General features: G+C 44.4%; 4 protein-coding genes across 7 annotated transcripts; 2 read left to right on the forward strand and 2 right to left on the reverse strand.

The window, feature by feature from the left end:
- Positions 1-47490: 47490 nt before the first annotated feature.
- Positions 47491-71766, reverse strand: LOC130116181 (high affinity choline transporter 1-like). Of its 3 annotated transcripts, XR_008810546.1 has the most exons (10): positions 70780-71766; positions 63658-63844; positions 63392-63505; positions 59761-59916; positions 59175-59323; positions 58661-58807; positions 56744-56897; positions 56223-56440; positions 54113-54910; positions 47491-50770 (listed from the first exon to the last, which is right to left on the reverse strand). XR_008810546.1 is itself a non-coding variant. In XM_056284134.1 (9 exons), the coding sequence occupies exons 2-9, from the start codon at positions 63839-63841 to the stop codon at positions 54368-54370; spliced, it is 1665 nt and encodes a 554-aa protein (XP_056140109.1). In that variant the 5' UTR covers positions 63842-63844; positions 70780-71766; the 3' UTR covers positions 53605-54367. The 3 variants fall into 3 exon arrangements, 2 of the variants coding, with proteins under 2 accessions (XP_056140109.1, XP_056140110.1); XM_056284134.1 differs by lacking the exon at positions 47491-50770 and having other exon boundaries at positions 53605-54910; XM_056284135.1 differs by lacking the exon at positions 47491-50770 and having other exon boundaries at positions 53605-54910; positions 63658-63870.
- A 581-nt stretch (positions 71767-72347) lies between these two features.
- mre11a (MRE11 homolog A, double strand break repair nuclease) lies at positions 72348-95823 on the reverse strand. 2 transcript variants are annotated; one of them, XM_056283592.1, is made up of 20 exons: positions 95753-95823; positions 94694-94769; positions 94257-94389; positions 91408-91568; positions 91223-91310; positions 90940-91081; positions 90594-90708; positions 90110-90295; positions 89798-89969; positions 89627-89707; positions 89413-89542; positions 89158-89258; positions 88579-88749; positions 88412-88471; positions 87868-88042; positions 74484-74570; positions 74147-74211; positions 73996-74057; positions 73709-73799; positions 72348-73164 (listed from the first exon to the last, which is right to left on the reverse strand). In XM_056283592.1, the coding sequence occupies exons 2-20, from the start codon at positions 94711-94713 to the stop codon at positions 73117-73119; spliced, it is 2088 nt and encodes a 695-aa protein (XP_056139567.1). In that variant the 5' UTR covers positions 94714-94769; positions 95753-95823; the 3' UTR covers positions 72348-73116. The 2 variants fall into 2 exon arrangements, with proteins under 2 accessions (XP_056139567.1, XP_056139565.1); XM_056283590.1 differs by having other exon boundaries at positions 95749-95822.
- A 211-nt stretch (positions 95824-96034) lies between these two features.
- Positions 96035-101527, forward strand: cep57 (centrosomal protein 57). Its single transcript, XM_056283842.1, has 11 exons — positions 96035-96263; positions 96813-96996; positions 97439-97645; positions 97736-97866; positions 98021-98149; positions 98251-98328; positions 98554-98649; positions 99132-99212; positions 99337-99572; positions 99695-99839; positions 99968-101527. The coding sequence occupies exons 1-11, from the start codon at positions 96216-96218 to the stop codon at positions 100157-100159; spliced, it is 1527 nt and encodes a 508-aa protein (XP_056139817.1). The 5' UTR covers positions 96035-96215; the 3' UTR covers positions 100160-101527.
- Positions 101528-105609: 4082 nt separating this feature from the next.
- LOC130115205 (uncharacterized) lies at positions 105610-114796 on the forward strand. The gene is made up of 11 exons (XM_056282823.1): positions 105610-105810; positions 106169-106244; positions 106338-106508; positions 106737-106854; positions 107059-107150; positions 107280-107394; positions 107600-107704; positions 107821-108003; positions 108151-108312; positions 114190-114395; positions 114675-114796. Exons 1-10 carry the CDS (start codon positions 105752-105754, stop codon positions 114195-114197), a joined length of 1089 nt encoding a protein of 362 aa, XP_056138798.1. The 5' UTR covers positions 105610-105751; the 3' UTR covers positions 114198-114395; positions 114675-114796.
- The last annotated feature ends 7100 nt before the right edge of the window (positions 114797-121896 follow it).

A 121896-nucleotide genomic window follows, 5' to 3' on the forward strand; every position in this document is an offset into this window, starting at 1 on the left:
CTGCTTTTACACAGCAACGTGCGTTGGTTGTCAAGGGGGAAGGTGCTCAGCCGTTTTGCAGCTTGCCTGAGTGAAATCCGGACTTTTCTTGAAATGAAAGGCGTCAAGCATCCTGAGCTAGACAACACTGACTGGCTCCTGCAGTTTCACTATCTCGTGGACATAACTGGCCATCTGAACCAGCTCAATGTGAAAATGCAAGGTATTGGAAATACAATCTCATCCCTTCAACAAGCAGTGTTTGCATTTGAAAGCAAGCTGGAAGTCTTTCTCAGGGACATTGAAACAGGTCGTCTTCTGCACTTTGAAAGACTGCAACAATTTAGAGATGCATGCTTAGCAAGTGACTCCACTCAACATCTGGATCTCCAGCAGCTAGCTGGCTTTACGTTCAATCTCCTGCAGTCATTCAAAGCACGTTTTGGAGAATTTCGTGCGCGCACTGGTCTTTTCAAGTTCATCACTCATCCACATGAGTGTGCAGTGGACAAAATCGACCTGACATGCATCCCCGGGGTCTCTATCGGAGACTTTGAGCTGGAAGTTGCTGACCTGAAGGCATCAGACATGTGGATGAGTAAGTTCAAGTCACTTAATGGAGAGTTGGAAAGTCTTGCGCGACAGCGAGCAGAGCTGGCGAGGGAACACAAGTGGACAGAAATTAAAAATCTTCAACCTGAAGACCAGCTGATTCTTAAAACTTGGAACGAACTTCCTGTGACATACCACACAATGCAGCGTGTGAGTATTGCCGTATTGACCATGTTTGGCTCTACATATGCATGTGAACAGTCTTTCTCGCATATGAGGAACATTAAGACCAACCTACGCTCACGTTTAACTGATGGAAGCCTCAACGCCTGCATGAAGCTCAACCTCACCACGTATGAACCAGACTACAAGGCCATCAGCAAAACCATGCAGCACCAGAAGTCGCATTAAAAGTAAGACATATTTAATTTATTATACGTTAAAAATACTATATGGCTCTCAATGAAATATATTTAGAAATATTTGGCTTTTATGGCTCTCCCAGTCAAAAAGGTTCCCGACCCCTGGCCTAAAGTGCCAATTGGCTGGATTACCAAAATGGCCGCCAAAAAGCCAATCAAAATTCAGTAGCTAATATTTGCCAGTGTGAATGTACGATCTTCATGAAACTTGAGAGCCTTATTCTTTATGTCACATAGAGGCAGCTACAATACTGCTTGGACACCGTTTATCACCGCTTGCGGCTATATTTATACGTTTTTTTTATCATATCTGACAGTCATTTTGTTTATATTCGATTCTACCATTAGTAGTTTTATGGATTATGAGTATATTTGTTTAAATTTGTTCAACTGCATGTGAGGAGGCCCGATTCTGTGTTGGATTCTTGTACACAGTTAACGGAACAGGTGCAGAATCTTCCGAAAAGAGGTACAGGTTGAAGAAAGACTGGTGTTACGATCTTGATTTATTTTTCTATTGTCTTTTTTTGTCCATTCATGTTCAGTATTCAGGGTGGCACGGTGGTGCAGTGGTTAGCACGGTCGTCTCACAGCAAGAAGGTCCTGGGTTCGAACCCCTGGGGTTGTCCAACCTTGGGGGTCATCCCAGGTTGTCTTCTGTGTGGAATTTGCATGTTCTCCTCGTGTCTGTGTGGGTTTCGTCCAGGTGCTCCGGTTTCCTCCCACAGTCCAAAGATATGTAGTTCAGGTGACTCGGCCATACTAAATTGTCCCTAGGTGTGAATGTGTTGGCCCTGTGATGGACTGGCGGCTTGTCCAGGGTGTCTCCCCACCTGCTGCCCAATGACTACTGGGATAGGCTCCAGCATCCCTTGACCCCGACAGGGATAAGCGGCTTGGATATTGGATCGATGGATGGATGAATGGAGAATATTCGTTAAACATACCCCCTAATTTGACCGATTTTCCTGTTTGTTCATAGACATGTCATCTATTGCCAGCAGCGCTCCAGATGGCAGAGTAATCAGTGCGACGTCGGTTTCCGCAAGAAGTTGCCGTTGTATGTTGCTTACTGATATTCGATTTCCACTACTATGGAAACCCGTTGGGATGCTTGGTGGACGCTGTAGCCAACCCTCTAACGTCACTACTTAAAGTCCTGAATTGTGGTCACACACTCATGGACGACCTGAGAGGGATGCTTAGTACACGCGCTCATTACCCTTCAAAATTCCTTGTATTAATAATGATCTAACTAAAAGGGGAGGAGTCTCTGTCCTTTTTCTCGACACCTGTTCATCCAATTGACTTCACACTACAGTTTCCTGCTTGTTTACTTATTTTTTTTACAGCTGAAATTACATTTTTGTCATTACAGAGAGAGTAAAGTATCGAAAAAGGTACCGCTGGGTACTGCTACTGAATTCCAGCTACCGGTACTGGTTCAAATGTGAATGGTACCCAACCCAACTCATGTGTGTTTCACCTTTTCTTTGTGATACAGAGAATAGGTCGAAGAGACAGAAGAGGCAAAACTGGTATTTAAAGCTCAATTTCAACCAATTTCTGAACTTATTTTACAGCTTAGAAATCCAACAGAGAACATCATGCATACTTAAGATATCCGTTTAGTCTAGTCTCATATGGAATCTGAATTCTACCAAGAGATGATAGAGGGTGAAGCGTCACATTTTCCAAAATGTTTTGGCCAAATTTGGGTGCTTGAACTTGATTGGTCTGTCTTGTGTTTGATAAACAAACAATTAGGAAGTCAAGGCCAAAACCACTTTTTGTCATTATCTGGAAAAACGGAAACAGCCTTTGAAAAAAATGTGTGTTAGACTTCATTTTTGTTCTTCCAAGTTTCAGTCTCTAAGACCCCCCCCCCCCATTTGCACCGGTTTTTAAAATACATTCGGTATCATCACATGCAATCTGAATGATTAGCTTTCCCATCGGGCCCTTTGAAGTCACACGCGGTGTCGGCCCTCTTGACAATTTCACATTGAAATCATTAGCCTAAACAAACAAAGATGACAAAACTGAACAAAAATGGAAAATGGCTGAAATCAACCATAAAACCCTCTGAACAAAGTATACTCATGTTTACATGTGCAACATAATCGATTAAGGTCCTTATTTTTAAGACAATAGTCAGATTAAGCTGTTTACATTCAAAAAATAAAATCCTATTCCATTTCACATGCAATAGAGCAAAGTCTGAATAAGCAATAATTCCCCCTTCCACAGCACGAGCCCTTTTCGCGCAAGTTTCCCTCTGATGACGCTTGCTGCCATCTGAGTGACAGCTGCAGGTGCGTCTGCATTCATTTAGTGTTTGTGAAGTTATCGTATAAACAGCGAAATAAGTGAAACTGTCTTCATGCATTGTATTTTGACCGAAATTGATATGGTTCCAACACTAACCCTGGCCTTGGTTTTAAAAACAGAAAAAGTCACATGTAAGGAAGGACATGTTAAGGGTATGCTTTTGATGAAGCATTTAACATTAATCATAGAAGGTTGTTTGTTTGTTTTTTTTTGTTTTTTTGTTGTTTTTTTACGCAACTGATGACAATGGCTTACTTGAATTATTCTCTTATTTAGAATAAGGACCTTAATATGGTTTATGGTGCATGTAAATGTAGTCATTTAGTGCCAGTTTAAAAGGTTTATATGTGGTTTATGAAATTTGGGACATGGTGGCAATTCTTTTTTTTCCCGGTAGTTGTCAAATTGTGTCCAAAAGGAGCATGAGTTAAACCAAACAATGTAACTGAATACAGTGGAATCAAGATCATTTGAATAAGGACAAGAGATCTGCTGTCCGCATGCAAAACCATCCGTCCTGTTCACAGTGCAGTGGATCATTGCTGGTTCTACCTGTTTCACTGTTCGTGTCACCATCTGAAGCTAAGGGGACAAATGATGGTTGTTGTTTTTTTTTTAAATCAAAACTCAAAAGGGGCTATGTGTAAGATTTCACCCCTCTTAAAGCACAATATGAACAGTAAATATCAGTAAGGGTTTCTGCATGGTAATGATTAAAACAAACAACTCATGTCCAACACACACATACACACACTTGAGATTTCTGCATTCAAAAAGCACAGGAGCCGGTCCTGCTGAGTATTTGGTATTATTTGAAGTTCTTACCCCTCGTAGACTTGGCTGATGCTCATAGCCCTGAATCTATGAAGCAACACTAGCAAACTAATGTCTACTGGAAGTGTTCAAAAATGATAAATGTTGGCAAATATGGCAAGATATCTGCAATATGTCTCGTTTATTTTGATTTGTTGCTGGTCAATTCGCTGAACAGTAGATATCAGGATGAAATTACACATAGCCTCTTCAAGAAAGCGTGGGGGATTTAGGACAGATTGGAAGGGAGTTGGCATTGCAGACGACGAGTCATCATTTAGGTGAATATGCCGTCTATCCTCCTGCAGCTGCACTCAAACACTGGACCGATTTTTGAAATTTTGGTGACATTTTAACATGCAAAATATTTGGTAAATTGTTTTATTGTACTGCTTTGTTCAACTGATGTATGAAATTATTCAGTCAGTTCAAAAGCTGCTAAGAAATTGCCTTTAAATTATATTTTTAAATCATATTTTCAAAGCTTTAAACAAAACTACGCAAGAAATAGACAAGTTGAGTAAATATGAGATGATGCCATTTAGGGGACCGTCGCTATCCCTATCTGTCAAGACGCTGATTTATTTTTTATCTGACAAATAAATGGATGGTGTTGATAGTCTAAATGTGCAAGGTTAATGAATTTGAATAAAGATGCTTTCTCCTTTGTTTAAGCTCTTTTTCAATGGAATTAATGTTGTTTAATGTGGATCAGCATTAACAGCAAACGGATGCAATTTCATGGGGCTAGAAATGCTCATGGGCCATATTGAAGCATTGACCCAAAGACCAGGGTTACACCTATTGTGATTTACTGGTTAGATTACTTGGAGAGCAGGATGGTGTAGTAGTTAGCAAGGGTGAAACAGTGACATTTTTCTGACCACAATATCTGCATCACAGTAGGATATCTTCTTCTACATACAACCCTAAGCAAGATGTGCGCACAATAAAGGCCCGTTTTTGCCCTTGGAGTTTTTTTTTTCTTAATAGATAAATGTATATGATTAAAACAGAAATTTCCAGTTTTAATATTGTAATATCTACGTGTCACCTATGTTAATCTGATTCATGCTTTATTTCCCTGTCTGTTCACATTGCTGTACCACATGAAGGTGGGCACTTTAAAGTTGTGGAAAAAAAAACCTAAATATTTATTTCAGTTTGATTTATTCAATATTCTTGTATCATCAGATACCACAAATGTTGGGACCAGGGATGCTACTAAGGAAAGAAAGGGGTGGGGAGGTTGATGGCCATCTTGGGGATGCATCAGGGTTGGGGGTCCAGCCTCTTATTAGGAAACCCAGATTCACAGCTGTGGTTGGTGCAGAGTAATACTAACAGGAAAATAAGAATTCTTTCAAGGTGCAAAAATACAAGAAGGGTTGGCTTGAAGTAAGTTCATTTAGTAGTACTTATTAAGATACTCTTCAGCTGTCATTTTTCTCATGCACTCCATTTGTGATTTATCCTTTAAAGAGTACCTGGATATTTTAATAAAAACAAACAAACATGCGGTTTCAATTGAAAACATCTGACCTGGATGACATCTTAACATTTCTGTGCAAATATGTTAATAAGCCTGTGTGAACTATATTTCTGCCAGCATCGCGCCTCTGGTGGTTGAACTCTGCCATAGGCGTGAAGTCCCAAATGCTGACGTGTCGAAGCACTTTGGTCCACAGACACGTCACGTCACACATGCAAAAAAGTGTTAAAGGATGTTATGAGGCCATTCCCATCCCACGGTATCATCTACTGACGCTATTGGAAAAAGCGTTAATACACATTACACGAAAGGAATGGGGCGGTATGGCTCAGGAGGAAGAGCGGGTCGTCTAGTAATCGGAAGGTCGCTGGTTTGATACCCGGCTCCTCCAGAGAGCGCGTCGTCGTGTCCTTGAGCAAGGCACTGAACCCCTAACCGCTCCTAATGAGCAGGATGGTACCTTGCATGGCAGTCTCCGCCATGTGTGTGTGAATGTGAGGCATACATTGTAAAGTGCTTTGAGTGGTCGGTAGACTAAACACTATATAAATGCAATCCATTTAAGGAACCCTTAAGTTTATCCATTTTGAAGACATTATTCACCTGCTTCAGTTTGGCGGAGATTGGATTCAACAACTTTAGAAAAAAAATGAAACTGCTGTTGCAGCTAGAAAAGCGCGATATAAAATGTAACTTGACTTGACTTAATCGCACCCATATACACCACAAATGACCTCAAACCATCCAGAGAGCTGGAAAACCCTCTTTCCCACTGGAATGGGCCTATCATTTGTTACGACTCGCACTAACTTAAGTGCATGTCCTTGCTGAAAATTGGAGCGGCACAGACTATGGAAATTTGGAAACACTCACAGATTATTTTTATTTTATTTATATTTTGTTATCCTAGGATGCCTAACCACATGAGGCAAAGGGACTGCCGATGGAAACTAGCCTCTTAGATAACGCGGATACATTTACATTCGTTTTGAATGTTGATTAATATACATTGTCCCTTCCCAAATAAATGTTTAAATAAATAAGATGAGCACAGACCCCCCCCACACACACACACACACATCCAAAGAGACATACCGTGAGATGCATTTGAAACTCACACATATGCACATTGCTCTACTGCATACTGAAAAAGCCTTCATGAGACTTTTTACAAAATGGAGAACCCTCTTCTTTGTGGATGAGATTTTTTTCTTAGTAGGGAGCTGCTGCCAATGAGTCACAGCAGTACTGGAAGTGAGGGGGCATTATTAACCCCATATGACCCATAGGCCTAGGGCATTTTCAGGGTAATTTCATTACCTTTGTAGCGGACTATATGGAAACAATTCACCATAATTGGTTGACGCTTTGTGTTAGGTAGACACGGGCCCTCTAAGACAGTGGTTCTCAACCTTTTTGGGGTCCTGGACCCCCTGCGTATTTTTGATCTACCCTGAGGACCCCTCCACCTGATCTTGGGGGAGGGGGGTTGCAATTTGATAGAAACAGTAGAAACTGCATTTTAAATTGCATTATAGCATTTATTCACTCTTTGGGGCAAAAATAAGAGCTTTCGGTTGTAACTTAGATATAGTTAACAAAACGGAATTCTTATGCAGTAACTTTCAGATATATGTAACAAAACAGAATATGTATTCAGTAACTTTCAGATATATGTAACAACAGAATTTTTATGCAGTAACTTTTAACAATGCAAACGGGAGCGAGATCTCTTATTAAAATACAATAAATTACACACCACGGACCACTACGGGTCCGCGGACCCCCGGTTGAGAAACACTGCTCTAAGAAAGGGTTTCCGGGTTGACAGGGCGGAGCGAGGACCAGGGTGGTTGGAGCAGCGCCATGTTGCTCGCATGGTGATTTTGTACGGAAGAATAAGTTCCACATTAGTGACCCCGACATTTGTCTGCCGGGCGTTCCCAGAGACAACGCTTTATGAACATGACGACTAATGCGGTTTCTGTCAAGCTGCCGGAGTTCTGGGAGTCGTCAGCCTCGGCTTGATTCGCCCAGACAGAAGCGCAGTTCGCATTGCGGGAAAGTCCCCGCGGACACCACAAAATACTAAAATATTATATTACTGTAACCGGTTATTTTCTTGCCCGGTGCGGGATGCGATACGGGGTGTACTGCACCACAAGGCGACATCACTAACCGCTCGGCCAAAGGGTTAGACCCGTTAGCTAGGGACTAACGTGTCTTATTAGTAGTTTACAGTCATCACCCTCCCCGGAAGCGCGCCCTCGCGCTTTGTTCTTCCCGCGCTCCGAAGAGACTTCTGAGGATCTGCACACTTCCGGATCCCACCGCTGCCACCAATGTAACCGACTATTTTCTTGCCCGGTGCGGGATTCGATACGGTTTGTACTGCACCACAAGGCGACGTCACTAACCGCTCGGCTAAAGGGTCAGACCCGTTAGCTAGGGACTAACGTGTCTTATTAGTAGTTTACACTACTATGTGGTGTCGGCTCTCGGAAGTTCGACAGCAACCAGAGTGGCGAGCCTCCTCAAAAATCCTCTGCAACAGGATAAATACGAGACACTCAAGGCTCACCTGTTGAAGAAAATGTTTGAACTTTCTGACGCTGAGCGGGCCAGCTGGCTCTTCTCTCTACAAGGTCTCGGTGACAGTAAGCCGTCTGAATTTATGGACAGGATGCTGGATCTCCTGGGAGAGCACAAGATCCGACTTCCTCTTCATCCAACCATTTCTGCCTTCTCAGGTACGGGTTGCTTAAGCCAACACCGCCATCACTGACTGTCGTGCTCTGGCCGAGGAGGCTGATAGATTTGTCATGGCTGGTTAACAGCACTGCGCAGCCGCTGTTTTTCCTGCCCAAACATTTTCCCTACTGCCCGAACACAGTGGCGGCGGGACCACGGCCTGTGTTTTTACCACGTCAAGTCTGGACCCGAGGCCAAGCGGTGCCGATCTCCATGCAGTTTCAGCGCGGAGGGAAACGCCGGGGTCGGCGCTCAGTAATGGTCATGTGCGTAGGCCGAACGGGCAGACTGCTCTTCATCCAAGATAGCATTTCTGGACGGCGGTTCCTATGCGACACGGGCGCGCAGAGGAGCGTCCTGCCCGCATCGAGGGTAGACAGCCTGTCCTGCGGATATGGCCCCATGGAAGCCGCTAACGGCAGCCCCATCCGCACTAATGGTAGGCCGGGAGCCAGGACCAGCCCTCAGGATGTTTTCTGTTACCTTATTTTTCCACTGTTATTTCTTGTTAGCCTATACCTTGGGCCATCACAAGTTGATAACGAGCACCTCCAACTCGGCCCCGTTTGGCCTCAGGGGGCCAAAAACCCAATTTTATGGGACATGTTACTGGCGAAATTATGTAAATGTAAATATTAAGGTACTACAATGGCATAAATAGTCATACAAGTATGACATTTAGCAGAGAGTATTCTGATACATAGGGGGGAAGCAGGACCATTAGATTCTGGGGCTTGCTGCAACTCTGTTTTAAGATATCACCCACACCATCCCCAAAAAGACAAAAAAAGTACTGCCCGCCTGACAAATTCTCATCAAAATGATTATTCCTCAGCACTTTATAGTGAATATCTATGCCTCACTTGTGTATAGAAAACTTCCCTAGTTTATAAGCTTCAATTTGAGCCCAAGATGAAATTTCTATCACAAAAATTACACTTGCTGTGGCTGAAAGTCTTCACTATTGGCCTACAGTACCTCAAATCTGAAAAAACAGATGTGTAGAGGAGCTCAAGCAGGAGTCGTGACAACTTTCTCTTTTGGCTACACAACGTGCACCATTTATTCCTTCCACCATTACAACAACAAAAAGCCCGCACAGCGGAAGTGTGTCACTGTAAACCCGAACCGAGGAAACTGCAGCTGTAAACTAACATTCCTACTAGCTCAGTAAGGGGAATTATGTAGCCCCATAACCACTACACACGTCCCCCCAGAATTCGCCTTAATACGAAAAGTCAGTGTGGCGAGGGGGGCAGATCTCTCTGCCCCAACGGCTCCGCTGAACAGCAGCTGGGGACCGGTGCAAAAGCCCTGGCTTCCTCCTGCCGCGCAGTCCGTTGGCATCTGGCGGACCAGGGAGTTGTGGCGGTGGGAAGGAAATCCCCCAGGACCCGAAGTGGCTGTCCGTAGACCAGTTCGGCGGATGAGGACTGGAGGTCCTCCTTGGGAGCCGTCCTGAGCCCAAGCATGACCCAAGGCAGTTTGTCGACCCAGCGGTCGTCCTTGAGGGTAGCCCGCAATGCGGCCTTCATCGAGCGATGGAACCTCTCGACCAATCCATTTGCCTGAGGGTGATATGCTGTGGTGCGATGGAGCCTCACCCCTAAACCTGCGGCGATCTCCTCCCAGAGCGCTGACGTGAATTGCGGCCCTCTGTCCGAGGAGAGGTCAGATGGGGTGCCAAAGCGGGCGACCCAGGTTCCGATGAACGCTCGGGCAACCTCAGGCGCTGTCGTGGACGAAAGCGGGACAGCCTCTGGCCATCGCGTGGTCCTGTCGACCATGGTGAGCAGGTATGTGAAACCACGGGAGGGGGGTAGGGGGCCTACCAGGTCCACATTCACGTGGTCGAACCTCCTCTCAGGTACCGTGAAAGGTATCAGGGGCGCTTTGACGTGCCGGAGCACTTTGAAGCGTTGGAACTCCACACAGGTGTCAGCCCAGTCCCTCACATCCTTTCTGAGTCCATGCCAGACAAACTTTGCCGCCACCAACCTCTGTGAAGGCTTTCTGCCAGGGTGAGACAGCCCATGGACTGCGTCGAAGACCCGTCGCCTCCAAGCAGTCAGAACGACTGGTCGGGGCTGACCCGTAGAGACGTCGCACAGGAGCGTGGCGCCGGCGTCGTCGAAAGCCACATCCTCCAACTGCAGCCCTGTGTCGGCAGTCCTGCATGCCTGCATGCCTGGGTCGGCGGCCTGGTCAGCCGCCATCTGGCTGTAGTCGAGTCCCAAATGGGCGGCACCAGCGATGGCCCGGGAGAGACAGTCAGCGACCGGGTTGGACTTCCCAGCGACATGCCTCACGTTGGTGGTAAACTCTGAGATGTAGGCCAACTGTCGCTGCTGGCGGGCTGACCACGGCTCTGCCACCTTGGCCATCGCGAACACCAGCGGTTTGTGATCGACGAAAGCCGTGAACTGACGGCCCTCCAGTAGGAAACGAAAGTGCCTAACAGCGAGGAAAAGGCCAAGCAGCTCACGATCAAAGGTGCTGTATTTGCGTTCTCTCAGGTTCGACTGCCGGCTGAAGAAGGCAAGCGGCTGCCACGTGCCGCTCACCCACTGCTCGTAAACCGCGCCGACAGCGTAGTCCGAAGCATCCGTCGTGATGGCAATGGGCGCTCCAGACACAGGGTGTGCCAGCATCGCCGCGTCAGCCAGGGTGGCCTTCACATCCTTAAAAGCCGTGTCCCTCTCTGCAGACCAGTCCACAGCGTGTTTGGGGGCTGCGCCCTCCAGAGCCTCATATAGGGGGCAGAGGAGATCGGCAGCCCGGGGGATAAACCGGTGGTAGAAGGACACCATGCCAATGAACTCGCGGAGGGACTGGGCCGTGTGTGGGCGTGGAAAGTCTGTGACGGCCTCCACCTTAGATGAAAGCGGGGCCGCCCCGTCCTTGGTGACCCAGTGGCCCAGGAAGTCGATGGTGCTCAAACCAAACTGGCATTTGGCCGGGTTAACTATCAACCCGTGCAGGCTGAGTCTCTCGAAAAGGGCTCTGAGGTGGGACAAGTGCTCGGACACGGAGGTGCTAGCGACCAGGATGTCATCCAGGTACACAAAGAGGAAAGGCAGGTCCCGCAACACTGAGTCCATGAGGCGTTGGAAGGACTGCGCGGCGTTCTTAAGCCCAAACGGCACGCGCAGGAACTCGAACAGTCCGAACGGAGTTGTCACAGCCGTTTTGGGGACATCAGCGGGATGGACGGGCACCTGGTGGTATCCACGGACGAGATCCACCTTGGAAAAGATCACTTTCCCAGCCAGGTGGGCGGAGAAATCTTGGATATGAGGGACCGGGTAGCGGTCCGGTGTTGTTGCGTCATTGAGCCGACCGTAGTCACCACATGGACGCCACCCACCGCCAGGCTTAGGCACTATGTGGAGGGGTGAAGCCCACGGGCTGCTGGAGCGACGGATGATGCCGAGGCGCTCCATGTTCTCAAACTCCGCCTTGGCGACAGAGCTTGGTCGGGTCGAGGCGCCGAGCTTGGGCGTGCACCGGCGGGCCGGTGGTGACGATGTGGTGCTCAACCCCATGTTTGGTCGTAGATGACGAGAATGTGGGCTGAGTGAGGTCAGGGAACTCGGAGAGAAGATGGAGAAACACGTCCTCATTGGAGAGCATGCTGGACAGCCTGACGGAGCCTGTATCGCTGAGCGCACACGCGTGTGAAGCGAAGGTGATGGCGTCAATCAGGCGTCGATTCCTGACGTCCACCAGCAGCCCATGAGCACAAAGAAAATCTGCACCGAGGAGGGGAAATGCCACGTCGGCGGTGACAAAATCCCAGCTGAACCGCTGTCCGTTAAAACACATGTCAATGTGCCTCGTGCCGTACGTACGGATAGAGCTGCCGTTAGCAGCTTCCATCGGAGGGCCGTGAGCGCCCGACAGGGCGTCCACACTCGATGCAGGTACGACACTCCTCTGCGCCCCAGTGTCGCATAGGAAACGCCGCCCCGAGATGGAGTCTCGCAGGAAAAGTAGCCTGTTGTCCTCCACGCCGACGCCCATGGCCACTAGTGAGCGCCGGACTTGGCGTTTCCCGACGAGCTGAAATTGCACGGGGAGGTGCACTTTTTCGCCTTGGCCCCGAACTTTGCATGGTAAAAGCACAGGCCGGGCTCCTGTCGCCGACCGGGGGTTGCCGCGGCGACCACCATGGAGTCACCAGGTGGTGGCGTGTGGGGGGTGGGCAGGGGTGAGCGCGGACGCGCAGTGCTGCTGTTGGCTGGCCAGGAAGAACTTGTCAGCTTCTTCAGCTAGCTTGCGGCAATCGGTAATGCTGGTGTTAGCCAAAGCGGTCCGCACCTGAGCAGGCAGTTGTCGCAGAAATAGTTGTACTGTGGTGGACACGTATTGGGGACAGAATTCAACCCAGGAACTAAGGGTTAAGTCATGGTTGCCCTGGCAGGTTAACGCAGGGTTAAGTTATGGTTGTCCAGCCAGTTTTCTGGTTATTCTTGCCACCTCCGCTGAGTCGAGCTGTGGGTTTTGTTTGTCTCGCTGATTTACCGTGGATTAAAGAAAGTTGCCTACACGGCTAAAGTGTGAACCTACGGTCTTCTCCGTTACTTCGGCTCTACACTAAACAGCTCCATAAACAGGAAACATGGCTTTTCTTGACCCAGTAGGTTTAACATCCTGCTCATTAGCTCCGATGGTTTGCCATCTCCCAAGCCCTGAATTGCGAAGAGGCGACGTGCTCTCTCCGTTGCTGACAGTTCAAAAGTTTCAAGGAGGAGATGTTTAAGCGCGGCGTATTTACCATCGGCCGGTGGGTTGGTTATGAAACCGCTTATCCTGGAAGCCGTAGCGCACCCCAGCGCTGCCACTACGTAGTAGTACCTGGTCTCGTCTGCTGTTATGTCTCTGAGCGCGAACTGTGCCTCAGCCTGCGCGAACCATGTAGCCGCGGAAGACTCCCAAAACTCCGGCAGTTTAATTGCAACGGCGTTCGTAGCCATAATGTGTGTGGTTTCAGAAAACTTATCCGAAAACCGACGTCGGGGTCACCAGTGTAGAGCCGAAGTAACGGAGATGACCGTAGGTTCACACTTTAGCCGTGTAGGCAACTTTCTTTAATCCACGGTAAATCAGCGAGACAAACAAAACCCACAGCTCGACTCAGCGGAGGTGGCAAGAATAACCAGAAAACTGGCTGGACAACCATAACTTAACCCTGCGTTAACCTGCCAGGGCAACCATGACTTAACCCTTAGTTCCTGGGTTGAATTCTGTCCCCAATACGTGTCCACCACAGTACAAAGAGGAACTCAGGTGTGTGCGCCGGTCCCAGCAGATTCAGCATTTTGTCCATGAGCTCGGATGGCTTGCTGTCACCCAAGCCTTGCAGAGAAAAGAGACGGTGGGCCCTCTCGGCGTCGGAAAGTTCAAAAATCTTCAAGAGGTGGTCTTTGAGCCCCTTGTATTTGTCTGCCGCCGGAGGATCTGTAAGGAGACTCACCACTCTAGTTGCAGTCGAACACCCGAGCGCCGATACCACGTAGTAGTATTTAGTAGCATCATCCGTTATTTTGCGGATAGCAAACTGCGCTTCCGCCTGGGCGAACCATGTCGTTGCCGATGACTCTCAGAGCTCTGGCAATTTGAGAGAAACCGCGTTGATTTCGTCAACCATGTTCGTTCGAAAGATTGTCTCTGATAACTACCAAGAGACAAACGTCGGGGTCACCAGTGTAGAGGAGCTCAAGCAGGAGTCGTGACAACTTTCTCTTTCGGCTACACAACGTGCACCATTTATTCCTTCCACCATTACAACAAAAAGCCCGCGCAGCGGAAGTGTGTCACTGTAAACCCGAACCGAGGAAACAGCAGCTGTAAACTAACGTTCCTACTAGCTCAATAAGGGGAATTATGTAGCCCCATAACCACTACATATGTATCATTTTCACTGCCATGGTAACTGGGCTGTATCAGAAGAAGCCTGAATACCACAAGGCCACCACAGATTGAAGGTATGTATTAGGTTCTAGACCAGTGACTAAGCATTGTAACAATGATTAGAAGATTCATTAAACTGATATTTAACACGATTTAAGCTTATCACTTGAGTTTTAGCTAGCTAGCTAGCAAGCAAGCACAATTTTGCTATTAAGCTAGCACAATTTTGCTATCAAGCTAGCTAATTAGCAGAGGTGTAAAAACCAGGTCCAGAAGGTAAAAGTCCAAACCACGTATTTGCTCCACTCATGCACTACACCAGCAGCTAGGTTGCAATATTCATGAGATGCGCGCGCGCGTGTGTGCGCGCGCGGGTTAAGTATTAGGTGTTTTGGGATGTGCTTTACAACTTTCTTACTATGTATGACACTACGCCATCTCTTCCGATCCAAGAGCATCACCACTCCGATAAATAGACTTAGCCGCTGTGAGTCCTACACATACTCAATAGAACTTGCAACGCCTCTGGCAAATTCAATAGTGGAAAGTACTTCATTAATCAGCAACTTGGATGTTATCAAGCGACAACCTGATGGAGCAGTCTTCCATAGTGACTTGGACAATTTTGATCAGCTAGTATCAAATGTATATGGGACAGGGTCCATTCATACCGCCGTAGGGATCTACCTGCAAGATCAAGGGACCTGTGCAGATGCAGCAGCCCTTACCACAACACAGCCTACACAAGAGTCTATTTTTTTTTCTCGCAAACACTTCGTCGCATAGACAAGTAACTAGCATCGTTGGAAAGCTCACGTCGTGCCGTTTTATTTCATATATATTCTCCACTTCGCTGCGATGAACACTTCGTGAGCATGTGAATGATGTGAATTTGGCAGCAATTTGTGTTTGTCAGGCTCTTAAGGTGTTATATCTTGGTTGATGAACCGAGCACGCATTTATCAATGTGTACTTTCCTTTAATGAACGTCTTGCAGCATGGAACATTATTACATGTGTGTCACTGTCTGGCTAGTCTGAACTGGTCTAGCACTCTGCAGTTATATACTGTATCATCTAACTAATGGTAAGGTAGGACCGCCCTCTAGCGGCCTGGAGGTATAACACGTATATCTAGTTCAAGATACCACATAAGGGTTGAAGGGTTGGTGATATGAAGATGGTCTAATGTGAATGATTTTTATATCCTCGCCTGTTAATCTAAGGCACCACGATCACAGCTGATTCAAGGCTGATAAAGCCATCCTTAATGTGTGTGTGTGTATATGTGTGTGTGTGTGTGTGTGTGTGGGGGGGGTCATATTGCTTGGAGAAAGTACTCCAAAACAGTTTGTTGTTGTTTTTTTTGTCAATGCTGTTGTTTCAAGGACACGGTATATTGTGGTCTCATGGTATCCCATCTACTATCTAACAAGCGTCCACGTCCTAACTGTCATATACGGTAGTCAAATGCTCTTGCGCATATACTGTGTGATATACGTTATACGGGTAAATGTAGGGGCTAGGTGACCAAGGGGGAGTTCCGGAAGGTACATGAGTCTTTTTTTTTAAGGTACATGAGTGTTGGTGTGTTGCCTGACGGTGATTCATTAAAACCGACAAAAGCTAAATAAAGACTCCATCGCAATTACTTACATGATCTCAGAAGTAAACAACGAGAGGAGTCATGGCTAAATTCAATCCCCCGACGAATTTTTCTTTCGATAAACCAGGCGAGTGGTCGGATTGGAAGCAGCATTTTGTGAGATTCAGAGCCGCCACTAAACTAGACAAAGATGGCGCCGTGCAGGTAAGCAGCCTGATATACGCTATGGGAAGCGAGTCGGACAGCATCAACTGATCGTTTGCATTTATCGATGAGGGACTTGGAAATGACTTTGATAGTGTGATGTTCAGACTTTAATAGAGAATACCGCTTTAAGAGAAGCAAGGGATTATGGGGCGAGTACGGAAGTAGGAGGAGGAACGAGCATGTATGCGGGACACAGCATTGATGTATGAACGACAGAAGGAGAGTGATAAAAAAAAATAAAGCCCCAGTTATTCGTTCACACAGTCGTCCCGTGTATTTGTGGACATTACAATGGCGACGAGGATTTTGTGAATTAAAAGGACTTACCTTGCCATGGAGCGAATGGATTGTTAGCAGCCTAATAGTGATCAGTGATAGCTGCTAACTAATGTTTATCTAGCGGGTGGGGAAATAGCCTCTATTGAAAGTTAAAAAAAAAACTGACACCCCCCCCCCTTATTTTTTTTGTAAATCTAAAACATGTAAATCGCCAGCTCCTTTATAAATAGTCTTCTTTCTATACGTCAATTCATTTAAATGTTGTTATCTTCTGGTGAAAGCAGGTGTCACTGTAATACCGGGTACAGTAGGGAAACACCAAACTCAAGCCGTGTTGGTTACGTCAGGGGCAGAATAAATATGGCGCTTGAGTTGATATCGTACTAAACTCGTGTCTGTTCCTTACTGCTCCACAGCCATTTCAGGACTGTGCAGCAACATTAGCTACTGGCTCAGGCCCCCCCTAGACCTGAGGCCGGTAACATTTAGCATCCGGGATACGACCAGCTGTTTGAGGGCGCCAGAACTGCAACTGTGACCTGTTTCCAGAGCTTCAGGGAAGACTGCCCTCCAAAGTGTCATCCAGAGAGCTACGGCTTCAGGGATCCCAGTCACGATGTCTCGTCCTCAGCTGCTGATCTGGAAACTGCAGAAGAAACTACCAGAGTTGAGTTGCCGTCAACTACAGACCGTGGCACGTGAAATCGGTAATGTGGGAAAAGAAGCAACTGTAGATCCATCCAAATTGACGGAACCCGAACTGTATGATGTGATTGTCGACTTCATAAGGAGTGAGAAGCTCAAGAACATGGAAGATAGAGGCGTGTCTTGCCTGGCGTTTCTTCTTGATATGGTCGAGGAACTGTTGACCCCTATTGATCCCCCGTGTTGGAAGGCGAAGATGCTGATGACCAGGATGACTTATTCTCACCCGAATCTATCAAGACACAGATAACAGCGGAGAGGTTGACGTGGCACAGTCAACTCCAGAAGCAGTCATCCCAGCTAAGTCTATTGTTCCAGTTAGAGACTCTGTGAAGGGTGTGAGAGTCAGCACATCGTCATGTGTTTCTGATCAGGTAGTAAGGCTGATTGACATCGCAAGTTTGTTACCTCGTAGGGAGTTTAAGATCCATGGTGGTCAACTATCTGATTCTGGGTCTGAAATTCCTTACAACAGTATGTGCAGACAATTAGATCAGGGTCTTATGGAGGGGTTCAGTGAGTCTGAGATTATCAGAACCGTGATAAAGGTAACCAAACCAGGTAACTTCCGAGAAATGCTAACCAATAAAGATGACCTCACAGTAGCTGAGTTAAAGCGGTTTCTCAGGTCTCACATCAGAGATAAAAGTAGCACGGAACTTTTTCACGAGTTGAGTAATACTAAACAGCAGGATAAAGAGACACCACAGCAATTTTTGTATAGGATAATGGGTTTCAAACAGTGTGTTCCATCAGCCTCACAACAAATTGATACTGAATTCAGCTATGACAAAAGACTGGTACAGGGTACATTCCTCCAAATGCTTTACCAAGTTTTAACTGAAAGAAATAGTCACATAAGGAGTGATCTTAAACCTTACCTCAGAAACTTACGGCTGACTGATGATTTATTGTTGGAGCAAATCACTAAGTCAGCTAGTGAGGAGGCAGACAGACTTAAACGCCTTGGTGCTGTGACTAAATCCAAATCAGCGACTGTTAGCTCAGCTCAGCAGGATGACAACCGACGAGTTGACCAGGTAAAGCTGACTGATGTTAACTGTGACATACAAGCAAATCAGACTGCTATCATGGAACTGACTGCGCAGGTGTCCACATTGACAAAACACTTGACTAAACTGGCCACAAAAGTAGACAGTGAGACTGCCCGAGGTGCTCGGCAGCCCCAGATAAGCACCAAGACAGGGATGGCTGACACCAGAGGCCGTTGTTCTCAATGTGTGCAACAGGGAAATGCGTCATGCTCTCACTGCTTCCACTGTGGCCAGGCTGGACATCGTGCTGTGGGCTGTCTAAAAGAGACAATGGTCAGGAAACGGAGTGCAGTTACTGGAGGGGGGAAGCCAGTGACTGAGGTAAAGGCAACGTCCCTGGTGACAGTCAACTCAATTCAAGGCAAGAAACCTGTGTCAGTGACGGCTCAGCCTAAAACAAGAAAATGCAAATTTGGATTTAAAGGACTCAACAGACTCTGATTGTCTGATGGCAGCAAATTTCCTAGTTTTAGTTAGGATTCTAGCAGCAGCATTCTGAACCATCTGAAGACTTTTAGTACCAGAATGTGGCTGACCTGAGAACAGAACATTACAGTAATTAAGTCTGAATGAAACAAATGCATGTATTAGAGTCTCTGCGTCCACCATGGAGAGAAAAGACCGAATTTTAGCTATGTTACGTAAGTGAAAAAAGGCAGTCTTGGTGATTTCTTTAATGTGCTTATCAAAGGAAAGGCTGGGATCAAACGTAACACCAAGATTTTTGGCTGCCACACTTTGTGAAACCACAGAGTTGTCGATTGTTATCGTTACTTGATCAAATTGGTGTCTGTGTCTAGCAGGGCTAATAACCAGCATCTCGGTTTTATCTGAATTTAAAAGCAGAAAGTTGAGTGACATCCAGTTTTTCAAAGTAGCCAAGCAGGCCTCTAAGTTAGTGATTTGAGTATGATCATCAGCCCTTATAGGCACATACAGCTGAGTATCATCAGCATAGCAATGGAAATTTATTCCATAACTGCGTATGATTTGGCCAAGAGGTGTAATGTAAAGAGAGAAAAGTAGAGGGCCAAGAACTGAGCCCTGAGGCACACCATATTTAACGTCAGAAAATTTTGATATAATATTATTATAGCAGACACAATGTGTTCTTCCAGATAAGTAGGACTTAAGCCAAGAGAGAGCTAAGCCAGAGACACCAAAATTACAACTTAATCTATCTAAAAGTATACAGTGATCAATGGTGTCAAAGGCTGCACTGAGGTCCAGTAGTACAGTGCATCCGGAAAGTATTCACACCCTTCACTTTCCCCACATTTTGTTATGTTACAGCCTTATTCCAAAATGGATTAAATTCCCTTTTTCCCCATCAATCTACACACAATACCCCATAATGATGAAGTGAAAAAGGTTTTGTAGAAATTTTTGCAAATTTATTAAAAATAAAAAACGGAAATATTGCATGTACATAAGTATTCACACCCTTTGCTATCACACTCAAAATTGAGCTCAGGTTCATCCTGTTTCCACTGATCATCCTTGAGATGTTTCTACATCTTGATTGGAGTCCACCTGTAGTAAATTCAATTGATCGGACATGATTTGGAAAGGCACACACCTGTCTATATAAGGTCCCACTGTTGACAGTGCATGTCAGAGCAGAAACCAAGCCATGAAGTCAAAGGAATTGTCTGTGGACCTCCGAGACGGGATTGTATCGAGGCACAGATCTGGGAAAAGGTACAAAAGATTTCTACAGCTTTGAAGGTCCCGAAGAGCACAGTGGTCTCCATCATTCGTAAATGGAAGAAGTTTGGATCCACCAGGACTCTTGCTAGAGCTGGCCGCCCAGCCAAACTGAGCAATCGGGGGGGAAGGGCCTTGGTCAGGGAGGTGACCAAGAACCCGATGGTCACTCTGACAGAGCTCCAGCGTTCCTCTGTGGAGATGGGAGAACCTCCCAGAAGGACAACCATCTCTGCAGCACTCCACCAATCAGGCCTTTATTGTAGAGGGGCCAGACGGAAGCCTCTGCTCAGTAAAAGGCACATAACAGCCCGCTTGGAGTTTGCCAGGAAGCACCTAAAGGACTCTCAGACCATGAGAAACAAGAGTCTCTGGTCTGATGAAACCAAGATTGAACTCTTTGGCCTGAATGCCAAACGTCACGTCTGGAGGAAACCAGGCACCTCTCATCACCTTGCTAATACCATCCCTACAGTGAAGCAGGGTGGTGGCAGCATCATGCTGTGGGGATGTTTTTCAGTGGCAAGAACTGGGAGACTAGTCAGGATTGAGGGAAAGATGAATGGAGCAAAGTACAGAGAGATCCTTGATGGAAACCTGCTCCAGAGCTCTCAGGACGACTGGGGTGAAGGTTTACCTTTCAACACGACAACGACCCTAAGCACACAGCCAAGACAACAAAGGAGTGGCTTCGGGACAAGTCTGTGAATGTCCTTGAGTGGCCCAGCCAGAGCCCAGACTTGAACTCCATTGAACATCTCTGGAAAGACCTGAAAATAGCTGTGCAGCGACACTCCCCATCTAACCTTACAGAGCTCGAGAGGATCTGCAGAGAAGAATGGGAGAATACCCCGGATATAGGTGTGCCAAGTTTGTAGCTTCATACCCAAGAAGACTTAAGGCTGTAATCGCTGCCAAGGGTGCCTCAACCAAGTACTGAGTAAAGGGTGTGAATACTTATGTACCTTCCAAATTACAGTTTTTTATTTTTAATAAATTTGCAAAAATCTCTACAAAACCTTTTTCGCTTTGTCATTGTGGGGTATTGTATGTAGATTGATGAGAAAAAAAGGAATTTAATCCATTTTGGAATAAGGCTGTAACATAACAAAATGTGGGGAAAGTGAAGGGGTGTGAATTCTTTCCGGACACACTGTAGAAGGACAGAAGTGGAATCACTGTCTGGACAATCACTGTCCAGAAGGTTTAGAGCCACTCCCTGCACTCGTGGATGTCCCCAGTGGTTTGTCCAAAGTTGTTAAGATCGCTATCCAGAACGTGACCAAACATGATATTTTTCTCTCAGGAAGAACAGTACTTGGTACTCTTCAGGAAGTTGCTGATGTGAAACTGTTTACCTGCCCTATGCAACATGGTGCATCAGCCAAACCGTCCACGAAGACTGACACCTGCTCTGTTCAACTAAGCTCTGAAAGACAAAGCCAACAGGTAAATGACAAACAAAAGCCTCCAGTAAACGAGAAATGGCAGCCACCCGTTGATTTGTCACACTTGGAGGAAAAGGAGGAGGAAACTGTAAGAAAGATGCTCTATGAGGAGTCGGATGTTTTCGCCAAAGATGATAGTGATATCGGCTGCATCCAAGATCTGAAACTCAACATCAGTCTTAAGGATGATGTACCTGTACAAAAGCGCTACAATGCCATCCCAAAGCCTTTATATAGGGAAGTAAAAGAATACGTACAGAATCTGCTGAATCAAGGATGGATAAAGAAGTCAAAATCGCCATATTCATCTCCTGTGGTCTGCGTGCGGAAAAAGGACAGCAGCCTACGGTTGTGTGTCGACTTCAGAGAGGTTAATCAGAAAACCATTCCCGACCGCCACCCCTTGCCACGTATCCAACACCTGCTGGATAACCTCGGAGGCTACACTTGTTTCTCCATACTTGACCAAGGGAGTGCTTACCACCAGGGCTTCGTGGATGAGAGTTCACAACACATCGCTGCATTCAACACACAATGGGAGTTGTATGAGTGGGTGTGACTCCCTTTCGGACTCACAAATGCACCTGCGGCATTTCAGAGATGCATGGAGAGAGTTCTGGAAGGCCTGAGGGATGAGTGTTATTCCCCCTACTTAGATGATGTGCTGTGCTATTCCACATCTTTTGGTAGTCACATACAATGTGAACTTTTTAAATGGCAGGTTAGATACATAGGTCGTGTAGTATCAGATGAGGGAGTCCAAATTGACCCCAAAGACTTGGAGGCAGTAATACAGCTGAAAGAGAAAGAGCCCAAGACAGTGGGGGAAGTTAGAGCATTAATAGGCTCCTTAAGCTACTACCAATCTTTTATCCAGGACTTTGCTAGAATAGCCAGACCCCTTTTTGAGCTTGCACAGGGCCAGAAGGAATCTAATCAAACTGTTCAGTCCAAGGTCACCAGAGGCAGAGTCCAAACTACAAACAGTGGTCAGCTGCCATCCAATACACCTGTCCAGTGGACTCCTGAGCACAGTGCCATTGTCTCCAGGTTTGTGGACATGCTAACCACTTCCCCTATACTAGGCTATCCTGACTGCGATTTGCCGTTTATTCTTCACACAGATGCCCCCAATGAAGGTCTGGGGGCCGTACTTTACCAACAGCAGGGAGGTAAACTATGTGTCATAGGCTATGGCTCCAGATCACTCACTCCTGCCGAAAAAAAAACTATCACTTGCACTCAGGCAAGCTGGAGTTTCTCGCTCTGAAGTGGGCGATTTGTGAAAAATTCAGAGACTATCTGTACTACGCCCCTACTTTCACTGTACTATATACAGATAACAATCCTCTGACTTATATATTGAGTACAGCCAAGCTGAATGCAGTAGGCCACCGCTGGGTCGGCGAGTTGGCAGACTTCAATTTCAACATCAAATATAGGCCAGGGAAGATTAATGCAGATGCTGACACACTGTCACGTTATCCCATCAAGCTCCGTGAGTGCATAGGTGAGTACACCGAAACGATGCCCACAGATGTAGTGGCAGCTATCTGGCAAGGAGACAAAGTGGAGAAAAACGAGGATGTGCCATGGGCCACCGCATTGGTCTTCACCTCAACAGCTGAGGACTCACCACCTAGTACTGTACCTGTATTTTACCCCAGAGAACATCCGAACTGCACAAAGAAATTACTCTTCAATCAGTGAAGTCATAACCCTGAAAAAGAGGATGTATCCCAAATGACAAGGAAAAAAAAATGTCACGTGAGACAAGGAGACTAGTACATGAATGGACCAAACTAAAATTAGACAAGGGAATTCTATATAGACATGCTAGTCAGAGGAAACAGTTGGTTCTCCCTACTGAACTTAAACAAATGGTGCTTAAAGGCTTGCACAATGACATGGGGCATGTTGGTGCTGACAAAGTAATTCGCCTGGCAAGAGAGAGGTTTTTTTGGCCGTTTATGCAGAAGGAGATTGAGGATTACATGATCAGAAGGTGTACTTGTATTAAACAGAAGCGGCCTTGTGGTCCAAACAAAGCACGCATGGGCTCCATAACGCCCCGTTCGAGTTTGTCTCAGTTGATTACCTCCACCTTTAGCAAAGCAAGGGAGGCTATGAATACATACTCGTTCTAGCTGATCACTTTACCTGCTTCGCCCAAGCGTACCCCACTAAAAATATGTCAGGGAAGACGGTGGCAGAGAAAATATTCCAGGATTTCGTCCCTAGGTTTGGGTACCCTGAAAAATTGCACCACGATCAGGGGTGGGAATCTGAGAATGCACTGTTTCAGAGAGTCCAACAGTTGGCCAGCATATCTCATTCTCGAACCACTCCCTACCATCCGCAGGGGAACCCTTTCAGAGACTGAACAGAACACTGCTCCAGATGCTTCGAACCCTGAAGGAGGAGAAAAAGTTTGATTGGAAAGAGCATCTGCCTCATATTGTGCATGCGTACAATTGCACTACCCACGAAGCTACGGGATACTCACCATTCTTTCTCTTATATGGAAGAGCCCCACGGTTGCCAATCGACTTAAACTTTTACCTGTAACCTGAGCAAGAGACCCTAGACAGACAAATGTTTGCACAAAAACGGGCAAGCAGGATGCGGGAGGCATACAAAATTGCCTCAGAAAATAGTAAAAACTCCTCAGCAAAAGGAAAAAGGCAATATGACAAGGGTGTGAAAGGTGCCACCTTCCAACCAGGTGACAGAGTGCTTGTGTGGAACCTCTCCGAAAGAGGCGGCCCAAGCAAACTCCGTGCATACTGGGAGGAGAGGGTCCACCGTGTGATCGAGAGAGTCGGTGAAGGGCCTGTGTACAAAGTACAAGCTGAGAGTGGAGGCAAAGTCATCCGGGTGCTCCATCGAAATCTCTTGCTGCCTGTGAATGCCTTACCTTTAGAAGAGACTGGGACTGGATCTGTAAAAAGGGAACAAACGAAACTGAGTACTAACAACAATGGGATGTCAGAGCAGGACTCTTATGAGACGGACAAAGAAGAGGATTCATATAGCCCCCGTCTCATACCGGTGTATAGGATGACTCCTATTAGACCTCGTGCTACTCACTCAGAGCCACAGAGGCCGCTGGACCCTCCGTTCATGAGTTCCAACCAGTGAGAAATGTATCAACTGATAAAGAACCAGTTACAGGACCAAAACCAGCTCACAGGCCAGAGCAGCAACAAGTACCAACAATCTCACAAAGTGCAGATGATGGAGAAATATATGAGGAAGTAAATGGTGTCCAAGAGGAACACGGTGAAGTAGAAGAGGAGCCTGAACCAGAGTCACCAGGTGAACAAACTGTAAGGAGAACCTCACGTGCACCACGACCCAGGGGAATGTTCACTTATAACAGTTTAGGCCAACCTTCATATCAACTTTTGATGCCTGGAGTCAACTCTGTGTTCCAATGTGTACCCTACCTCATGTCAAGTACTGAAATGCCAAGCCTAGTCTTCCCGGACACTAACAACGTGCCAAGGCCAGTAGTGTGGTCTTACTAGACTGAAGACTAGAACATGATCCATGATGGACAAGACACTTAACAGATTATTTAGGCAGCAAGGACTTCTTCTGAGGTGAACTCTTGACTGTGTGATGACTTATTATTGTAGCTGTAGATGTCAGGAGACATATTTAAAAAGTAGGGGAGAGTGTAGCGGGTGGGAAAATAGCCTCTATTGAAAGTTAAATAAAAACTGACGCCCTCCTTATTTTCTTTGTAAATCTAAAACATGTAAATCGCCAGCTCCTTTATAAATAGTCATCTTTCTATATGTCAATTCATTTAAATGTTGTTATCTTCTGGTGACAGCAGGTGTCACTGTAATACTGGGTACAGTAGGGAAACACCAAACTCAAGCCGTGTTGGTTACGTCAGGGGCGTAAATATGGTGCTTGAGTTGATAGCATACTAAACCCGTGTCTGTTCCTTACTGCTCCACAACCATTTCAGGACTGTGCAGCAACTTCAGCTACTGGCTCAGGCACCCCTAGACCTGAGGCCGGTAACATTTAGCATTCCGGCGCGTAAACGGATTAGCTCACAGCTCAGATTAGAACGTAGCCTACACCGCATCTAACCATTGCCAACATGCTCTCTGCTACAGCTGATTCTTTCTCCGTTTTTGACGTTCACGGTGGAGCACCTGGATCATTAGGATCAAGATGGGAAAGATGGATGACTCGTTTTGAAAATTTCCTGCGTGCCATGGACATCAAGGAGGATCTCAAAAACGTGTCATGTTACTTCACTATGCTGGTGAACAGGTATATGACATGTTTTGTCACACTTCCCAATAGAGGAGAGGATAAATACTTTTATAAAGTCAAACAGGCTCTTGCTACTTATTTCTCACCAAAGAAAAACGTGGACTTACAAATTCAGACAATCTACTCAATCCTAAAATTAAACAGTTGGGGAATACTATGTCCGCCTATGCACACTGGCTGCATCCTGTGAGTTCCCTGCTGTTGATGCAGAAATCAGACGTCACATCGTACAAAGCTGCAGATCACACAAGCTGAGAAGGCAAGCTCTCACCGATCCCACAGTGACACTGACAAAACTCCTTGAAATAGCCAGGCTGAATGAAGCATCTGAACAACAAGCACTTGAAATAGAAAAACAAATTGACACTGGTTTAGATGGTGTTTTAGCATTGCGCCATCAAGAGCGAAAGAGCCAGCAGCGAGCCCGGCAACCAGCATCTACCACCCAAAATGCACGCGAGTGTTTCCTATGCGGTGAACCATTCCCTTACCAAGGCCAGTGCCCAGCATATGGACATGCATGTCGCAACTGTGGTAAAAGAAATCACTTTTCAAAGAGTGCCAGTCACAACCGAGACAAAATGTCGGATGGCCCCTCAAACTTTGCCTACTCACCTCAACCCAATGAAGGCGGGGCAGGCTCCTCCTCCGCTTACCTCTTCACACTGGGGGATCCAGCCGTCGCAGCGCCAAAATGGATCATTCAGGTAAATAGGTCCTCACTCGAAGTGCTAGTAGATACTGGAGCCTCTGTCAATGTAATGGATTTTTGTAATTTTCAGTCACTACCAAAACCTCCCGTATTGCAGAGCACGTCAGTCAGGATTTTTACATACGGCTCACACACGCCTTTGCCAATGCGTGGGCAATTCCGCTCACAGCTCAGCTTCTGAGACAGGGTGATCTCAGAGACAGTCTGAGGCGTGTGAGGACCTTCTCCAGGTTCTCATCGTGCTCCTGTTGGCTGGCACCGTACACCAGCATGTCGTCACTGACGTTCAAAACACCTGGGATGCCAGATAGTGCCTCTCTGATGGTGTTTTGGAAAATCTCTGCAGCTGAGGATATCCCGAAGTTGATATGCTTGTAGCGTCACAGGCCCACGTGTGTAGTGAAGGTCGTTATGTAGCGGGAGTCAGGGTGGAGTTCAAGTTGGTGGTAGCCAGCTGTTAGATCGAGTTTGGAGAACACTTTTGCACCATTTAAGTCTGCTAGGATATCATCCACAGTGGGAGTGAGGTGTCTTTCGTGCTTGATGGCCTCGTTTGGGTTTTCATGTCGACACACAGTCTGATTTTTCCTGGTTGTTTAGGCTTAGGGGCTACTACCACAGGTGAGACCCAGAGTGTTCGGGCCCTCAACACGTTCAATGATGTCCATCGCCTGTAGTTTGTCCAACTCTTGTTCGACTAGCTTCCTCATGTGGAATGGGATGCGTCTGTGTGGCTGAGCTACTGGTTGTACAGTCGTGTCGATGTGGATCTTTACCTGGTGATTCTTGAGTTTCCCAATGCCTTGGAAACTTCAGAGTACCTCTCCTGAGGCTTTAGTGGCATGTCTACACTGTTGATCAGGCGGACTAGGTCGAGGGCAATCGCAGTCTGACAACTCAAAACAGGAATCGCTGACTTGTCAACCACATAGACTGTCTCTGAGATCACCCTGTCTCAGAAGCTGAGCTGTGAGCGGAATTGCCCACGCATTGGCAAAGGCGTGTGTGAGCCGTATGTAAAAATCCTGACTGACGTGCTCTGCAATACGGGAGGTTTTGGTAGTGACTGAAAATTACAAAAATCCATTACATTGACAGAGGCTCCAGTATCTACTAGCACTTCGAGTGAGGACCTATTTACCTGAATGATCCATTTTGGCGCTGCGACGGCTGGATCCCCCAGTGTGAAGAGGTAAGCGGAGGAGGAGCCTGCCCCGCCTTCATTGGGATGAGGTGAGTAGGCAAAGTTTGAGGGGCCATCCGACATTTTGTCTCGGTTGTGACTGGCACTCTTTGAAAAGTGATTTCTTTTACCACAGTTGCGACATGCATGTCCATATGCTGGGCACTGGCCTTGGTAAGGGAATGGTTCACCGCAATTGAAACACTCGCGTGCATTTCGGGTGGTAGATGCTGGTTGCCGGGCTCGCTGCTGGCTCTTTCGCTCTTGATGGCGCAATGCTAAAACACCATCTAAACCAGTGTCAATTTGTTTTTCTATTTCAAGTGCTTGTTGTTCAGATGCTTCATTCAGCCTGGCTATTTCAAGGAGTTTTGTCAGTGTCACTGTGGGATCGGTGAGAGCTTGCCTTCTCAGCTTGTGTGATCTGCAGCTTTGTACGATGTGACGTCTGATTTCTGCATCAACAGCAGGGAACTCACAGGATGCAGCCAGTGTGCATAGGCGGACATAGTATTCCCCAACTGTTTAATTTTAGGATTGAGTAGATTGTCTGAATTTGTAAGTCCACGTTTTTCTTTGGTGAGAAATAAGTAGCAAGAGCCTGTTTGACTTTATAAAAGTATTTATCCTCTCCTCTATTGGGAAGTGTGACAAAACATGTCATATACCTGTTCACCAGCATAGTGAAGTAACATGACACGTTTTTGAGATCCTCCTTGATGTCCATGGCACGCAGGAAATTTTCAAAACGAGTCATCCATCTTTCCCATCTTGATCCTAATGATCCAGGTGCTCCACCGTGAACGTCAAAAACGGAGAAAGAATCAGCTGTAGCAGAGAGCATGTTGGCAATGGTTAGATGCGGTGTAGGCTACGTTCTAATCTGAGCTGTGAGCTAATCCGTTTACGCGCCGGAATGCTAAATGTTACCGGCCTCAGGTCTAGGGGTGCCTGAGCCAGTAGCTGAAGTTGCTGCACAGTCCTGAAATGGTTGTGGAGCAGTAAGGAACAGACACGGGTTTAGTATGCTATCAACTCAAGCACCATATTTACGCCCCTGACGTAACCAACACGGCTTGAGTTTGGTGTTTCCCTACTGTACCCAGTATTACAGTGACACCTGCTGTCACCAGAAGATAACAACATTTAAATGAATTGACATATAGAAAGAAGACTATTTATAAAGGAGCTGGCGATTTACATGTTTTAGATTTACAAAGAAAATAAGGAGGGCGTCAGTTTTTATTTAACTTTCAATAGAGGCTATTTTCCCACCCGCTACACTCTCCCCTACTTTTTAAATATGTCTCCTGACATCTACAGCTACAATAATAAGTCATCACACAGTCAAGAGTTCACCTCAGAAGAAGTCCTTGCTGCCTAAATAATCTGTTAAGTGTCTTGTCCATCATGGATCATGTTCTAGTCTTCAGTCTAGTAAGACCACACTACTGGCCTTGGCACGTTGTTAGTGTCCGGGAAGACTAGGCTTGGCATTTCAGTACTTGACATGAGGTAGGGTACACATTGGAACACAGAGTTGACTCCAGGCATCAAAAGTTGATATGAAGGTTGGCCTAAACTGTTATAAGTGAACATTCCCCTGGGTCGTGGTGCACGTGAGGTTCTCCTTACAGTTTGTTCACCTGGTGACTCTGGTTCAGGCTCCTCTTCTACTTCACCGTGTTCCTCTTGGACACCATTTACTTCCTCATATATTTCTCCATCATCTGCACTTTGTGAGATTGTTGGTACTTGTTGCTGCTCTGGCCTGTGAGCTGGTTTTGGTCCTGTAACTGGTTCTTTATCAGTTGATACATTTCTCACTGGTTGGAACTCATGAACGGAGGGTCCAGCGGCCTCTGTGGCTCTGAGTGAGTAGCACGAGGTCTAATAGGAGTCATCCTATACACCGGTATGAGACGGGGGCTATATGAATCCTCTTCTTTGTCCGTCTCATAAGAGTCCTGCTCTGACATCCCATTGTTGTTAGTACTCAGTTTCGTTTGTTCCCTTTTTACAGATCCAGTCCCAGTCTCTTCTAAAGGTAAGGCATTCACAGGCAGCAAGAGATTTCGATGGAGCACCCGGATGACTTTGCCTCCACTCTCAGCTTGTACTTTGTACACAGGCCCTTCACCGACTCTCTCGATCACACGGTGGACCCTCTCCTCCCAGTATGCACGGAGTTTGCTTGGGCCGCCTCTTTCGGAGAGGTTCCACACAAGCACTCTGTCACCTGGTTGGAAGGTGGCACCTTTCACACCCTTGTCATATTGCCTTTTTCCTTTTGCTGAGGAGTTTTTACTATTTTCTGAGGCAATTTTGTATGCCTCCCGCATCCTGCTTGCCCGTTTTTGTGCAAACATTTGTCTGTCTAGGGTCTCTTGCTCAGGTTACAGGTAAAAGTTTAAGTCGATTGGCAACCGTGGGGCTCTTCCATATAAGAGAAAGAATGGTGAGTATCCCGTAGCTTCGTGGGTAGTGCAATTGTACGCATGCACAATATGAGGCAGATGCTCTTTCCAATCAAACTTTTTCTCCTCCTTCAGGGTTCGAAGCATCTGGAGCAGTGTTCTGTTCAGTCTCTGAAAGGGTTCCCCTGCGGATGGTAGGGAGTGGTTCGAGAATGAGATATGCTGGCCAACTGTTGGACTCTCTGAAACAGTGCATTCTCAGATTCCCACCCCTGATCGTGGTGCAATTTTTCAGGGTACCCAAACCTAGGGACGAAATCCTGGAATATTTTCTCTGCCACCGTCTTCCCTGACATATTTTTAGTGGGGTACGCTTGGGCGAAGCAGGTAAAGTGATCAGCTAGAACGAGTATGTATTCATAGCCTCCCTTGCTTTGCTAAAGGTGGAGGTAATCAACTGAGACAAACTCGAACGGGGCGTTATGGAGCCCATGCGTGCTTTGTTTGGACCACAAGGCCGCTTCTGTTTAATACAAGTACACCTTCTGATCATGTAATCCTCAATCTCCTTCTGCATAAACGGCCAAAAAAACCTCTCTCTTGCCAGGCGAATTACTTTGTCAGCACCAACATGCCCCATGTCATTGTGCAAGCCTTTAAGCACCATTTGTTTAAGTTCAGTAGGGAGAACCAACTGTTTCCTCTGACTAGCATGTCTATATAGAATTCCCTTGTCTAATTTTAGTTTGGTCCATTCATGTACTAGTCTCCTTGTCTCACGTGACATTTTTTTTTCCTTGTCATTTGGGATACATCCTCTTTTTCAGGGTTATGACTTCACTGATTGAAGAGTAATTTCTTTGTGCAGTTCGGATGTTCTCTGGGGTAAAATACAGGTACAGTACTAGGTGGTGAGTCCTCAGCTGTTGAGGTGAAGACCAATGCGGTGGCCCATGGCACATCCTCGTTTTTCTCCACTTTGTCTCCTTGCCAGATAGCTGCCACTACATCTGTGGGCATCGTTTCGGTGTACTCACCTATGCACTCACGGAGCTTGATGGGATAACGTGACAGTGTGTCAGCATCTGCATTAATCTTCCCTGGCCTATATTTGATGTTGAAATTGAAGTCTGCCAACTCGCCGACCCAGCGGTGGCCTACTGCATTCAGCTTGGCTGTACTCAATATATAAGTCAGAGGATTGTTATCTGTATATAGTACAGTGAAAGTAGGGGCGTAGTACAGATAGTCTCTGAATTTTTCACAAATCGCCCACTTCAGAGCGAGAAACTCCAGCTTGCCTGAGTGCAAGTGATAGTTTTTTTTTCGGCAGGAGTGAGTGATCTGGAGCCATAGCCTATGACACATAGTTTACCTCCCTGCTGTTGGTAAAGTACGGCCCCCAGACCTTCATTGGGGGCATCTGTGTGAAGAATAAACGGCAAATCGCAGTCAGGATAGCCTAGTATAGGGGAAGTGGTTAGCATGTCCACAAACCTGGAGACAATGGCACTGTGCTCAGGAGTCCACTGGACAGGTGTATTGGATGGCAGCTGACCACTGTTTGTAGTTTGGACTCTGCCTCTGGTGACCTTGGACTGAACAGTTTGATTAGATTCCTTCTGGCCCTGTGCAAGCTCAAAAAGGGGTCTGGCTATTCTAGCAAAGTCCTGGATAAAAGATTGGTAGTAGCTTAAGGAGCCTATTAATGCTCTAACTTCCCCCACTGTCTTGGGCTCTTTCTCTTTCAGCTGTATTACTGCCTCCAAGTCTTTGGGGTCAATTTGGACTCCCTCATCTGATACTACACGACCTATGTATCTAACCTGCCATTTAAAAAGTTCACATTGTATGTGACTACCAAAAGATGTGGAATAGCACAGCACATCATCTAAGTAGGGGGAATAACACTCATCCCTCAGGCCTTCCAGAACTCTCTCCATGCATCTCTGAAATGCCGCAGGTGCATTTGTGAGTCCGAAAGGGAGTCACACCCACTCATACAACTCCCATTGTGTGTTGAATGCAGCGATGTGTTGTGAACTCTCATCCACGAAGCCCTGGTGGTAAGCACTCCCTTGGTCAAGTATGGAGAAACAAGTGTAGCCTCCGAGGTTATCCAGCAGGTGTTGGATACGTGGCAAGGGGTGGCGGTCGGGAATGGTTTTCTGATTAACCTCTCTGAAGTCGACACACAACCGTAGGCTGCTGTCCTTTTTCCGCACGCAGACCACAGGAGATGAATATGGCGATTTTGACTTCTTTATCCATCCTTGATTCAGCAGATTCTGTACGTATTCTTTTACTTCCCTATATAAAGGCTTTGGGATGGCATTGTAGCGCTTTTGTACAGGTACATCATCCTTAAGACTGATGTTGAGTTTCAGATCTTGGATGCAGCCGATATCACTATCATCTTTGGCGAAAACATCCGACTCCTCATAGAGCATCTTTCTTACAGTTTCCTCCTCCTTTTCCTCCAAGTGTGACAAATCAACGGGTGGCTGCCATTTCTCGTTTACTGGAGGCTTTTGTTTGTCATTTACCTGTTGGCTTTGTCTTTCAGAGCTTAGTTGAACAGAGCAGGTGTCAGTCTTCGTGGACGGTTTGGCTGATGCACCATGTTGCATAGGGCAGGTAAACAGTTTCACATCAGCAACTTCCTGAAGAGTACCAAGTACTGTTCTTCCTGAGAGAAAAATATCATGTTTGGTCACGTTCTGGATAGCGATCTTAACAACTTTGGACAAACCACTGGGGACATCCACGAGTGCAGGGAGTGGCTCTAAACCTTCTGGACAGTGATTGTCCAGACAGTGATTCCACTTCTGTCCTTCTACAGTGTGTCCGGAAAGAATTCACACCCCTTCACTTTCCCCACATTTTGTTATGTTACAGCCTTATTCCAAAATGGATTAAATTCCTTTTTTTCTCATCAATCTACATACAATACCCCACAATGACAAAGCGAAAAAGGTTTTGTAGAGATTTTTGCAAATTTATTAAAAATAAAAAACTGTAATTTGGAAGGTACATAAGTATTCACACCCTTTACTCAGTACTTGGTTGAGGCACCCTTGGCAGCGATTACAGCCTTAAGTCTTCTTGGGTATGAAGCTACAAACTTGGCACACCTATATCCGGGGTATTCTCCCATTCTTCTCTGCAGATCCTCTCGAGCTCTGTAAGGTTAGATGGGGAGTGTCGCTGCACAGCTATTTTCAGGTCTTTCCAGAGATGTTCAATGGAGTTCAAGTCTGGGCTCTGGCTGGGCCACTCAAGGACATTCACAGACTTGTCCCGAAGCCACTCCTTTGTTGTCTTGGCTGTGTGCTTAGGGTCGTTGTCGTGTTGAAAGGTAAACCTTCACCCCAGTCGTCCTGAGAGCTCTGGAGCAGGTTTCCATCAAGGATCTCTCTGTACTTTGCTCCATTCATCTTTCCCTCAATCCTGACTAGTCTCCCAGTTCTTGCCACTGAAAAACATCCCCACAGCATGATGCTGCCACCACCCTGCTTCACTGTAGGGATGGTATTAGCAAGGTGATGAGAGGTGCCTGGTTTCCTCCAGACGTGACGTTTGGCATTCAGGCCAAAGAGTTCAATCTTGGTTTCATCAGACCAGAGACTCTTGTTTCTCATGGTCTGAGAGTCCTTTAGGGGCTTCCTGGCAAACTCCAAGCGGGCTGTTATGTGCCTTTTACTGAGCAGAGGCTTCCGTCTGGCCCCTCTACAATAAAGGCCTGATTGGTGGAGTGCTGCAGAGATGGTTGTCCTTCTGGGAGGTTCTCCCATCTCCACAGAGGAACGCTGGAGCTCTGTCAGAGTGACCATCGGGTTCTTGGTCACCTCCCTGACCAAGGCCCTTCCCCCCCGATTGCTCAGTTTGGCTGGGCGGCCAGCTCTAGCAAGAGTCCTGGTGGATCCAAACTTCTTCCATTTACGAATGATGGAGACCACTGTGCTCTTCGGGACCTTCAAAGCTGTAGAAATCTTTTGTACCTTTTCCCAGATCTGTGCCTCGATACAATCCCGTCTCGGAGGTCAACAGACAATTCCTTTGACTTCATGGCTTGGTTTCTGCTCTGACATGCACTGTCAACAGTGGGACCTTATATAGACAGGTGTGTGCCTTTCCAAATCATGTCCGATCAATTGAATTTACTACAGGTGGACTCCAATCAAGATGTAGAAACATCTCAAGGATGATCAGTGGAAACAGGATGAACCTGAGCTCAATTTTGAGTGTGATAGCAAAGGGTGTGAATACTTATGTACATGCAATATTTCCGTTTTTTATTTTTAATAAATTTGCAAAAATTTCTACAAAACCTTTTTCAATTCATCATTATGGGGTATTGTGTGTAGATTGATGGGGAAAAAGGGAATTTAATCCATTTTGGAATAAGGCTGTAACATAACAAAATGTGGGGAAAGTGAAGGGTGTGAATACTTTCCGGATGCACTGTACTACTGGACCTCAGTGCAGCCTTTGACACCATTGATCACTGTATACTTTTAGATAGATTAAGTTGTAATTTTGGTGTCTCTGGCTTAGCTCTCTCTTGGCTTAAGTCCTACTTATCTGGAAGAACACATTGTGTCTGCTATAATAATATTATATCAAAATTTTCTGACGTTAAATATGGTGTGCCTCAGGGCTCAGTTCTTGGCCCTCTACTTTTCTCTCTTTACATTACACCTCTTGGCCAAATCATACGCAGTTATGGAATAAATTTCCATTGCTATGCTGATGATACTCAGCTGTATGTGCCTATAAGGGCTGATGATCATACTCAAATCACTAACTTAGAGGCCTGCTTGGCTACTTTGAAAAACTGGATGTCACTCAACTTTCTGCTTTTAAATTCAGATAAAACCGAGATGCTGGTTATTAGCCCTGCTAGACACAGACACCAATTTGATCAAGTAACGATAACAATCGACAACTCTGTGGTTTCACAAAGTGTGGCAGCCAAAAATCTTGGTGTTACGTTTGATCCCAGCCTTTCCTTTGATAAGCACATTAAAGAAATCACCAAGACTGCCTTTTTTCACTTACGTAACATAGCTAAAATTCGGTCTTTTCTCTCCATGGTGGACGCAGAGACTCTAATACATGCATTTGTTTCATTCAGACTTAATTACTGTAATGTTCTGTTCTCAGGTCAGCCACATTCTGGTACTAAAAGTCTTCAGATGGTTCAGAATGCTGCTGCTAGAATCCTAACTAAAACTAGGAAATTTGCTGCCATCAGACAATCAGAGTCTGTTGAGTCCTTTAAATCCAAATTTGCATTTTCTTGTTTTAGGCTGAGCCGTCACTGACACAGGTTTCTTGCCTTGAATTGAGTTGACTGTCACCAGGGACGTTGCCTTTACCTCAGTCACTGGCTTCCCCCCTCCAGTAACTGCACTCCGTTTCCTGACCATTGTCTCTTTTAGACAGCCCACAGCACGATGTCCAGCCTGGCCACAGTGGAAGCAGTGAGAGCATGACGCATTTCCCTGTTGCACACATTGAGAACAACGGCCTCTGGTGTCAGCCATCCCTGTCTTGGTGCTTATCTGGGGCTGCCGAGCACCTCGGGCAGTCTCACTGTCTACTTTTGTGGCCAGTTTAGTCAAGTGTTTTGTCAAGGTGGACACCTGCGCAGTCAGTTCCATGATAGCAGTCTGATTTGCTTGTATGTCACAGTTAACATCAGTCAGCTTTACCTGGTCAACTCGTCGGTTGTCACCCTGCTGAGCTGAGCTAACAGTCGCTGATTTGGATTTAGTCACAGCACCAAGGCGTTTAAGTCTGTCTGCCTCCTCACTAGCTGACTTAGTGATTTGCTCCAACAATAAATCATCAGTCAGCCGTAAGTTTCTGAGGTAAGGTTTAAGATCACTCCTTATGTGACTATTTCTTTCAGTTAAAACTTGGTAAAGCATTTGGAGGAATGTACCCTGTACCAGTCTTTTGTCATAGCTGAATTCAGTATCAATTTGTTGTGAGGCTGATGGAACACACTGTTTGAAACCCATTATCCTATACAAAAATTGCTGTGGTGTCTCTTTATCCTGCTGTTTAGTATTACTCAACTCGTGAAAAAGTTCCGTGCTACTTTTATCTCTGATGTGAGACCTGAGAAACCGCTTTAACTCAGCTACTGTGAGGTCATCTTTATTGGTTAGCATTTCTCGGAAGTTACCTGGTTTGGTTACCTTTATCACGGTTCTGATAATCTCAGACTCACTGAACCCCTCCATAAGACCCTGATCTAATTGTCTGCACATACTGTTGTAAGGAATTTCAGACCCAGAATCAGATAGTTGACCACCATGGATCTTAAACTCCCTACGAGGTAACAAACTTGCGATGTCAATCAGCCTTACTACCTGATCAGAAACACATGACGATGTGTTGACTCTCACACCCTTCACAGAGTCTCTAACTGGAACAATAGACTTAGCTGGGATGACTGCTTCTGGAGTTGACTGTGCCACGTCAACCTCTCCGCTGTTATCTGTGTCTTGATAGATTCGGGTGAGAATAAGTCATCCTGGTCATCAGCATCTTCGCCTTCCAACACGGGGGATCAATAGGGGTCAACAGTTCCTCGACCATATCAAGAAGAAACGCCAGGCAAGACACGCCTCTATCTTCCATGTTCTTGAGCTTCTCACTCCTTATGAAGTCGACAATCACATCATACAATTCGGGTTCCGTCAATTTGGATGGATCTACAGTTGCTTCTTTTCCCACATTACCGATTTCACGTGCCACGGTCTGTAGTTGACGGCAACTCAACTCTGGTAGTTTCTTCTGCAGTTTCCAGATCAGCAGCTGAGGACGAGACATCGTGACTGGGATCCCTGAAGCCGTAGCTCTCTGGATGACACTTTGGAGGGCAGTCTTCCCTGAAGCTCTGGAAACAGGTCACAGTTGCAGTTCTGGCGCCCTCAAACAGCTGGTCGTATCCCGGATGCTAAATGTTACCGGCCTCAGGTCTAGGGGTGCCTGAGCCAGTAGCTAATGTTGCTGCACAGTCCTGAAATGGCTGTGGAGCAGTAAGGAACAGACACGAGTTTAGTACGATATCAACTCAAGCGCCATATTTATTCTGCCCCTGACGTAACCAACACGGCTTGAGTTTGGTGTTTCCCTACTGTACCCGGTATTACAGTGACACCTGCTTTCACCAGAAGATAACAACATTTAAATGAATTGACGTATAGAAAGAAGACTATTTATAAAGGAGCTGGCGATTTACATGTTTTAGATTTACAAAAAAAATAAGGGGGGGGTGTCAGTTTTTTTTTTTAACTTTCAATAGAGGCTATTTCCCCACCCGCTAGATAAACATTAGTTAGCAGCTATCACTGATCACTATTAGGCTGCTAACAATCCATTCGCTCCATGGCAAGGTAAGTCCTTTTAATTCACAAAATCCTCGTCGCCATTGTAATGTCCACAAATACACGGGACGACTGTGTGAACGAATAACTGGGGCTTTATTTTTTTTATCACTCTCCTTCTGTCGTTCATACATCAATGCTGTGTCCCGCATACATGCTCGTTCCTCCTCCTACTTCCGTACTCGCCCCATAATCCCTTGCTTCTCTTAAAGCGGTATTCTCTATTAAAGTCTGAACATCACACTATCAAAGTCATTTCCAAGTCCCTCATCGATAAATGCAAACGATCAGTTGATGCTGTCCGACTCGCTTCCCATAGCGTATATCAGGCTGCTTACCTGCACGGCGCCATCTTTGTCTAGTTTAGTGGCGGCTCTGAATCTCACAAAATGCTGCTTCCAATCCGACCACTCGCCTGGTTTATCGAAAGAAAAATTCGTCGGGGGATTGAATTTAGCCATGACTCCTCTCGTTGTTTACTTCTGAGATCATGTAAGTAATTGCGATGGAGTCTTTATTTAGCTTTTGTCGGTTTTAATGAATCACCGTCAGGCAACACACCAACACTCATGTACCTTAAAAAAAAAGACTCATGTACCTTCCGGAACTCCCCCTTGGTCACCTAGCCCCTACATTTACCCGTATAACGTATATCACACAGTATATGCGCAAGAGCATTTGACTACCGTATATGACAGTTAGGACGTGGACGCTTGTTAGATAGTAGATGGGATACCATGAGACCACAATATACCGTGTCCTTGAAACAACAGCATTGACAAAAAAAACAACAACAAACTGTTTTGGAGTACTTTCTCCAAGCAATATGACCCCCCACACACACACACACACACACACACATATACACACACACACATTAAGGATGGCTTTATCAGCCTTGAATCAGCTGTGATCGTGGTGCCTTAGATTAACAGGCGAGGATATAAAAATCATTCACATTAGACCATCTTCATATCACCAACCCTTCAACCCTTATGTGGTATCTTGAACTAGATATACGTGTTATACCTCCAGGCCGCTAGAGGGCGGTCCTACCTTACCATTAGTTAGATGATACAGTATATAACTGCAGAGTGCTAGACCAGTTCAGACTAGCCAGACAGTGACACACATGTAATAATGTTCCATGCTGCAAGACGTTCATTAAAGGAAAGTACACATTGATAAATGCGTGCTCGGTTCATCAACCAAGATATAACACCTTAAGAGCCTGACAAACACAAATTGCTGCCAAATTCACATCATTCACATGCTCACGAAGTGTTCATCGCAGCGAAGTGGAGAATATATATGAAATAAAACGGCACGACGTGAGCTTTCCAACGATGCTAGTTACTTGTCTATGCGACGAAGTGTTTGCGAGAAAAAAAAATAGACTCTTGTGTAGGCTGTGTTGTGGTAAGGGCTGCTGCATCTGCACAGGTCCCTTGATCTTGCAGGTAGATCCCTACGGCGGTATGAATGGACCCTGTCCCATATACATTTGATACTAGCTGATCAAAATTGTCCAAGTCACTATGGAAGACTGCTCCATCAGGTTGTCGCTTGATAACATCCAAGTTGCTGATTAATGAAGTACTTTCCACTATTGAATTTGCCAGAGGCGTTGCAAGTTCTATTGAGTATGTGTAGGACTCACAGCGGCTAAGTCTATTTATCGGAGTGGTGATGCTCTTGGATCGGAAGAGATGGCGTAGTGTCATACATAGTAAGAAAGTTGTAAAGCACATCCCAAAACACCTAATACTTAACCCGCGCGCGCACACACGCGCGCGCGCATCTCATGAATATTGCAACCTAGCTGCTGGTGTAGTGCATGAGTGGAGCAAATACGTGGTTTGGACTTTTACCTTCTGGACCTGGTTTTTACACCTCTGCTAAATAGCTAGCTTGATAGCAAAATTGTGCTAGCTTAATAGCAAAATTGTGCTTGCTTGCTAGCTAGCTAGCTAAAACTCAAGTGATAAGCTTAAATCGTGTTAAATATCAGTTTAATGAATCTTCTAATCATTGTTACAATGCTTAGTCACTGGTCTAGAACCTAATACATACCTTCAATCTGTGGTGGCCTTGTGGTATTCAGGCTTCTTCTGATACAGCCCAGTTACCATGGCAGTGAAAATGATACATATGTAGTGGTTATGGGGCTACATAATTCCCCTTATTGAGCTAGTAGGAACGTTAGTTTACAGCTGCTGTTTCCTCGGTTCGGGTTTACAGTGACACACTTCCGCTGCGCGGGCTTTTTGTTGTTGTAATGGTGGAAGGAATAAATGGTGCACGTTGTGTAGCCGAAAGAGAAAGTTGTCACGACTCCTGCTTGAGCTCCTCTACACTGGTGACCCCGACGTTTGTCTCTTGGTAGTTATCAGAGACAATCTTTCGAACGAACATGGTTAACGAAATCAACGCGGTTTCTCTCAAATTGCCAGAGCTCTGAGAGTCATCGGCAACGACATGGTTCGCCCAGGCGGAAGCGCAGTTTGCTATCCGCAAAATAACGGATGATGCGACTAAATACTACTACGTGGTATCGGCGCTCGGGTGTTCGACTGCAACTAGAGTGGTGAGTCTCCTTACAGATCCTCCGGCGGCAGACAAATACAAGGGGCTCAAAGACCACCTCTTGAAGATTTTTGAACTTTCCGACGCCGAGAGGGCCCACCGTCTCTTTTCTCTGCAAGGCTTGGGTGACAGCAAGCCATCCGAGCTCATGGACAAAATGCTGAATCTGCTGGGACCGGCGCACACACCTGAGTTCCTCTTTGTACTGTGGTGGACACGTATTGGGGACAGAATTCAACCCAGGAACTAAGGGTTAAGTCATGGTTGCCCTGGCAGGTTAACGCAGGGTTAAGTTATGGTTGTCCAGCCAGTTTTCTGGTTATTCTTGCCACCTCCGCTGAGTCGAGCTGTGGGTTTTGTTTGTCTCGCTGATTTACCGTGGATTAAAGAAAGTTGCCTACACGGCTAAAGTGTGAACCTACGGTCTTCTCCGTTACTTCGGCTCTACACTGGTGACCCCGACGTCGGTTTTCGGATAAGTTTTCTGAAACCACACACATTATGGCTACGAACGCCGTTGCAATTAAACTGCCGGAGTTTTGGGAGTCTTCCGCGGCTACATGGTTCGCGCAGGCTGAGGCACAGTTCGCGCTCAGAGACATAACAGCAGACGAGACCAGGTACTACTACGTAGTGGCAGCGCTGGGGTGCGCTACGGCTTCCAGGATAAGCGGTTTCATAACCAACCCACCGGCCGATGGTAAATACGCCGCGCTTAAACATCTCCTCCTTGAAACTTTTGAACTGTCAGCAACGGAGAGAGCACGTCGCCTCTTCGCAATTCAGGGCTTGGGAGATGGCAAACCATCGGAGCTAATGAGCAGGATGTTAAACCTACTGGGTCAAGAAAAGCCATGTTTCCTGTTTATGGAGCTGTTTAGTGTAGAGCCGAAGTAACGGAGAAGACCGTAGGTTCACACTTTAGCCGTGTAGGCAACTTTCTTTAATCCACGGTAAATCAGCGAGACAAACAAAACCCACAGCTCGACTCAGCGGAGGTGGCAAGAATAACCAGAAAACTGGCTGGACAACCATAACTTAACCCTGCGTTAACCTGCCAGGGCAACCATGACTTAACCCTTAGTTCCTGGGTTGAATTCTGTCCCCAATACGTGTCCACCACAGTACAACTATTTCTGCGACAACTGCCTGCTCAGGTGCGGACCGCTTTGGCTAACACCAGCATTACCGATTGCCGCAAGCTAGCTGAAGAAGCTGACAAGTTCTTCCTGGCCAGCCAACAGCAGCACTGCGCGTCCGCGCTCACCCCTGCCCACCCCCCACACGCCACCACCTGGTGACTCCATGGTGGTCGCCGCGGCAACCCCCGGTCGGCGACAGGAGCCCGGCCTGTGCTTTTACCATGCAAAGTCCGGGGCCAAGGCGAAAAAGTGCACCTCCCCGTGCAATTTCAGCTCGTCGGGAAACGCCAAGTCCGGCGCTCACTAGTGGCCATGGGCGTCGGCGTGGAGGACAACAGGCTACTTTTCCTGCGAGACTCCATCTCGGGGCGGCGTTTCCTATGCGACACTGGGGCGCAGAGGAGTGTCGTACCTGCATCGAGTGTGGACGCCCTGTCGGGCGCTCACGGACCGCTACCCGGTCCCTCATATCCAAGATTTCTCCGCCCACCTGGCTGGGAAAGTGATCTTTTCCAAGGTGGATCTCGTCCGTGGATACCACCAGGTGCCCGTCCATCCCGCTGATGTCCCCAAAACGGCTGTGACAACTCCGTTCGGACTGTTCGAGTTCCTGCGCGTGCCGTTTGGGCTTAAGAACGCCGCGCAGTCCTTCCAACGCCTCATGGACTCAGTGTTGCGGGACCTGCCTTTCCTCTTTGTGTACCTGGATGACATCCTGGTCGCTAGCACCTCCGTGTCCGAGCACTTGTCCCACCTCAGAGCCCTTTTCGAGAGACTCAGCCTGCACGGGTTGATAGTTAACCCGGCCAAATGCCAGTTTGGTTTGAGCACCATCGACTTCCTGGGCCACTGGGTCACCAAGGACGGGGCGGCCCCGCTTTCATCTAAGGTGGAGGCCGTCACAGACTTTCCACGCCCACACACGGCCCAGTCCCTCCGCGAGTTCATTGGCATGGTGTCCTTCTACCACCGGTTTATCCCCCGGGCTGCCGATCTCCTCTGCCCCCTATATGAGGCTCTGGAGGGCGCAGCCCCCAAACACGCTGTGGACTGGTCTGCAGAGAGGGACACGGCTTTTAAGGATGTGAAGGCCACCCTGGCTGACGCGGCGATGCTGGCACACCCTGTGTCTGGAGCGCCCATTGCCATCACGACGGATGCTTCGGACTACGCTGTCGGCGCGGTTTACGAGCAGTGGGTGAGCGGCACGTGGCAGCCGCTTGCCTTCTTCAGCCGGCAGTCGAACCTGAGAGAACGCAAATACAGCACCTTTGATCGTGAGCTGCTTGGCCTTTTCCTCGCTGTTAGGCACTTTCGTTTCCTACTGGAGGGCCGTCAGTTCACGGCTTTCGTCGATCACAAACCGCTGGTGTTCGCGATGGCCAAGGTGGCAGAGCCGTGGTCAGCCCGCCAGCAGCGACAGTTGGCCTACATCTCAGAGTTTACCACCAACGTGAGGCATGTCGCTGGGAAGTCCAACCCGGTCGCTGACTGTCTCTCCCGGGCCATCGCTGGTGCCGCCCATTTGGGACTCGACTACAGCCAGATGGCGGCTGACCAGGCCGCCGACCCAGGCATGCAGGCATGCAGGACTGCCGACACAGGGCTGCAGTTGGAGGATGTGGCTTTCGACGACGCCGGCGCCACGCTCCTGTGCGACGTCTCTACGGGTCAGCCCCGACCAGTCGTTCTGACTGCTTGGAGGCGACGGGTCTTCGACGCAGTCCATGGGCTGTCTCACCCTGGCAGAAAGCCTTCACAGAGGTTGGTGGCGGCAAAGTTTGTCTGGCATGGACTCAGAAAGGATGTGAGGGACTGGGCTGACACCTGTGTGGAGTTCCAACGCTTCAAAGTGCTCCGGCACGTCAAAGCGCCCCTGATACCTTTCACGGTACCTGAGAGGAGGTTCGACCACGTGAATGTGGACCTGGTAGGCCCCCTACCCCCCTCCCGTGGTTTCACATACCTGCTCACCATGGTCGACAGGACCACGCGATGGCCAGAGGCTGTCCCGCTTTCGTCCACGACAGCGCCTGAGGTTGCCCGAGCGTTCATCGGAACCTGGGTCGCCCGCTTTGGCACCCCATCTGACCTCTCCTCGGACAGAGGGCCGCAATTCACGTCAGCGCTCTGGGAGGAGATCGCCGCAGGTTTAGGGGTGAGGCTCCATCGCACCACAGCATATCACCCTCAGGCAAATGGATTGGTCGAGAGGTTCCATCGCTCGATGAAGGCCGCATTGCGGGCTACCCTCAAGGACGACCGCTGGGTCGACAAACTGCCTTGGGTCATGCTTGGGCTCAGGACGGCTCCCAAGGAGGACCTCCAGTCCTCATCCGCCGAACTGGTCTACGGACAGCCACTTCGGGTCCTGGGGGATTTCCTTCCCACCGCCACAACTCCCTGGTCCGCCAGATGCCAACGGACTGCGCGGCAGGAGGAAGCCAGGGCTTTTGCACCGGTCCCCAGCTGCTGTTCAGCGGAGCCGTTGGGGCAGAGAGATCTGCCCCCCTCGCCACACTGACTTTTCGTATTAAGGCGAATTCTGGGGGGACGTGTGTAGTGGTTATGGGGCTACATAATTCCCCTTACTGAGCTAGTAGGAATGTTAGTTTACAGCTGCAGTTTCCTCGGTTCGGGTTTACAGTGACACACTTCCGCTGTGCGGGCTTTTTGTTGTTGTAATGGTGGAAGGAATAAATGGTGCACGTTGTGTAGCCAAAAGAGAAAGTTGTCACGACTCCTGCTTGAGCTCCTCTACACATCTGTTTTTTCAGATTTGAGGTACTGTAGGCCAATAGTGAAGACTTTCAGCCACAGCAAGTGTAATTTTTGTGATAGAAATTTCATCTTGGGCTCAAATTGAAGCTTATAAACTAGGGAAGTTTTCTATACACAAGTGAGGCATAGATATTCACTATAAAGTGCTGAGGAATAATCATTTTGATGAGAATTTGTCAGGCGGGCAGTACTTTTTTTGTCTTTTTGGGGATGGTGTGGGTGATATCTTAAAACAGAGTTGCAGCAAGCCCCAGAATCTAATGGTCCTGCTTCCCCCCTATGTATCAGAATACTCTCTGCTAAATGTCATACTTGTATGACTATTTATGCCATTGTAGTACCTTAATATTTACATTTACATAATTTCGCCAGTAACATGTCCCATAAAATTGGGTTTTTGGCCCCCTGAGGCCAAACGGGGCCGAGTTGGAGGTGCTCGTTATCAACTTGTGATGGCCCAAGGTATAGGCTAACAAGAAATAACAGTGGAAAAATAAGGTAACAGAAAACATCCTGAGGGCTGGTCCTGGCTCCCGGCCTACCATTAGTGCGGATGGGGCTGCCGTTAGCGGCTTCCATGGGGCCATATCCGCAGGACAGGCTGTCTACCCTCGATGCGGGCAGGACGCTCCTCTGCGCGCCCGTGTCGCATAGGAACCGCCGTCCAGAAATGCTATCTTGGATGAAGAGCAGTCTGCCCGTTCGGCCTACGCACATGACCATTACTGAGCGCCGACCCCGGCGTTTCCCTCCGCGCTGAAACTGCATGGAGATCGGCACCGCTTGGCCTCGGGTCCAGACTTGACGTGGTAAAAACACAGGCCGTGGTCCCGCCGCCACTGTGTTCGGGCAGTAGGGAAAATGTTTGGGCAGGAAAAACAGCGGCTGCGCAGTGCTGTTAACCAGCCATGACAAATCTATCAGCCTCCTCGGCCAGAGCACGACAGTCAGTGATGGCGGTGTTGGCTTAAGCAACCCGTACCTGAGAAGGCAGAAATGGTTGGATGAAGAGGAAGTCGGATCTTGTGCTCTCCCAGGAGATCCAGCATCCTGTCCATAAATTCAGACGGCTTACTGTCACCGAGACCTTGTAGAGAGAAGAGCCAGCTGGCCCGCTCAGCGTCAGAAAGTTCAAACATTTTCTTCAACAGGTGAGCCTTGAGTGTCTCGTATTTATCCTGTTGCAGAGGATTTTTGAGGAGGCTCGCCACTCTGGTTGCTGTCGAACTTCCGAGAGCCGACACCACATAGTAGTGTAAACTACTAATAAGACACGTTAGTCCCTAGCTAACGGGTCTGACCCTTTAGCCGAGCGGTTAGTGACGTCGCCTTGTGGTGCAGTACAAACCGTATCGAATCCCGCACCGGGCAAGAAAATAGCCGGTTACATTGGTGGCAGCGGTGGGATCCGGAAGTGTGCAGATCCTCAGAAGTCTCTTCGGAGCGCGGGAAGAACAAAGCGCGAGGGCGCGCTTCCGGGGAGGGTGATGACTGTAAACTACTAATAAGACACGTTAGTCCCTAGCTAACGGGTCTAACCCTTTGGCCGAGCGGTTAGTGATGTCGCCTTGTGGTGCAGTACACCCCGTATCGCATCCCGCACCGGGCAAGAAAATAACCGGTTACAGTAATATAATATTTTAGTATTTTGTGGTGTCCGCGGGGACTTTCCCGCAATGCGAACTGCGCTTCTGTCTGGGCGAATCAAGCCGAGGCTGACGACTCCCAGAACTCCGGCAGCTTGACAGAAACCGCATTAGTCGTCATGTTCATAAAGCGTTGTCTCTGGGAACGCCCGGCAGACAAATGTCGGGGTCACTAATGTGGAACTTATTCTTCCGTACAAAATCACCATGCGAGCAACATGGCGCTGCTCCAACCACCCTGGTCCTCGCTCCGCCCTGTCAACCCGGAAACCCTTTCTTAGAGCAGTGTTTCTCAACCGGGGGTCCGCGGACCCGTAGTGGTCCGTGGTGTGTAATTTATTGTATTTTAATAAGAGATCTCGCTCCCGTTTGCATTGTTAAAAGTTACTGCATAAAAATTCTGTTGTTACATATATCTGAAAGTTACTGAATACATATTCTGTTTTGTTACATATATCTGAAAGTTACTGCATAAGAATTCCGTTTTGTTAACTATATCTAAGTTACAACTGAAAGCTCTTATTTTTGCCCCAAAGAGTGAATAAATGCTATAATGCAATTTAAAATGCAGTTTCTACTGTTTCTATCAAATTGCAACCCCCCTCCCCCAAGATCAGGTGGAGGGGTCCTCAGGGTAGATCAAAAATACGCAGGGGGTCCAGGACCCCAAAAAGGTTGAGAACCACTGTCTTAGAGGGCCCGTGTCTACCTAACACAAAGCGTCAACCAATTATGGTGAATTGTTTCCATATAGTCCGCTACAAAGGTAATGAAATTACCCTGAAAATGCCCTAGGCCTATGGGTCATATGGGGTTAATAATGCCCCCTCACTTCCAGTACTGCTGTGACTCATTGGCAGCAGCTCCCTACTAAGAAAAAAATCTCATCCACAAAGAAGAGGGTTCTCCATTTTGTAAAAAGTCTCATGAAGGCTTTTTCAGTATGCAGTAGAGCAATGTGCATATGTGTGAGTTTCAAATGCATCTCACGGTATGTCTCTTTGGATGTGTGTGTGTGTGGGGGGGGGGGTCTGTGCTCATCTTATTTATTTAAACATTTATTTGGAAAGGGACAATGTATATTAATCAACATTCAAAACGAATGTAAATGTATCCGCGTTATCTAAGAGGCTAGTTTCCATCGGCAGTCCCTTTGCCTCATGTGGTTAGGCATCCTAGGATAACAAAATATAAATAAAATAAAAATAATCTGTGAGTGTTTCCAAATTTCCATAGTCTGTGCCGCTCCAATTTTCAGCAAGGACATGCACTTAAGTTAGTGCGAGTCGTAACAAATGATAGGCCCATTCCAGTGGGAAAGAGGGTTTTCCAGCTCTCTGGATGGTTTGAGGTCATTTGTGGTGTATATGGGTGCGATTAAGTCAAGTCAAGTTGCATTTTATATCGCGCTTTTCTAGCTGCAACAGCAGTTTCATTTTTTTTCTAAAGTTGTTGAATCCAATCTCCGCCAAACTGAAGCAGGTGAATAATGTCTTCAAAATGGATAAACTTAAGGGTTCCTTAAATGGATTGCATTTATATAGTGTTTAGTCTACCGACCACTCAAAGCACTTTACAATGTATGCCTCACATTCACACACACATGGCGGAGACTGCCATGCAAGGTACCATCCTGCTCATTAGGAGCGGTTAGGGGTTCAGTGCCTTGCTCAAGGACACGACGACGCGCTCTCTGGAGGAGCCGGGTATCAAACCAGCGACCTTCCGATTACTAGACGACCCGCTCTTCCTCCTGAGCCATACCGCCCCATTCCTTTCGTGTAATGTGTATTAACGCTTTTTCCAATAGCGTCAGTAGATGATACCGTGGGATGGGAATGGCCTCATAACATCCTTTAACACTTTTTTGCATGTGTGACGTGACGTGTCTGTGGACCAAAGTGCTTCGACACGTCAGCATTTGGGACTTCACGCCTATGGCAGAGTTCAACCACCAGAGGCGCGATGCTGGCAGAAATATAGTTCACACAGGCTTATTAACATATTTGCACAGAAATGTTAAGATGTCATCCAGGTCAGATGTTTTCAATTGAAACCGCATGTTTGTTTGTTTTTATTCAAATATCCAGGTACTCTTTAAAGGATAAATCACAAATGGAGTGCATGAGAAAAATGACAGCTGAAGAGTATCTTAATAAGTACTACTAAATGAACTTACTTCAAGCCAACCCTTCTTGTATTTTTGCACCTTGAAAGAATTCTTATTTTCCTGTTAGTATTACTCTGCACCAACCACAGCTGTGAATCTGGGTTTCCTAATAAGAGGCTGGACCCCCAACCCTGATGCATCCCCAAGATGGCCATCAACCTCCCCACCCCTTTCTTTCCTTAGTAGCATCCCTGGTCCCAACATTTGTGGTATCTGATGATACAAGAATATTGAATAAATCAAACTGAAATAAATATTTAGGTTTTTTTTTCCACAACTTTAAAGTGCCCACCTTCATGTGGTACAGCAATGTGAACAGACAGGGAAATAAAGCATGAATCAGATTAACATAGGTGACACGTAGATATTACAATATTAAAACTGGAAATTTCTGTTTTAATCATATACATTTATCTATTAAGAAAAAAAAAACTCCAAGGGCAAAAACGGGCCTTTATTGTGCGCACATCTTGCTTAGGGTTGTATGTAGAAGAAGATATCCTACTGTGATGCAGATATTGTGGTCAGAAAAATGTCACTGTTTCACCCTTGCTAACTACTACACCATCCTGCTCTCCAAGTAATCTAACCAGTAAATCACAATAGGTGTAACCCTGGTCTTTGGGTCAATGCTTCAATATGGCCCATGAGCATTTCTAGCCCCATGAAATTGCATCCGTTTGCTGTTAATGCTGATCCACATTAAACAACATTAATTCCATTGAAAAAGAGCTTAAACAAAGGAGAAAGCATCTTTATTCAAATTCATTAACCTTGCACATTTAGACTATCAACACCATCCATTTATTTGTCAGATAAAAAATAAATCAGCGTCTTGACAGATAGGGATAGCGACGGTCCCCTAAATGGCATCATCTCATATTTACTCAACTTGTCTATTTCTTGCGTAGTTTTGTTTAAAGCTTTGAAAATATGATTTAAAAATATAATTTAAAGGCAATTTCTTAGCAGCTTTTGAACTGACTGAATAATTTCATACATCAGTTGAACAAAGCAGTACAATAAAACAATTTACCAAATATTTTGCATGTTAAAATGTCACCAAAATTTCAAAAATCGGTCCAGTGTTTGAGTGCAGCTGCAGGAGGATAGACGGCATATTCACCTAAATGATGACTCGTCGTCTGCAATGCCAACTCCCTTCCAATCTGTCCTAAATCCCCCACGCTTTCTTGAAGAGGCTATGTGTAATTTCATCCTGATATCTACTGTTCAGCGAATTGACCAGCAACAAATCAAAATAAACGAGACATATTGCAGATATCTTGCCATATTTGCCAACATTTATCATTTTTGAACACTTCCAGTAGACATTAGTTTGCTAGTGTTGCTTCATAGATTCAGGGCTATGAGCATCAGCCAAGTCTACGAGGGGTAAGAACTTCAAATAATACCAAATACTCAGCAGGACCGGCTCCTGTGCTTTTTGAATGCAGAAATCTCAAGTGTGTGTATGTGTGTGTTGGACATGAGTTGTTTGTTTTAATCATTACCATGCAGAAACCCTTACTGATATTTACTGTTCATATTGTGCTTTAAGAGGGGTGAAATCTTACACATAGCCCCTTTTGAGTTTTGATTTAAAAAAAAAACAACAACCATCATTTGTCCCCTTAGCTTCAGATGGTGACACGAACAGTGAAACAGGTAGAACCAGCAATGATCCACTGCACTGTGAACAGGACGGATGGTTTTGCATGCGGACAGCAGATCTCTTGTCCTTATTCAAATGATCTTGATTCCACTGTATTCAGTTACATTGTTTGGTTTAACTCATGCTCCTTTTGGACACAATTTGACAACTACCGGGAAAAAAAAGAATTGCCACCATGTCCCAAATTTCATAAACCACATATAAACCTTTTAAACTGGCACTAAATGACTACATTTACATGCACCATAAACCATATTAAGGTCCTTATTCTAAATAAGAGAATAATTCAAGTAAGCCATTGTCATCAGTTGCGTAAAAAAACAACAAAAAAACAAAAAAAAACAAACAAACAACCTTCTATGATTAATGTTAAATGCTTCATCAAAAGCATACCCTTAACATGTCCTTCCTTACATGTGACTTTTTCTGTTTTTAAAACCAAGGCCAGGGTTAGTGTTGGAACCATATCAATTTCGGTCAAAATACAATGCATGAAGACAGTTTCACTTATTTCGCTGTTTATACGATAACTTCACAAACACTAAATGAATGCAGACGCACCTGCAGCTGTCACTCAGATGGCAGCAAGCGTCATCAGAGGGAAACTTGCGCGAAAAGGGCTCGTGCTGTGGAAGGGGGAATTATTGCTTATTCAGACTTTGCTCTATTGCATGTGAAATGGAATAGGATTTTATTTTTTGAATGTAAACAGCTTAATCTGACTATTGTCTTAAAAATAAGGACCTTAATCGATTATGTTGCACATGTAAACATGAGTATACTTTGTTCAGAGGGTTTTATGGTTGATTTCAGCCATTTTCCATTTTTGTTCAGTTTTGTCATCTTTGTTTGTTTAGGCTAATGATTTCAATGTGAAATTGTCAAGAGGGCCGACACCGCGTGTGACTTCAAAGGGCCCGATGGGAAAGCTAATCATTCAGATTGCATGTGATGATACCGAATGTATTTTAAAAACCGGTGCAAATGGGGGGGGGGGTCTTAGAGACTGAAACTTGGAAGAACAAAAATGAAGTCTAACACACATTTTTTTCAAAGGCTGTTTCCGTTTTTCCAGATAATGACAAAAAGTGGTTTTGGCCTTGACTTCCTAATTGTTTGTTTATCAAACACAAGACAGACCAATCAAGTTCAAGCACCCAAATTTGGCCAAAACATTTTGGAAAATGTGACGCTTCACCCTCTATCATCTCTTGGTAGAATTCAGATTCCATATGAGACTAGACTAAACGGATATCTTAAGTATGCATGATGTTCTCTGTTGGATTTCTAAGCTGTAAAATAAGTTCAGAAATTGGTTGAAATTGAGCTTTAAATACCAGTTTTGCCTCTTCTGTCTCTTCGACCTATTCTCTGTATCACAAAGAAAAGGTGAAACACACATGAGTTGGGTTGGGTACCATTCACATTTGAACCAGTACCGGTAGCTGGAATTCAGTAGCAGTACCCAGCGGTACCTTTTTCGATACTTTACTCTCTCTGTAATGACAAAAATGTAATTTCAGCTGTAAAAAAAATAAGTAAACAAGCAGGAAACTGTAGTGTGAAGTCAATTGGATGAACAGGTGTCGAGAAAAAGGACAGAGACTCCTCCCCTTTTAGTTAGATCATTATTAATACAAGGAATTTTGAAGGGTAATGAGCGCGTGTACTAAGCATCCCTCTCAGGTCGTCCATGAGTGTGTGACCACAATTCAGGACTTTAAGTAGTGACGTTAGAGGGTTGGCTACAGCGTCCACCAAGCATCCCAACGGGTTTCCATAGTAGTGGAAATCGAATATCAGTAAGCAACATACAACGGCAACTTCTTGCGGAAACCGACGTCGCACTGATTACTCTGCCATCTGGAGCGCTGCTGGCAATAGATGACATGTCTATGAACAAACAGGAAAATCGGTCAAATTAGGGGGTATGTTTAACGAATATTCTCCATTCATCCATCCATCGATCCAATATCCAAGCCGCTTATCCCTGTCGGGGTCAAGGGATGCTGGAGCCTATCCCAGTAGTCATTGGGCAGCAGGTGGGGAGACACCCTGGACAAGCCGCCAGTCCATCACAGGGCCAACACATTCACACCTAGGGACAATTTAGTATGGCCGAGTCACCTGAACTACATATCTTTGGACTGTGGGAGGAAACCGGAGCACCTGGACGAAACCCACACAGACACGAGGAGAACATGCAAATTCCACACAGAAGACAACCTGGGATGACCCCCAAGGTTGGACAACCCCAGGGGTTCGAACCCAGGACCTTCTTGCTGTGAGACGACCGTGCTAACCACTGCACCACCGTGCCACCCTGAATACTGAACATGAATGGACAAAAAAAGACAATAGAAAAATAAATCAAGATCGTAACACCAGTCTTTCTTCAACCTGTACCTCTTTTCGGAAGATTCTGCACCTGTTCCGTTAACTGTGTACAAGAATCCAACACAGAATCGGGCCTCCTCACATGCAGTTGAACAAATTTAAACAAATATACTCATAATCCATAAAACTACTAATGGTAGAATCGAATATAAACAAAATGACTGTCAGATATGATAAAAAAAAAACGTATAAATATAGCCGCAAGCGGTGATAAACGGTGTCCAAGCAGTATTGTAGCTGCCTCTATGTGACATAAAGAATAAGGCTCTCAAGTTTCATGAAGATCGTACATTCACACTGGCAAATATTAGCTACTGAATTTTGATTGGCTTTTTGGCGGCCATTTTGGTAATCCAGCCAATTGGCACTTTAGGCAATGTAACCAAATGGGGCCAGATTTTTAGCTTAAGCAGTTTTTGAGAGATTGACGTGTGTCAGTTGTAGCGCCCCCTATGGATGAAATTTCACAAAATTTGGTGTGCTTTCAAAGAATGTTGTGTTGACTATGCTTAACGAATTTTGTTAAGTTTGGACAATCATATCACAAGATATAGGCAATAGAATCACCATGGACCACACCTTACATTTTGATTGACATGTAACTTCGAAATGGAAAGGCATATCAAAATTATTTTAACAGCTTTCTATCAGCATTGTGTGATGATGCAGACCAAATTTCACGGGAATTGAATGAAGAGCCTCTGACTAGTTCATGTTACTTTCAGTTTCGGTTTTTGAAAATAGCGGGACAGTTTTGCAGACGGAAATTGCTTGAACGGGTATGTTAGATTCTGCAGGTTTCAAGGAATCGGATGAGAAAAGAATTTCTCCAAAATTCCATACAGAGCCCGAGATATGACCCAAAACGTAAATGTGCTTATTGTAGCGCCCCCATGCGTCCGATCTATTTCATATTTGGTACACGGCTTCTATGTGCCTTGAAGAATAAGCCTGTCAAGTGTCATGAAGATCGGTCATTCACACTAGCAAATATTAGCTACTGAGTTTTGACTGGCTGTTTGGCGGCCATTTTGGTAATCCAGCCAATCGGCACTTCAGACAACGTAGCCAAATGGGTCCAAGTATACCAAATTTCAGATTTTTAGCTGAAGAGGTTTCTGAGATATTGACATGTATCAGTTGTAGCACCCCCTATGGACGAAATTTCACAAAATGTGGCATGCTTCCAAAGAATGTTGTGATGATTGTGCATGACAAGTTTCGTTAAGGTTGGACAATCACATCACTAGATATAGGCAATAGAATCACTATGGGCCACACCTTAAATTTTGATTGACATGTTACTTCGAAATGGAATGACATATCAAAATTCTTTCGACAACTTTTTATCAGCATTGTCTGGAAATGACACATACCAAATTTCATGCAAATCGGATGAACAGCCTCAGACTAGTTAATTTTACTTTCGCTTTCAGTTTTTTTTTTAAAACGGTGCGAAATGTTGGCAGGCGGAAAATGGCGGGAATGGGTGCGTTAGATTCGGGGGCTTCCAATGAATTAGAGGAAAAAATAATTTCTCAAAAAAATCCATACAGAGGCCGAGATATGACCCAAAACGTAAATGTGCTTATTGTAGCGCCCCCTAGAGACGTGTCGATGTAATATCCCTTCAGTAAGATCGTTAACAGGTCTGAAACCTACCTACCAAGTTTGGTGTCTGTGCAACTTATAGTTTTTGCTGCCGAGACACTTTTAGGGAAGAATTTTGCGGAAAGAACAATAATGATAATAATAATAATAATAATGATAATAATCCTTAGGGTAGGTAATTAGGGTTCCTGCAGCTATCGCTGCATGGACCCCTAATTACTTGCGCATTACCAGCAAATCAGTCTTTCTCCCATAGCAAATAGTTGGGCTACTGTGTCAGGAAGTGTCAACACTCTCTCCCCCCCCCCCTCCCTCCCTCGCTCTCTCACTCCCTCTCTCTAACGTATACTCTCTCACCCAGCGGCGCACTTGCAACATGTGGCAAACTAGGAGGGAGTTTTCGAAATGCTCACAAGGAAACTTATCAATTTTTATTTTAATTCACAACAGAACCCGCTCTCAAGGTACCGAAATTTGGCACCGATTGATCCAACGTGAATAGATACTTAGCAATACTGGCGTAATTCAGTCGGTACCCTTTAAAAGTACCCAACCCTACACATGAGGAGACGCAACAAGGAAGATCGCAAAATGTTTGCATTTTTGTTGGCTGTTTGGTAAAAGCTTATCTTATAGCATTAAATAACTGGATGCAGTTATCTATTTAAAAGCAGGGTGAAAATTGATCCCTTTGCTTTGATTTTGTTCAGAAAAAAATGCTTCAGAGGATCTCTAGCCTGTCCCACTGAATTAAAACATCAGCATAGACTAGCCTTCCCAGCTCTAAAAATTATTCACCGATCAAGTAATTTACTTTGAATGTCCACTCACCTCACATGTACATCCAATAGCCAGCTAATGTGTCCAGAAATGTTTTACGGACCCTCGTCTGAACTGAATAAAACTGCTCAATTAACAAAATCTACTCGATGCTGTAGCATAGTCCCAGAGATAACAGTAACTACAGAAAAACAGAAGCAGAGGAGAAACACAAAGCAAAGCCAAAAAAAAAAAAAAAACTACACTTGAACACTTGAACTGGAATTATTCCAATCCCCAGAATAAACTTGATCTAAAGTCATCTCCCTAACAGATGGTGCTGGTGGTTGCAAGCAGTTTGTCGCTAGCTGTTGGTAGTTTCTCTTCCACATTTTCATCCCTCATCTCTGCAGTCTCTCTCTCCTCCTTAACAACACCCAGGATGTCCCAGGTGTGGGGAAGCAGGTGATGGGTGAAAATCAGTTGGGCCAGATATGAGGCTAAGGGAATAGAGAGAAGGGACACAAGCATAGCCAGAGTCCTAAAGGGGAAGTACTGAAGGACCACCCCTGTCACCTCATCCTTTCGCCATCCAGGGAACAGCAAGACAGGTGTCAGACCGAGTAGGGGCTCCCCACTCAGGATCCTGAGCAAAGTGCCGAAAAAGTAGCCAGTGGCTGCACCATATCCATTGGCGCAGGGACAATGCAAGACACAGATGAGCTGGGGGAATATGATGCAGTAGATCAGGTCTCCACCAACCAGCCAGAGAGAAAAAACGCTGTCGCCAACGAAGGCCAGACCCATGCCGCCCAAGCCCACCAGCAACACTGTCAGACGGATCACCCACAGACATTCCTTGTCTGATGCCTGGAGAGATAGAACAGGGCCAAGATTAGTGGTGGAGATAGAGAAAGAAGTGCACAAACACAATTATCTTTCATAAACACTCTATTTCTTCTGCTTGTCATTGTTTTAATTTGGGGTTTTTCTAATGTAAAGCACTTTAAGCTGCATATCATATATGAAATGTGCTATATTATTATTATTATTATTGTTACTATTATTATCATTATCAATAATATTATTGTTATATAAAAAGGGAAATGTTGGAAGTCAAATACAAAAAATGATGGAAGGACGTAAGTGTACAGTAGGTGCACATAAAAAAATGACATCAAGACTTGGGCTTGACCAGGTTTTACGCTCCTATTACACCAAATCAATCTCAGTCTGTGCGGGGCAAGTTCACCTACAATGTTCAGGAAATGTTGATGCTTTGTGGAACATAGTTTTTCTACATAAAATCCCTCTTCACCATGGTTGTCAATGGCTATAAATGTGTTTTTTTTTTACAGGAAACTTGCTACTTTAATAACTGTCATTACTAAGAAAAAACTATCTCTCTAATGCAAAAATGGGATGGTGGGATTGTGATACAACCTGTTGATCATAGTTTACTCCCTTCCCCCTATTTATTACACAAACTCATGCAAGCCACTAACTATAATAGAAGCGCAACTGCTTGTAATCTGGTGGGTTGGAGTTGGGGTTGGTGGATTTAGTTGTGAAGTTGACAACTCAACATCCTCACAATTGTCTTACACGACAGTGCTATCTAGTGGCTAAAGATGGCGCACAGAATAAAACGAGCTGGGGTATGATCAGTCATGAGTCCTTCCTTTGTCTTAAATGCTACAATCTGTCCAGGTCAATCTTTTTTAGACTCAGGCCCAGTGTTGAAATCACAGTTGATTGATTGAGTGAGTTGTATGAAGGGCAGAGTAGAAATTCAAATGAGATGGGAAAGTAGAAATTGCAGTTTGTGTTGTTTTTTTTTTTACCTTGTTGCATATTTTGCTTGTTTTCCATCTACATCTTATCATTTTTACATCTTATCTTATACACAAGCAAGGACTGAACAGATTTACCTAGTTGTCCATTAAAATTAAACAGCAGGTGCTAGGCTGGTTTCAATTGGCAGACACATAAACAGAAACGTACACACAAAAGGCAGTGGTGCAACAGACTATAGTGGAGCAACCTTTGGAAGACTGATGGGGAGCTCTATGTTAATCTAAAACAGTGGTCATTGTACACAACAGGACAGGTCGGTTTAACCTGTGTACAAAATGTGAACAACTGGGCAAACACACACACACACACACACACACGGTCCTACCTGCTTCCTGAGGGTGCTCTTGTAGATGTTGCGAGCAATCATAGATGCGGAGGAGAGTAGGACGGAATCCATGGAGGACATGACGGCTGCAGCCACTGCCCCGATGCCCAACACTGACACCCAAGTTGGGGTGAGGTACTGCAGGGCCAGCGGCAGCACTTTCCCTGCCTCCCCACGCTCAAATGGAGGTGGATACCCGTACGCCGTCTGGTTCCAGTCTGAGAGGAGGAAGAGGGGAGGGAGGGAGAGCTTGTGTGTTATAGGACAGAAAGCGGAAGGGGGGTCAATTTAGTACCTCAGTCACTGAATCCCAACAAAGCTTTCTCCTCTCTACTTTCCCACTGTTTTTTACAAAGAAGTGCAATTGTCAATAGAATTACATGCATTTGAGTCGTGTGTGTGTGTGTGTGTGTGTGTGTGTGTGTGTGTGTGTGTGTGTGTGTGTGTGTGTGTGTGTGTGTGTGTGTGTGTGTGTGTGTGTGTGCGTGTGTGCGTGTGTGTGCGTGTGTGTCTGTGTACACCTGCAGAGGCAGCCACTGCTCCTATGATTACTGAAGGCACTCCAAGGATGAAGACCAGAACAGCTGCAGAAAAGCAGGTGATCTGAGCCTGAAGAGAGGATGAGGCGGATAGGATCCGCTGATACAGTGCCTGGTAAGACAGCCCCCCAAGGGCCTACATACATACACGTGCATACACACACGCATGCACGCGCGTGCACACACACACACACACACACACACATACACACAAACATACAAGCAAAACCTGTCAGTTGGGAAGCAGCTATGTGATGCTTCATACTGTAGAATGAAATATCAATGATCAGAACAAATCATCTACATAACACCTAAGGCCAAAGATTACCTTTATGCCCTTATTCACCCCCATTCACGGCACACTAAGTCGTGCTGCAATTCATTAGGAGGCAGCGGTTTCAATAGAAAATCGTCTCTATGAAAGACAAAAGAGAGAGTCATCCATTTTAAAAAATGACGGAAAAGACTCCGAATGGCATTTTTTGTGTATGGTAGTGTGTAGTTTTGTGATTGTTATTTGTGGTTAAAGTATAAGCCGTGCAACTGAAATTGTACCTCTTTGAATGTGTGTGCATGTTTCCAAGCTCCCAAATTTCCCAGTTTTGTCTGGTTTTGCATATAACTGAATGAAAAATGATGGATTTAGTGTAAAATGGAGAATGTGATTTGATGCGATGTTAATCTGGCATGGTGATGGGTGGATCAAACTTAAAGAGGAACACCAATCAAACACAGTATAGTATCCTCAAGATCTTGAACTGCCCAATCAGCATCTGAATAGGAACAACTCCCCCATGAATTGGAAACGAGAGAAACAAGATGCAGATCTGTGATTTCATATCAATTCAAACAGTTTCACTGACAATGATTTAATTTTTGGCCAAATCCCTTTAGTGTCACATATATGTTCAACGCCAATTCTTGTCAACTTTGAATACACTAGTAGAGTTGTGTAACATCATTAATTGGCGTGCAGGATGAACTCCTCTCTCTTGTGACATGAAAGTCGATGACAGCAATGATGTTTTACCAATCTAGACTAGTTTTCTTAAAATCCTCGTAATCTTATTGCCATATTCTTCTTGATAAGAATACTTCTGCTTCTGTCACTAATAATCTAGCCAGATCCGCTGATGACAGGAATTCACACCCATACCCTTAACACTTCAATATTGCTGAAGCCTTATTATGTACTATCTCACATCTGCAGTTGCCAGTTTTTTCAAATGCAGACTATTTTTCATGCTAGGTTAAAAGGTCAGGTGAAACATATAAGGGCAATTCAAAATGTAAAAAAATTTTCACATTAATTTCATAATGTCATCACTGCCACAAAGGAGTAGTAGGAAACATATACGCAAGGTTGGCTGCTTGGTGACCTTTACCTTAATAAGTTGCATTCATAGAAGATACATCTGTTCTTTAATAGTAAAGAGGAAATGGGTTGAACAATAAGCTTCAGTCTAATTTTGGACTCCGTAGTAACTGAAAATCCTTGGTTGTTTCTTTTCACCAACACAATTTTTAAAGTATGTGATTTCTTAAAAACAAAAAACAAAACTCTTGCAAACAAATTAAGACAGCTGATAAGCAACCTCTTTCTCAAACGCATGCTCATTTTTACTCATGTGTCTCAAGCACTTGCTTATCGTAACACATTCAAACACACGGATATATACCAAGTCCAGTTGCACTTGATTCAACTCCTTTGGATAACCATGACCTGGATGAATGAGAACATTCACAGACATCAAACACAAATGCTTTCACACACTCGAGTACCCATTCACTTGTGTGTGCATACACATGAACATACATGCAGTCGCATGCATGTCCCCATTCACATGCACACGGACACATGCAAACACACCTGGTGAACAAAAACAATGAAAATCTAACCAATAAAAGAAGCTCATCTATCCATTTCCCAGCATCCTCCAGCTTCAGCTCACCCATCCAGTGTACTTGCTGTGACTGGTTGAGTAGGGCTGGAAATTTGATTTCAGAGATTGCTGGGCTGAGAACCAGGAAGGGGACACAGATCCACTGAAAGAAAAAAAAAAACACATTTATGTAAACAGAAATCCCTCCAGAACTTAGCAATAACAGCATAAACTAGAATTACCTACTGTACAGCAAAATAAATCTATGTCAACTATTGTTGCCACTTTAGAAAAACTGCACAATGCACTACAACATGGTGTGTGAGGCAAAAAACAGATCAGTGTCTATTTGGCCACCATCTTTGTGCACATGCTGTTTTAACCCAATGAAAAACATAAGATACACTTAAAAGCCCCATTTGCCAACAGCCACAGTAAATAAGCTTACCATTTCATTTCTTTTCTTGATTTAACCATCTCTCCATACTCTAATCAACTTTACCCCCTTTTCCCCTCACTCCCCCTCTCACCAGGCTGATGAAGATGAAGAAGAGTTGGATGACATCAGTGTAGGCCACAGAGTAGAGCCCTCCCAGCAATGTGTAGGTGATGGCCACAGCTGCAGACAGGATGATGGCGTAGGTTGAGGACAGGTCCAGGATCAGACTAATTGTCCCACCTGCATTGATTAAACACACAAGCACACAAGGACAAACATACACAAATACAAGCAGACGCACGAAAAACATTCACTCTTACAAAAGTTTTTGTTGGCAGGTTGAAGGTGAATTTTGGAGGTAGATGGCACATTAGCAGAATGTTTAAGTAGTGGAATAGGAGTGTTGTTAAAAAATAGATGTGTTCACAGAGCATCACGGCATAAACACTAACAAGGTTTAAGCTACAAGCTATCAGTGTTAAGCTGATACTAAACAAACATGGCCAATTATGTTTTTTGGTTTAGCGGATAATTAATGTTTTAGTTCAACATTAGTTGTCACTTGTCAGCCTTTGGAAGATAATCTTACAGTTGTATTTGTTGATGCAAAAGTGATGGGGATGTGGACAAGCAAGATAACATGAAACATAATCATATTCATTTATAGTTTCACTGACCTAAAGCTGCGAGGATGCAGGCAACCCAGAGAACGTCACTGATCACGGCAGGGAGTAAAAGAAATGTGGTGAATGAGTTGCCATAGCGATGCTGAAATGGGTCCATCATGGTAACATAGCGTTTAGATCTCATTGGCTTGGCAAAAAACATGCCACCTGTTGAGACCAAAGAAAACCAAAACCAAAATACAACAGGTAGTCAGAAATAGACAACTGTTAGATGACCTCATACTAGTGTATAGAGAAGTTTTGAGAGCTGTCACTGACTAACTTTCTAGGTAACATTTGCTTTGTTCTTCTTGCTTTATAATTTATAATTAATAATAAAACTTTTTTTTTTAGTTAAAAAAAAACCTATCAACTTAATTTACTGAAGTGTGATCCTAAAACTTGGTGGTGCTACATCTAGCAGCTCTCAAATGGTTGTAATGTAGTATGGAATTACTGTAAGTGAAATGGTGAAGTAAAAAAAAGTGCTAGGACTTCCTCTGTTATAGCTGGATTCCTCTGTATTAGCAGATTCAGCTGTCAATACACCGATATTAGAGAAGTTAAACGTACAGGCTATGTGGAGGACTGTGACAACACGAGCGCTCTACTGACAACAAGAAACAGAAAATATCTCGGCATCAAGTCAACATTCTGTATTTATCTGAGACAGACAGCTGAAATCCTCAGAACAAAGTGAACGCAATGAGGCATTGGTTGACTTTCTCATTCGCAAGTAACAAAGTGAACAAACCTACAACTTGTCTTCTGACCACATCCCTGAGAAACTTTTTAAAGAACTCTGGCAGTTCCTGGGTCCCCTGATACTAAATATTATAAATTCGTCTCTTACCTCTGGCAGTGTTCCAACTACTTTTAAAACTGCCATAGTTAAAAGCAAATCTTGATCCCGGGGCTCTCAATAACCATAGACAAATCTTCAACCTACCTTTCATTTCCAAAATTTTGGAAAGAGTTGTAGCTGATCAACTTTCAGCCTATCTTTCCAACAACAATCTCTGAACCATTTCATTCTGCGTTTAGAGCCTGTCATTCCCTTGAAACGGCACTCACAAAAATGGTGAATGACCTCTTGCTTGCTATGGATTCCAATTCCATGTCAGTGCTGCTGTTGCTTGATCTTAGTACAGCTTTTGACACCATTGATCATGGTATACTTTTGGACTGCATTGAGAATTACCTAGGTGTTTCGGATCTGACTCTGTCTTGGCTCAAGTCTTTCTTATCTGATAGAACACAGTGTGTCTTGTAATGTTACATCTGATTTCTCTGCAGTGAAATATGGTGTACCCCAGGGCTCAGTTCTACATCTCTCCTCTTGGTCATATTATATGGAGCTATGGAATACATTTCCACTGCTATGCTGATGATACCCAGCTATAGCTACCTATCAAGTCAGACAATCATTCTCATATCAGAAATCTAGAGGGATGCTTGTCTGCAGTAAAAAAAACGGGATGTCATCTAACTTCGTACTTCTTAATTCTGATTATTAAGAAGTAAGAAGTACTTACTTTCTGATTCTCTGTGTGAATGCTGTGTTGAAGTCTGCCTCGCCTCTAGTGTGTATGTGAAGTCTCTGTCTCTTGACTGCATCTGTGGGGTTCCTGATGTTGTCTTGGATGGTCATAGATTCACTAATTTTGCCCTGCACTCTCCCCTTACAATTTTATTACCCAACACTTAAATTTGCCAAATGTTATGCATTAACTGTATGTATTCTACATTCCCTCGCTCTGTGTGTAATCTATGATGTTACATTTTAATTCTGTTATTTTTAAGCATTTTGTGCATTTGACACCTATTGCATGTCTGTCCGCCCTGGAAGAGGGATCCCTCCTCTGTTGCTCCTGCTGGGATTTTGCCCATATTTTTTTCCTAATAAGATTTTTCTTGTGGAGTTTTTCCTAATTTGGGTCTAGAGTCCAAGGATAGAGGGTTTCGTATGTTGTATATCGTTGTATATTGTACAGATCGTAAAGCCCTAAGGGACTACCTGTGATTTGGGGCTATACAAATAAACTTGATTTAACAACATTTACATAGTCTGACCAAAACAACAGCAGAAGTAAGCCAGAGAACCAGTGTGAATTAATTGCAAACTGCACCTTTAAATACTAAGACAGGTGACTTCAGAAACATGAAGAATGTTTTATAAGCCAAGTTAGAAAATGTGCTGACAAACAGTTTCTCTCAGTGGGATGCTCACACGAAACAGTACACAACATGAAATAATCTGGTAGAATAGAAGGAATAGAGAGCTTAGTAGGTAAGGGAGTAACTGAACTAAATAGATACAGCTGGAAAAACACAGCATGACAGCAGTCTCTGGTGCCATTTTGGATACCATAATTACACTTTTCTCTAAATACTCTGATGAACATTGGTGTTTTTCAAGGTTCAGTTTGTTACCTTTTGCAGTTCTGTTTTTACATGCTATCTCTTGGCAAAAATATTCAGTTATGGAATAAATTACCATGGCTATGCAGATGACTCTCATTTGTATGTGCCTGTAATGTCCAATGATCATTCCCAAATTAGAAATCTAGAGCAGATGAATCTGCTTGTCTTGAGCCTGTGTTCTCACTATTTTCCCCTATTTCTCAGTACGACAGCTTGTGCCACTTGTAGCAGTAGGATGAATGGAAGATGAGATTTCCGTCCATGCTGCATCTACTATTCCCATTCACCCTGGCTCTGGCCTCTCTGGGGACTCTTGTTTGCCTTTTGTTTTGCCTTTTACTGGTGACTGCTTCCTCATCATTTGTGACAGGCCTGGCTATGCATCATCCTCACCCTGTTCTCTTTTTCTCTCTGTGAGTTATGTGCCTGGGTCTGCCTGCAGTTTGTATGAGAGCTCATTTTCTTTCTAGAGCTCAAAGATGCTGCTGCTGCTTGGGACAGTGCTATACTGTGGCACCTTATCGGGAAGATCAGAATCAGAATCACGTTTATCGGCCATGTAGGTTTGCATATACATGGAATTTGACTCCGGCTTCGTGGCTCTCTCAGTGTGCTTAACTTAGAATAACAACACTGCAACACAACAGCAAGAAGATGTTTCATGTGCGACAAAAGCCACTGTTCTGCATGCAGTGCAGTCCTAGTGTCCCCTTTTCTTTTTTATCATTGTTTCATATCACTAAGTGTCATCATTGAGTGTTTCTAAATCTGTTACCACATTGTCTAATCTGCCCATTTGGCAACAGTTGCACAACTATCCATCCCAGAAGAAAGATCCCTCCTCTGATGCTATTCTTGAGGTTTCCCCCATTTTTACCCGTTTTTTTTTTATCTCATTCAGGGGTCTAAGGACATAGGGTGTCATTTATTGCCTTTTACTTTATTCACCATTTAGCTACCATTTATTCAATCTATCTTCTTACTGTGTGAATGTAAAGCCGTCTGAGACTAACTGTGATTTAGGCCTATACAAATAAACATGATGTTTCAAATGAATCTAAAGTTATAACTAAAGACATTAAAATAGTTTTTTACCCTCCAGAGGCATTTAAAAAGCAGTCAGCTCATGTATCAACTGTTAAACTTGTATGTTTATAATGATTAACCTGTCTTATTTAGGATCTAACACGGTAGGATGTTAGAAGGAACTCTTTCTTACCGAGGAAGAAGGTGATGACATAGGCAAGGGGCCCTGTGGCCCAGATGAGACCTTGAGAGGGAGAGTACACAGCCTCAGCAGTGCCCATTATGTAGCCACCTCCAACCCAAGTAGCTAATCAGGGGGAGAGAGAGCAATAAGTAAATTCAGACCCACATACATACATCAGTTTACTCAGTTTTATTACAAAGCCTGTTGTTCACTAGGCCAAAAGAAATGTGAACTCGTTTCACATTAACACACACACCCACACAAGATAAACTGACCTGTCATGGTGAAGATGCCAACGAGGAGACTGATATTTCGTCCTCCGACCATTGTGACTTCACTCTTGGTCCCCACACATTTCTTCTCCTCTTTCTTTGACTTCTTGGAGGCCCAGACCCCAATTGCCAAGATCAGCACATAGAAGACCACCACAGCTACCAACCCCACTACGTTTATAGCCATTATCTGTATGAAACACACACACAGTATTCCTGTTGACACAAGATAGAGTAAAGTGTTTTAATTTTTTTTTTTCACCCAGTTGGTCGCCTCTATTTTATTTTATTTTTTTTCTTTATTTTCTTTACTTTCGGACATCCTGACATGATGGTGAGTGACAATGGTGCAACATTTGCCAGTGAGTTGTTCAGGGAGTTTATGGAAAGGAACGGCATCCGCCATGTCCACACAGCACCGTTCCATCCTGTCTCACATGGTCTGGCTGAGAAAGCCATGCAGACGTTTAAGGAAGGGCTTAAACGTATGACAGGAAGGGAGCCCATTGCAACAAAGCTCTCATGTTGGCTGTTTCAGTACCACATCACGCAACAAACAAACAACGACAGGGCTCACACCTGCGGAAATGCTGATGGGCAGGAAGCCAAAGTCGCACCTGGACTTGATGCACCCAGATGTTAAAGCAAGGGTGGAGAGGAAACAGGAGAAACAAAAGGAGGCACGATGACTGTGCCAGGGAGAGACATTTGGAGGAAAATGTCTATTGTGTATGTGCCATGTGAGTGCTCGCGGATGGTTAGTGCACCACAATTTGGCTATGTATTGGTCCCATTCCGTTAAGTAAAGCTTTCTTATTATAAAGTATGTGTGTCGTTCAAGTTACTACATTTTTGTAGTAACTTGAAGAACTCGAGATTCCATCTTGAGCTCTTTGCTCTAAAAATACAGGGCTCCTGTGTGTACCCAACGTTAAAAAGAAGTCAGCTGGTGGGAGGGCCTTTTCCTATCGGCCCGTTCTTGTGGAATAAGCTGCCTGCTGCCATCAGAAAATCAGAGTCTGTTGAGTCCTTTAAATCCAAACTTAAAACTCATCTTTTTGCCTTAGCTTACAATTAGTTGCCTTTAAGTTGAGTACTTCACAACCTGTACTGCATGGCGGGTCGGTTTCTGTCTCAGTGAATTTACCAACCACTGTTCTGCTGACGAGATTATAGTGTATAGATTATGACTAATTGATGACAATTGATTATGACTAAAGACTATTGCAAACTGTTCTCTTCTCTCACATGTCTTTTCTCTCTCTCTGAAAGATGTCTTCTCTGTTCACTTTTTCTGTGTGTGAATGGTGTCATGTGAGTCTCCCTTGTGTGCACGTGCAGTCGGTTCACCTCCCAGGTCTCTGTGGACACTGCTTGGCATTCCCCTCATCACATTTTCTTTTTATATATCTTATAAATCCTTTTTTTTTTTTTGGGTACATGGTCATGCTGGTCACGTGGCTTGGGTCCTGGGCTGTTCCAGTGACATCTGGACACTGCTTGGCATCCTGCTCATCATATTCTTCATAAATTTAATAAGTCCATTATAATTGTGTTATCCTCTTTCAGTGTTGTATTGTGTAAATTGTGTAAACATATCCATTGCACGTTGTCTGTCTTGGGAGAGAGATTCCTCCTCTGTTGCTCTCCCTGAGGTTTCTTCCTATTTTTTCTCCCTGTTAAAGGGTTTTTTTAGGGAGTTGCTCCTTATCCGATGAGAGGGTCTAAGCACAGGATGTTGTGTTGCTGTAAAGCCCACTGAGGTTAATTTGTAATTTGTGATATTGGGCTATACAAATAAAATTGACTTGACTTCTTTTTCAAGATGATCCAATGTATTGTTAATGATGGTCAAGAGGGTCCTTTTGTACACAACAAAGTGCAGGACATCCACAGGCATATTATACCTTTTAGAATAGAATCAGTTCAATAAGCATGTTTACACACAGAAGGAGTTGTACTTGGTTGGTGGATCAGAGAAAATCTTACTAAAGATACAAAAACATGAACAAATAATCCATAAAACTGATTTAAAAAAAAAAGCAAGAAAGATTGAAAATTAAAAAAAAAGAAAATTATGGAAATGGGGGGTTTACTCTATATGTGGTCTCAGTAGGAGCCTAAAAGGAGCCATTAGCGATGACAAGCATTGAAAAAACTGTGAATGGACAGACACAGAGTTGCAAATATATGTACTGGTTCAGAAATGCAAAGTAAGATCAGCAAATGCATGTCACAACCTATATGTACTTAATCAACTTCAAGCACAGAGGAAAATCTTTAAGGAGAGTTCACTGAGGGACTAAAGAGCAGATTCCTGTGGATGAAGTTGCCAGCGCAGTCCGGCAAGGAAGTGTGGTTGGTTACACAACTTTTGGAAGTGACCTCTCACATGTCACAGTTTGCCATAACACATGGACCTCTAAGATAAATTAATATGGCATGGGCGAAGAGGGCTTTTACTCTGCTCACATTCTGACCAATGACATACCACAGTATGGATGAGTGATGGAAGAGAGCCAGATGCAGAGATGTATCTCAGGTCTGGTCACAACAGGTGAGAATTTGTTGTAAGTGTTTTGAATCAATGAATCTGCCAGCCATCTTTAGATCATTTTTGTAGCAAATTTGCAAATTATAGCTAGTTAGGTCCTATTCATTCCATGAAGTATTCTCATGTATCAAGTCTTATCGCTAGACAAGTAACATAGGACCAAACTCTCCTTACAATTATTATAATTATCATTATAAGTATTATATTATTACAGTCAACTAATACAATAGAAACTGTTTCACTCCATGAGCTATAATGTCATAGCTACCTTACTGCTTTTCCTGACAAAGCTAAGTGCTACTAAGATACATGGCTGGATTAACCCACCAGGGGGCCCCGGGGCACGCACATCCATTGCCTCCCCGCCCCGTCAGATAGGCTACGCAAACAATACTAAACATTGTTAAATGTAAAACTAATGCAAATACCCAACATGGTCGTCGATGCTATGCCAATTTGCATGGGATTCGGATGGCGACTACAAAGTACAACACAATTTTGAATCACAAAACAAACAGAGATGAGAATAGCAGCTCACAGCATCGCAAACATATTGCGAAGCCTTCTTCCCAATTACAACGCTTACCAACAGGAAATAAATGTTTGTTTCAGACCAAATAATTTAGTGAAATATGGACATATTTTAGTAAAACTATCTGTTTAAATATGTTTCAGTATGGACATTCTAGCTAGCGCATTTGTTTAAGTATACATAATGAAACAATGAATTCGATCATAAGCATTGGGTTTGCGCTATGTCAGACTCTGTTGCATTCTCAATGCTACAATGTAAAGACGAGGCACATGTTGCACTCTTAATTGCTACAATGTAAACATCAGGCGCAAACTCTTCAAACCGGCATCGTGATATATTTAGAAACCACCCCCGACATATTTAGTACGTTTATATTTGTAATATCTACGGCTCTGCTTCAAACGAGTCCCTAGCAACCGAAAAAGGAGTCCGCTTCGACTCCAGGTTTCTTATACTGTCTATGTCGCAGACTGTGAAAGTATGAAGATGTTATGGTGATACTACACAAAGTTAAGTCACTCATATAATGTGAATTGCTTGAGTCTGATTATTTCAGGTCACTTGCATCAATGGAGATATCAGTAGAGACTGTAGCTTGGGGCCCTGCATCAATAGAGACTTTATAGCTTGGGGCCCTGCATCAGTAGAGATTTGAGCTTGGGGCCCCTGCATCAATAGAAACTAGCTTGGGCCCTGCATCGCAACGCAGGGTTGGAACAAATGTCCCTTGTAGGGTATGATTTGGGGATCCCTACTATACGCGAACACAATACCCCTGACCTTTTGGGGCCCCCTGTGGTCCGGGGCCCGGTCCATAATCCAGCCTTGCTAAGCTATATCCAGTGTGATTTTTGCTAACACACTTTTGGTTCAGTAGTCCTGTTAAGGGATTTGTGATGTTGATGTCCAAAATGAGATTCAAGATCAGTCCACATTTTAACTTCAGCACTATTATTTGACCATTTAGCTTTCAAATGTGTCACATCTGTGCCCCCCCCCCCCAACTCAATTGTGTAGTACTCCCCAAATGCAAAAAGTGATCTGCAGTATAGTTCATACTCTGGCTGAGGTATAATGTTTTCCAAATACACAATGTATTAAGTCACAATGGATGTGCCATGTGTCACCTCTTCATACAATATTCAACATTATCCACAGGAAATGACTGACAGGATCTTAAATCCCATTTATTTTGCCATGTAAGAAAAACAATGGATCTGATTTAACTGGAAAAAACTCAAACTGACATCATCCCTTGAAAAGTCAGAAAAAAAGTTGGAAAAAAAGGGTCAACTCTCCACCGTTAGTCCCGCAACCACTCCAGGGAATAGGTTTTCACTTCCCTTAGTATAACATTGTTGGCAACCATTGTCTTTAGCGATGGTAGCCCACAGGTGACACAATTAACATTAATAAGATCTCACAATTTTTCAAGCTAACACAGATATCCTGCAAAAATGTCAAGTGAAGAGGTAATCATGCTTTAAAACACTGTATAATATTTATAACTAGTGCTTGTCCCTAGGTGTAAATGTGTCAGCCCTGTGATGGCCTGGCAGCCTGTCCAGGGTGTCTCCCCGCCTGACTGCTGGGATAGGCTCCAGCATCCCGTGACCCGAATTTGGATAAGCGGCTTGGACAATGGGTGGATGGAACTATATGGATCTTTACTTTATATCAATATACATCACGATATCTGCTTGGCTATGGAAAAATACTGTAGCGAATTCGGGGGGCAGTCTGGGAGACCGTCGCCACAGCCGGGACGCGAACCCGTGGTTCCCACACCACAAGCGACAACATTAACCAGTCGACTAAAGGGTCCGACCCGCTACGTGACTACTTATTCATGCACGTTACACTACCCCCTCCTTCGGGAAGCGCATCGGCTCCCTCACGCCTCTGGTCGCACGCGCTTCCGATGACCTCACGGTCTCACAATCCCACTCCACTTCTGACACCAATGTAACGAGAATTCGGGGGCAACCACAGGAACTGCCGCGGCCGGGACGCGAACCCGTAACGTCCGCGCCGCAGGAAACATCGCTAACCGCTCGACTAAAGGGTCCGACCCGTTAGTCAAGGACCAACGTGTCTTCTTATCCATGCACGTTACAATACCATGTTTAAGAATACAGCTGAGGTTCATCACATTGAATGGTTAAGTAATGTAAAGTTGGCTAAAATATGGCCAAAACTAATTTTCAAGTAATACTCCCTCAAATATTTTATACCTAATTTTATGAGAAATTTTAGGTAATGGATTATTGTTATCATTAATCTAAACAACAAAATTGTGTATCACGATCTGACGATATCCAAATTTTATCTTGATACAATACCATTTAAAGACAATAAAACAAGAAGATTGAATTATAGTCCAGCCCTACTTAGATTAACTACTGTACACTTATCACATATGGCTATATATTTAATGAGAATTCGGCTTACCTGTCCAACAGTAGCATGGCCAGCTTTGCATCGGTTTGTATGGCTTTTATGTCTAAATGAAGATTCCAGGCAGGAACGCAGGTTTTAAAAGGCCAAAAAAAAAAAGTAATCGTAGTACTAGCAAATCTACCATTAGGCAATTGGTGGAGATTGGCAACTCTTTCAACCCCCCCCCCAATAAATAAATACATTTTGGGGTTTTTTGCGATCAACTTTTCTGCATTGTTATCGCTGACCGCTAGGGGGCAGACTGTAGTACTACATATTTCTAAATAGACACTCGCTGCTAAGCCACTCCCCACCACTCTCTCCGTGTCTCTACGGCGGCCTAACTGAAACAAACTGCCCATGCTCGCCATCCAGTTTCCTAAATTTCCTGCCACTTAGCCTATCGAATGTATGTCCGATATTCACTGTCGTTTCAGCCCTGGTTTATTTCTGCCACTTTCTGAGATGCATTGGTTCTCTTAGGCTTTGTAGACATCTGAATCTCCTCACCAGTCACCTTCTTGGACTACTTGCCATTTTATGATGGCCAGGTGCTCTGAACTTGTGAGTTCTAAGAGGCTTATCCACAGTTTCATATGGTGGGTGGGTGTCTGCTGAAAGAAGGCGGGACTAAACCAGAGGGGTGGGGGTGGGGTTACTTAACGGGGGTGCGCCAGACCGGGGGGGGTGCCAGACCGGGGGGGGGGTGCCAGACCAGCAAAACCAAACAATGAGCTGAAAGTAAAGGAAAACTGTAGACTGAGGCATGGATTCTCAGTGGGATCAGCAGTAGGCCTTCTCGAATCCCTTGAACATCAGAGGGAGTCATTTGATTCACTGTCAATATAAATATAAATATATATATATATATATATATATATATATATATATATATATATATATATATATATTACTTAACGCAGTTCAAGCATAATACATTCACGTCACATTACATCTTATCCGTTTCACGTAGCCAACCACCAAATTACATTTCCTGTGTCGCCTAATAAAACAGACTAGCATTAGATGACAAAGCAGTCAACAGCAAAATTATCAGCACGTGGGAACACGTTTTAGACCAATCAGATTCGGTTTTAGGATTACATTAAAAGATACTATTTGTAAGATATATTTTAGTTAATAGGCTACAGTAGCCCATCAACGCACCCCGTTGATTTTCGTTTTGTGCTGCTGTGTTTCGACTCAGAAAAATTGATGGACGATGCCGAGGTACCATTATCCATTATGATCGACCGAGACACGCAGCATCCAGAAAATCATTAAGAGGCGAGGCTGATATCAGGTTTCAGAGGCCAGCTGATGTAAGTCCGTCCTTATAACTGGAAATGCGAGCACACTCGTGGCGCCGTTCTCCCTCAAACCAACACAAATATTTAAACACATTCGGTATCTCGTTTCAAGCTGGACTTTCGCTAAACTCAAGCATCGCGGCGACTTAATCCGGCGCCGTCCTCCGATCTCTCTCCCTCTTTCTTTCTCGCTATCTCTCTCTCTCACACACACGCACACACGCAGGTATTTTCAAAGGTTAGAGCGACGCGCATGCAAGGACGGATGAAGGGTGAGAGAGACCTACCTATACCCACCGCGGCCAGATACTGATGACAATGATGCCCCGATTCGGCGGCTTCCGTTGATACCAGGATACTTTCGTTGCTCTGAAAACGCTTAGAAGGGATGTCGTTTCCTCGACTATTCACTCGGCGTGAGAGAACTGCGGAAAAAGGTCCATCTGAGTCCGAAAATGTCCCGGCGGTCGACTTCTGTTTCTGACCACGCGATTCCCATCAGTTGCGGAGCAGTGTTATCTTTCGAGGAGGAACAAAATGTCTCCTGGATGATCCTGTTGGCATCACAGTGCGTTTCTCGGACGTGGCGTGTCTCCTCCGGACGTCTATCCACACATCGGTTACAGGGGGCGGCATGTGATGCTCGGCCTCGGCGCTCCGGAGTGATGTTCCCGTGCGGACGGCAACGCGTGGCGACACGACACTGTGCGGTGTGGGTAGTGGCTGGTGACCAAAGAGGAAACAATACGGTGCTTTTGCTTGTGTACGCCCCTTCAAGTGTTACTCATAAGACTGATCGGATGGAAAATTCCACTGTGCGCTCAAGTTACACCTTGCAAAAAAAAAAAAAAATCCCCCAAAAAACACCATGTTCACCTCTCTCTGAAGAGTCAGAACTGCGTTCCTGTCATCTCGTCCGCGCTTGCGTGTAAAATCACCTCCGATAGTCACAGGCATTTTCTAAAATGACTTCCTGACCTGATGTTAGGAGCATCATTTATGTTCGCGTCTACATTCGGCCTACTCATTCAGCGGAGCGCCGCCTTTATCCAGAACGATGTATGAGTCTGCCATTGGAAGACGAATTCAAGTGTTACCAACTGGCATCACAGGACGAGACAGGGTGATCATGTCATTGTGGTACACTATGAAGTATTATTAGTGGAATAATAGTAGTAGTAGCAGTATTAATAGTAGTAGTATTAATAGTAGTGGCAGTAGTAGTCGCATTAATAGTAGTAGTAGTATTAGTAGTAGTTGCAGTATTAATAGTAGTGGTGGTAGTATTAGTGTTAGTAGTATTAACAACAATAATTATAATAATAATAGTAGTAGTAGATTTGCTAGTTATCAGTTATTTGCTAGTGTTATGTGCACCATGCTTGTTGATATATTTTGTTCTTTTTTCTAGTTCTTTATCTTTTATTTCTGTTTGTTTCTGTTTCTATTTTCTTATCTTGTTAGTTTTTAGTTAGCACGTGAGTGTCTGTAATAGAACCCAATTTCCCCTTGGGGACGAATAAAGTATTCTGATTCTGATTATCAGATCTGCATGTATTCAGTGTCGGTGCACCATACATCATCAAGAAGCGAACAGGAAAATCAAAAGATAAATAAGGATATGAGTGCAAAAAAATGGGAAGTGCAAATAGAAAAGGGCTGAAGAGTGGACACCAATAATAATGGTGTTTTGGGTAGGCCTAAGTAAGGGCGCAGTACCAACAGCCAGAGCCAAATCAGTGCCACCAGGGACAATTTACCGATTAAGGTAGGCCTTGAAAAGGACGGCAGTTTTTCCCCTTTCCTCCCTTTTCACAAGAGTACTCAACAAAACAACTCTCTTCAGCAACAAAGATGGACGTTAAGCTCATCGGCAGCCAAACTTTAATTTGTTCAGTGTCAAACAGCAAGGGAGGAACAATACTTTGTCAAGCGCAGAAATTGACGCACATAAACTTGTTAAAACTATTGCAATCAAGTCAGGGAGGCGGCAGAGGGAGAGAAGGAACAGAGGAGATTTGTGGAGTGCAGAGAAGAGAGGAAAAATACCAGAGGATGTGGGGGAGGTAGATAAGAGGACAAGTAGGGGCATTCAGTGGAGATTGAGCAAGGCATTGTTTGGTACACGTTATGCTTTTGTCATGATAAAACTATCAATTCAGACCCATTTCAGATACATCTATCGTACCCCCTTAGGCCTCCAAACATTTCCAACCTGTAATGAAACGTCATTTCTCAACAAGGAATATTTTCAGGCCACGTATTCACATTCTTTGAAATCGGAAAACAAAAACAATTTATGATGCAAAGACAAAGATAATTTAGAAAAAATAAACATTTCTTTCTTCTTGTCGGAAACAAATCTTCGACAAGTGGGTCCTCCACAGACCAGCAAAGTATAACGTCGGTGTTGAGTAGATGTAACTTCTGCTCTCCACCAGTTGGGAGTTATATTGTTGGTCAGCAGGTGAGGTTGTGGGAAATACAGAAAGGAAAAACATGAAGCCTTGGCTTTTGACCAAATGAGGCCGTGTATGAACTAGCTGTGAAGGGCTCAGTTGTCAAACCAGTCAAATTCATTGGCTTCTAATTATTCAAACATAGTTGTAAAATGAAGACTGTAGTTATGGTTTTTTCCATGCTCGACTGATGGGACCTTTAAATGGATCATCCTGGATTGAGAGAGAGAGAGAGAGAGAGAGAGAGAGAGAGAGAGAGAGAGAGAGAGAGAGAGAGAGAGAGAGAGAGAGAGAGAAACTAAGTGAGAAAGTGACGACTGAGCAGAAATTGAGACCAGCTTTTTCAGAGACTTGACGGTAAGTCATAAAGTAAGGAAATATGTTAACAGATAAACAGATTTTTATCACCGTCCTGCTTTCCCTTTGGTGTAATGATTTTTTTTTTTAGGAACAATCATGCTTATCTAAAATAAATGCAAACTGTCAAAATCAACAAACTGAATACAATGGAAAAGAAATAAATAATTTTGGGCATCATTTCTTGATCACATAATACCTATGAAATTCTCACCCAAATCATTTTCTCAAGATAAATGTATGATAGTTTTGTCAGTGCCCTGCTTAAAAGGACATACCTTTTTCATTTATCAGGACATTAAATACAGAAAAAGATAAGGAACATACACATACCCTGAACCTGTACACTCTAGTTTCACAGCCAAGGACTAGCTCTTGTCGCCACAATGACTCATCTTACCTCTTCATCTTCACTGTCATCAAAATCCACTCCTTTGAATAACTGGTTCTGGCTCTGAGAACTGCGCTTACTGGAGGATGAGGAAGTGGCTCTAGGTTGGGAAGGAGAACAATATTGGCAATTAGAATAAAAAAGGGGGAAGAAACACTTCAAAATGTTGAAATATAAATCAAGGAAATAGGAGGTAGAAGTAGTGCAAAAGACCGTGGTAACAATGTGTAGCAGATATGTGTCGGTGCACTTTATTTTCTCACTTTGCATACTAAACTATATTTTGACAGACTTACATAGGAGCAGATCGGGTAGCTCTCATTACAGGTATATCTTCATCAGAGTCATCGATGGTAATCTGGTGACGAACAAATCATGAATGAGAAGATGACAGAAGATGTTGCAGTTTGAGTAAAAGTGGAAAAAATAAAATGTAATTTGACCTACGTCATCCTGTACGTAGGATTTGGCTGCTGTACCCCGAGATGGTGCCTGGGCTGAAGCTTGGAATGCTGAAGAGGGAGAAAATAGGAGAGAAAGAAAGAAAGAAAGAAAGAAAGAAAGAAAGAAAGAAAGAAAGAAAGACAGAAAAACAAACCGAGAAAGAAATTAAGGAAGAAATTTAGAAGGCAAAGTCAGAAGGGGGTAGGAGTAGAAGAAAAAGATTGTATTATTATAGAGCAAGACTTCCCTCTTTGTTAACAAACCTCAGTATATTGGTGCAGTGCACAAAAAAAGCGTACGTGTGTACAGACCAAGAGGATACACACATATACACACTTACCTTCCATGATGGTTCTGCTTTGGGTTGAGGCTGAGGATTTTTGGGAACGGCCCGGAGCTACTGTCTTTGGTTCAGTGGAAGTTGTACCTGAATGCATATAAAGACACACAAAATGCATTCATTACATAAACATATCACTCTTATTTACCCCTTTCGCAAACAGCTAAACTATGGAGTTTTTTTTTCTTCTTCCAGGCATCACCTTTGGTCTGAAAAGGTTTGTGGCTCAAAATCCAAGCTAATCAGTCCGGGTAAACATCAGCAACCTTCCTTGACATTGGCAGGACATTTTCTTGATAAAATGACAGTGTGAAAGGATCCCTAACAGAATTCCAGCCCCCACATATTCGATGTGCTGCATTTTATACTTTGTGTTAATCAAAAAAGACATATTTGTGTTCTGGAGATGCGAAGGCACCCACTTAATTTTCTTCCGGACAAATATCCGTCTTTATTCGGCTGCACCATAGCTGCAGTGTGAACTCACTGATGTAAATCAAGAAAAAGCAGCTGCATGATGTTTGTATACAAGAAATTGGATTCAAACACATTGAAATGGTCTGATCCACTTGGCATTTTTTCAAGCTAAATACAAGCCTGTACATGACAATGCAGAGATGACTAAAGTACAGAAAGTGGGATGACAACTAAAGTGATGTGTGAAAGAGGGCTTTCCAGAAACAAACTAGTCCAGTCTGATGGATGTGAAACTACTATTAGTGCTCTTACTACTACTACAACTACTACTACTACTACTTTTGGCTGCTCCTGTTAGGGGTCGCCACAGCGGATCATCCCTTTCCATCTCTTCCTGTCTTCTGCATCTTCCTCTGTGCTCTTACTAATGCCGACCAAATCGGGTCAGACATATCCCACCCTTTCCCCTCTGAACCCCTTGTGTCAGATTTCAATGTCCCCCTTGCAACACTACAAACAGTTGCGTTTCAACATGGATAAATATAACAAAGAATTTAATTGAACTCTCATCAAGGCAAGTTTGAGTCACTCTATCAGCACTATCAAAGATTTTGAAAGAACATTACATTACAGTCATTTAGCCGACGCTTTTATCCAAAGCGACTTACAATAAGTGCATTTAACGTAGGAAATCAGGAGAGCTACTAATCATCAGAGGTCATAAGTACATCTAAACAAGCATCTAAGAGCAAAACCAGTGCTAAAGTAAAAGTGCAAGAATTAGATTTTTTTTTTTAAAAGTGAATACCATAAGTGCTAAGAACAAGTAACAGAGTAGTAGTTCTTGATAAGGTGAGTTTTCAACCTGCGACTCCGCTGTCCTGACATCAGTGGGGAGTTCATTCCACCACTGTGGGGCCAGGACAGAAAAGAGCTGTGACCGGGTTGATCGGCAGCAAGGGCCTCTGAGTGACGAGGCAACCAGGCGTCCTGAGACAGTAGAGCGAAGTGGTCGGGCGGGGATGTAGGGCTTGACCATGGCCTGGAGATAGGAAGGAGCTGTTCCTTTCACTGCCTTGTAGGCTAGCACCAGAGTCTTAAACTGGATGCGAGCAGCTACTGGGAGCCAGTGTAGGGACATGAGAAGGGGAGTTGTGTGGGAGAACTTAGGGTGGTTGAACACCAGACGAGCTGCAGCTTTCTGAACAAGCTCTAGAGCTCTGATGGCCGACGCCGGGGCGCCAGCAAGGAGGGAGTTCCTGTAGTCCAGCCGGGAGATGACCAGAGCCTGGATGAGCACCTGTGCCATCTCGTCGGTGAGGAATGGGCAAATCTTCCTGATGTTATAGAGGAGAAATCTGCAGGAGCGAGCAACCGATGCAATGTTTTCAGCCAACGTCAGTTGGTCATCCAGGATCACACCAAGATTCCTCACAGTCCGAGTTGGCGTCACCACGGTGTTGTCAATGGTGATGGCCAGGTCTCGGTGCGGGCAACCTTTCCCTGGGAGGAACATCAGCTCTGTCTTGTCCAGATTGAGCTTCAGGTGGTGTGTCGCCATCCACTCCGAGATGTCAGTCAAGCACGCAGCAATGCGTGTCTCTACTTGTGTGTCAGAGGGAGGAAAGGACAAGATCAGCTGGGTGTCATCGGCATAACAATGATAAGATTAGTGTTTTAAAAACACTTAGTTTCAAATTGCGATATCCTTGCCTATTTGACAACTGGCTACAGTTAAAAGTTTGGTTTGTCAACTATGGCCCTGTGTCCGTTGGGAGTTATCAAAGTTGGTCACACTTTATTTGAAGGGGTGTGCACAAGACTGACATGACACTTTCATAACCATGACATGACACCTGTAATGAACATGAAGGACAGCACAGTGGTGCTGTCCTTCATGTTCATTATGCCGTTGCCTCACAGAAAAAGGTTCGATTCCCAGCCAGCTGGCTGGCATTTCGGTGTGGAGTTTACATGTTCTCCCTGTGTCTGTGTGAGTTTCCATCGGCAGCTCTGGTTTCCTCCCACAGTCCAAAGACATGTAAGTCAGGTGAATTTGAGATACTAAATTGCCCTAGATGTGAATGTGTGCGTGAATGTACCTGTCTGTGTGTCTGCCCTACAATGGACTGGTGATCTGTCCAGGATGTTTCCCAGCCTTCTGCCCAATGAGCGCTGGGATAGGCTCCAGCACCCCGTGACCCTAATTAGGATAAGCGGCTTGGAAAAGAAATTAATGAAAAATGAGTGAATTAACATGAAGGAATCATTATGAATGTTTGTGACTGTTGTCATTAAGTGTCATTCAGTCAATAATGTCATTTTTCATGCAAAGTTGACATTATCTGAGATGTCTTTGTTGGAGCAACCGAGTGGGACCGAGCTGCTTGAATTGATATATTTTGCCCATCTGTAGCTCAAAAACAGACATATCAAACAATGTCAACTTTGCATTAAAAATGACATAATTGAGTTAATGACACTTAATGACAACAGTCATAAACATTCATAAAGGCTCCTTCGTGTTCATGAGATGTCATGACATGGTTATGACTGTGTCATGTCAGTCTTATGCACACCCCTTCAAATAAAGTGTAAATGCAAAGCTGAAGTGCATTGCTTGCTCAATGGGATCTGGTTAGCGCTTCAAAATCTAAAGCATATCGCTGTTTTACAGTAACATTTAACAATTTATATTTGTTCTTCTTGTTGCCATAATGACAACCACAAAGTCGAAAAATTTCAACACATTAACAAATGTCAGCACACCCTAATCCACTGCTCACTTCCCCCAAATCACCACCTTGACAGTGACTCATTGTGCGGTCATTTGAAATCCCACCCCGTAATTGGTTTCCTCAAAACTTAACAACCCTGCCTGTTTCTTTTATGATCCAAGTTCAGTATTGGACCATAGTTTAGTGCACTTATGGAGTAGGATCTGGGTAGTGAGTCTAGGAGAAAGCCTGGGTCAACCTGGTGGTGTGAAATGTTTCAGTTTTCCATTAAGTTTATTCATCAAATGCACAACAATATAGGGTGGCAGACATTGCTGGCAATGAAATGCTTAGGCATCAGGCTAACCTCAAAAAAGCTAATATTACCAATCAGATTTATTTCCAAGTATAAAAACATACAAGGAATTTGTCTTGGTATGTTGGTGCAAGAGGATTCCACAGTGTTGACTGGGGAGTGACACAGGGGGATGGGAGCGAGTGGGGCTGGATACTTTCTTCTTTTTTTTGGGGGGGGGTTCCCCTTTTTCTCCCCAATTGTACTTGGCCAATTACCCCACTCTTCTAAGCCATCCCGGTTGCTGTTCCACCCCCTCTGCCGATCCAGGGAGGGCTGCAGACTACCACATGCCTCCAATACATGTGGAGTTGCCAGCTGTTTCTTTTCACTTGACAGTGAGGAGTTTCACCAGGGGGACGTAGCGTGTGGAAGGATCACACTATTCCCTCCAGTTTCCCCTCCCCCCCAAACAGGCACCCCAACGGACCAGAGGAGGCGCTAGTGCGGTGACCAGGACACATACCCACATCCAGCTTCCCACCTGCAGACACAGCCAATTGTGTCTGTAGGGAAGCCCGACCAAGCTGGAGGTAACATGGGGATTCGAACTGCCAATCCCCGTGTTGGTAGACAATGGAATAGACTGCTATGCCACCTGGGTGCCCAGGGGCTGGGTACTTTCTGAAGTCCACAACCATCTCAACTAGAGTGTTGATCTCAAAGTTGTTTTGGCTGCACCAGGACATCAGATTGTCAATCTCCCATCTGCAGGCGGAATCATCCCCACCAGAGATGAACCCAATAAGGGTGGTGTCGTCAGAAAACTTCAGGAGCTTGACTGACTGGTGACTGGAAGTGCAGCTGTTTGTATACAGGGAAAAGAGTAGAGGGGAAAGGACACAGCCTTGAGGGGAACCGGTGCTGATGGTCTGGGAGTCAGAGACGCGTTTCCCCAGCTCCAAGTGCTGCTTCCTGTCAGGTAGAAAGTCGGTGCTCCACCTGCAGGTGGAGATAGGAATGTGCAGCTGGGAGAGCTTGTCCTGCAGCAGCTCTGGGTTGATGGTGTTGAAGGCACGGCTGAAATCCACAAACAGAATCCTGGCGTAGGTTCCTGCAGAGTCCCGATGCTGGAGGATGAAGTGGTGTGCCATGTTTACTGCATTGTCTACAGACCTGCTGGCTCTGTACGTGAACTGCAGGGAGTCAGGAGTGGGTCAGTGATAGTTTCAAGGTGGCACAGAATAAGGCACTCAAAAGACTTCATTAGCACAGAGTTCAGTGCGATGGGTCTGTAGTCATTGAGTCCTGTGGTCCTTGGTTTTTTAGTGATGGGGATGATGGTGGCGGTCCGGAAGCAAGCTGGTACATGGTATGTCTCCAGTGAGGTGTTAAAAATTTCTGTTAACATCAGAGACAGCCGATTGGCACAGTGCTTCAGGGTGGAGGGAGAGACAGAGTCTGGCCCAGCAGTTTTGCAGGGTTTCTGTCTCTTGACCAGCCTGTTAATGTCCCTCTCCAGCATGGACAGTTGTCCTTGTAGTAGGGGAGGAAGAGGCCTCTAAGGTGGGGAAGTGTGGAGAGGCCCTGGCCCCTGCTGAGGCGGGGGAGGAGGAGCTGGTGGTCAGGAGCTTGTGGATAGAGTCACAGGGGATGGTGATAGGACTGTCTCATTGTCTTTCAAATCGGCAATAGAACTCATTCAGATCATTGGCCAGGAGCAAATCATTTCATCACCTTCTTAAAATAAAGGCCTAAGTCATATTTTCAAGTTTTTTAAAAAACAGAATAAACTGAAACAAAATTTGTCAGTTTATTCTGTTTTTTGGAAAAACTTGAAAATATGACTTAAGCCATTATTTTAAGAAGGTGATGATTTGTGGAGTGGGGGACTTTCGGTTTGTAGTTGGTGATCTGCCTGAGGCCCTTCCAGACAAAGGCTGGTAATGTAATCCATCATCATCATAATCTCTCATCGCCTTGCTAAATCTGTATTTAGACTCTCTGAATGGGATATTGTCCTCATGCCGGAATGCTTCTTTTTGTGTCTTTATGCATGCTCAATAATCCAGGTAAGAAAATCAAAGAAAGTTGAATAAGTTCATATGGACACGCAATTTATAGAGAAAAACGTTTCATCACTCATCTAAGTAACCTCTTCAGTCTAAAACTAACTGCAGATATCCCCACCCTTATAAACAATACAGTTGCATAACGACCAACACCCATGATCAGTTTCATATACAAATAGGCATGACCATTTACTAGAGTTTCAATGGCCATGTATACTATTCAGAGAGGATTTGGGAATGTTTGCAATCACAGCATTGTATGATGGCAACAGATGTACTCTTTGGCCCCCCTCAGTTCAGGGATGGTCGTTCCCTCTTCACATAAATGGCCTTTGACTCCCCATTCAAACCAGCATTCCTCCCTATCAAGGATGTGCACATCCTCATCCTTGAAAGAATGGTCACTAGCCTGTTGATGGGTGTAGACTGCGGAGTCCTGGCCTGGCACGTTAGCTCTGTGTTGTGCCATCCTCTTGACGAGCATCTGTTTAGTTTCTCCAATGTACAAGTCATGGCAATCCTCCCGGCACTTAACAGCGTACACTATATTGCTCTGTTTGTGCCAGGGACCCAATCCTTAGGGTGGACCAATTTCTAGCGCAGCGTGTTTTGGTGTTTGAAAGCAACTGAGACGCGGTGTTTGGAAAATACACACCTCGACTTTTCCGACACTCCCACCACATACAGAATCACCATTGGTTTTCGCTTAGGCAGCTATTGCCCTTTTCCTCTCTTCGATTGGCTGGTGCACTGTTTGGGCGTCTTCCTGGTTTTGACAACCGCCCAGTTAGGATAACCACACTTAACCAGGGCCTGCTTAATGTGGGATTTATCCCCTTCCCTGGCTGCTGTGTCAGTTGGGATGTTGTCAGCTCAGTGGTAGTGTCCTGATGACTCCTAATTTGTGCTCCAGTGGATGAGAGTCAAACCTTAAGTACTGATCAGTATGTGTTGGTTTATAGTAAACCTCAACAATCAAATGTCCCCCATCGCCAATTACAATTACAGTCTAAGAAGGCAAACCTGTGATTTTTCACATCCTCCCTGATGAACTTGATGTGGTTGCCCAGAGTTAATGTGGTTGGTGAAATGTGGTACGTACTGAGATCTAATTTTAATCAAGGTGTCGTCCACAAATCTGAACTAATGGCTAGGTCGTGCCCCTGGATAGGACATCAGAGCCCTCTTTTCTACTTCCTCCATATACAAATTAACCACTTTAGGTGAGACTGGGGAACCCATAGCACACCCATGCCTCTGCCTAGGATACTGCCTCCTGTATGTTAAGTACGTGGACTGTAGACAGCTTCAGGAGCAGACACACTTGGTCAGAGTTAAAGGTGGTCCTATTGCTAAGGGTGGGGTTGTTTTGTAATTTCATAAGACTACCTATACTGCTTCATCATCAGGAACGCACGTGAAGAGACTTAACATCATAAGAGATCATTGTTTCATCCTCCTCCATAATGATGTGCCCCACCTTATCCACAAAATCCAGTATTCTGAATATGATGTTCATTACTGCCTACCAACGGGTTAAGAATAGATGCAAGAAACTTACCAAGATGTCACTGAGTTAATCATACAATAGGTCACAATGGCACATCTTGCTTATGTATCTTAGGTAAACCATACAGACTAGGTCTAACTTCCCCTGGGTGTAATCTATGGTACAAAATTTTGTCAATAGCATTGTCCTGTTCTGACAGCTTCAGACAATCTATCACCTTTTTCTTGTACTGGATCTCATTTCAGGGGCTCATAAGTACTTATGTCGCTAAGTAATGTCATAACTTTCTCATGATAGTTTGTCTGGTTTAATATAACAGTGCATCTGCCTTTGTCTGCCAAGAAGGATGATGCTATTGTCCTCACTGAGAGTTGTGTGAGCTTTCCTCTTGTCTCTACTGATGTTGCATAGCGAATGATTTACGTAAACTATTGGTGATTCCGTATGTGGCACGAGTGTCAGAAAAGTTGAGATGCGTATTTTCCAAACACAGTGTCTCAGTTGCTTTCAAAAATCAAAACACGCTGCACCAGAAACTCGTCCATCCCGAGGATCGGGTCTCCCAGCACTAACAGAGTAATATAGTGTAAGCTGTTAAGTACTGGGAGGATTGCCGTGACTTTTCCTTTTCTTTTTTTTTAGCCAAAATCCTTGAAAAAATTGTTGCGGACCAAATCCTGAAGCTGACTGAGGGTCATAACATCGACCCATCCATTCTCCAAAAAGTTTATCTTGCTCTCAGGGTCACGGGGATGCTGGAGCCTATCCCAGAAGTCATTTGGCGGCAGGCAGGGAGACACCCTGGACAGGCTACCAGGCCATCACAGGACCAACACACACACACACACACTTGCTTGCTTGCTGGTTGTCCATCGTGCCCGATGATGACCATCTTCTTCTATTTGTGGGTCCTTTGAGGACTCAGATAGCAGAAGATACCTGCGCAGAGATGGTTTTTAAAGTGGCATGGGGGGTGAGCTTCTCCCAACGCCACATGACTTGATTGTAGAGGAGATGGTTCCGATGGCAAGGGGATCCCTAGACGACCGGCACCTCCACACAACTGCAGGGGGCTGCCGGAAATCCAGTTTTTCGGAAACCGCCTCGAAGCGTGCCGCCACAGCTTGCTTTTCTGTTGGGGTAAGCTCCCTTAGCCTTATGTCTTCCAGACTCACCCACAAGGCAGCGGGGCAGTGGTTGATAGGTGCCAGTGCCTGCACACCATATCTCTGGGGCCCACTGCTGCTCCGAGATCCCCTGCCAAGTTAGCCTGGAGCCGCAAGACCCCAGTTACCATGTGTGGCCACGGGGAGGCCTGGCAGGAGTCTTGGTGAAGGAGAGGCTATGTACTGGCAAGGGAAGGCTTACACGCTAGGATGCTTCCCTATTCGCCACAAAGGCTAGCCAGCTGCAGCAAGCTAAGGGCAGGAGGGACACAAGCGGGTTGGAAGAACACATGCACCTTCCCTCCAACTACACACTGCTGCACTAGACGCATCACAACACCCTGTGTGTATGTACACACACACACACACACACACACACACACACACACACACACACACACACACACACACACACACCTAGTGACAATTTAGTACGGCCAGCTCACCTGAGCTACATGTCTTTGGACTGTGGGAGGAAACCAAGGAACCCAGAGAAAACCCACGCAGACACGGGGAGAACATGCAAACTCCACACAGAGGACGACCCAGGAGGACCCCCAAGGTTGGACTATCCAGTCGCTCGAACCCAAGACCTTCTTGCTGTGAGGCAACCGCACTAATCACTGCACCACTGTGCCGCCCAGGGTCATAACATTTTCAATAAATTTCAATCCGGCTTTTGTCACAAGCATGGTACTGAGACTGTATTACTAGGCGTGTCCAATGACATTCTTATGCATGCTGATAGAGGTGAATACTCTATTCTTATTCTCCTAGATTTAACTGCTGCCTTTGATACCATCAGTCATGCCATCTTACTTGATAAGTTGGAGAACTGAGATGGCATTTCTGGTACAGCGTTAAATTGGTTTCGTTCTTATCTAATGGATATTTTAATGTTGTATTAACAATCTTGTATCCTCATCAGCTCCACTACTGTGTGAAGTCCCTCATGGGTCTGGCCTTGGGCCAATCCTCTTCTCTTTATAAATGCTTCCCCTAGGTCATTTGTTTAGTCACTTTCAAGACATGTCATACCACTGTTATGCCGATGATACTCAGATCTATTTCTCTGCCAAACCCAATAACCTGAATCAACTGTCCTCCCTCCATGATTGCTTAGCTGCCACGAAAGACTGGATGTCCCTTAATTTCCTCCATCTAAACCCCAACAAAACTGAAGTTCTCTTAATTGGTCTTGAGAACTTTGCCATTGCAGTTGATCAGTTTATTGGTGTACTTCATTCAAACATCAAACCTACCACTAAAAATCTTGGTATCATCTTTGACCAGAATATTTTTCCTCCTTTTTTCTCCCCAATTGTATCCGGCCAATTACTCCACTCTTCTGAGCCGTCCCGGTCACTGCTCCATCCCCTCTCCCAATCCAGGGAGAGCTGCAGACTATCACATGCCTTCCCTGATACACGTGGAGTCACTAGCCGCTTCTTTTCACCTGACAATGAGGAGTTTCGCCAGAGGGACGTAGCGCATGGGAGGATTACGCTATTCCCCCCAGTTCCCCCTCCCCCCTGAACAGGTGCCCCGACCGACCAGAGGAGGTGCCAGTGCAGCAACCAGGACACATACCCACATCCAGCTTCCCACCCGCAGCGGCGGCCAATTGTGTCTGTAGAGACGCCCGACCAAGCGGGAGGTAACATGAGGATTCGAACAGGCGATCCCCGTGTTGGTAGGCAAAGGAATAGACCACTATGCTACCCAGATGGCCCAGAATAAGTCTTTTGATCAACATGTTACTAAACTTGTCCAATGCTGTTTTCTTCAGCTAAGAAATATTGCAAAAATCAGAAATATTCTGTCTTTTAAGGATATTGACATATTAATTCACACTTTCATTTTCTCCCATCTAAATTACTGTAACTCCCTCTACTCTGGCCTTAACCAAGCTACTTTAAATCATCTACAGTTGATTCAGAATGCAGCTGCTAGACTACTAAATACAACTAACTGTATGTCCCATATTACTCCTATTCTTGCATCCCTCCATTGACTTCCCATAAAATTCAGAATAATCTATAAGATCTTATTGATTATATTTAAAGCAATACATGATCTTGCCCCCAGTTAAATTTCTGATCTTCTCATTCCTCATTCCACTTCCCGACCACTCCAGTCATCAAACATCAGTCTTTTATCCATCTCCCATTCCAACTGCAAAACAAATGGTGACCGTGCCTTTGCAGTTTTAGCCCCAAGCCTCTGATATAATTTTCCCCAACCCATTAGAGTTGCTGAGTCTTTGGGCTGTTTTAAGCGGCTTCAAAAAACCCATCTTTTCAGGCAAGCCTTTTTATGGATCCCCATCCCAGCCTTCTGTTTTGGTTTATTTTTAGCTTGGTCTGTTACCCCCTCTGCCATATTTTACATTCATTCAATTTATTTCATGTATTTATTCGTATTTTCTGTATTGAATGTTGAGTGTAAAGCACCTTGTAACTGTGTGTTTTTAGAAGTGCTTTAAAAATAAAATTTTACTTACTTACTTACGTACTTGTACATTGGGGAAACTAAATAGATGCTGGCCAAGAGGACGACACAACAAGAAGAGCTAACGCGCCAGACCAGGACATCACAGTCTACACCCATCTAAAGGCCAGTGCCCACTCTTTCAAGGATGACGATGTGTACATCCTTGATAGGGAGGAACGCTGGTTTGAACAGGGATTCAAAGAGGCCATCTATGTGAAGAAGGAATGACCATCCCTGAAATGAGGGGGGATAAGAGTACCTCTGTTGCCATCTTATAATGCTGTGATTGCAAACATTCCCAAATCCTCTGTGAATAGTACACAGGGCCATTGAAACTCTAGTAAATGGTCATGCCTATTTGCATATAAAATTGATCGTTGGTTTCGGTTGTTTAAACTGCATTGTTTATAAGGGTGGGAATATCTGTTGTAAGTTGAGACTGAAGAGGTCACTTAGATGAGTGATGAAACGTTTCTCTCAATAAACGTTGTGTCCAGATGAACTGATTCAACTTTATCTGAGCGCTTCCTTTTCCAACCTAAGCTATCTGAGTTTAGCTGTAAACCACGGTTTGTCGTTGTTGTACCTAACCCTGGTGTACTTTATTGTTTATAAGGGTTGGGGATACCTGCAGTCAGTTTAGACTGAAGTTGTCACTTAGTTTAGTGATCAGACGTACGTATCTGTCAATAAACATTGTATCCAGATGAACTGATTCAACCTTCTTTGACCTGGTGGATGATGGTACACAGCTGTCCTCACAGAAGCTAATATAAGATGTTACAGCCGCAGTGTACTCATCCAGACTGGTGGCAGACCTGAAAACATCCCGGTCAGTACAGTCCAAGCATGCACAAAGATTCTTCATAGCTTCACAGTTTCACTTCTTAGATGTCCTCACAACAGGTTTAGAGAGTTTTTTATATTTCTGCCTGTATGAAGGAATCAGGTGGACCATGACATGGTCAGTGTCCCAGTGCAGCGTGTGGGACTGAGTGATGGGCACTGTTGATTGTAGTGTAACAGTGATCTAAGTGTTCTCCTCCCTGGTCGGGCATTTAATCAGGTGACGATATTTATAGGTAGTTCATGGCTGGGAGTCCATCTGTTAAAAGTTGCCGAAGACAATAACGAAAGAGTGCGGGTTTGTTCATTACACACACAGTATCTGGTCAGTAAGCATGTGCTGTACCTCCTGAACATTGGCCTGTGGTGGAATGTAAACACTGGCCAGAATGAATGACGCGGACTCACAGGGGGAGTAGAAGGGTTTGCAGTTGATGAAAAAAGTTTCCAGAACAGGGAAACAGTGCTGCAGAATCATTGTCACATCTTTACACCAGCCACTGTTAATATAAAAACAAATACCTCCACCTTTCATTTTGCTGGAGATCTCGTGTTGTGAGCCGCTCTGAACAGCTGGAAGCCTGTTAGCTGCAGCGAAGAGTACAGTATTGATACACAGAGACAATTTTCTGTGAAGCATGAAACGCAAGATGAAGAAACATCTCTATTCTTCTCCACCAGTAGATGAAGTTCGTCTCGTTTGTTGCATAGTGATCGCACATTAGAGAAATATTCCTGGCACCAGAGTGCGTTCTCTGTGTCTGCGGAGAGTCATGAGCGTGCCGGCTCGTCTCCCTCTCCTCCAGTGTTTTACTGCATGAACAAAGGTGAGCACACTTTTGACCAAAATGTCCAGTAATTCTACAGATTGGATGGGAAAGTTGGGGAATAAATCCGCAGAAATAGTTTCCCTGATGTTCATAAGTTCTCCTCTGGTTCTTCTCTGGTTCACAAGTTCTTCTCTGTTCCGGGTATTGTAGTAATACACTGAGTTTATGAACAAAACAATACAAAAAAAAAATGCACACGAACACACCGAGGCTGCCATCCACGGCACCATCTTGATGACCATAACATTTAAATAACATTTAAATTTAAAGTTAAACAAAAATCTAAAATCCATCCATTATTGAAACCGCTTATCCTGCTCAGGGTCACAGGGAAAATCTAAAATCTGAATCTAAAATTTGAAAAGTATTTACAGGTCAAATTAAAGCGAACTAAAATCTAAAATGTAACATTTACCATATTTCCCAGACTATATATCGCTGTTTTTGTTTTGGTTTTTTTACTTGTCTGGCTGGTCCTGCGATTTATATTCCAAAGAAACTCATACAATAATTTTGTCAGACAAATACACCGCAATTCAACTGAGGCCACTAGAAGGCACTTTTTAATCTTGTGATTCAACTGAAAATATACTGTATCACCAATATAAATGCGTCTTATACACCAAAGTGACTTTTTTTCCCTTGCAAAAAAGTGTTTTGCTGATTTTTTTTGCTTCTTTGTTTAAAAAAGACTGCCACATTATGACTGATGTGTTTCAAAATGTGTCAGTCTTTTTAAAAATAGAAGCATATTAAAAAGAACTCTTTGGGTCTGCGATTTTTAAATCAATTTGATGGTGATTTTAAAATAAACAAACTACGTGCATTGTGCAATGCCATCTGTTGATGATGCATCCTTGATTACAATGGCTCTGCTCAAAACTGGTAGAAATGCGGACTGGTTCACTAGATAACACCAAGGTTCCAAGAATGTTGAACAGAACCAGTTCAAGAACCAGAGCTAATTTTGGTGTAAAAGGGGTACTTGTGGGTCAAAGCCGTAAACATGATCGGGACTATGTAGTCAAAGCAACTCACCCCTCCCCCTGCCTCGGCTGCCCCGCCCCCTGCCCCTCCCTCTGCCTCTGCTTTGTGTTGAGGGGGGGGGTGGCGCAACGCCCTCATCGGAATTCATTTCAACATCAGCCAGCTCATCTGATATGCCCAAGTCTTCCCCTCGCTCCAAGCGGAGAGTTTTGGCTCTGTTGATTGCCTGAGGAGGAAAGAGGAAAATAACAAAGACTCGATAGAAAGGAAGGGGATCAAGGTGGAAAGTGGGCACCATGTGTGCCAGTGGGGGGTAGGGTGAGTCATTCAACCTAGCCCAAAAAACAAAAGGTCAAGTCAAGTCAAGTCAATTCTATTTGTAAAGCCCAATATCACAAATTACAAATTTACAAATTACAAATCCAAACCTCTAAAGTGTATTCATTGAATCCAAGCACCTTAGGACTACCAAGATGTTTTTAAGCCCAAGGTATGCAGTTTTGGGGGGGGAGCACCTTTTAAGTAGGCTGACTACAGCCTTTTGTGTGCATGTGTGTGTGTGTGTGTGAGTGTTGGGCATGTAGGCCTTTATTACTTCTCTGATTTCCTCCTCCTCCTCAGTTGTATTCTTTTTGGAGTCCCTGAAACTTTGGACCTGAAAAGACATAACAATGTAGGACTTTCCCAACCATTTTGATCTTGTACTCTTTTGCAACCACTGCCCCTCCAAACAAACAAACAAACAAACGAACAAACACACACCTCTTTATCGATATCTTTTTCTGTGGAGACTCCTCTCGCCTTGAGGTGGCGTTGTGTCTTCTCCAGCTGGTAGGATATAAGTTCTTCAATGGCATCTTTCTCATCTTTGTCCACAAATTCCTGAATTGCCTTCCCCATGCCCTGCTCTGTTAGCAGGGACAGCTGTACTTTCTGGGGACATAGACATGCATATACACACTTATTAAAGGAATATACAAAAACAAGGAGAACATTAGCCTCGCCCTTTTTTATCAATGCTCCAACCACAGCTGAGATACGGCTTATAGCCAGCTCATGCCAAAAGAAAATGTAAAAATGACAACTGTTATCCGAAATGAGTAGATGGGATCGTTTTTATAAAAAAATAAATAAATAAAATAAATGTGACAAAGAAACTTATGAATTATAGCGTGCAATGGCTAGATAAATGGTTTTGGACATCACCACATTAGAGGGTATCAAAAAGTCAGCAAGAATATCCAATATGTAGGATGGAGCTAAGGATTGGTCTATTATTATGAAACTGTAGAATTGTGTGTTTGGGTGTGTGTGTACGGGGGGAGTCTGTGTCTTATATACCTGTTCGGCTGCCTCAAAGTACTGTTTCACTAGATCCTCCACTCTTAGCCCCTCAGCTGTAGTATTTTTCACCAGTTGACCATAGTCAATATTGGCCTCATCTAAACAAAATAAAATGGCCTGCAAATCAACAATGTGAAGTGATCAAAGCACATGCAGATGCATTCCTATCATGGAGCCAATACATTTAGGATTTAGGATAAATAAAGTTGCTGGTGTATAACAGCATAATTATATATTCAAACTGTGTGAGACCTGTGACAGTTTCCTTGCGCTCACGCCGTCTCATAAAGTGAATGATATCTTTGGGGTTGGCCACGCGGTCAACAAACTTCTGACTGAACCGGGAAGTGTTGAAGGCTTCAAAGCCCCCACTGTAGTCCACCTGGGAAGAGAGACAACAAAAGCTGCTGAATTTAGTGCAGTGCAGATGTGTGATAGAACACGCATAGGTGCTCATCTGTCTTACTCTGAGGCGAATGAGAGGTTTCTCTGGAGTGAGTGGACTCCCCAGTCTATCACGTTCAGCTTCCTCAAGCATCTCTACAACCTAGAGAGAAAGAGAGAGAGCGAGACAAGTAAGTTGAGAAGTTGATCAAATAATAGAGATTAGAAAGGGATATGTGTGTGAACCTTTTACCTTGGCGTAGCAGAAATCCTCAACCTTTTTTGTGACTTTCATTGTATTAGGGGTAAAGAGGTCTTGGTGGTCGGCAAGCACCACATCTTGGATATAGAACTGACGTACTGTCATTAAAGGGATCTTCTGTAGATTCATCTTGCAGCCTTTCACCTTCAACAGGCCTATATGTCTGCCTCACACAAATGGAGATAGTTTTAGGGCTGTTGCATTCCTTGAAAACACAAACTCTTAAACTGAGGGTATATAATGTGTATCTTTTGTTTTAACTCTGCCTATCATGGTGTGTGTGTATGAAGGTGCACATTGTACTTTTTGGTGGCTTCTCCAGGAGATAAGGACGTGGCTACAGAGCTGCCAGGCTGTGTGACGTAAAAGAGCTGTTGTTCATTTCTGGTCGGGGCTATCAAACACTCATGTTCATGGCCCCAAACTACCAGGTGAAGAAAGTCATCTAGAAATTGCTCTGGGATGTAGTTAGTCGGGCCATGCTTACTCCTAGATGAAACACAAAAAAGACATAGATGACACATAACATTGTTGAAGTCAGATATAGACAGGTTAATGAAAAACAATGTTTCAAGTACTTCAACAATGAGCTCAGTGATTGAGACTGGAATTGTGAAGAAGGAGAAGTAACACATCTTCTAAATGGCTTGTTTCTCAGTCTCCAGCCTAAATCAGCAGTCCACATAGTTTGTGAACACAATCTCCTAATCTTTCAAAGTTTTACTAATTAAAGACAATTATATTCCAGCCCACAGTAGAGAGGCAAAAGACACAAATGTACACACACCTGTTCTGGTGGATGGTAAAGAGGTTAAACCACTCATCTTGGTCTTCTTTGGGGCGAAGCATAGTGACCTGATTGTTAAGAAACATCCTGTACAATCGCTCATCTGGGATAGAGCCTACGCACACATACATGTACATATACGCAAGCGCGCGCATATGCGCGCGCGCACACACACACACACACACACACACACACACACACACACACACACACACACACACACAACTTTAAGTGCACCTATTTTGTCAGTTTGTATTAAACTCAAAGACAAAAAAAAACATCAGTTAGCTGATCCAAGAATAGTTTGGGAATGGTTGTCACCACCACTGCTGCCAAATATACTCACCAAGGCCATATAGTGCTAGTTTTGATTTGCCCTTCTGCATGAGTATGGGACTAATCTCAATCTTTTCCACTGACTGGGAGCGACCAAAGTGATTGACAAGACCACAAGAGCTCAACAGATCCAGTGCACAAAGGCCTTCAGACTTGGAAGAGAACAACATTATGCACAAACACAGTGCAACCATAAAGAAACTGACAAGCACTCAAACAAATTTGCATAGTGCAAACGATAAATTCAGTCTTAAATCAGAAGCGTCAGGACTGTTAGAATGGAAGTAACTTACCCCTGTTGGGTCATCATGGTTACCATGAACACTGAATACAGGGATGGAGATGTTGAGATTTTCATCCTGGTAGTTCACCCAAGGGAACCTAAACAACAACACAACATTAAATTAGCTTTTGAATACAACAGCAACACAGAAACTACCACAGGCAAATGCTTAAACATAGAGGAAGCAAGACTAACTTGCTAGCACTGAAGTTGACGGCTTGGTCACTGAGTATGTTGAACAGTACAGGCTTGTCTCCCATGCAGTACTTCCGGAGCATTGTAATGCATGTGTGGAGGCAGCGGCGTGATGGCTTGTTTTCATGGAATAGATCACCCCCAAGCAGGATGAAATCTACCTATAGAGAATCAGAATCAGAATACTTTATTTATTCCCGAGGGGAAATTGAGTTCTATTACAGACACTCACGCTCTAATAACTAAAAACTAACAAGATACAAGATAAGAAAATAGAAACAGAAACAAACAGAAATAAAAGATAAATAAGAAATAGAAATAAGAACAAAATGTATCAACAAGCATGGTGCACATAACACCCTATCTATACTGCACTACCGCAGCACACAACAAGCAGCACAAAACAGCACAAACAAAACTCGACAGGGCCAATCCAATGACCATTAACTCAGTGTCAGACAGTCTGAGGGAGGAGTTGTAAAGTTTGATGGCCACAGGCAGGAATGACCTCCTGTGGCACTCTGTGGTGCTTTTCGGCAGAACAAGTCTATTGCTAAAAGTACTCCTGTGCCCAACCAGCATGTCATGGAATGGGTGGGAGACATTGTTGATGATGGCACATAATTTCAACAGCGTCCTCCTCTCAGAAACCGCCGCCTGAGAATCCAGTTCCACCCCACAATGTCACCGGCCTTGCAGATCAGTTTATTAAGCCTGTTTGCATCCGCTACCCTCAACCTGTTGCCCCAACACACAACAGCAAACAGGAGAGCACTGGCCACCACAGACTCATACCACATCCTGAGCATTGTCTGGCAGATGTTTAAGGACCTCAGCCTCCTCAAAAAGTAGAGACGGTTCTGTCCCTTCTTGTAGAGGGCATCAGTGTTCTTAGCCCAGTCAAGTTTATTGTCTATATACACCCCCAGGTACTTATAGTATTCCACAGTGTCCACACTGACCCCCTGGATGGAGACAGGGGTCACTAGTGTCATGTCCCTCCTCAGGTCAACAACCAGCTCCTTTGTCTTGGTCACATTGAGCTGCAGATTGTTCTGCTCACACCATGTAACCAAGTTTCCCACCACAGCCCTGTACTCGGCCTCCTCGCCATTACTGATGCATCCGACTATAGCAGAGTCATCAGATAACTTCTGAAGATGGCAGGACTCTGTGTGGTAGTTGAAGTCCGTGGTGTAGAGGGTGAAAAGGAAGGAAGACAGGACTGTCCCCTGCGGAGCCCAAGTGTTGCTGACCACTCTGTCTGACACACAGTGTTGCAAGCGCACATACTGTGGTCAACTAGTAAAGTAGTAGACAATCCAGGACACAAGGGGGGCATGTACCTGCATTGCTGTCAGCTTCTCTCGCAGTAGAGCTGACCGGATGGTGCTGAAGGCACTGGAAAAGTCAAAGAACATGACTCTCACGCTTGCTGGCTTATCCAGGTGGAGATAGGCACGGTTAAGCAGGAAAATGATGGCATCCTCAACTCCCAGTAGGGGTTGGTAGGCGAACTGGAGGGGGTCTAAGTGTGGCTTGACCGTGGGCCGAAGCTGCTCCAGGATGAGTCTTTCCAGAGTCTTCATGATGTGTGAAGTCAATGCTACCGGTCTGTAGTCCTTGGAGTCCCAGGGATGCGACGTTTTAGGCACAGGAACGAGGCAGGATGTTTTCCATAGTACGGGGACCCTTTGAAGTCTAAGGCTCATGTTGAAGACATGGTGAAACACTCCTCATAACTGAGGGGCACAGGCTTTGAGCACCCTGGGGCTAACACAATCCGGGCCTGCCGCCTTGCTTGCATGAAGTCTCAACAACTGTCTTCTGACATGGTCAACCGTGAAGCACACTGTAGGTGTTACAGGTAGAGGGGGAGGGGGGGTCGTCAGGATGGACAGGGCCCTTAGTCCAGGAACCCAGGGGGGGTAGGGCCCCCACTGGAGGCTGGGGGGATGTAAGGAGGAGGAAGGGGAGGGAGGGGCAGTGAAGTTGATGGTTGGTGAGGGCAGGCAACAGATGAGACCGGGGGGGATGGGGAGGGGTAATTGTGTCAAATCTTTTAAAAAAGACATTAAGTTCATTGGCCCTGTCCAAGCTGCCCTCCACTGCTCTGCTGCCAGTCGGCCTGAAACCAGTGATGGTCTTCATACCACTCCAGACCTCTCCCATGTTGTTCTGTTGGAGTTTTTGCTCCAACTTCCTCCTGTAGTTATCTTTAGCCTCCCTGATTCTCACTTTAAAGTCCTGTTGTATTTTTCTCAACTCCCCCTTATTGCCAGCTCTAAAGGCCCTCTTCTTTTCATTCAGCATGGCTTTGATTTCCTTCGTTACACATGGCTTATTATTTGAATAACAATGGACAGTCTTTTCAGGGACAATGCAGTTCACACAGAAGTTTATATAGTCGGTGACACACCCTGTGATCCCATCCAGGTCATCCCCATGAGGCTCACAGAGAGCGTGCCAGTCTGTTACCTCAAAACAGCCCTGGAGTTTCACGCAGATGGCTAACAGTTCAATGTCCAGGCAACAAATACGTTCCTTGATGGTAATGTGACCAGGATTACACCATCTGTTGTTAACGAGAATAACAATTCCTCCACCCTTGCTCTTACCACTTCACAGGAAAGGATGAAAGCACAAGGTGTGCAGAGATGCCCATAAGTTAAGCAGGATTTGGGATGCCCATGCACTGGGGCAGAGAAATAGATACATCTGATTTAACACTGACTCACTCATCCATTCAGCTATGACACCACACATACGTTATCAACATTCACAAGCATGCACACACACAAACACACATACAAGGACGCATATGTGTGCACACACAGACACACATATACCTGTTTTGTCTTAGCACATCTGAGGATCTCATCCAGTGTGTTGTAAGTGTCATTCCCACGGATAGCATCCTTCTCCATGAAACCAAGGTGAATATCAGTTGCAATTAGGATCTTAAAGGTATCTTCATCATCCCTGATAGTATGACACAGAAGACAAGCTGATGTAGCATATGCTGTAGTTAGAAAATAGCTGTCCCAGATTTCTGCAACTGGATTATTGAGCATGCATCGATAGAAAATAACTGATTCACATGTTTACTTGTAGTATTATTGACATATACATCGAGAGATTTACCTATATCAGAAAATCTATCTCTACTAATAAAGAATGCAGATAATTTACTCCATGGGGTTAACTATACTGATTTAAACAATGCTCCAAAACCATGCCTCTTATTGAATTGTGAATTAGACTGAGGATTTGACAACAAACTCACAAGCTATTTTCCACGGACATTTTGTGAAAAGAGAATGGAAGTTGACTCCAAGCAGCTTGCCAGCAGGACGTGTCTCCTGAAAAGAAGATAAAGTGACTCTTATCAAATAAATCTTAATAAATCTAAGCACACTGTGTATACTGTATATTGTACGTAAACATACATATTCTGTCATGTCCACCTACTTAATTTATATAAGCAACCCGCTACAAATTCCAGCATCTTTGCACTCTGCACCATTGCCTTCCAGTTTCACCTGTATAGTATAGTTATTCCTTGTATATATTCCTGAACATTGTTGAGCTGTTACTCTATGTAAGTACATTGATAGCAACTAAACTGGAGTCATACTGCATGTATGTGCAATCATACATGGCAAAATAAAGATGATTCTGCTTCTGACCCTGATTTATGCTGAGTTCATGTTTAGAAAGTTTCTTTCCATTTTGTACGTATACTGATACGCTCTGCCATGTACATCTACCTCAGGCATCTATATGTGTAACCTGCTAACATCTATTTCAGCATCTCTGATATATTCTCTGCACCACTGCACTTTATCACCTTTTGTTTCGCCTGTATAAGTCAATCCTTGTGTGTGTGTGTGTATTGTTGTGTTGTTAGTCTATGTTAAGTACAATGAGAGAGCCACGAAGCCGCAGTCAGATTCTATGTATGTGCAAATCTACATGGCCAATAAACATGATTATGATTCCAGAAAGAACGAGACGAGTTAAAATTATTTTTGGAATTGCTGTCATAGTGTAACTTTTGGTCCTTGCTCTTCCTCTTTTTAAGTAGTATAGTAATGGTAGGTATGGTTAAAGTACGCAGTTTTAATATAACACTGCTCGTGAAAAACTTGCAGCATTGAGGATATGTACGCATCAGTCCCTCATAGCTTACAGTTAAGCTAAAGCAGCAAGACCGCAAGTTCTTCGGGGCCCATCAAGTAAGTCAAATTTGATAACAATCTCGGATCTAACCCAACATACTTATCTATGTCAGTTAGGATTGGACATGCTTTGTGATATGTAATAAATATACTATCTCACCTACTTCTTCCTCAAGCTCTCAGAGGGCTAGCACACTTGGCTACAAACGTTCCCGCGAGTCTTGCGGACTTTCTCCCCGCCTTCCATTCATGGACCGCGGTTCTTGTAGTTTTTTGCTTAGTATTTCTTTTCCAGCCAGGAAGTCATGGATCAAATAAGAACTACATTTCCGGTAAGCAGGGCTAGTGCGTTTGCTTTACTTAAATGCATACGCCGGAGCAGAATTCGCGCACTCACTTTAACACGCATCCAAAAAACGGCTAAGGCTGGGAAAGACATTATTCGTACTGTAACGGAAACCCCCCCGGCTTCTTTCGCTGACCAAATAAATGCTCTTCGTACATTGTTTACGCTAATAGTGCTCGTCAAAATGTAGTTCGGCTGTCAGGTGGTATTAAATGAGGTGGTTCTCGTTGAGATAAAGTATTCCTGGCTCAACAGTATTCTTACTCATAATCGACAATTCAATGGAGACGCTGTCAAAAACACCCGCCGTTGACGTTTCGCGGGAGAAGGTAGCGTCTCTAATTGGAGTACACCGTTGTCTTCTGTAGTTAGGGTCAGGGTGAAAAGTTAACTCACTAGTATTTAATCAGATAGCCCGAAAAGCTGCTATAGCTACAAGTAGCTTTATCTATGACAACAACTCTGGGCACTTTTTTGCATATTTAATGTATGATCAATGGTTGCTTGAACGAAAACAGGCATAGACTGTCAATGAATGTATATGCGTGGCTGATTATTGCATTCGCTTTGAGAAGTTAGAAAAGTTCCGATCGATTTTAGTCCATCATCTGGACTGAGTTATTTCGCTGTGTTTAAGTCACGACTAACAGTCAAGAGACTCGGACTGGATCTGAGATGTGTTGTGCAGCACGCTAATGTTCCAGTGAATGCTTTTCTCAATCGTTGTGCATTTTGGGGGTTTTTTGGGGGGGGGGGTGAAAGTTAAACAGCCTGCGTTAGTCCATACAGACGGGGGTGGAGGGAGACATGCACTATTTGTCAGTGTCAAACTATGGTGTTATGGATGTTGTTCTACATTTAGTTGTTGGTCTCCACAGGAACTGTGTCTGGCACCCGCCACTGGAGTAATGTCCGAAAGTCTATCACTACCATCTTATAAAGAGTATCCAGCTCTCTGTCCTTTCATCACTCCGATCAAGGAGCCCACATCCCAGAGACACACTCATCACACAATGGGACTCTCATCACCCAGCAAAGCTTTCCCAGAGACCAGCAGCACAGGTAACTGCGTATGTGTGCCTGTTCGTATTGTTGTCTCTGCGCGCGCGCGCACACACAAACACACACACACATACACACACACTCACTCACTCACTCACTCACTCACTCACTCACACACACACACACACACACACACACACATCTCGCATCCCGGTAGCGATGTGTATCAGAGCTCCATAGCAACAGCATATGCAACATGATGCCTCATTGCCTGGAATGGGTTAAGCTGTGTCTTCTCTTGTTTCACTCTGCCGCTCTAAACTGTGACGCAATCCTTTGACTCATCTGCCGCACCCTATTTCTTCATTGTTCAACCGAGTGCCCATCCCTGCTTCAAGGATCCTTCCCTGTCTATCATTAAATCACACGTGTACTGCATTTTTACTCCTAGTCTTTCATTCATAAATGTGTTTTGTTTGCTTGTGTATGTGTGTATGCCTAGCAATTTTATCTGCCCTGAGAAACCTCCAAGAAAAGATCAGGAGGTTGGAGTTGGAGAGAGGGCAGGAAGAGCTTAGTCTGCATACTTTGGAGAAATACACATCCCACAGACAGCTGCGAAAGGAGAAAGTTACACATGGACTTTCAGACACACACTTTGAGAGAGATATGATAAGAGAGACCGGCGCCTATCCTGACTGCAACCAAGGTGATTGTGGCATTCTTAGTTTATCAAATTTGTCTGTCGTGAAATTATTTCTCGCTATATTTTTCTTTCTACTATTGTGTTCCTCCACAGCTTTGATCACCCAGCTAGCCGCTGCAGAGTCTCGCTGTGTGCAGCTGGAGAGACAGCTTGATCACATGAAAAGGATGGTGCTCCATGCCAAGGCAGACAGGACCAGCTTGCTCAAACATCAGGTTTACTCAGTGGGTTTCATAAGCTGTACTGCACGACCATAATACACTTGCCCTCCTCAAAAATACAAAGGCCATAAAAACATTTAAAAAAAAATCAGTATTTTTCAGGCAATATTGTCATTTGGGGGTGAGTATGTTATATACATTTTACTTATATTGTCAGGTTTCCATGGAGACAACAAGGGCAGCTAACCAAGCACTTGACTCAGTGTCAGAGCGTGCCCAGATGGAGAAGCTGGAACGACTGGAGCAGGAATACCTGAGGCTGACAAACACACAGAACAACGCAGAGGTACACAAAAACACGTTCCCAAATTTTATGACTAAAAGGTTTGATAACTAATGCTAACCTTTACCACTGAAGTGACCTTGATGATTATTTCTGCTTATCAGAGGAAGATTCGTGAGTTAGAGCTGAAGCTACAGGAGGAGGAGCACCAGAGAAAACTGGTCCAGGATAAAGCCAATCAGGTAGATGCGCATGCACGCACACATACACACACACACAATATTTTGTTACTGAGTTTTCTTATAACTTATACTCACTAACAGATTTCAATTTATAATGACACTTGAATTCCTTTTTAACCCCTTCATTTTGCTTTTCGTCAGGTTTCGAAATATAACTCAAACTATGTATGCAAACAAGCGCACAGTAAAAAGGGTTGCTACTTTTCTGTCTTCTGTTCTCTTCAGTTACAGACAGGTTTGGAGGCCAACAGGATACTGCTGCAGTCAGTGCCACCCCGTCCACACAGGAGGCGGTCCAAAGAGAGGAGGCCCACTTCTAAAGTAAAAACTTTCCCATGAGAACTTGACTGTTTGACTCCTATTTGAGGACATGAGATTACTTTTTTTCCACAAAACCTGTTTCAATCAGTGTGTGAACTAACATGACTAGACAGCTGCAATCGGGTACCTCCTTGAACAATTTCACTACATCAAGAGGTGTCGTGTTTAATCAGGACCGGATGAATTTTAAGTACAAATTCAACTTGGACCTCTTGATGAGTATTTGATACTATTTTTTCAATTTTCCTTTTTTTGTAGTCTTCTCTCTTTATCTCCCTATCTATGTCCTTTGTCTCACTTGTGTGTGTGTGTGTGTGTGTGTGTGTGTGTGTGTGTGTGTGTGAGATTCATTATGTTGCTGAATGTAAAAGTGTGTTTTTAAATCTGGTGTGATGATTTATCTTACTCGACCAAAACTGTGTATCTGTCTGTCTGTTAATTTTTAAAATATGTGTGTGTGTCTCTCCTCTCCTCTTCTTTAGAAACCTTTCCAACAGCAGTCCTCTCACACACAGCCACATTACAGGCTGAGGCTCAGAGATGTGCCCTTTGTTGCTGGAACGGTATGGTCAAGTGCACACCTCTGGTTTCGTAGCTGATATGTCATAGTATGCATTCATCAATACTGCACCTCAGTATCCCAAAATCTTTTTCTCTCTCTCTTTCCCTTTTTCACCTGGCCCCCAGTCAGTGGGCTGCAGCCACTCAGTCAGAGCCAATGTGCAGTCAGTTCTGTCTCTCCTGAAGCAGCACCAGCCCCAGCTATGTAACAGCCGTGTCCTCTCTCACAATCCCAGCAGCTCCCGGGCAGCCAGTCACAGGCGCTCAGACAGTAGTTCTTCTTCCTGCTCCTCTTCCCCCAGTGGGGAGGAGCTTTCAGACCTGTTACAGGCACTGCAGGAGGAACTTCAACTCATGAGCCTGTGAGTGTGTCTGTGCTGATCAGATGTGACTTTTAAGAGGTATTTATAAATAAAAAGTTTCTGATGTTATTCACTACATTGTCACTACATTGTGTGTGTGTGTGTTCATGCCTGTGTTGCAGGGGGCAAGATGAGTTGGTGAGGCAATTGGAGGGCAGTGTGTCGGAACACGAGAGGAGAGACATTCATAGAACGCAAGAGAGGCTGCTGCTGAAAATGGAGCAGAAAGGAGAGCAGATTGGCAAGTTATACAAACACAAAACACAGGTATGTGTTCAGCTAAACACACGTAGTCCATTTCATGCAAGCTTCCACTATAATATATAGAGCTTTGTGTTTTCCCCAATCCCTCTCATCTTCTGCTTCACTCCCTCCCACCCTCTGCTCCACTCCAGATGAAGAAGTTGTGGAAGGAGGCCAGTAGTAACCACAAGCGAACCAGTAGAGGTGGGCTGAAGGGGACTGCCACAGTGACAACTCGAGGCCGCTCTGCTAGAGCCGTCAAATTGGGACCAGGGGAGCGCAGCAAGAGCAATCTGAGGCTGCTGAGAGAAATGAAAACTCTGCAGAGCTCTTTGCGGACCTAAAATTCAATTGGTTAACTAAAATAAGGCAAATTATTTCATTAGTGCTTTCTTCCTATTATATGTATTTATTTTACCTTCTGTGTGGCACCAGTGAATAGTGCTAAATGCATTCTGTAAGCATCATTATGGACTTCATGTCAATCTCAATGCCTCCACTGACAGTTGGTCATTGTATGAGTACTACAGATGAATATAACTACTATAACACTGCTAGCTGCTGCAATGAGTTTCAAAACCACACAAGTTCAACAACATATCTCCCTTTGATGATACGGGGATTGTCAGTATGTCTGTGAATGTTCTCATTCATCCAGGTCATGGTTATCCAAAGGAATTGAATTGAGTGCAACTGGACTGTCAGTACTGTAACATATGAAAACATATGGCAAATTTTGAACCAGATCAAATGATTGTTCTGTTGCCCAGAGTGCCTTTGATCAACAGTGTCAGCTTGTAGCTGAGTTAGTAATCTTCATTTCAGATGACTGCATGGCTATTAAGAGTTGTGTAACGAAACAGGAGGGTATTAGAAAGTGAGTGATTAACTGTTTACTGATATCACTGCAAAAACTGTATTTTATCAGAACTATCTTCTTGGATTAAGATGGTTATCCAGACTGTTATGTGCCGTTTAAACATACTACCAGCAGATGGCATGGGAGGTTTATAGCATAGCTATTCGTTACTCGCCCAGATGCTAGAAATTCTTCAATAAAAACAATAAAGTCTCAGTAATGGGAATTAAAAGTCATGAAAATATTAGAATAATGCTTTAGAAAATCACAGGTGCTTTTTTTTGTTTTTGTTTTTTAGATGTCAGCAGATGTCAGCATTCCCACGACCACTTGTTAGCAATGGCATCCTTTATTTGGGTCAACAGGCATAAGAAGTATGTAGATATCATTGATTGCTTAATTCTTAATTGCTGCCATATCGGCTTGTTTTCCTCCCTCTGAATCTGTGTCAACAGGTGCACTCTATATGACGGGAGGATAGTTATCATGGATTAAGGGACTCTTGAGACATGAGGATTTAATCATTTGGAAACATTAGGGTGGAGGTCTGAGAATTGCATCTCACCAGGGGGTCCTCGTAAAACGTCTTGGTGTGAGTCTGACAATATTGCCATTGAAAAGTTGAGGAAAATATAAAGAAGCCTTAATTCTGCAAGTGTGTAATATTGACATCAGTGTGTGTGTATTGTTTGCAGTGTTGCAAAAGCATATATGGATCTATGGTGCCTTTCAGTGCTGTGCTCATCCAGATTCCCCAAACCACTAACATGGAGCACATGTCCAGTAGTTTTGACAATCATGGTAGACTGTCTTTGAGCGGTAACTAATTGGTTTTGAAAAATAAAACCATCCATGTTCCTATGTATTTGCATTTTGTTGTATTTCTTCTTCATCTAGAATACATTTCAGTAACGACTGTGGCAGGCATGTGAACACCAGAACACACTGGAGATGTCTGCTGAATGAAAGATAATAGATTAATGTCCTCAATAGGGCAATTTGTTTTACAGTTTAGGCATTAAAAAATCAAGGAGCAAAAAATAATGGCAAAAATAAAAATGGAATAAATATCCGAACTGTGCGGTTTCACTGGATTGACATGGAGAGAGATGTGAGGGACCATGTAAAGGCCTGCATTCACTGTGTGGTGGCAAAGACCCCTGAGCCCGAGGGGTGTGCTGTTTTGGAGCGCATAAAGACCGCTGCTCCCCTAGAGCTTGCGTGTATTGATTTATGGTCAGCAGAGGACTCCAATAACAAGACCGTAGATATGTTGATGATTACAGACCACTTTACAAAGCTCGCTCATGCATTCCGGTGTCCCAATCAGACAGCCAGGACGGTTGCTCAGAAGTTATGGGACAATTTATTTTGTTACTATGGCTTCCCGCAACATATTGTAAAGTGCATGGATAAGTAGACATGTTGGCCCTTGGCTAATGGGTCGGACCCTTTAGTCGACTGGTTAACGTTGTCGCTTGCGGAGCGGGAGACACGGGTTCGCGTCCCGGCTGTGGCGGTGCTCCTGAGTGTGCCCCCCCCCCCAATTCGCTACATTGGTGTCAGAAGTGGGATAGCGAGACCTTAAGGCCATTGGAAGCGTATGCGCCCAGAGGCGTGAAGGAGCTGATATGCCAACCCAGTATCACACGTTTTCGTTACATACTTATGAAAAATTAGCAAGTATGTAATGAAAACGGTTGAGTTCGCAGAGCTAATGCGTTCCAGAGGGGGGTGCTATTTTTTTGGAGAGCCTCACAAATAACCTTTTCTGGCTAAAACAACAATTTCGTGTAACTGACTTGCTAACCTAGTTGACTAACAGTCCTTATAGCTTGTACATAGCAATAGCATGAAATGAGCCCAAGTTTCGCCACGAGTTGCTAGCAAGCTAGCTCATAGCTGCATTAGCCAACTCGGATCACCGGCATACTGTAGCTCGACCGGTCGGAGAAGATGGGTTTCTTCTAACCTCCAAACACAGACAACATTGCATGAGTGTTACTGTATGTGGCAATGTAGTATTCACCCCTCTTTTCCTTTTCTTTGCAGCTCCAGTCATTGTTTTTGCCCCACCCTTGGATCCCTCAATATCATTAAACCCAAAGGCTCTTTTAAGAGCCAACCTCTGTCTGTCATTCTGTCTGTCCGTCCGTCCACCCATCCATCCATCCATCCATCCATCCTTCTCTCTCACTCTTCTGTCTATCTGTCAGTCTCTCACTCTCTTATCTGTCAGTCTCTCACTCTCTTGTCTGTCTGTCAGTCTCTCACACTCTTGCTATCCTTCTCTCACGCTCTTGTCTATCTCATCGATGGCTTCCAACATGGACCACATCCGCGACCACACTTATGGAATGCGCATTAGACATGCTTTCAACAACGAAGCTGTCTTGACTGGAAACATGTTGTACTGAGACCTACCAGGAGGGGAGGCGCATTGGACTTGCTCTGAGGCATGAAATTGATTATGCTGAAGACGTGGATGAGCACTTACTGGACGAGGCCTACCAGGAGGGGAGGGGCATAGCACTCCATGTGAAGCACGATGCTGTCCCAACTGAAGCCAGGGTTAGTGTTTTAATAGCAATTTGTGTGGATTTACATTTTCAGTTTCTATACAGTTCCTTCGTCACTTTTTAAAATTTCAGTCTTACAAGAATTGTCACACAGAATGTGCAAAGAAAGGTCACTCAGCCGATAAAAAGGGACCATGCATGATGAAGCAAGCCAAGAGGGAGATGTGGAGGACGGCGTCGAGCCTCAACTGCTGGTAACTCCTAAACAAATTTGAAATTAATAAGTCTCATTGATTTACTATGTAACTTATCATTCATGTCACTGCTTCTCTGACTACAAAATGATCACAGGATCAGTGTTTCCCACATGATTGAAATATACTTGTGGTGGTAGCAGGGGTGGGGTAGGATCAGACTCTGCTATTGCTAGATTTGATACTTTTCGATACGTTGGCAGCCATGAATATATTTGGGCGGCCTGCAAAGTATTTACTATGTGTGGGGAAACCCTGCGGGTTCTAATGATTAGCCAATCAACGCAAAGCATGGGACTAACAGTGTTGTCAAGCTGTTGTTGAGCGTTGTCATTTGTAGTGTAATGAACATGTGAATAGATTGTTGCTACTTTGCCTTAACCTTAAAAACATGTTAGGGTTCTCCTAATCTCTTTCTATTCTTGCATGTCTTGTTTTACAGTCACATGCCCTGGTACGGAGGACTCCCAGGCCACGACTGCTGCAGGGAATTCCCAGCCAAGAGCGTTTGCTCAAGAAGAATTTGGTAAGATTGTACACATAGATCGCATCATGCTGAAATCTTAAAGATGCCACAAAGGGTATCAATTGGCCATGGTATAGGATGCTATACTATTTGGGGTTATATCTCAGTAAAGCACCCTGCCACCATTCATTCATTGCACCATAGACATGTTTCACTTGGTCTGTAATACTGCATCTACAGATAAAAATTTTGTCATTCACCCTGTTGATCCAAGTAATCCTTAGTTTTGATGTATTGTAACTTGCAAATGATCAGACATAATTATTCATATACAGGCATGGTATTGTTCGATTTTCAACAACCCTTTATGGCTTTTGAGCACTCAAATGGAAGTAGAGATTACAAGTTCTCTATTGCACCTTTAACATATTCAACATGCTTTTGCATTTCCTTCATAGACCGAAACATGGAGAGGCTGTCAATGACTTCTGGGTCATTCTGTACTGATGTGCCTGCTGTGCCTCTGCAAAGCTCCTCATCTTGGTCCTTGCGTCAGCTGACAGCCCAAGAACAGTGGAAGGAAGCTCGGCCAGACCACCTGCAATACTTACTGGCAACTGAGGCTGTTGGCCGGGAGTTGTGCTCTATCTGCCATCAGGCTGATGTTATAAGATTGGAGTCAGATGTCTGCAGCTCTCTGTCAGTTTTTGTAAGTTTAGTTTACACACTTTTATCATAGGCTGAATAAATATGGAAGGACATGTCCTAACAAAAGGACATGGCTCAATCTTACTCCAATTATTCCAACCAAATGCAATGTTGAAAATATATGGCACGTCTTATTTGCTTATGAAATAATTATCTGTTTTTCTTTGCATAGGTGCAGAGACTGCCTTCCCGAGGAGTGGTTGTGTGAGGCCTGTGATGTGTTGCGCCATAAAAGATGGCTACTCCACAACAGAGACAGCGTGGTGGATGGCTTCCTCAAGGCCATCCCACCATCCACATGCTATACTAAAGGGGAAACTGGACACTACATCCCACACAAGCAAGGTACATATTCTACGTTTTTTACTCACTCACTATTAAGGCATTATCTTGCGTTCTCAAAATTTGATTGGTAGTTATTTCTGTGAGAGAGTATGACGTTAAAATATACATGTTTCTATTCTGTCTGTTATGCAAATAACATGTTTCTATTTTATTTTCTGTCAGCTTCCATTTTACCCACAGTGCGCACACCAAAGCTATGCTCCTGTGATGTTGCTGACGTCACTATGTCTCCAGGCAGAGAAGTCATCCTTATCACCATAAACAGAAAAGAGTTGTCCTTTTATATTTCATATCTGTTAGCATAATGACATGTCATTGTCTAAATTGTTTAAATGTATCATCAGGACGGTTCGACTTGCACATGCCTGTTCATGTGTGCAATATCTGCCTGCAACGCTGGACCCCGGATCTTAAAGGTCTAATCAAGAGTGGTTACTGGCCAGCCTCTTCACATTCCCAGACCCTGTACACTATTGACCTCCTCCACTCATTCCAAGACCTGAAGATCATTTCACCTGGCTTTTCCAAGCAAGCTTTTGCAAAGTTGCTGGAACATCGCACTTGCCGTGCTGGAAGAGTAAGTGTAATAGAACAAATGTCTTCCTAATTATTATTGTATTCTTAAATAGACAATACCCATATGTTCATAATTATGTACACTTCAGTCAGGGCAAATCAATGGGGATGCACTTCAGCGGAGCTTCCTGGAGTTCAGCTATTGCTCGTTTGAGGAGGACCAGCTCTTCTGTGCGACCCCGTTCACCTGCCCCACCTGTACCCCAGAAATGGTGGCTGTGGCAGCTGATGGAAACCGGAAGCTTTACTGCTTTAAACGATCCAGCGGGTGTGTCTTTTGGTTGTGGTCTTTTTGTTGAATTTGGTCTTTAGGACAATGGGAATGGTTTACTGATGTTATGGGGTTTTTTTTCATTCGCTTCGAAAACACTGCCTTTTTTGAAGGGCTGTTTCTTGCCAAGGACAGTGAGTTGTCAGCTTTTGTTGACACCATTAGGACTGCAGTGAAAAGCGTAAGGCTTACACCAGCCAAGTATACATTAATCATGTTGTTACTGTATGTACTCACCACATACTAAAGGGCTATTCAGCTACTCCCGATACCAATGGGTATTAAGTGAAAGGAATGTTAATGATGCTGTAGTACCTGTGTTTCAAATGTTTCTGTTAATGCACTGTTCTCACAGATGCAAGGCAAAGCAACATGCGGTGCTTCGCAGTGGGCAGCAGCCAGGGAAACCTCATGGAGGGCCAGTAAACTTGGTGAGGAGGGCATTGAGGTAGCTGTGTGTCGCCATGGCTACCTCTTGAAAGGCCTAAATATGTGAAATTTTCGCCTACCCTCTGTATCTTCAGAGAGAAATTCAGGCCACAGCAAATGTCAAATTCTGTGCCATGGATGTCACCTGCAAGTACTGGCCATACCTCCAAAAGGTAGGGGCTGCCCTTCCACCACTCCAGGGGCTCTTGCAGATGAGGCCATTCCTCAGCATCATGCATGCCAAGGCTCCTGCCACAAAGTGTGAGGTATATTTTAATTTTTTCAATTTATTATGTATTGTTTTATAAAGAAACGATATTGAGATTCAGCTCAAGATTCCATGTCAATTTTCATGCACTGCTGCTAATATCAGTGTTCAGTCCATTGTCAGTGGCAGGGGCAGGGTTCTCCGGGTGTTTCATGACCAAAGGCAGGGCCACTGGTACTTTTGCTCAATCCAGCTTCCTGACTACATTCGTTGTCTCCTTTAACAGTTTAAATTAAGTGGCAGGAATCAGGAGGGAGCGGGCACAACGGCTGGTGAAGAGGTTGAGCAGGTGAACAGCTACCTCTCCCGTTGTGCTCTGACAACGAAATACATGTCCAAAGCAGGTTGGTCACTTTCAGCACTTTTCCAGCACCCTATCCCTACTCATCTCAACTCTACTCTCTTCAACTGTACCTTACTGTACTCACTCTCACTTCGTTTTCTAATTTTCTGTTAAAAAAGTGGCATTGTATCTATCCTGAAGTGTGTCATTTTCTCACATTGTTCTATAATTTGCGGTCCATAATGACATCATCTACTTCCAACAGCCCCTGTGGACATGCTGACTGTCCATGCAATGGAATGGAACAGGCACAAGGGGGACAATCTCCACAAGGCCCTCTCCACAAGATATGTGAAGGTATGTCCTGTATTCATGTTTGTTGTATCATTATGTGTTTGTGTATCTGGTTAAACCCACATGCGTGAAGCAGATTTTCGTCACTATACCTGACTTGAAATTGATGCTGAAAATATTTCTGTCTTTCAGACTTGTCAAAGAGCTGTGGAGGAGGCAGCAAGACTTCTAGAGCTCAGAGAAGAGGTCCATTGCTCAGAGGAGATGGCACTGCCGTGGGTCACGGATATTCAGGAATGGGCTGGGGGTAAGGATGACAGGAAATCATATCTCTCCCATCTCTTTTTGTCCTTTTTTTACATTTATATCTGTACTTTCAGAAGTAGCTGTTATTGAATGCTGAAAAAGTAGTGCAATACATATACAAACTGTGAAGTAGGTGTGCGATTAAATGATTTTGTTAGATTAAATATCTATATCTTGTATTCCTTTACTATTTCCCAATTCTGTAGAGACAACAGATGCCGCCAGTGATCAACGATCCCTGCAACAACAGTCCATTGGGGGGCTTCATCTGAGCCTTCACTACAGAAAACAGAGCCTCTACCGTCAAAATGGTATGGTAAAATTTTAAGTATATATTTGTATCATATGTAATGGACAATACATGTACATGATCACTTACCCATTCACTACATTGTCAGTTGTTTTTGTGCTACTTTTGTCTTGTTAGACAGCAACAAGCTTCGTCACCACCTGCGCAAGAATTTGGCAAAAGACAAGCGGCATCTCTTCGAACAGATTGCTGAATACAACAGGCTGGTGTCAGAGATGCAGATCGATGTGGCAGTGGTCGAGAGGTCGCTGGCTGGACACACTGTGTCACACATATGGCCATGGGAGGTGCACAGCAGTGGTACGTGCCTTTTGAGATGCTCAAATGTGTGTGTTTTGAGACCCAGGGTATAATTATATAGAATATAAGTTACTGAACTATGCCCTGATCATGCATCATAAAGTGACATTTAGCAAGTCAATAGGGGATCTTTTGTATAACTTACAGGATCATCAGTGAACACCAGCACCAAGAGACGAGTGCATGACCAGCAGATGCTGACCACACGGCTGCAAGAGGAGAGGAGCATCCTGGTTTTGGAGATGGCCCAACACTGCACTTTGTTGCGAAACCTGGCCTCGGCCCTCAGGACCAAGATTATAAGTGAGAGTATGTTGAAACCCCCCCCCCCCCAAAAAAACTTTGTTTTCCATTCATGTTACTGCCATCCCACCAAAAATGTTTTTGCAACACAAATCAGCAGGCATTTGATTAGATGTTACATACTATCAGAATCCTTACTATAGGCTTGTGTATTGTCTTGTTTTGAATGTCAGCAGAGGGAAGTGAAGGACTGCGATGTCTTCTTATTCGAAGACTTTCAGAAGTGGAAGGTAGCTCAGCCAATGGGTGAAAGAGATGCCAAATGGTTTTGTTAACAGAATGTGGTCTTCTAGAATTTAAAGCCCCTGGCAACCCAGATCCACAATATCCTTCTAATTATGTAATTGAGGGTCCTATGTACATAATAATAAGCATCTCGAAGTATTAGAAATTAGTTTCAATCCGAATCCGTAATATTGTCATTTTTGATTTTGTAATGTTTGTTTCAGTAGGGTTGAAATGGGCGGGGTTATGGTCACAATTTATGGCGTCATAAATCCAACCAATTATGAACAAATTCACGACAGTTGTCCCGCCCCCGACACTGACTGGCTTGTTGCTTGAAAAAAAAGTGACGAGTCTGAGTCTTTCTAACCTTTTCTATCTCCCGCTCCCCGTCATGCCTCTTTGTGCTGTCCCCGGGTGCACATCTATCGGTGACGTGTCATTCTTTTATTTCCCAACTGGTGGAGAAACAATGGACCACGTTTTTGGTGAGCCGCGGTGGTGTTGCCAGAAACGGCAGCCGCATATACAGCGCACATTTCCCTCAAGACCAGTTCGAAAATTTCAGCCAAAAACAGATGGGGTTTGCCAAACGGCTGCGTTTTAACAACCCATTTAGGCTACACGTTTTAACAACCCATTTAGACTACACGTTTTAACAACCCATTTAGGCTACACGTTTTAACAACCCATTTAGGCTACACGTTTTGACAACACATTTAGGCTACACGATTTGGCAAAGCTGTTGTTCCTCAGCGTTGCACTGTGCCTGGTGGTATCCACTTTTGTCTTTTTGAAAGGCTCAGTTTTTCGGTTTGGCGGATTATACAAACTTAGTGGCGGGTTCTTTATCCTCCTGGTATAGGCTAGTTTATATACACATAAACTTTTAGACAATGTGATGTTGCTTTCTAGCAGATGGAAGAGAAGGGAGGCACCTCACACAATAAAGAATCAATGGACCGATAATACTGTTTTACCCTCCGGTGGGAGCGGGACTTGAATGCGCTCTGTCTCTATAGGGCTGGACAACATGAAAATTAGCTGCCATTGTTGTGTGTAACCATTGGAACAGGGAGCTGTCAATCAAAACCTAATCGACCACGCCCACTTAGTCTTGAGAAATTGTCTGAACAGCAAAATGAGACGTTTTCGAACTGGGTTTTCTAATAGTTCTGAATGTTTATTTTTACTCAGATTATTGTGGATGCTTATTAGGACAACCAACCCTATTGAACGACAATGGACCCTTTCCCCAGCAGCCATTTTGACGTGTCATAGTAGGGTTTGTGTAACTGATTAACAATCACCCCTTTCTAACGTTTTTTCCTGAAACGACATACCCATAATAAAAGGAGCACTGTTCCCTCATACTTTTAGGCTACAGTCATGATGTTGGGCTCATTTGAAAGGTGACACTCTCAAGTCTTAGGATTCAGAATGATTGTATGAATTACCCTAAATAGAACAGGGCCATTCGTGTTTACCCTGGTATACATGTTTAAAGGGCTACTAGGAAAAGGGTCTATAGGAATCAGCAGAATCAACTCACGTTGATTGCAACTAGGCAAACAAGACCATGCAGTAGGTGAGGGGTCAATGAAAAACCTAAGAGTTATGATCAAAGGCTGAAAAATCTGGTAATACCTTGAGCGATGATTATGCAATAGGCATAGTGAAAACCTACAACCCAGTAGACGTTCATTATATAGATACAATATTTTTGTATATAGTTACGAAATGTAATCCAATTTTTTTTGATTCAATTCATAAGTATGTAACGAAAACGTGTGATACACGGTTGCAACATGCTTAAGCACGGGGACACGCTTCCCGAAGGAGGGGGGTAGTGTAACATGCATGGATAAGTAGACACGTTAGTCCTTGGCTAATGGGTCGGACCCTTTAGTCAACTGGTTAACGTTGTCGCTTGCGGAGCGGGAGACACGGGTTCGCGTCCCGGCTGTGGCGGTTCCCAGACTGCCCCCCCGAATTCGCTACAGCATCCATTCGGATCAAGGAGCCTCCTTTGAGAGTGAACTGATCAGCCACCTTCTGCAGATCTCTGGTGCTCAGAAGTCCCACACGACAGCATATCATCCCATGGGCAATGGAACCACTGAGCGCTTCAATAGAACTCTGCGAAGTATGTTGAGGGCTCTACCTCCACTTTCAAAACAGTGCTGGCCTCAGACGCTTCACACTCTCACCTTCAGGTATAACTGCACTGCACATGAAACCACTGGCTTCCCACCCTTCTACCTCATGTTTGGAAGAGTTCCCAGTCTACTCGTGGATGTGGTCTTCAGGAGTGCCCTGCGCGAGAGGGAAGAGGTGCCTTACTCCAAGTTCACAGAGTCACTGCAGACTGATTTAAAAGAGGCAGTTGCCCTTGCCAAGACTCACTCTGCTAAAGAACAAAGCCATCAGACAGAGGGCTACAACAGGAGGGCAAAGGGGACCAGGATTGGCTTTGGTGAGAGAGTACTCAAAGCTAATAAGGGTGAGCGTGGTTGCTGAAAGCTTGCAGACAAATGGGACAGCGTTATCTATGCTGTGGTTGATTGTAACCCAAAGACGCATATTTATAAGATCAAACACCCAGAGACTGGTCAGCTGAAAGTGGTCCACCGCAGCCTCCTATTGGGTGTCAGCTTCCTGACCCTGGAGTGTGAAACTCATGATGAGAGTGATGCTTTGAGTGTGCTGTCAGAAGACTCCAGTATATCTGAGGACGTGATGTGTGTACATGAGCGTGACTCTGAGGCACAGGGTGGCCAAGCTACGGAAAATGCTGAAAATGAAGTGGGCTGCTGTACCCTCGACATTGCAGAAGCCATATCTGTTGAGGAACTCTCTGATGAAGAGTCTGTGAATGTTCTCATTCATCCAGGTCATGGTTATCCGAAGGAATTGAATCAAGTGCAACTGGACTTGGTTATACATCCTTGAAGACGTTTCGCCTCTCATCCAAGAGGCTTCATCAGTTCGTGCCTTTCTGACTAGACCAAGCTAGTCTGACTGGCTGGTGATGAAACTCAGATATTTATTCTCTGATGAAGAGCAATCTAGCAGTCCTCAACTCTCGGAGGCAGACCAGTCTCAACCCTCAGTTGGAGGACTGTCTACTGGCCCTTACTGTTATTATTATTATTATTATGGGGTTGAACTTCTTTTTGCGGATTCCAGGTCTTGCTACTGCCAGATCCAGAGTTGGAGGATCATCAAGCCAGTTAACTGTCTCATTCAGACAATGGGCATTCAGACACTGACAAACACAGACACGTTAAAGAAGTGGGCAACTTCAGTCGTCAGTGTCAAACAGAGATAAGCTTTTTGGGCACACTAACACACACTTGAGCCAATCCCGCACACATACATAGTGATGGAATGACTTAAGGGTATTGTAGTGTTGACGTGTAAGGGGCACTTCATTTAGTCATGATTGTAGAGTGAGTGATAAGGCATGCACTTGCAGTCTCTCTCTCTCTCTCTCTCTCTTTCTCTTTCTCTCTCTCTCTCTCTCTCTCTCTCTCTCTCTCTCTCTCTCTCTCTCTCTCTCTCTCTCTCTCTCTCTCTCTCTCTCTCTCTCTCTCTCTCTCTCTCTCTCTCTCTTCAGTTCTCTAGAGGAACAGCTTACAAATTGACTCCGAATGTCAAGGGTAGGCATTGGGTATGACAATCTCAGTGTTACATGTGTGCTTAAAGGGACGTAGATGGCAGTTCTCTTATATTTTTTTTTTAACATGGTGACAGTTTACATATTTTGCCGAATTCAAGAGGGGAGAATGTAGCAGGAATAAAAATACTTGCATTTAATTGTATGAAGTTCGTCAAAATATTCCATTTATATTACAAAGGGAATAAAGTTTAACGCGATAATTCTTATTTCTTTGTGTCGCGTTAAAATGTTGCCCCCTTCTGGTACAACCTGGATATTACTGGTTGGTTCGAGTTGGCTGTCTTTGCTGTGGTCATTCTCTTTCCTTAATGATTGTGGCGAAGACGGAGCTGGAGTACTAGTATTTCAACTCGAACTTCACCAGCTGTTATCTTGACAGACAATAATAAACGGGACATTTGTCGCCTGAACCCAACGTATCTGCGTGGATGTTGTTTCTGCTTTGGAATCGTGACAAGAACATAAAGGTTACAAATGCAAGTCTGGGTTCGAGCCCCGGGGTAGTCCAGCCTTGGTGGGTCATCCTGGGTCATCCTGTGTGGAGTGTGCATGTTCTCCCCGTGTCTGCCTGGTTTTCCTCCGGGGGCTCCAGTTTCCTCCCACAGTCCAAAGACATGTAAGTCAGGTGAATTGGCCGTACTAAATTGTCCCTATAGGAATGAATGGGTGTGTGTGTGTGTGTGTGTGTGTGTGTGTGTGTGGGCCCTGTGATGGCCTGGCGGCCTGTCCAGGGTGTCTCCCTGCCTGCCGCCCAATGACTGCTGGAATAGGCTCCAGCATTCCTGAGAGCAGGATAAGCGGTCAAGATAATGGATGGATGGAAATGCAAGTCTCCAGTAAGAGTCTGTGTTTTAGACTCCTAGTGCTATACAAGCCAACTACCTCACAGATGTATGTCGCTTTGGACAAAAGCGTCTATGGAATGTCCATCCATCCATCCATTATCTGAACCGCTTATGCTGCTCTCAGGGTCACGGGATTTCTGGAGCCTATTCCAGCAGTCACCGGGTGGCAGGCGGGAAGACACCCTAGACAGGTCGCCAGGCCATGCCATGAAATGTAAATGTCATGTTTCTGAAGTTAAAAAAAAAAAAGAAAGAAAGGAAAAAGAAAATTGAACACGTCTGTCACCTTTTCACAGAACGGAGAACATGAAAATGTACCCCACCCATTGGTGCACGATGCTGCCTCCCAACAGCATAGGGATAATAAACCTGACCTGTTAAGTAAAGTTTGAAAAACACTCTGGGAAAAATACACATTTTTCACTCTTTTTTTTATCTTACCATGGATTGCTTGGAGCATCGACCGGCCTGGTCCAAGAAAACCCCTACTTTAAATATACATCGTCATACTTTCTGCACTTCCTGCTGGGTTCAGACCTTTTCTTGTATTTCCTTTGCTTTTTTTCCCATGCCTCCCCTGAAACTCTTTGGTGCCTGTAAACCACTGCATTCCCAATGCAAATCTGCAAAGAACTGAGTGAAAACGTGATAAAACTGAATATATAACCCAAATCTTTTTAATAATCCAAATCTAATGTGAACTGGTTTATGTTAACCGTATACCGAAACACAGAGCTATTTTTTGTTAGATGTACCTATCTTAGTGAACAAAGCCACCCATAGTGTCACTGCAGCCTGCAGACCGCTGCGCTGTGCTGCGTCTCAGCTGCAGGCTGGGCGCAGAGCTCCTGCTGAACACGCTACAGTGGTCCTCTGCTGGCAGGTATGGTCTGGCAGGAGATGCCTCGCTACTGTCTATTTGGAGATACTGTAAATACAACCTCACACATGGAGAGTCACAGCCTGCCAAACAAGATCTATCTGAGCTCCAGTGTCTACCTGTGGGCACACACACTCCCGAGCATTAAAGTACATGCACACATACACAATCCAATGTGCAACTTTGCATGCATCAAATTACCAGTCATCTTTCAAATGAATCGCTTTGTATGTCCTTACCTACTCTCTTAGGGCTCTGAGGGATAAAAGTTTTGTTCTTCAGGAGAGGGGAGAGATTGAGGTGAAAGGGAAGGGAAGGATGACCACTTACTTCCTTGAGAGGAACCTAGGAGTCAGCAAACAGCAGATTATCGGTCTTTCAGTCATCGAGGGAAGCTCTGGATATCAGTGTAGCCAGGTTAGCCACCAGCCAAGTCTACATAGACCAGAAGGACCAGGTGGGTTGTTGTCTTTGATTAATCCCACTATTTCTTCGTCTAGTGATTTACCATATGTGCTGTAGCTGAGTGAGCATGGACTTCCCATTGGTAATCAGTTTTGTGATTGGTCAGATGATGCATATATAGAGTAGGCAGTGAGTGTCTTTTCTTTCTCCAATGTCTTTGGTCTTAATGTGCCCTGCTGAAAGTATAGTAGGTGTCATGTCCTAGCCATGACTAGCATGTCTTACCCGTCTGTTCTCTCTCCTTCCCACTTTCCCTCCTCTGCCATAATAGTCAAAATGCAGCAAGAAATTGACCTTCTTCTGGTCCCTATGAAATATGGAGACAGCATAAGTGAGGCCCAAACATCTCCCCGTATCCCTGTTCCTCAGCCTGGACCTGCTCTGAAGCCCCAGGATTCGGAGAGTTACGGAAGTCTCCATACAGATAATCGGTCAGATGACGGCACTCTAGACATATTAAAAACACTCAGCGGAAATACAGATGAGACATTTTGGCCAATCACAAGTAAAATGTAAGGAGCAACAGTTAGATATGTTGATGATGGTGATCAGATGTGAGGACAGCAGGGCACGGCAAGGTATCACTGCTGGTTCTGAGCCTCGTTTCTCCACCAGTCAGAATAAACATACTCAAACCAGGTTCTGTGTGGTCCTGTGAGCTGGAAAGAGATCACGGACCACTGACTGACTGGCTGGTTGACCATTTGAGTTCCAAACTATACCTGTTAATCCAACATCACCAGTTACTCTTTATTTGGATGGTGACTAGCTATGGACCAAGCAACACCTCATTTATCCTATGTCTGGCATTGCCACTGAGCATCACCAATATAATAAGACATCTACTTGGAGTCCCTTAAACTAAGCCTGCTCACAGTTGCATGTTGCACCCAAAGGGAAAAAGTAAAGTCCATGCTGCATGCATCTAACATCAGGGTAAGCCCTGACTAAATTGATCTTATAGGAAAGTAGTCATTATTTCTACATGTCTTTAGTATTTGTTTTGCATGTAACAGGTCAAACATCATGTTAAAGCGGAAATGTGTACACTATAAACGTGTATAAGTAGCTCTCTTGTATCCATCATAATATAGTACTTCAGTGGCTTCTGATCACACTCCCCAGCACATTAAGTAAATACAGTAATTTGAATTTCCAATGTATGTATAACCCACCGTTTCTAATCTGTACATTGATATGATGTGATGGTGTTACCTAAAGCCCCTTTGCATGATTATGTATTCTGTTTGGAATGCTTAACATCTAGAATTCAATGATACGGACTAGGCTGCTGTTCAATAGTGATATCAAATGAATTTCAAAGGAATATGCCAAAATATTTCGTAAGTTATGCTTATTGACCATTTCAATAAAATCTTGTGACTATCACATAGTCCAAACACATCGTCTTCACAAAGCTTTCAGGCATCTTAGATATTCCAGCTGGAAAAAGGTGATCAGAAATCATAAACATATGATATTGCAGACAGGACATTTGCAAGGACAAAAGTTACGACCACGCATTCAGAGGTATGATGAACAATGGTCCTTAGTTTCACAGCATAGACTCCCTACTGTAGTCAAGGATGAATGAGATCAGATGCTCGGGGAGGGACCAGGCCCTGATAGGCACAAGGGCAAAGGATGTTTGGACATTAAAGTTTCTGTATTTTTCCATAATGATGTTTCTGTCCAGTGTATTAAAGAGGAACTGAGCAGCTCTCAAGCTCAGAGAGGATCTCCGGGTGACTCCCTTTCCGTTGCGGTCTTCTTTCTGAGTTTATTCATTTATAAATAGCAGATCCAGTCCAACTCTCCTGTGTTTGCAGTTTACTTAAATACTATCTCATAACAGTCTTCTTCAATTCCACATCGTTATGAATCCTACAGATTATTTGGGGAAAAAAATGCTGCATTAAGACAAATGCAGAAGAAATATACTCCTTGTGGATGCTATCTTAAAACAGTTCTCACATATAAGCACATATTCTTTACTCCCCTATTTTGTTGTGCAAATGACACAAGACACAAAGATGAATAAATTATGAAACTGATATTACTCTCTAGGACTATGATCACTAATGTAAAAGAGATGCCGCGTGTGTGTGTGTGTGTGTGTGTGTGTGTGTGTGTGTGTGTGTGTGTGTGTGTGTGTGTGTGTGTGTGTGTGTGTGTGTGTATGTGTTGAGGCTCCAAAATGACACCCCAGGCTGGCAAAGGAGTCCAGACATCTGATCCTCACAGAAGAGGGCCCGGTGTCTTATCACTGTCAACCGTGCCTGGATTGCCATGACTCGGTGGAAACCATACTGTAACCAGAGTCAGTGTTTGCGTGGTCAGGTGATATAAATCAGTCTACTGGCTGACACATTCGGCACTGACCTAGTGAAAGAAGCTAACCTATTTCTTGACATAAACAAAGTACTGTGGGCCACAGGAGCTTGATCCACAGCCACCTCTTGGTCTGTGGCAACTTGTCATGTCTTCAAAAGCCATTGCTGTGTGATCAAGAGTCCGTCTCAGCTATTGAATCCAGTTCAGGCGTTTTGAAATCCTCCTGGTCTTTAGTAAGGGCTGGTCGGTTGGTGTAAATATCATCCACTGGTAGAAGAAAGGTTACAGTCTTTACTTTGGCCCTGGAAGTTGAAATGACAAAAATGATTAGGCCTCACTTTGGCCTTAGCATTGATTAATTTACTTAACGATTACCTTTCTATGCAACATTATAATGCCAATGTGGAAGTATATATATATAAAGATCACTTTAGGAAAAAAACTTTAATTCATAGTAGTAGTACAAGCCTGTTTCGTGCGCCACACACTCATCAGCTACTAAGGCGGTTAAGCAATAATATATATAATATTATATTTTTATTTACCCCCCCCCTTTTCCCCCCAATTGTACTTGGCCATTTACCCCACTCTTCCAAGCCATCCCGGTTGCTGCATCCCGGGAGGGCTGAAGACTACCACATGTCTCCTCCGATACATGTGGAGTCGCCAGCCGCTTCTTTTCACCTGACAGTGAGGAGTTTCATCAGGCTGGATGTAGCATGTGGGAGGATCATGCTATTCCCTCCGGCCGGCCCCCCCCCCGAACAGGCACCCCAACTGACCAGAGGATGCCCTTGTGCAGCAACCAGGACACATACCCACATCCGGCTTCTCACCCGCAGACACAGCCAATTGTGTCTGTAGGGATGCACGAACAAGCCAGAAATAACACGGGGATTCGAACTGGCGATCCCCATGTTGGTAGGCAACGGAATAGATCGCCATGCCACCCGGACGCCCCATGGAAGTTTATTTTATCAACTTCATTAAAATCATGGGCTTTCCTTCAGACAGGATGGCGCCAAGTCCTGAGCACCTCTGTACATTGGTGCTTACTGACTATGGGCCTATTATGGTATCTGTCACTTGATAAAATTATCAAGTGAATCCTGCAGGGAGTAATTTTGCTCCCTGCAGGATTCTTCTCGTCTCACTATGTGAGAGCATCGCCCTTTCTACATGCTAACGATACCGGCCTTTTGTCCCAGGAATTTACTGTACATTCATTTACATCATTTTCACATTGCTGTGGGAACCAGTAAGTCTATCATGCTATTGTGAATGAAATTATTCAACCCTGTGAATTTAATTTACACCCTATGCAGATTGGTATTCACTGTATAAAATTGAGTTGTTCCTTTACATTCAGGGAGCCAGTCCATCAGGACCATGCCACTGGTCTCCCTTGCACGGAATTGTAAGATTAAAGCGAACATATATTGTCCCTGTACTAGTACTGACTTACAGAATGTATTTTGCTGTAGGAAAATTTCTTCCACACACCATAACCCAAAATTCTGTCCTAACCCATGTTTTCCATGTTTACATAGCTCATAATACACAAAACAAAGCTTTAACTTCTTGAAATACATTTTATCTAAAGCTTTGCCAGTCAATCTGAAAGTAAACTGGGTGTAAACTGCCTCAAAGATAGGTTGCGAATACACATTTCTGTCAAGCAAATTAGAATAATACGCCTGTCAGCACCTGTTCCTGTGCATGTATTCCTGTAGAGTACGCCTGTTGGTGATTTTTCCCATTTCGCCTCTGACAGAATTCCCGAAAAGGCTGGTCCCATGTTGGGCCTCATGTGATAGTCTTCCCCATCCTGACTCAATTTCCCTAGTCCGCTCAGTCCTCCCCTCATCTCTGGTCACACCAGGCAGATTGGAGGATATTGAGTATCTCCGGACAGTCATGACAGTGTTCTCTGTAAAATATGATTTGAAATTAATAACTGAGCATTGCTACAGGCCAGTGATACGCAACCATGTGCAGCAGAGAGCCATGTGTATGCAGGTTCAACTCAGCAGCTGATTTCACTGACTACTCCTCATCTGTCTGGTTGAAGACATGGTGAAATCAGCCAGTGAAGTGTTGAAGGGTCGAAAAGTAAACCAGCGTACACATGGCCCTCTGTGGCACATGGATTTATACTGCTGTTATAGACAATTAACCCTTATGTCCTGCTCACTCAGTAGAAATGGATGTACTGCTCATCAGTCTCATTGACCCCAGCCACCTGTTTTGATTTTATAGCAATACATCTTCATCTCAATTATCAGCAATATTAATAATATTTATGGTTAAAAGTTGTTATTTATCTCTGAATGGCCACATGAAAGTGCCTTTTGGTTTTTGAGGGAAATGAAGTCAAGGAGCAATTATATCACATTTAGCTTTAAAAAAAAAATCCTCCTCTTTTAGTAAAAATTTAAAACTTATAATTTTGACCCAATCAGAACACAAGTGTTAAATGTGGCCTATGTCCCTCTGCCTACCTTTGTATGGTCCCTCCAGAGCCGGCGCAGACACGTTCCTCCTCAGGTGGACAGACAGCTTCTCCCCCGAGTCTCTCTGCACTTCTGCTGTGGGAGACACGGGGCTTGGTTCCACTGGCAGAGTCCCAAATGACTGCTGGTCCATTTCTCCATGCAGCGTCCGGTTCTTGGTGTCCAGTTTCTTGATCTCGTCACGCATCTCCATGATGACCTGCGCCAGACTCCTGGTGCTCTCCATGGAGCTCCTGTTCCGCTGCCAGTACCACGGCTTCCCATACACTGGCGGAGACCCGGGTATGACACACTGCTGCTTCTGCTGGGGTTTTAACATGTTGCCCAGTCCCACACAACAACTGCAGTGCTCCTGTCTTCGTCGGTGGGTACCTCAATCTCAGTCCAGATCTTGTTCTCAGTGAGATTATGTCACCTTTCACCGCTTATACAGCTGAAAAGGCTCTCAGGTGATGAGCCACCAGCACACCATGGATGTTTTATTAATTGGTTGCAGGGTTCAGTTTCAGGAAAACTAACCAGGGGTCGGAAATGAAATGTGCACATGGCATAGAAACGCGGAGGGCTGGGTAGTAACTGGCCCATATATGTTCACTGCTTTTGTGAAGTGATTTTGGCAACTGCTTGTTTTGCCCTACAGCACAAACAGCAGCATGCCATAGTGATTAAGCTCATGAAACATTAGAGAGACGAGTGATTTGCATGTTTGAGAGTAGGACGCTCGTTCACCCCTCCTCGTGATCTCATCTCTGTTCATATCCTCCTCCTAAAATAATTAAATTTGGTCTTTGAGTATGGACCAAAGTGATACTACAGATGAAAGATAACCCAGACATTTTGAGGCTGTCGTTCAGCTCTGGTGGGAATACATGAAAATGTTGTAAAAACGAGGAAAACAAGGATGAAAATAGATTCACAGGCGAGGCCATGCCGCAAGTTACGTGTTCACGTCTTTCAAAACAGTCCAAAATATGTGTGTGTGTGTGTGTGTGGGGGGGGGGGTTCTGTTGTACTAAACGTGTGGTCTTGTCTTGCATGTGCATGTTGGATATAGACAAGGGTCATGCAGTAGGCCCAGTGATGACAGACATTCTCAGAAAACAAAAACCCCCATGAGACTTAAAAAGGTGTTTGATACAAAGAACAGAACAAATCCCTGCAATAAACACCAAATAAAGGCCCAGGACATACAAAAGAAAAAATTACAGGTAATTACTCATATGCATGCTCTGTGAATGGGACTTCGGCAGCCAGGATAGCATGCATAGCTGTTGTAGATGAATTAACATGGCCATCAGTGACCACCGGTGAACGTATAAACTAGGACTTAATGTTAAAAGCCCGGCTGGTGCGACAGTGTTATGTATAAGCTTCAAATGGTCAAAAGCAGCATCCTGTCTTGACCAAAAAGTGAGACACACCTGACCATCAGCGACACCCTCAACGTCAGGTTTGCTGTTAAATATTGACCTATTATCACTGTTTCACATGTGATGTTTCTGGAGATAATAAATGTAAGTTCATCAGCATATAGAAATGGTTATTTCCTTGACTTGTTCCATGCTGTGTCACTGTCTCTTCTAGATGCAATAAGGAAAGAGGATCTCCATGTTCCCTTATGCATTTGAAACTGCCCATGTCATGTTGGGTGCCACTGACTTTGACATGCAATACTGGGTTACTGCATGCAAGATGTGCAGATGGTTTGTTTTCCATTTGGAGTGCACACAGGTCTGTCAAATTTCATTTCTGAATTCAGGGCAGAGCTGACATCTACTTTTTTGAATGGCGAGGTTGTACAGATCAGCATCTTATTATCCTGCAGTACACTTCAGGATAATAAGATGAAAATGTGAATCTTGTCTTTCCCCGCCGTGGAAAGCGTGGTGTTGTGTGTGAGCCGGGCTGAGCGGTGTTGGCTCAGAGCAACCTGACCCCACCAGAGTCCAGGCCACATGGAGGGAGACCGGCACACATGAGCCCATCTGTACGGGAGGGAAACCCAATCGCCTCCTTTTCTCTGGTTCACAAAATAGGCTTCACAGAGAGCGGTGGAGAGGAGGGGTGAGAGAAAAGGTGATTAGCTAGAAGGAGAGGACAAAAGCGAAGTCAGAGGTTGGATGGAGAAACTCAGACAATGGCTATCAATCTCGTGTATAATTACAGACGGACAGAGAGAGGGGGATTAAAGAAAGAGAGACAGGTATTACCAGCATGTGTTTATCTTTTTAATAAATTAGCAAGACTTAGACAGATGGATTGTAAAAAAAAAAAGAAAAGAAAAAAGAAAAGACAGGGCTACATGTCTCTTCTAGTCCTTTCTCTTCTTTCATTACTCAGGTTGTAAGTCCACTTAACCTGCATTCATGTGCAGTATTCCAGCATCAATAAGTAAACAAGCTCGCCGCTGCCCCTCTCTGCACAGGCAGTAATTATACCTGATTGTTGGAAAATACTGAGACTGTATCCTTTGACATATTTAATTGAAATACAATGCTTATCAAGCATTTCATTTCACTTTCAGTGAAGCGATCAGTATCAATACCAGTGGCACATCTAGTACTTTTCTTTTTGGCTTGCTATCTAAGACTTTGAACTGTCACACTAACACCAACATATTTTACATTCTCTGTTACAACACCTGTA

This window comes from Lampris incognitus, chromosome 7 (genome assembly GCF_029633865.1).
Source record: "Lampris incognitus isolate fLamInc1 chromosome 7, fLamInc1.hap2, whole genome shotgun sequence".
In the NCBI taxonomy this organism is placed as follows: Eukaryota; Metazoa; Chordata; class Actinopteri; order Lampriformes; family Lampridae; genus Lampris; species Lampris incognitus.

Excerpts from the sequence above, each read along its gene's own strand:
- LOC130116181 (XM_056284134.1), bottom strand. The coding sequence starts at position 63,841 with ATGGCTATAAACGTAGTGGGGTTGGTAGCTGTGGTGGTCTTCTATGTG. Across the intron at positions 63,506-63,657 it reads TGGCATCTTCACCATGACAG|CTACTTGGGTTGGAGGTGGC; the intron begins GTCAGTTTATCT and ends CCCCCTGATTAG. Across the intron at positions 54,911-56,222 it reads AGAGCACCCTCAGGAAGCAG|GCATCAGACAAGGAATGTCT; the intron begins GTAGGACCGTGT and ends CTATCTCTCCAG.
- mre11a (XM_056283592.1), bottom strand. The coding sequence starts at position 94,713 with ATGTCCGTGGAAAATAGCTT. Across the intron at positions 89,543-89,626 it reads AACCTCTCATTCGCCTCAGA|GTGGACTACAGTGGGGGCTT; the intron begins GTAAGACAGATG and ends CTCTCTTCCCAG. Across the intron at positions 74,058-74,146 it reads AATCCTACGTACAGGATGAC|ATTACCATCGATGACTCTGA; the intron begins GTAGGTCAAATT and ends GTTCGTCACCAG.
- cep57 (XM_056283842.1), top strand. The coding sequence starts at position 96,216 with ATGGAGACGCTGTCAAAAACACCCGCCGTTGACGTTTCGCGGGAGAAG. Across the intron at positions 97,867-98,020 it reads TCAAACATCAGGTTTACTCA|GTTTCCATGGAGACAACAAG; the intron begins GTGGGTTTCATA and ends TTATATTGTCAG. Across the intron at positions 98,150-98,250 it reads ACACACAGAACAACGCAGAG|AGGAAGATTCGTGAGTTAGA; the intron begins GTACACAAAAAC and ends TCTGCTTATCAG.
- LOC130115205 (XM_056282823.1), top strand. The coding sequence starts at position 105,752 with ATGGTGGCTGTGGCAGCTGATGGAAACCGGAAGCTTTACTGCTTTAAA. Across the intron at positions 107,395-107,599 it reads TATTCAGGAATGGGCTGGGG|AGACAACAGATGCCGCCAGT; the intron begins GTAAGGATGACA and ends CCAATTCTGTAG. Across the intron at positions 108,004-108,150 it reads ATGGGAGGTGCACAGCAGTG|GATCATCAGTGAACACCAGC; the intron begins GTACGTGCCTTT and ends TATAACTTACAG.